This window comes from Ursus maritimus, unplaced genomic scaffold (assembly GCF_017311325.1).
Source record: "Ursus maritimus isolate PB19 unplaced genomic scaffold, ASM1731132v1 scaffold_21, whole genome shotgun sequence".
Lineage (NCBI taxonomy): Eukaryota > Metazoa > Chordata > Mammalia > Carnivora > Ursidae > Ursus > Ursus maritimus.
Genome location: NW_024424564.1, coordinates 26798882 through 26943060, shown reverse-complemented (window position 1 = coordinate 26943060; position 144179 = coordinate 26798882).

The following is a 144179-nucleotide window of genomic DNA, read 5'->3' as shown; positions in this document are numbered from 1 at the left end:
AATATTTGTTTTTTCTTCCATAATTTCTAGCTCTATTGATTTTCTCGATTTGGTGGTGTATAGTTGTTTTACTTTTCTTTAGTTCTATAAACATGATTTTCCTTTCGTGCAACATTTGGGTACCCTCAAAGATAGTTCCTATTGACTGTTTTTATTTTTCTGTGTATGGGCTGTCCTTTCCTGTTTATATGCATTTCTTCTAATTTTTTGTTGAAAACTGGAACATTTAGATAAGATCATTGATTCTCCTTGTTCATGGTAGTCCTGCTCTACCACAAACACTGAATTAGTGAATACTGAACTACTGTTCCTAGAGGATATATGTATGTATACATATCTCACATAGATTTTAATCTTAAATTCTGAAAAAAAAAAATCCTGGTAAACTCTCTTTTTTTTATTTTACAAGAGAGAAAATGAGGTTTAGAAATGTTAAGTAACTTGTGTGAGGCTGCCCTACTACTATCTCCATTCTTTTTTTTTTTTTTTTTCAAGATTTATTTATTTATTTTAGGGAAAGAGAAAAAGAGAGCATGAGTGGGCAGGGGAGTGGGTGAGGGAGAGAGAATTTCAAACAGACTCCATGTTGAGCATGGAGCCCGAAGGGGGCTTGATCTCACAACCCTGAGATCATTACCTGAGTCAAAACCAAAAGCCAGACACTTAACTGACTGCACCACCCAGGTGCCCCTGTCTCCATCTCTTGATCATCTCTGTGTGAAAGCTAAAACAATAAGGCAGAGTATCACCTTCTCTGACCTCATCTGGGAATATGTGCATTGGACGACTTAAATTTTTTGCCATTCCACACATTCACAATCACATGAATGACTGGAAAAGCACCATGAGTATTGATTTTGATGTTACAAGTAAGTTTTAGCACATAGGTGAATTTACATATATGAAATCTGTGCATAATAGCAATCGACTGCATATTACAGCAACTCTATAATCAGACCCCCTCCCAATTTTGTTGTTACTATTTTGTTGTTGTTGTTGCTGCTGCTGCTGCTATTTGTTTAGTGACTTTCCAGGACTAACTCCAAACAGTATTCTATTTCCTGAGTGTGTGGCCCCTGCAACCCTTGCTTTTTATCTATTATCTATCTATCTATCTATCTATCATCTATCTATCTATCTATCTATCATCTACTTTTTGTTTATAGTTTTAAGCCTGGATTTGTAGGGTTCACCCATGGGTCAGTCAGTAGTTGGTCAGGAGATTTACTTGAGCCAATAAACCTTACAGTCTTTCCAAGGGCTCTGTATCCATGCTGAGGCACACACTCAAGTTCAGGCAGTTTGTATGTCTGCATTAGTCTTCATTGCTGCGTGTACAGGGCCCAAGGTCAGCCAGATATTGATAAATAACTGGGGCTTCCTTTCTGTTTTCCTGGGCATGTGCCCAACTCACACATGTATGTGGATTTCTAGATCCCCAGGAATATGTTGAGACTTTTCAAAACCCTTTAAGATTGTGTCATTTGCTAGATCTTCCTCTCATAGTTTTTGGCCAGTCTCATTTGTCTCAACATGTATTGCAGCTACCTATTGCAGCTAATTGCACTTGTTTTTGACAATGACCCGGAAATAGGGCTTTCCTACCAAGCTGAACTCCAAGTCAGGCTAAACTGTAACAATGTTCTGGAAATGGAACTTTTCCAGAGAGCTGCAAGTTTTGTCAAATAATGACAACATTCTGGGGAATGGGGCTGTTTGCAGAGCTCTAAGACAAATCTGTGGCTCTCATGGCTGTGAGGCTGGTAGTTGTCAATAACTACTGTGCCATGGAAGGTGGGTAGGCATAGGAATATGCTCAAAATAAACTCCATTGACCCTACTTTTGTTACTAAATTTCAATAGCTTTTCTTAAACATTTTCTATTTTGTAGTATCCTATGGTTAATTTCTAGAGTTCTGAAATGGTTGATTTTTTTAAAAAAGATTTTATTTGAGAGAGAGAGAGAGCACAAGCAGGGGGAGCAGCAGAGGGAAAGGGAGAAGCAGGCTCCTCGCTGACTGGCAAGTACAATGTGGAGCTTGATCCCAGGATCATGACCTGAGCCAAAGGCAGACACTTAACCGACTGAGCCACCCACGTGCCCTTGAAATGGTTGATTTTGATAATTTTTTTCTAGTATTTTTGTTGTTGTTCTTACGGAGGGGATTTACCAAGGTTCTCACTCTGCCATTCTGAAAGTTCCACTTTGGGCAATTATTACTTTTTTTAAGATTTATTTGTTTATTTGAGAGAGAGAGAGTGGGAGAAGGGGCAGAGGGAGAGAATCTTCAGGAAGATTTTCTGCAGATTCTCTGCCAGACACAGGGCTTGATCTCACAACCCATGAGATCATGACCTGAGCTGAAACCAAGTCCAATGCTTAACTGACTGAGCCATCTAGGCACCCCCGGGCAATTATTTTTATTGCTTTGTTTGGAAACTAACTTTTGTAGCAGCAGCCTATATCTTTCTTCATCATCATATTATGCTTACCTTATGTACCTTTCCCAGTTAAACTGATAAGCTAATCAATTTTAATATAGTCATTTTGTTTTTCATTTATTCACAGTTTTTTGAGCATGCACAACACACACAATTCTTTGCTATTTGCTGTGAGGGATATTAAAAACTTCAGACACCTACCTCACCCTCAAAGACCTTACAGTTAAATTGATATAGGTAGGCACAATATGGGTAAATATAAAAACTTGAATTATGTAATAAGTTCCATTAAAAAAATACTCAACTTAAACAGTTCTAAGGAGTGATAATTTACCTACAGACATTGCGAATGCTTCATGAAGTCATGGCATAAAAGTTAATATATTCATGGGTGATAATATCCCATTCTAGTTTCTAAATGTTTATTTTTTAATAGGTCAACTTATCCAAAGTGTTACATGAATGTAGGTATTTTAATCACTGACACAAATCATTAGACACATTTTGGAGCAAGCAGGTTTTCAATGCCCCTCAAATCTTACTATACCAATGACATTCTGTTCTAACTGTTCTATGGCATAATCATCCTTAGTTATTTCCACTTTTCCTTCAAGGTTACAAAACCATTTGTTATTTGCTGTGTCTATTATTATAACCATTTGAAAGTTATAGTGAGAAACACATTTTTGTTGGAGGACAAGACTAGTATTCTGCATAACTGGAGAAAACTAAAAGCATAAAGTCCCAAATTAACAGCCCAACATTGCAGATATTTACATGATAAGAAAGTACCAGCTTTTATTTCATCTGAGAGCAAGTTGGTCGTGTCCATATTTGGTACAATAGAAGATGTTGAATGAACGAATGGGGCATCTGTGGAAGCCCAAAGAGAACTAACATCTTCCAAATAAATGTCTGGGTGAAAATAAACAATCAAAGAACAGGTCTGTTCAATTCCACTGTGGGCTCTAAAAATAGTTATACATGAAAATAGAGTCAAGTGTTTTACAAAGGACCTTGGCAATAAGAAGTGCTATTCCAGTGAGGTGTAAGTCCTAGGAATTCAAAGAGTTGAGCACAGCAACTAAATGGCTAAGTTATAAACACAGGGAGAAACATTAGTAATAATGACATGCATGGTGGGAACCCCTGTACAGAGCACCATAAATCTGACTGACTAACGTCAGCAAGACACAAAACAGCAGCCGAAACAAAAGATCTGAAAAACATGCTGAAAAAAGGTCAGTGGGGAACTATGAATAACTTAGCAGGAATAATAATGGACAATACCAGCCAGTCTTTCTACATGATCAGAGCATTACGATTTGAAAGTACTCAAATAAAGATGAAATACTAGATGTTAAAATGCATTCTGTGTGTTTACTGGAAGGTGGTTCATGTTAATCCTTTTAAATCTCTGCTCAGTATTAAAGCTTAGAGAATCCTTCATATGGTAGCAAGGAGTCCTTTTTCAAAAGAAGTGTAATAGAAGGATAATCCTAATATTTGTTGCTTGATTTTTAGTCTTCATTCAGCTCATGTGAAATTGGGACTCACTTTGCAAGTTGATTATAAATCTCAAAATTTAGCCAAAGCATACATGAGTGAGTTCCAAATTATCCATCACATGAAGTAGGGGAGTGGGGATGTTGAAGCTTCAGCTCTAATAATGATGCTGTCATTTTCTATAAATGTGCTACTTTCTGGATGCCTTAAGCTATCAAGAAGTTTTTACAATAACATACTTATTAGGAAGAATAAATCTGAATACCACAACAAAGATTACTGCTTGAGATTTTGAGTTCTGCGTTGTTCCCATGGGGACACTTTGTGTGGAATAAAATGGCTCAGCAGCCTCCTGGTCACTTAATGTGGCACAACAGCACTTGAATTAAAAGCCAGGTCAATTGATGCTGATCCGTAATTCTCCTAAGCATACCAGAGGTAGTGACTAATTTTATGTGTTGACTTGGCTAGGCCACAGTAATGAGTTTTTTGTTAAACATCAGTCTAGATGGCGCTAGGAAGGTATTTCTTCAATGTGATTAATATTTAAATCAGTAGACTTTGACCAAGGCAGTTTATTCTCCATAATGTGGGTGGGCCCCATTTAATCAGTTGAAGGTCTTAAGAGAAAAGACTGAGGTTGTCTGAGGAAGAGAGAATTCTGCCTACAGATTGCCTTTGGATTGGAGACTAAAACATCAACTTTTTTCTCAGTCTCTAGCTTGCTGATCTGCATGTAGATTCTGGATTTGCCAAACCCCACAATCACATGAGCCAAGCCCTTAAAATAAGTCTTTCTCTCCCTCTCTCTCTGTCTATATACACACACACATCTAATTGATTCTGTTTCTTGAAGGACATAGATTAATACACCAGGCAAAAGAGAAACCCTCTGACCTCTTCCATGTTTGTCCATCAGTGTGTCTGAATCACCTGTAAAGGTAAGTGGGTTGACCATCTTGAGCAATGCTGGACTGTGGTATAGATATATATGCTGAATAGAATTCCTGTAGCTATTGACTTGAGGTACTCTGCTTTCCCTTAACATTGGCGTGAATGATATACCTCTGAATGCTTCTGTTTTCCAGTTGCCTAGTAGAAGTGAAAGCGACTTATTATTAGCACTGAAAACTGAATTACAACATAAAGCCTGCTGGCTTTCTGCATTAAAAAAAAATAATGATAACGATCCTATTTCAATACCAGTACGAAGTGTTTTGATATGTTTTTCTAGTAGTGGTAATGTCTTGAGATATGCTGTATGTCCACATTTTCTTAGTTTTCATTTTTAAAAAAGATTTTATTTTTGCGCTCATGTGCGAGAGAGAGAGAAAAAGAGCACACTAGCGGGCAAGCAGGAGCGGGAGGTGGGGGGAAGGGAGGGGCAGAGGTAGAAGCACACTCCCTGCTGGGCAGGGAGCCCAATGTGGGACTCAATTCCAGGACCCTGGGATCATGACCTGAGCCAAAGGCAGACACTTAACCAACTGTGCCACCCGGGCACCTGTTAGTTCCCATTTTTGACCAACAGTAGACAATAAGATATTTACAAATTCAACCCACTTCACCTCAATTCAAAAACATTTGGTGAGGGCCCACTATGTTCAGTGGTAAAGATAAAAAGATGAGGAGTAACTTTGCCTTGAAAGAGGTCCCTACTCAGTGGGAAAACAACATATAAACAGGTTTTTTTTTTTTTTAAGAATGAAAATGTCTAAGGCAATGGATTAAAGGCATTTTTAGTTCATCTTTCTATTTCAAACCCCATCAAAAAGAGAAAATACATAAAAATAAAATCTTCCTTAAGACAAAGAAATTGCCTGAACTCCTAACTTTACATTATGACACACATCTGGCCTGAGAGAAGAAAACATGCTTAGTACCAACACATATTATTTTAGATATTGAGCCAGAAACAAACCTCTCTCCGCCAATTGTCATATTCTAAAGGACATACACCATAATATATATTTTTATTAAAATGCCCTGTTAGACTGACTTATTCAACTTGGAATTATGAAACAGGTATGTTAAAGGAAAAACTATGGTGTACATGTCATTTCTGTTGTCCATGACTTAGCTTCTCTGCCAAGGACAGAACTCAATAGAAAGGAGAATTGAAGAACTAAAAAAAAAAAAAAAAAGATTATTCAGGCCAGGTTGCTACATTTAGCCATCTAAGAAGATATTTGTTCCTCGAGCAAAGGAAATAACTTGATGAGAGCATTGTTTGTAATAAATTTCAAGACCATCCTTCAGCAGGTCCCATCACCATTCAAAGCCCAGTAATATTCAGAAAAGATATTATCAAGGGACTATGCCTAAAAAGCATAAAGAAAAAGGAAAAAATAGACTGGAAGCAAGCAAGAGAGAGAAACAAAAAGCAGCTGAAAAACACAGGAATGAATTACATAGTTCTACATAGTAGAATTGTAAAGAAAAATTTATCGTTTCTAAAAGAAATTGTAAAAGTTCAAAATAATCATATGAGTACAAAAAGCAATCACAAGACCATGGGAAAAAAATGAAAAGCATTTTTATAAGACTTGGGAATTAAAGACAAAAACATTGTAGAAATAACCCCCAAAATGGGATAAACGCTACTGAAAAAGTCAGAAATATAAAGAGTAAGTTACAGAAAATATCATCAAAAGAAATGAACAACTCTATATGGGGAATTTCAGAGGAAATAATTTGCAGAGATCTAACATATGCAAGATGGTTGTTTCTGAAGAAGAGAAAAGAAGTGGTTTGGAAGTCATAAGGACTTCACATAGATTTCTGGTTCTCCACTCATTCTAGGCACATGGCATGATTGCAAGTCCTCATTCCTTTGATAGGCATGTGGCTAGATTGGACCACAGAAATGTGAACAATAAAGGCTTTAGGAGTTAGAGTGTCATTTACTACATTCCCTTTTCTCCCCATTTGGTTCAACAATAGAAGCGTGTATCAAAAAGGAGGCTTCAATACTGCCTGGTATCACTTAAGTATGATATCTTAAAAAAAAATGAAAAGAGTCTTAACTCTTAGAAAGTAGAAAAGTGGTTGCCAGGGGTGTGGGGGGGGGAATAGGGAGAGGTTGATGAAAGGGTACAGACTTTCAACTATAAGATGAGTAAGGTCTGAAGATCTAACGTATAACAAGGTGATTATAGTTGGTAACACTATTATATGATTGAAATTTGCTAAGAGAGTAGAACTTAAATGATGAGTAGAGCTCATTAAAAAAAAAGTAGGTGAGGTGATGATATGTTATCTAACTGGTGGGAATCCTTCCACAATGTATACATGTATCAAACTACCACGATGTACACTTTAAATACATCTTACAATTTTATATGTCAATTATACCTCAATAAAGCTGAAAAAAATTAAAAAGAAGAGGCTTCATTACCTTGACTTCTTAGGTAATAATAATCATCAGAGCCCTGGTGACCCATGTTGTACTTGTAGTATTAGCAAGAAATAAACTTTCATGTGTCAAGCCACTAAGATTTTAATTCGGCAGCATAATTTATACAACCTGGTATGGAAAAATCTTTCAAGAAAAACAGGATATTTGAAGTCTTAGAATAGTTTTATGCTTTAGTAAGTTCAGAAGTATAAATGATACCAACTTATAAAAAATAGTATTTGAAAGATTAATTATCTACATTTCCTCTATACATATTTTTGTTAATCTCACTAATGCATTTAATTTTTTTATACTTTCAATGTGTGCCAACTTAAATCAGAAGTAATCAAAGACTTAAAACTACAATTTTTTTTGTTTGAAATTCACAAAACTAAGTATAAAGACATATAAATGACTTTCAAGCGATGAACTGGCAAGGACTATTTGCTTCCCTCACTTGTGAGCTACTTGAAGCAAGACTGTTTTTTCTTCTTCTTCTTCTCTTTCTCTGTTTCTGTCTCTTTCTTTCTTCCTTTTTTTCTTTCTACCAAATATGTTCCCTAGAATTGTATAGATGTTAAATAAAGTTTTCTTGAACAGAATTGAATTATTACTTCTTTCAGTATTGGCATGTAGATCATTCAGACTGATCTGTTTGACTAAGAATTATGATTGGAACCATTTGGAATCTACATACTTATGTATGATTAAAAAGATTTCTAGAATTTCCTTACTTTTGATAGCATGGCTTTTATTTAAATCAACTTAGCTGAATGTATTGTAAGTTAAGTTTGGGATTGAACAATTGTAAAAGAGATGATTGATAGAAGCCATTATATAAGTATGTCAAAGTAATCCTTCATAAACTGGTTTAGAAATGACCTAACAGCATTTTACAATTAAAATGAAGTTCAAATTGAGACATCTGAAAATGTAACTGACAGGGTTTTACTCTTTCTTTGAAAGCAAAGTGATCAATCATGTTCTGACAAATGAATTACATGCATGAGACTTACCTTTAAATATTTAAAATATTTCAGTTTAAACCTCTTTTTAAAAATACCATAATTCTTCTCCACTACACACCCAACTCTATCTAGATAATGTATGTGGTCCTGAGAACCCTCCAAAGATCTTTCACCTTTATCTTTAACACAGAAGAGAGGTAGTTAGAGGAATTGTTTTCAGGTAAGTCATGTAAGTACAATAAACTCTGATCCTCTTTGGGCTCACACTTTAGTTCCAGTCCTTGACCAAATATGTAACACTGTCCTTGATCTCCCCTATGTCTCATCACTATTACTCACTATCCTTTGCTCTTTCTTTTTTTTCCTCCTCTTGTCCTTTGATTGTAGATAATTTATTGAATTCTATTCTGAGCTCTACTGTTCTGTTCCCTTTGATAATTTCCTCAACTTTTATGACTAAAAATATTATCCCCACACTGAAGATTTCCAATTTAATCTTATAAACCCTAACAAATTTCCTGAACTCCATATCTTCATTTTCAGTTTCCTGCCAGACATACTGAATGGATTCTCTGCAAACTCAGCATATCTAAAAACTAATCTTACTATCTCCCCTGGGTATTTCTTATCAGATTGTAGACCAGTGGTTCTCAATTCAAGTTTTGGAGAGGGATGGGATTGTTGGGAGGTTGAGGTTGAATCAGAATCATGTATAGAGGCTTTCAAAGCAAGCTCTCTCTACATAAATGTGTCAGAATTTCAGGGAACTGAGGAAGTGGACATAAAGTGAAAAAAGGCTTATGGGTGATTTTGCCCAACCTTAATCCCCCAGTACCTCAAACTGACAAAGGCTGTATTAGGCTCTTGGATATCCAAACTCCTTCTTCCTTGTCCATTCCTTGCAATTGCCACCACCATATGTGACCAAAGGTGAGGAACTTCTTATTTACACCAGAAGAAGAGAAGAGAAAGAATAGGGGCTGGCAAATTCTGTGAAATGGTCCTAATTCTGAAATATCTCCAACACCTGTTTCATGTTCCTTACTTCCATTCCTTCTACAGCTGGCTTTCTTCAGGATTACCAGGATTATCTTGACTTTTGCAATGACCTAATAAATGACTTCTCTACCTTTAGTCTTTTTTCTAAACTCATCCACTCTGCATACTGCTACCAGATGTATAAACATAAGTTATACCTGTGTGTGTATATGTATGTAATTGAAATATTATGTATATTATATACATATATTTATGCTATTACATATTATATATATTACATATAGGTGTATGCTATATATTATATATATATTATATATGTAACATATATTATGTCTATATATAACATATATATGTAATATATAATGTACATAATATATATGTAATTCAAGTATAATTTAAATGTAGTAATATTAATCAGTATTTCATGTACACTTGGATGAATTTTAAAACTTCATATAGTCGCATAACCACCATGACTGTCACAGGACAGAACGTTTCCATTGCCTGAAAAAGTTTCTCATGCCTCTTTGCAGTATATTCCATCTCCCAACATCCAGCCCGTACACACCACTGATCTAATGTAGTTTTATTTTTTTCTAGATTCAAATAACTGGAAACACACATCATGTAGTTCTTACATCTCTCTTCTTTTATTGAGTATAGTGCTTTTGAGATTCATCCTTATTATTGCGTATATCAATATACTGTTTCTACTTATTGTTTGATAGTTATTTCAAAATATTTCTGTATCACAATTTGTTTATCCATTCACTAGTTGTTGGGTATTTGAATTGTTTCCAATTTTTAGTTAATATGAATCCAAGTATTAATGTGGACTTATGCTTTCATTTTCTTAAATAAATATTTAGGAGTAAGATTGTTTATTATACCATTTTACCTTTCCATCACCAATGCATGAGCAGTCCAATTGTTCCATACCTTTGCCAACATTTGGTATTGTTAGCTTTTTTTATTTAGCCATTTTAGTTGATGTGATGTGGCATTTCACTGGGGTTTTAATTTTCATTTTCCTGATGACTAATGGATGTAGAACATATTTTTCTGTGCTTATTTGACATTTATGCGTCTTTTCTGAAATGTCTGTTGAAATCTTTGTATTTTTCAAAGTTTTATCCTTTAATTTTTAAGTTGTAATAGTTCCTTTTATGACATGGATACAAATATTTTCAGATATATATTTTGTATATATTTTCCTCCTACCCTTTGACTTACCCTTTCATTTTTTTAACAGTGTCTTCTGAAAAGCTAAAGTTAAATTTTGATAAAGTCCAATATAACCATGTTTTTCTCCCATGGTTCATGAATTTTGTGGCATACCTAAAAAAACAATCTTTGCTTAACCTAAGGTCACAAAGACTTTCTCCTTTTCTTCCAGAATTTTTAAGGTTTTAATTCCTACATTTAATTCTTACAATCCTTTTGGGATAATTTGTGTATATCAAATAAGATAAGAGCCAAAGCTCCTATTATTTGCATCGAAATCTCCAATTATTCCAGCACTATTTGTTAAAAAGACTATTCTCTGACTATTGAATTGCTCTGGCTCTTTTGCTGAAATTGTTGCTGTCCATTCTATTTCGCTGACCTATATGTTAATCCTAATGCTGGCATCACATTGTCTTGCTTACTAAGGTTTTATGATAAGCCATAATATCAGGTATTATAAGTCTTTTAATTTTGTTGTTTTCATCAAGAAACATATTTTCATCAAGAATCATCTTGGCTATTCTAGATAGTATTTCTATACAAATTTAAGAATAACCTTGTTAAATTCTATGAAAAGGCCTCATACATTTTTGGTTGGAATTATGGTTCTATAGACCATATTGGGGAAAATTTGAAGTCTTCATACTATTAATCCTTCCAAAAACCTATATATCTCTCATTTATTTAGATGTTCTTTAACTTCAACAATGTTTTCTAGTTGATAGGATTTGAACATATTTTGTTAAGTGTTCTTGGTATTTCATATTTTATGCTATTTTAATGGGTATTATTTTTTATTTTTTTATTTTTACATTTTTTAAAGATTTATTTGTTTATTTGAGAGAGGGGGTGGTGCCTGGGTGCCTCAGTCAGTTAAGTGGCTGCCTTCAGCTCAGGCATGATCCCAGGGTCCTGGGACTGAGTGCAGCATCAGGCTCCCTGCTCCACAGGGAGTCTGCTTCTCCCTCCGCCCCTCCTCCCAATCATTCTCTCAATCTCTCTCTCTCAAATAAATAAATAAAATCTTTAGAGAAAGAGAGAGTGTGAGTGGAGGGAGGGGCAGAGGGAGAGAGAGAATCCTCAAGCAGACTCCTTGATAAGCACTGAGCCCAGTGTGGGGATCAGTCCCAGGACCTGGAGATCATGACCTGAGCCAAAATCAAGAGTTGGACGCTCAACCGACTGAGCAACCCTGGTACCCGAGGTATTGCTTTTTAAATGTTATTTTCTAGTTATACCTTGTTTATATAAATAGAAATACAACTGATTTTGTATGTTGACTTTGTGCAAACTTGTTAAATTCATTTATAAATTTTTGTTGCTTTTTTGTAGAATCCTTAGGATTTTCTGCGCCTTCAACAAATACAGTTTTACTCCTCTATTACTATTCATATGTTTTTATTTGTTTTGTTTTGGTTTTGCCTTATTACCCTGGCTAGATCTTCCAGTACAACATACAAAAGAAGTGGAAAGAGGGACATATTTAGCTCTTTCTAAATCTAGGGGCAAAATAATCAGTGTTTCAATATTAAATATTATGCTAGTTATAAGTTTCCCATAGACGTCCTTTGTCATATTGAGGAATTTCTATTCTCTTCCTGGTTTACTGAGAATTTTCAATTAGGAAGTGATATTAAATTTTGTCAAATGCTTTTTCTGTATCTATAGGGATGAGTATATCATTTTTTCTTCACAGTCTGTTAGTAGGTGAACTCCATTGAATAGTTTTCAAATGTTTGAACCAATATTGCATTCCTCAGATAAATACCACTTTGTCACGTTGTATTTTTTCTTTATATATTGCTGGATTGTGTTATTTTTGCTAAGTGTTAAAAGTTATAGTTCAACTCATTTGATCTACTTCTTCTTGCTCAATTGCTTGCATTGTTTCCGACAATGTTATATCTTATTTTTGTTCCTCTGTATGTAACTTTCTTTTTTTGGCTACTTTTAAGATTTGATCATTGGTATTGAGTATTATGCACTTTGATGTAGATTTCTTCATGTTTCTTTTGTTTGTGATTTGTTGAATTTCTTTGAACGGTGGGTTAATGGTTTTCATCAAATTTAGAAAATTTGGGCCATTATTTTTTCAAATATTTTTCTCTCCTTCCTTCTCTCTTCCATCCAGGGATTCCAAATACATGTAGATTAGGTTGCGTGAAGTTGTCTCATAATTCCCTGATGCTTTGTTCATATTTTATATATAAAAACATATTTATTGTCTTTTTACCCTGTCACAATGACAAATACTACACTGATCATTTTGGGGGGGAAAACCAAGATTGAAAAGGTTGACTTTCTTAAAGTATGTTATTCAGCAAAATTTTTTTTTTTAAAGATTTTATTTATTTATGTGACAGAGAGACAGCCAGCGAGAGAGGGAACACAGCAGGGGGAGTGGGAGAGGAAGAAGCAGGCTCATAGCGGAGGAGCCCGATGCGGGACTCGATCCCAGTACCCCGGGATCACGCCCTGAGCCGAAGGCAGACGCTTTAACGACTGCGCTACCCAGGCGCCCCTCAGCAAATATTTTTAATCATCTACATGCTGGACACTGGGGATACAGAAGTAAATATGACATACTCCCTAATTTTTTTAACTTGTTATTATAAAGAATTCCAAATATATACAAAATCAGACAAAAGAGTATAATAAACCCCCTCATATCCATCACTTTGCTTAATGATTATTAACTTATGACCAGTATTCTTTAATCCATGTTTTCACACAATCCCCTCTCTATTATATATTATTGTTAACATTTTATTTTGAAATTATAAATCACAGGAAGTTACAAAGATAGTCCAGAGAATCCATGTACTTTCACCTAGTTTTCCATAATGGTTACCTCTCATATAACCATAGTTCTTCTTTCTTTTTCCTTTTTTTTTTTTTTGAGAAACTGTAAATGGTATTGTATTTTTATTTTCATTTTCTTCAAAATCATTGTCAAAATCATTGACATTGATACAATGTGTGTATGGAGTTTTGTTTGTTTGTTGTAGTTACATATTAGATTCATTTAACTACCACTTCAATCAAAATACAGAACTGTTTCATCACACAGAGATCTCACTTGTGTTACCCCTCTATTGTCACACTCATCCCCTTCTTCCCCACCATCCTAACTCCTAGAAATCACTGCTTTCATCTCTATTATTTTGTCACTCAAGAATGTTATGTAAGTAGAATAATAAATTATTTTTGAAATTGGATTTTATCATTTAGTGTAATGTCCTTAAGATCCTCCAAGGTGTTGCATGCCTATGTGTGTGTGGTGAGGAAAGGTCAGGAAGGGCAGGAAGCATGAAAACTGGTTCACTCCACATCCTTTATTTCTCTTACTATTTGTCCTCCTCCCCTCGGGATCTCTTGCTTAAGGTCCCAGGCTTGTCAGTTGTGATGTTTTGTATAAAGCACTCAGTCAGCTATCACAGAGCAGCGTAACTTCCTTCATGAACTATCAACCTATCTCTTTTATAATTTTACTATTTTAAGCCTAAACATGAATATGTAAACTGGGGTCAAAAGGTCCATGTTTTGACAAGAAGATGGATTTGGAAAGTTAAGGGCATGCCCTCATTTTCACTGATATAAACCATTTACCTAATTTTAAGTGTATAATATCAATCAAATGAGTTTGGGAAGTGAAAAAGTTTCAAGTAAGATCTGAAATTCCTCTATCAGAAAACTCTATTTTTTTTTTTTTTTTTACTTTTTTTGAGCCTGATCTGCTTTGACTATATTGGAGAAAGGTTTATATAGTTATATAAGCAGAAAATTCAATCTATGTCAATTCGGTGTCTATTATATTCAATCAGTCTCTGACTGATTGTTCAATCACTGCTTCTTCATTCATGTACACAAGTAGTTATGGAGTGGCACTGCTGTGAGAGATCTTTGCTCTCAAGTGGTTCTTTCAGGTTGAGTGATATAAATTGGCAATGATAACATAAATGGCAAATACAAATGGCTCAGAAGCTAATGGGACACATTTAACTCAGACTCGGAAGTTGTCTTGGAAGATTGGAGACCTGAGAGAAGTGTTCCTCTGGATGCATAGAATTCTACCAGTCACTGCAGGGGAGAAGAATAGTCTAAAGCAGAGGGAAGAGCAAAAGCACACCCCAAGAACAGAGAGGGCATGGCCCATTTGAAGGATTAAGAGTAGTTCCAGGTAGGAGATTGTGAGGGTGGAGGGAGTCACAGGAGCTGAGGCTGGAGAGGGAAGCAGGGGCCAGATCATGATGGGAGCCATGGTAAGGAGTTTGGGGTCTTATTACTCTGTGGGCAAAGGAAAGCCATACAAAGTCTTAAACAGATTATTATAGTCAGATTTGCACTTTGGAGACACATCACTCTGGTTACAAGGCAAAGGATGGACTGGAGGCAAGCAAATCAGTTGGGAAATGGTTAAAGTAACCCAAGCAAGAGATAGTGGAGTACCTTTGTTGGGGCAGAAAGAATGAGGAGAATTAGATGAAATAAGCAAAAATTTAGGAGTAAATTAATAAGACTACATGATTTATTTGGATGGGAGAGGTGAGCGAAGGGTGAGGAAAGAGTCAAAGTTCATGCCCAAGTTTCTGGTTAGAAAACTGGGCTAATAGAAGTGGGAATGTTGAGTGTGTGGTGCCTGTAGAACATCCAAAATGAGATTTCTAAAAAATTATATTTATTCAGTGGGGATGGGTGAGTAGGTGGGAGGGGAGTATTTTCTCATCGAAAACTCTTTCATTTGTGAATGATATAAAACCTCACTCAAGCAATCAAGAAAATGTGTTGGCTCATGTTATGGAAAAATCCAGATGTATATTTAAGGCTTCAGACCCATCTGGATCCAGAGACTTAAATGAATTTGTCAGGACTTGGTTTTTATGGGCTTTCCACAGTAATGGCCTCATTTTTCTGACCCCCAGCAATGCTGTGCTTATATCATTTTCACTGCCAGCAATCTCAGCAGACAGAACATAATTATTCCTTGATGGCTTCAGCATAAGTCCTAGCAGAGAATCTCTTTGGCTCTATTTGACCTGATTTGGGTCATGTGGCTATCTCTCATTCAACCTCTGTGGCCAGATGAATGGGATGAAAATGTCTACTGCAGTGATGTAATGCACACATGTATAAGATGAACATGGGAAAGCTGAGAAAAATGGCCAGGCAGGTGATAGGAAATTAAAACACTAGGAAACAAACTGGAGTATATTCAAGAGGGAGGAAATGGTCAGCTGTGTCTAATGACAGTGTTCAGTCAACTGAGAAAAGAATTTCAAATATTTATTTGATTTAGCAGCAAAATGATGATTTATAACCTTGGCAAAGAAGTTTCAGTGTGTAGTTGGTCAGAAGAGAAAATGGAGTGCCACAGATGAAAAATTGGCAAAGTGTTAGAGGCTAGGAGTATAGACAACTCTTTTTATTGTGAAGAAGAGGTAAGTACCTGGATGGTAGTTAAGTTCACAACTGCAGCTGCATTATTCTGGGAGCAAGTAAGTGACCATTGACAGAAGTCAAAATAAATGGTGCCTGGACTGCCACCACCCCTGTCAGCCCTTCCTGGCTCTGCTTCTGCATTCTTGCAATGCAAGCCTGGTGTCTCATTTTGAGGCAGAGGAGAATGACACTCACCATCCTGAGGATAACAACAACAAAAGACAGAGACGATGACAGAAACAATGACCTCATTGATTCCCAATGCAGCAGGGCAGAAGGAATGTGAGACAGTTTAAGAATGAAATATATATATATATATATATATATATATATATATATATATATATATATATATATATATATATATATATATATATATATATATATATATATATATATATATATATATATATATATATATATATATATATATATATATATATATATATATATATATATATATATATATATATATATATATATATATATATATATATATATATATATATATATATATATATATATATATATATATATATATATATATATATATATATATATATATATATATATATATATATATATATATATATATATATATATATATATATATATATATATATGATCCCAGAATGCTGGGATCACGCCCTGAGCCAAAGGCAGACGCTTAACGACTGTGCCACCCAGGCGCCCCTACAATGGTTTTTAATAAAGCACATTCATTTCTAATTTATGGGCATCCATCTTTAAATTTTTATAAGCTGTGTTTAGGTCTGTTTATAAAATTCATGTGTGTGTCAAAATTGTATAGTAGTTATTAAATGGGCTTTGGAATTAGAGAGGTTCAGAACTGGCTCTGACACTTCCTATTTGTGATTTTGGGAAAAATTATCAAAGCTCTTGATATCTTGACCTTCTCATTGGTAAAGGGTGGTGGCTAATAATAATAATACCCACTACATACACGTGCTCTGAAGATGAAGTTACATAACGTAAGAAAAACACTCATCACCATGCCAATCACATACAAAGTATTCACTCATGTTTCCTACTACTGCTGTGGTTATTACATCTTTCTTTTATTTAACCCCTCTTCATTGTGCATTAACTAATTAGCATATCTGAATGGTAAGTTTTGTTCAACAGTACATCATGTGCTAGGTTAAAAAAAAGTATAGTGAAGTTTTTCTCAATTCGTGGCATGCAAACTACACTTTTATATTTACACTCCAATATATTATTGGGGCATCCTTAATTAACAACAACAAAATGGAAAAGAGAAAAACCAAGATGTCTGTTTACTTTGTCCAATCAGATAACATTGTTTTTATTAATTTAAAACTAAATTTCTACAGTTATAGCATCTATTAGTATTCACTCAGTTTTAACTCTTTCACTAAATATAAATCCATGGTGTCCTTGACCCATGTCCCAGTGAATTCTGGACTTGCACTGGAGCTTGGTCTCAATTTAGTAAATCTCTTCAACATCTTACTTTGGTTATAAAATGGCAATATTGGCACTTAGTATAACAATGAAGTTCTTTTTTCCACTCACACTATAATTTTCTTCTAATCTCTATCAAAAAATTATTGATGACTAGGGGCACCTGGGTGGCTCAGTCTGTTAAGGCTCAGAATCTTGATTTCAGCTCAGGTCATGATCTCATGAGATCAAGTGTCACATGGGTTTCCGTGCTTAGAGTGGAATCTGCTTGAGATTCTCTCTCTCCCTCTCCCTCTGACCCTTCCCCCCACTCATGCATGTGCTCTAAATAAATCAATAAATAAAATCTTTAAAATAAAAAATATTGATGATTCTAAACTAAATTATAGTTCTGACTACTAATAACAGATTTACAGCATAGTAGCATCTCAAATGGGAATTAGTTTTATGGTCAATACTTAAAGTAAAAATGAAATAAAATAAATAATACCCTTGAAATGACCTTCAAATACAACATTCATTAAATCTAATACAATTTTTCCACTGGTCTCAGAATGGAGCTGTTTCTTTGGTTAAGCAACAGTTGACAGTTGGCATTTAAGGACGATGTCTCAGAAAAAAGTATTTACTGCATGTTTAAAAATGAAAATTACACTTACTGCATGCAGCAAGATGCTTCCATTCAGGTAGTTGAGAACGGAGATAACTGGAGAACAACAGAGTCGTATCTTCCATTTCATGCTCACTCAGAGCCGTAAACTCATCCTGTGGACAGTGAATAAAATCAGCTGATCTCTCTCTCTCTCTGCCCTCTGAACACTTACAATTGAATTTATTTAAGTTACATAAGCACCATGATACTTCATTATAATATTTATTAGATGACGACAGTGTATGAGATCCTTTAACATCTATGAACAGTCTTTTCATAAACATATATGAGAGTTAGACTTAATATTAACTAACAAGTTTTTTAACCCATCAGTTGAAACAAACAAAAAATACTAACAATTTGATAGAACTATTGCCTGAAGTATGTTAGGAGTATAACAATAACAAAAAATAAATTATAGGGCCAAAATATTCAGGCTAGTTATTTGCTGGGCCCTCCCAGTATAGCTGTGATGCACAACAAGAATCTGGAAACATCTGCGTCTTTCTGATATGGGGGTGGAAGTTCTTGGGAAAAGGGGTAGTACAAAGCTGTATGACCATATTGAATGCACTAATTGGTGCTACATATGCTGAAATCAAATTATCTTGGCAATTGTGATAGAAGTATTTTCTGCAAAAGCAGAATTCCCCTACCAACAGCTTTAGAAGATATCCTAGCATATATTTTACATATTGTACCGGTAATTGTTTTTTCTTTTTTTGCCAGGAGCGATTTTACCTAACTTATACAAACACACGCAGATGAATAAATGGTGTGTTGGGCTCTACAGATCAATAACCAAAATTGAAAAATGAGAATTTTTTTTCCTTCCTGAGGATAGACTCACTATATGATCATATATGGATAGACTCACTGGGTTCTATGTAAAAAAAACAACAACAAAAAACAATGGAGTATGTATGCACGTAGGCAAAACGGAGAAAAACATTCTCCTTTTTTCCCCTCGGCCTGTACCACCTTGTGTTATCTTCATAGATCCACTTTTTTTTTTTTTTGGCTATTATTTTAAATATTTAACATGCTGTTGTTAGAAAAATTTATTTGAGGAAAATATGTAGACTAAGATTCAAAAAAAAAAAGAAGGGAAGAGGTAAAGAAGGAAAGAAGGAAGGAAGGGAGAAAGAAGCCATTAAAGTATACTACTTAAGAATGTTGTAATAAACTGGCAGTGGATTAAACTCATGGTTAAATTTTTAAAAACTACAAAATTTAAAAAACACAAAAAATTAAGTCTAAAATAATAACAAGCACCCGTTTTTGTCTGTGTATGCGTTTAGAAACATTAACACTTACTAAACAGAGTAGTATTTTGAGGACCTCAGAGTTGAGTTTATTTTACTTCATAAAATACATGGTTCTTTTGCAGTGATGTCTGGGGTGTAATCAATCAGTATTGGATTGTAAAAAGCCCTCAATTCAGAGTGCTATTAGTAAATTAAGTAAGTCTTAAATGACAAGTACATAGATTATTTCATGCATTTCTAATTCTGATGTTAAGGCTGAATTATGATGGATCAGGTTTTAATTGGGCATTTTGTAAATAAAGCACTAAAATCTTTTTCATGTAAATAAACGGCACCAAAAAGTCTTACTCTGAAGGGAGTTTTAAAATTATACTCAACACTTAATACAAAAAAAGGCATACCCTCTGGACTAGTCCCTTCCCAAAAGGAAGGAACAAAGGAAGGAGGGACAGAAGAAAGGAGGGAGGGAGGGAAGGAATAAATTAAGGGATATTTTTAAGAAGTTCTCTTCCCTAGTAACTTTCCTGAAAGTTCTGAAAAACCAAGTAAAATACATTCTGTATAATGTCAGTGACATTACCCAAACTCAAACCCAATTATATAGATGAAACTGTGTTTCACCAAGTTAAGTAATTCACCAAAGATTATACCAGTTTGGCGAGTGTGTTGAGGGAGAGGCAGGTCTCTGTTTACAAAGCTCTTTACCATGTACCACACTGAAGCCTTGTTATTTTTAAAAGTAAATCATCTCTAGGATTGGTTTCTGGATGTCTAGATTCCATACTAATATGTTCGTTTTTCAAGTCAGATTTCATAGGTTGGTTGGAGGTGGAAAGATGAGAGAAGATGAAGTTCTTAGGTTCTTTTATGCTCCACTGCTTCTAGTGTTAGCCATAACAGAGAGAAACATTGAAAGTAACAAATAAGAGAAACTATTTATTCCTGGATCCTGATTTTAAATTGCATACTAAGGGCACCCGGGTGCCTCAGTGTGTTGGACGTCTGCCTTCGGCTCAGGTCATGATCCCACGGTCCTGGAATCCAGCCCTGCATCCAGCCCCCTCCTCAGCGGGGAGCCTGCTTCTCCCTCTTCCTCTGCTGCTCCCCCTCCTTGTGCTCTCTTGCTCTCTCTGTGTCAAACAAATAAATAAAATCCTTAAAATAAATAAATAAATAAATAAATAAATAAATAAATAAATAAATTGCATACTAGTTGGAGGGAGCAAATGTTTTCTCCCTTTTTCCAAGTTTTTTCCTTAGTCTTTTTTCTCTTCTTCCACTATCCTATTCCTACAAGAGGAGGGCGGAGGAGGAGGAGGAGTGGGGGAAGAGGAGGAAAGACACCTATCAGTGAGAGTAAAAACAGGGATCACAGGGCTCCCTTGCTCAAATTCCACTTTTGGGATCTGCCTATCCTCAGGCCTCTCTCATTCTGTTCCACTTCTGTTCACCAGGTCAAAGCTTTTTGGTACAGAAGCAGGCTGGGATCTTCCTTGTGGTCAGTTTGGTTATAGTGACACTCTGAAAATCTATAGGTGGCTTCTAGATCTAGATTGGAGAGAGGACGTAGCAGAGGCTCATTTCAACCACCAGCTTGCATTGTGTTTGCCAGTCTAACATTATAGGGCTGCTCATTTATCTCCGGTTCCTGGTTCAAAATTCAGGAGGAGACTAGACTTCTCCAGAATCCCAAAATAGTCATTTTATTGTCATTGTTGCTACTAAGAAAGCAGAATATTCGGTGTTCCAAAGAGAATATATTAATAAAGTCTGATCCCTTGAAAGACTTTAATATAATTTTAAGAAAGTAAAAATTATGTGTTATGTTTTTGATTTTTTCCAGTGACTGCGATAACTAAAATGGGAAGATTTCCAAACCTTGCTTTTGGGAACATATAAATCAAAAGCAGTAATAAAAAAATTGGATAATTTTGTAAGTTTCGCAGCCTGACAGTATTGCTTTAAAAACTGCAAATCTTTGACACATTATGGTTTAAGAATATGCTTTCACATGTCTAATTGCTAGCTGATAGAAAGACATGAATCTGCGTGGAATCCAAAGTTTCCATCTGTCTAGCTGATTGCTTCAATGTGAGTTTGCTAATAATGAATTTTATTTTAAAAAATGAACAAATTCATTAACATATGAAAACGTGCTTTTCCTTTTTTCTGAAGATTGTAGTGCTGTTATACCTGCAAATCACCTCATCCCAGATTCCTCAGCCTAGATCACTTTCTCTGGTCAGGCGCTCTGACAGCATCTTTGCTTTTATCACAGAATTGTTATTGCTGAAGCAGGTAGGAAGCTATTGGTATAACCATGGTTGATGGACTGCATCCCTCAATAGATTGTAGGCTCCATGAATAAAGAGATCACATTGATTTTATTCATCATACTTCTGTCATCCAGCACAGAGCCCAATATATGGTGAGTAAACTTCAATCAAAACCAACAGATCACATTTATAATGCAGATGCAGATATTAGAACCAACAATATTTAAGCCAAACATTAATTTGAGAAATCTGAAAGATTGGAGAATTTAATATTTATGTTTAAAATAATTATTGTTAGGTAAGATCTTACTTATTGTTATTTTGTTCATTGTTTTCTGACTGTTGTAGAGTCTTTGTTCTTTGCTTCCTCTTCTGTCGTCTCTGTGACTTAATGACTTTTTGTGGAGGTATGCTTTGACTCATCTATCATAACCTTTTGTGAACCTACTACAGGTTTTTCTTTGGTGTTTACCATGAGGATTACATCGTAAGCTTGGTGTAGCCCTTTTGGGGTTCAACCTATTTGGGAATCCATGAATCTGGATGCCTACTTCTCTCCCCAAGTTTGCAAAGTTTTCATTTATTTCTTTAACAGATTTTCTGCCCCTTTCTCTTTCTTGTCTTCTTCCAGGATTCCCATAATGCATACATTATTTTGATGGCATACCATCAAAAGAAGGTAAGCTTTCTTTATTTTTCTTCATTTTTTTTCTCCTAACTGGATCATTTCAAATGGTCTGTCTTTGAATTCATTGATTTTCTCCTACTCTGTCAAGTCACCTGTTGAAGCGCTCTATTGAATTCTTCAGTTGTCATTGTATTTTTCAGCTTTAGAATTTCTGTCTAGTTTTATTTATTTTTTAATGGATTGTCTTTATTTCTTTGTTGAACTTCTCATATGCCTCATGCATTGTTTTCCTAATACTGTTTCTTGTCTGTGTGGTCTTGCAGTACACTCAACTTCTTTAGGAAGATTATTCTGAATTCTTTGTCAGATAGTTCATAGATTTCCATTTCTTTAGGGTCAATTATTGGAGCTTTATTAGTTCCTTTTGGTAGTTCCATGTTTACCTGATCCTTTGTGATCCTTGTATCCTTGCATCGGTATCCGCACTTTTGAGTAGAGTCTCCTCTACTAGAATTTATGGATTTGTTGGTAAGGAATTACCTTAGCCAGTCAGCTTAGCCTGTAGTAAGCTTGATGAATCAGCAGGTAGTGTCTGTAGCAAGTAGGGTTTGCTATTGGGTTCCCTAGGAAGGCAAGGTCACCCTGCCCATGCTCTGAGGTCAGATGGAGCATACCATGGCTGGATTCTGCAGTCAAACAGGATTGGTTTTTGGATTCCCTGGTTGAATGGGGTCACAGATTATGCTCCATGAGTGCATGGGGTCACTGGCTGGATTTCCTGTCTGGATGAGGCTGCAAGCTTTGTTCAGCAATTGAGCAGACCTGTATGCTAAGCTTCACTGCTGGGTTGGTTGGTAGACTGGACTCCATGGCCGAATGGTACTATAGGCTGGACTCTGAGGCTGCTCAGGATCATTGTTCAGGTTCCCTGGTTATCTGGGGTCAAAGGGTATGATCAACAGCTGGCTTGTGTCCCTGATCATAAAGGCCATAGGATGTGCTCTGCTGCTGCTGGTTATCTGTAACCACACTTCCCAGAGGGGCTATGTTCAGCAGTTGGGCTGGAGTGCAAATTTGCTCCCCCACCTGGGAAGACACTGTTGGTAGGCATGTAGATTGAGCTGCTATGGAAAACAGAATTGAGGTTCCTCAAAAATTTTAAAATAGAACAATCATTTGATCCAGCAATCCCATTTCTAGGTATGTATCAACAAATAAAGAAACAAAGAAACAACAAAAAAATAAAATCACTATCTTGAAGAGATTTATCTACATCTCCATGTTCACTGAATTATTTACAAAAGTCAAGACACAGAAACAACCAAAATGCCTGTCAATAGATGACTGGATAGAGAAAATGTGATACACACACACACACACACACACACACACACACACACACACTCTCACACAATGGAATATTATTTATCCATGAGGAGGAAGGAAATTCTGTCATTTGTGACAAAATGGATGAACCTCAAGGGCATTATGAGAAGTAAAGTAAGTCAGACAGAAAAAGATAAATACTGTATGATCTCACTTATATGTGGAATCTAAAAAGAAACTGAAACCACCACAGAAATAATAGAAACTGAAATCACAGAAATAATAGATTGGTGGCTGCAGGGGGTGGAGGGTATGTGGAGAAAATGGATGATGGTAGTCAAAGGGTACATATTTTCAGTTAGAAGATGAGTAAGTTCTGGGGATCTAACCTGTAATAGTTAACTATAGTTAACAATACTGTATCATTTACTTGAAAGTTGCTAACAGTTCCTACCACAAAAAAAGGTAACCATGCGGTATGTGTTTACTAACCTTATTGTGGTAATCATAAATATATATCAAATCGTCAACTGTACACCTTAAACTTACACAGTATTATATGTCAGTTATATTTCATAAAGCTGGGGAAATTTTGCAAGAATTTAAAACATTGCTACTTGTGTCACTAACTTTTACTTTTTTTTTTTTTTTTTGGAAGCTATGTTTACTTTTCATAGTTGCAGGATAATTATGCTAATCAGAGAAAATTGAAGTAAACAGCACACGGCCCCTTCCAAGCCTCTAAAGCAGGGTCTGGCACATAAGGCACCCAAGAAATGCTTACTGTGAGAATACATAAATGCAACTGAGTAGGTTGTTTTCTTTGAACATAATATGAATTTTTTTCATGTAGTTCTTTAAATTTGTTTCAATTTTACTTTTCAGGATGGTGGGGCTTTATTTACTAAAAATGATTGCAGATGTTAAGTATATCTGTCCTATTTCCCACCAAACTTCGTCAGGTGAAAATGTGTCACTATCTTTGTGTTTTTCAACATTTTCTGCTAGGACTGGCTTTCTCAAACACAAAACAATTAATTAGAGATGCTTTTCTCACATATTATCTAGGGATGAGGCCATTCTCTGGGTACATTGACAGAAAGCCCAAACTCCTAGCAAAGATCCTTAGTAAATGCTGGCTTTTGCATAATATGGTAGAGAAGGGAAGAAATCAGAAATATTTGAATGGTACATGTGGTATATTTCTTTCTTAGCAGCAATAAATTCTTTAAACCCAATTGAGTTTTAGTGGGCCCTTTCTAGGTATGAACATTTGGCATGTTGAAAGTTACAAAGTTGCTAAGTGTTAAAACAGGAGCCTTAGAATAAGGTTTATTTGCCATGTTTACTATGGTGGATGTCTTAATTCTCTGCTTGGTAACCTCCAGTTGAAACTGGTATTGGAATGGAACTAAGGTACCAAGTAAACAATGTTGATAGTACACACTATTATTACCAACTATCTTGCTCTATCTAGAACTGAAAGATTTCCTTGGATGTGGGACTGTCAGTGATAAAACTGGGGAGATACTGGGCAATTTGGGGAGGGTTGATCTCTCTAGCTGCTCTGTTTATGTCACACTTCACTTCAGCAACCAGGAGTGCATTATTTTATTCATCCTAATACCAGCTGTGTTCTATTACTGAAATAAAGTAAATGAGAAGTTGTGAGCTGGGTATTTATTAACAATATCTACATTCATTTATACCCTGCTTCTGGATGGATGGTATAGCACAAGGCTTAGTGACCTTGATTTTGAAGCCAAGTGCCTGGGTCCAAATCCCAGCTCTACCATTTATTTGCTGAGTACCCTTGGGAAATTTTTTTAACTTCTCTATGCCTCAGTTCCCTCATGTGTAAAGTTTCTAATTCTAGATCCTATGTCATTGGCCTGTTACTAAGGACGAAATTGCGTAATTTGTGCAAATTTCTCAAATAGTGATTATTATTGTTATTATTGTTATCATAACTATAGTTACACTATTAATTTGCTATTAATTAGATGTGTAATTCTTTAGTTTCCTTATCTGTAAAAAGGAGGTAGGGTCTCATATGGCTATGTGGGGATTAAGAGGGAAGAAGGAATATTGGAAAACCGCACATTGACTAGCAAAAAAAATGACTACTCTCAAGATTTTACTGTCATTATTACCATTAAAAGTGTTTTATTATTATTATTATTGTTATTGTTATTGTTATTAATTTGCCTTATTCTAGTTCCAAACATAAAAAACAGCACTCACAGTTATAAGCAGATGCTTTGGATTCTTGGAAGGCTTTCAATTATCTAATTTAATGTTTCCTGTGATATTTCTTCATATTATGGCTCCAGCACCCAATAAACTATCTCATAAGGACAACTTTTGCTGATGATAATACAACAGGGACAAGTTACTTAGCTTTCTCTGGGATGATTTGGCATTAGTAGGGGACAGGTGTGTGGACCTGTGGCAGTGACAATGAACTGCTGCTTTATCTTCAGTGTTTTGTTGTCAGGGTCCTAGAGAAATTTTACACAAGTGACTGTCTGGGGCAGATGACTCCCCTGTTTTTGCCACCCTTCCCAAAGTTCCTAGTTCTTACAGTTCAGGGACTGCAGTTCTCAAAAACCTCAAAAGACAGATTAGATTAGAACTGCAATACATAAAATGTTTCTTGGGAGAGGAAATGAAAAACTGGAAACCATTTTTTAAAACACACATTTCTGATTAATAACCATTGCAGGTGCCATGTTTGAGCTGAGGAAGAAAAAAAGGGAGGGGAGAGGAGATGGAAATTGTAAACCAACTGGTAGAGCTTAGCTAAACCTTTGAGTCTCCCAGAAATGCATTATTAAGCATACATTCCAAGCCTGTAATGTGACTATAGATTCTTTATGTCTCCATATGGCATGCCAGGTTATAGGCTTTGTAGCTCAGGAAAAAAAAAACAAAACAAAAATAAAAACAAAAGACTGGTTTAGGTATTTAGGTTATAACACCAGGGCTTACATAAATACAAATCAGCCTTAGAACAACATTTGATATTATCAGACCTATGAACAAGGTAACCGTATCCAGCCTTTAAAGTCTCCGAAAAGGTGTGGTATTGAGTAAGAAATGTCTGTCCTCGCATGAACTCATTGTACACTAGAAGGATTTAAAAGTAGCTCTATTTGTAAGAAAATGTGCAAACTCACCAAAGAGAGATATCAGATACTTTCAGGTGGCCTAAGCCCTAGCTCTTACAAATATATTTGGATGCTCAGTTCATTGACATCCTACGGTTGGATTTGGAAGGCTTTTGCACAAAACCAAAGGAGTGCAGCCAATATGTGCAACAAGATCAGTTTTACTCCCTTTCTGTAATTCAGCCCTGCTCAGAGTGACAAAAAAGAACCCTGAAAGGTTTAGGCTTCCAGTTAAAGAGAGGGTTTTAACCCAGGTGTCCCATAGCTTGTGATGTGATAGGAAAGAGTCATAGCAAGCATAGGAACATGCCAAATGAAAACCAATATGCACAAGTGGAAGGGACACTAAGCAAACAATAATGGATAGGCACACTTTTACATAGTGACAGCATTAGTCTTTCCTAATGCTATGGAAGATAAAGATTTTCAAGATTTTAGAAGGTAGGTAGATCCATTGTCCTACTGAAAAGTGAATGTGCTTTAGGAATTCCTGGAAGTGTTTTTATGAACGTAATTTTATGAATAAAAGATGATTTCTGGAATTTGTTATGAGTTCAGAGATTCACTAGTTTTCAGGGTATGTTCAGGAAGTCATAGTAAAATGAGTACATACACCAATCAGGTAAATAGAAAACATGAATTTCTCTTTCTGGTGAGTAGGGAGTATTTTCTATGAGAAAAGCTGCTTTTAGCTCCTTTAGCTCACATGGAAATCAGGCGCACAGGTAGAGTAGTGGTGTGCAGCACCTGATCCTTTACGTCACTTCCTGCCATGCATGGCTTACTTTTTCTCTTAGTTTCTTTCAAGCCTCACAGTGTTGATACATTACATTAACTTATGATATTTTACAATAGCTCAACAAGACCTACATAAAGGACTTCCTTTTGCTATTATTCACTAGCTGCTTGTAGTATTTTTCTAAGATCCTCCGACTAGTTTTTTTTTGTTTTTTGTTTTCTGTTTTTTTAGTAGTATGATAGGCCATGTTTAAAGGGAATGAACAGGGTGTGAAAATCTGGCAAACAAGACCATCATCATCCAATAATATTTATTTATTTACTTATTTAAAATATTTATTTATTTATTTTAGGAAGGGGGGAGGGGCAGAGGAAGAGGGAAAGGGAGAGAATCTTAAGCAGACTCCCTATTTACTGCGGAGCCTGAGGCAGGGTTCGATCTTATGACCCTGAGATCATGACCTGAGTCAAAATCAAGCGTCAGACACTTAACCAACTGAGCCACCCAAGTGCCCAATCAAATAATATGCATTAATCATTTCACGTGTTTTGGGAATGTATTCAATATCCATTGTTCAATAACTGATTGATATTTATTATGTCTTTACTACATTCTCAGGCATTGCTAGTAGCTAATCATATATCTCTCTTTAAATTACTAAGGAATTTATAATCATAATATCTGTAATAGTAATTTGACAAAAATTTATGCATTTTGTATATTTCAAAAAAAATTTTTTTTTTCTTCCATGAGCCAGGTATTATGCTAAATATTTTATGTACATCATTTCTAATCCTCCACAAAATCTCTTCAGAGTAGGAATTAAAACCCTCTTTTTAAAGCTGAGACATGGAGGCCCATAGACACTGAGTGACATACCTCAAACTACAGATCTAATAATGTGAAAGGGTTTTCCAAGCCTAGATTTTTTTGAATACACAGCTCACCTCCTTTTCCTAGACCACATGTTTAGTGGTTGTCAAACCGTACTGAAAAGTCTTCATAGTCAGGGAAACAGCTTGAAATTTCACTGACTAATCTGGTGCTTTCCATGATTTATTCATTCAATATAATTTTACTTGGCCGTTGATAAATTAAGATCTTAGTCATTGATTTTAGGCAATGAATCAGCAAGACTATGGGCTGAACAAAGAATGAAACTAAAAAAAGCCACAGGAAGGGAGATGATCTAGCAATAAAATCTATGTGCAAGTGAAAAGGAAGACCTGTAGACAGATGATCATTGTGACTCTAGAATTCGAAAATTCTCCTTACTTGGGAAATTCTCCAAGAAGAAATCAAATGTTCACAAAGTGACCTAGATTTTTTCTTCCTCCTACTCTCTTTCCCTCCCTTCGTCTTTCCTTCCCTTCTTTCCTCCTTTCCTTCCTTTCACATTAATTAATTACTGATATGCAAGGTTCTATGTTTGATGATAGGACTACAATGATGAATCCAGGAAGACATACATGTAAGGAGATTATTACAAAATATAATCAATTCTTTACCAGGTGCTAAGAAAGCAGAAAGAACAGTTGAAATTGTCAAGGTAGAGAATTAAGTAAAGAGAATTGAGCAAGTTAAATATATAAATACACAATTCATATATATATATCTATATATCTGTTTATAGATATCTCCAAAATTTTAATTATGTATGTTATACATATGCATATATATAACAAGGATATACATACACAGTATTTGCCTTAGGAAAAAAAGCTTCTTGAGAGCATGGACCATGTATTATACTTAACTTTTTAAAAATCATCCACTGAATTTATCTTATTCTTGATAGCTGATCCTCAATAAATACCTAATTATTCTCTTTGATGAATGCTTAAACTGACAACTTCTTATTTCTTTCACTTTCATTTTATCTATGAGTTTTAAAGTTTTAATTTATTTTGAAATTCTACTCAAGACCTCTACTAACAACGGTACTTATATAATGTTTAATGCTTCACAATTTTCAAAGCATTGTCACATAATCATCTCATTTTTTAATTTCTTAATCAGTCTGGGTTCTCGTTTTTCAGATGAATAGACAGAGGTCATAGAAGGCTTTGTGACTTCCTTGTGGTCATTCAGCTGGAAAAGGGCCATCCAAACCCTGGGCTTCTAAGCCCAGAGCCTATGACATCGTATTGACTCTATGAGAAAATATTTAAAATGAGACCTCACATTTCATAAGCCTAAATTAAAAAAAAAAAAAAACAAAAAAACTTTCCTTTCACACAACATAGTAAGTAGCAGTGTGGGCTTTATAGATAGTCAGAACTGGAACCACTATTTACCAACTATAAGTCTTCGGTAGAGTTAAAATTAAACTTTCTGAATTTTAGAATCTCTATATTTCAAAAAGTAAATAATAACTACCTCAGAAGATCTATTGTACAGATGGTATGAGATTACATGAGGGGCTGGCCCACACTAGGCACCTCCAAACGGAAGGCATTATCATTATCAGAGAAATAATCCACATGCACTAAGGCAAATCAAGGAAGGACAAGTTTTGTACATTTAATCTGTTCAAGGAAACATCAATGGAAAGATGGAAATTAAATTGGCTTTTAGAGGAAGATTATCTTTAGGTTGGCCAAAAAGAGAATTCCAGACAGAATTCTTCCTCAGAGGGACAGTACAAGTAAAGACAGGAAAAACAACGGTGAAAATGGGGGAAAATAGGATGACCATTCTGACCAGAGAATATTTATGTTGGGGAATTAAGGAAATAAGGCAAAATAGAGAAATGAAATCAGTTTAGGGGGCCTAGATTCCACATTGAGAAAAGCCTTCTACTAACTTCTAAAGCAAGGGATAACATATTAGAAGTGATGTTTTTGGGAAGCATATGTTGAGTGCAAAGAGTTCAAAACAGAAACCAAGACATAGATTCCTGCAATTGCTAGAACAGATGTAAAATGGTCAGGTTAGACTAGTGGGAAGCAGACAAAATATTTCCTGGTGTGTCCTCTCAGACGTCCTACAGGAACTTCAAAATCAACACTCCCACAACTGCCTCAAATATGACTTTTATCCTTTGTTATCTCTCCTTTCTGACCAAGCACCTTGTCACCCAAATCTAGGAGTTATCCTTACCCTTATATTATCCATCAAGTCAGCCATTCAGTCAGACAATCCTGTCAGTTCTTCTTGGTAAGTATCCTCTCTTCCCACTTCATGGCCACTGCAAATACTCACTGAGCATCTACTCTGAAGTCAGCACTGGGATACAGGGATGGACATGTGGCTTGCGGTCTAGCACAGAAGGCCAACATTGAGCAGATATCCTGGGTGTGATCACTGATACAGAGAAGTGTAATGTCCTATGGTTGTGTATCACAGGGCTGTGAATCCTATCTGAAGGGTCAGTGAGAGCTTATCTGGAGAAGTAAAATTAAAATGAAAACCTAAAGGATGAGAAGGAGCTAAGTAATTAAAGAGAAGCAAAAAGAAAAAAAAAATTCCAGAAGGAAAGGAATATCATTTGCAGTGGTCCTGAGTCAGTAAAGGGTATGGCATCTGTGGGAAAAATAGAAAATTTTATGGAAATAATAGATTACCTGTTCTGTGTATCTTTCACTGAACCACTAAAATAATTTTCTTATTTTCTTTCCTTCTCTCTTGGACTTCTTTCATCAGTTTTTCACCTGGCGGCTAGAGTGACCTTTTTAAAATGCAAACTTCATTATGCCACAATCCCACAATGTTTCCCCCCTGCCTACTCAATAGCAGTCAAATTCCCAGTATGGCACATGGGACCCTTCAGTTTCCTTCCCTGTATTTTCCACTGCCTCCAACCCAAAGGGCCAATAATACTATTTTTGGCTTTTCGAATGAGTCATGCCTGTTCACATACTTATATCTTTGCTAAACGTGATTTCTCCAATCAAGATGCCTTTGTCTGTTTGGAAAACTCCTACACATCCTCTAATGGAACTCATATGCCAAGTTCTCTAAACTAGAGGTCAGCAAACTATAGTGTGTGAGCCAAATCCAACTCTGTCAGTGTATGATCTATTAGCTAAAAATGGCTTTTACATTTTTTAGAAGCTGAAACAAATTTTAAAAAAGAATATTCTGTGATATTTGAAACTTATATTGAATTTCAATGGCCAAACATGCCATTTTATTGGAATGCAGCCATGCTCATTTGTTTACATATTACCTGTGGCTGCTCAATACATATTTATTATAGAACAAATGAATGAATGTAAATGGGGTCATGGCCATGGAAGACAAGAATGGATGTAGAGTGTGTTGAGCACTAAACTGATATTTAATACCCACATCACAAATTTGTGCTGTTTTTCTTTATGATTTTTAACTGAATTTTTAAAATGTAATAAAATGAGGAATTATTTACATTCAAATGTCAAAATATAAGAGATATTTGACTAAATCGGAAAGGCTGCATTGCAATATTAAATTCTTACAAGCTCCAGCAACTAACTCTGAACTTGTATTATCTGGAGGACCATTTCCTGACTTTTATGGGAGCCATTCTGGGCAGTATATTCACACTTGCTGATGCTTTCGTGTGCTCTTGGGCCAACTTCTCATTTCATCTTTTCTTGCAACTGACTTATTTTCCTTTTGTACAGGAGGCTGCATTTAATTTGGCTGAAAAGCAAGAACAGATATTGCAATGTAAGAAATGTAAAACTATCCCTACACTTAAAAGAAACACACACACACACACACACACACACAGAGAGAGAGAGAGAGAGAGAGAGTCCACAGAATATGTAGGGGAGATTTCTCAGTTGTTAATACAATGGAGACCTCAGCTTTAATCTAGGAAATGTCTACTGCTGAGAGTTAGACCAGGTTAGTTATTTTCAATGAAATGCTGAAATGGGATTCCCAGAAATCTATTTTCATGAAGGACTTGTGAAGTCCCTGGGAATTAATTCATTCTGAGCAATAAGAGAGTTAGGAAAACAAATTTAAGGAAATGGCAGAGCTTTGACAATCAGAGAGAAGAGATGACTCTGAAAACAACAGGGTATTGGCCCTAACTGTCTGCTGGACCAGGCCCATGAACTCATGTCTAGTCCCCAGATATAAATGTTAAGCCCAAAAGGATGGTTTCTTAGAATTTTGGTATGATGTTGAGTTATAAGCACAGTGCTTTAGGTACTCTTCAAAAGTGCATGGAAAAAAAAAAGTGGGTGTGGGGAAGGAGGAAGACCTTCTCTTTCACTAGGCAGCCTTGAGTCTAGAATGGATCTGTGCTTCGATGGCAGTGACAGGGGCACAGGCAGTGGCCCTGGCCATTTACAGAGGCACCTGCAGAGGAATTCTATGGAAATAAAGCTGTACCTAATATGAGTATCAGCACAAAGTCAGCACCAGGGACTATGGAAACACAGAAGAGAGCCATCAAAATTTGAAAGTCAAAAAAGTTTCCTATACGATGGACTAGTCAATCTGAGACTAAATGAAGGAGTGGGGAGATGAACATCTACTACAAAGGCTTGGCCATGATGAAGGTCATGGCCCATTTGGGGAACTGCAACTCATTTAATGCTGACCACAAACCTTTGAAGTGGGTACAATTATCATCTCACGTACTAATGGGAAACTGAGACATTTAGGGATCTAAACTCAAACAGTATGCCCGCCAGGTCTGTCATCCTAACCTCCATTAGGTTTAACATTACTCGTTTAGACCAGTCCTTGTACTGAACATTATTCGTTTCATCCAGTCCTTGTACTGAACAGAGGTAGTTTTGTTGACTTGTTTTGTTCAGTGAGTCTTAAATTTCAAATAAGCAATTCCCCCCCACCCCCAATTCCCCTTTAGGAGAAAAGGCATATTTAAAAGTACAGCAAATGTTATTAGGAATTTGGTCAAAAGCTGATGCATATCGTATATATAGAATCAGTCTTATGTTCTACACTTTTTACATTTATGACTTATAATTTTTAAGAGCCATTACTGGCATCTCCCTTAAAGATAAGGAAGCTAAATATCAGAGAGGTTAACTATTTTTCCACTGGTCCCTCAGTAGCAAAGCTCAGACTAAATCCAGGACGCCCAATATCCTTGTTTGCTCTACTTTTTCCACTCCATTTACTCAAAGAGAAATAGACATTAATGTGATTATTGAGAAAGAGCCCGTTAATTAACTAATAGAAATAGTCTTTTCATGTGTACTCTGTGTAGGTGCCTCGCTAGGTTCTGGCAATGTAAAATGAATGAGTCATAGTCATGGTCCTCAAAGACAGACGTGGGAAGAGACAGACATGAGCACAAATAATCGCCACACTCCACAAGCAGCCCACCCCCGAACATGATAACCTGTACTGGGAAAAAAGTAAACTCAAACCTAAGGGAGAGATTAGGGTAGTTCTTGAAAGAGGTAACATTTGATTTGCATCTTGAAATGCTATTCATTTCACTAGAGAGTAGGATTCCAGACAACAGAAAAAATATAGATCAATCATCGAGTGCTCATTTAAAAACCACTGTGGGACAGGCCATATGCTGCATACTGGATTACAGGAGTGGGCAAGATAATAAGGTCTCCACCTGCGTGCATCTTTATTTTAGTGGGAAATTTGAAGAAATGACTACAGGTGATTTGTCTTTTAAAAGTACAATGAAAATGTTTGATAAGAAGATTTAAATTGGGGATAGAGAGAAAAGGGAAGTAGAGATATTTCTGAGGAAATGACATTGAAGTTACTTAGAGATTAACCTAGAGGATAACAGAATTATCTATTCTAAGTGGAAAACAGAGAAGGAAGAACATTAAGAGACAATGACAATACCATGTCTAATGGTCCTGACACAACGATCAGCTATGCATGAAGATGAGCAGTGTTTGGAACTAACAATAGTGACAGAAGTGGCCTAAGATGGTTCTAGAGACGTGGGCAGGGACAGGTCAAGGAATACCCATGGGCAACAACAATGAAGCCACTGAAGGATTCAAAAAGAGAGATGAGTGAAATGATCAAATTTGTACTCTTAAGACTTACTTTGACTCCATGGGCAAAGACACCTGGTGTGAAAAACACTGGATACTCAGGAATTGAAGATAATTTTGCAAGGCTGGAGTTTAGGGCCTGAGGTGGAGAGTCACAGGAAATTTAGGCTGGAGTCTGATCCTGCCTCAGGGTAAGATATGCATTTTATCCAGCAAAGAATTAAGATATCTTGATGGTTTATATGCAGGAGAATAAAATTTTAAGATCATAAGAATTGTACCCAGAAGATTCATGTGCATCTAGGATATTGCAATTACTAATATAGATAATGGATTGACAGATTTTATAAGTATTTTATCAAAAGGTGGAAAGAAAAAAAAAACCACAAACAACCTGTGCATTTCAATTAACCAGAGCTGCCTGGTTATGCTTTCCAGTTATTTGAAGTTTGTTGAAGACCTCAAATGTAAAAAAAGAAACAAAACTCAGACATGGCAAAGAAGGGCAACTAAGACCTTGCCATACAATGCCCAGTGGGATGGATTTTGTGGTAAACCTATGAGAGCTCCCCAAGGAAATGCCTGGGCATATACCAGAATAGTGCCTGCCTATGTGATGCAACCTAATGCTGCCTCTACTTGCTACAATTTTACTTTATGCCTCTGGGTGGTAATTACAGATTGTTTGATCTTAGTTGGTAAAATACTATTCAATTTCCCCTGAAGACATCTGAGATATATGTACTATAGTAAAAATATTTTCCCATGCCACCATTTGAATTTCAAGCATAGATTTCTACTCATTTAATGTCTAGCTACTTACACAGTCTTTTTTACATAGAAACTGTGTGCAAATTAAAAATATAAGAACATTACTCATGTTTCTGAAGGTAAAGATGGATGGATGTCCAGTAAATCATACCTACTCTCATGGACTTTGCTGCTGACGAGGTTCATGAAGGTTAAATTCTTGATCAATCTATATTGGCTGCCTCCCATGGCACAGCCTATATCCTGATGCTTAAACAGATGTTGCAAGAGACACCTACGTTCAGAATTTGAGAGGTAAATTTGAAAATTCAGTGGAATCCTATTGTAATAATTTTCTCAATCATATGTCTCATATGTTATCATGGTCCAAATCTGCCCTTCAATTCATTGTAACCACTCATCTTAGAGCTTCTCTATAAAATTAGAAGCAATCCCTTTTCACACTTCCTTTGTCATTATAAAGAGGTGCCATTCTGTTTAACAACATATGAGGTTGTTATGGGTAAATGCACTTGCGGCAGTGGCAGACTCAGGACAGAGTCAAAGATCTTGCAATTGTCCAATGATTAAATAATTAAACTTCATTGATTTATTCACAAGGAAGAAGAAAGGAAATCACACCCTGAACTCAGTGTCACTGCCACCTTGGAAATGTGAATCAGTTCATATCCTTGTTAATTTGATGACATATATAGCTTTAAATTTGGAAGCTGCATGTTTTCTGTTTACTTCATTACACTGTATTATGTGGCATTAATAGAAGCCTAGATAAATATGATTTTTAAATGTACATGAAACTATTATTATATATCCATTAAAAAATGTCTTTGAAACAAGGGAAAGGACTCATGTTTTGTGTCAACTGTCTTCAAAACACTAGAACCTCTCCACATTATGATGATATGATGTAAGTTTGGTAAGTGATATAACTGACATAGTTTGTAGTAAAATTTGAAGTAATATTCCAAAAATGCATTAGTAATAGTGTTAGGACTTGAATTTACTCATCAACATAAAAAGCATTAAAATGCTTTGTTTTGCTTTGTTTGTGAGAAATACAGAGTAGCACTAAATCAAGAGAAGTGTGGCAGCCCCAATTTCAAATGGCACATAACCTTGAGGAGAAAAGATATGGATAAATTAAATAATAGAGTGGTTAAATAGTTTTGGAACATAAAAGATCACAGAAAAATGAATGCCATGATGCACATACATGATTGAACAGGAACCAAATTAGAAATAAAGACATTAAATGCTCTGAGGTCATATCCTGCAGAGTGCAGTTTGTTGCTGTTGTCAAGAAGATTTCACAGGGAAGTTAAGAAATTAAGGGGCAATAAAGCACTAGTAGAAAATGGGCAAATGGAAAAGCTAGGGAAAGGATTTTAGAAAGGGAGAGGTGGAACATGGAGGGGGCTTAACAGACACAAGGAAAAACAGAAGGGCATCCAGCATTAACATCAGGCAGTGACTAAATTAGCCGGGATGCAATACTCTGGATTCACATATTTATGAAGGGGAATAGCAGAAAGTAGGTTGAAATGTTAGGTAGACGGAAGTGTGGGACTCCTTTAGTCAAACTCTCCTTGAAATTTTCCATTGGTAGTCTTCCACTTCTCCTGAACTTTGATGGTGTCTGGACTTCTGGAAGATTGTGCTGGATGTAGTGAATTCCCTTGTTCAATTCATCTCTTCATATTCAGAATCAAAATCTGGAGCTTGGTATAAATTGGCTTTTCCAAAAGAAGAGTGTAGATGACTTCAAAACCTGTTTCTGGAATGTGCATCTCAGTTTGTCTTTTATCTTAACTGTTGGGTATTTACACTTTGAAATCCTGCCACTGCTCCCTCTAATCTCCCCAAGTGAAATTATTTCCTGTTCTAGATGCCCATCTTCCCTATATTTGTCAGAGGCACTGCAAGGTAGTTTCATCGTCATAGCTGCCTGGGCTAGGAGCTGTTCTCCAATACATATAAGATGACACTATAATTTATCATCCAAATGAAAGAAGTGCTATCAATAACTACACGGGTGTACCAGATACAAATTAGATGGTCCTGGGGAAACCAGGATTAAAAGTCACACTATTTAATCTCTCTGTCATTAAGTTCTGTCAATTCCTTATTTTAACTCTCTTAAAGTTTCTGCTTTCCTTTTCATTGCTTCTGTGCCCATCTATACTCTGAGTTCTGTAGCACCCTCCTCACTTCCCTGCTAGTCTCAATCCTTCTCCTTTTTGATACATATACCTGAAAATCTACTTCTAGTGCCACTCACTTCCTCAAAAATATATAGCAAATCTTTAGCATTTCTCCCCCCAAAAACTAAGCTCCCCTCTCTGGCTCTTTAGGACCATCTTTTAGAGATTTTATTTATTTATTTAACACAGATAGAGACAGCCAGCGAGAGAGGGAACACAAGCAGGGGGAGTGGGAGAGGAAGAAGCAGGCTCATAGCAGAGGAGCCTGATGTGGGGCTTGATCCCATAACGCTGGGATCACGCCCTGAGCTGAAGGCAGACGCTCAACCGCTGTGCCACCCAGGCGCCCCAGTTTGCTTTCTTATGCATAATGGATTCATATATAAAAATTTCCTACCTGGGATTATTTCTGATAAATTTAAAATCTGGCATTGTTCCTTGTCCTTTTATATTTTTCTACCTTTCAATTTGAATGCCTTGTGTAAACCTAAGGCTAGTAGCTGAGATTCTGCTGAGTTCTCCATTTGGCTCAATGGCCTGACTGTTCTCCTCCAACCCCTGTTGGCCAGTCACAGTGGTTCTTGAATCAGTGTCTATGATATATGGAATCAATGGCTCAGAAACTCTGCACCTCAGGAAAGTGGGAGTCACTATTCTAGATTATTATGATGCCATCACCAACATGGTCCCTACCCAGAGTTGCAAACATACAGGGAACAACATCTTGCTTTGTTCCTTCTCTCAACTCCTAGAACCTGTCTTTCTGAGCTCTATTCAGGAAGAGAGGAAACCTTAATTTCCTACTTCTGATTTCCATTTTATTTTTCCTGTTATCTCTCAGACATGAAAAAGGGATAAGGTCTTTTCTGTAGCTACTCTCCCTCCTCCTGATTTTAACAGTCGACTGGTTACTCTTAAGACCTTGAACCTACGGGTTTGGGCCTGGGGTGTGTTAAAAGAGAGCATCTCCTCCCTATCTGTAAAGCCAGCCTTTTGCTGCTATTATCTCACAAAGAGGCTAAGTCTCAGCCATTCCTACTCTAAACTAGACTTTGCAGGGCAACTTAAGACCCATTATTTTAATATTTGAAAAGTAAATATCTGGATTATATTCATCAATTAGATAGAACACCTCTATTTTTTATTTACTGAGAGAAAAAAATTCCTTGCAAAATGTACTCCTTTGTGAAGGCACTAGTTTTCACAGTTAAACTCCAGTAGTACATAGCTTTAAAATTATTTCTTACAATTCTACAGTCATGTGTAATATCTGTGGTTATAAAAATGCAAAGCTTCACTTCAGTTTCAGTGTTCAATGCTGTTACCCCAAATATCTTAAAAGAAGTTAAAAATACCAGCTTCCTATATAGCATCATCTTGAGCAAATAATTACTGTTTTTTTTTTGAAGTATAATTGACATACAGTATCTTATTAGTTATTGTTGCTGTTAATTACTTATCTATTACACCCTAAAATTACTCACTCAGAATGATGACATTGATAATATACTGCTGGAATTTTAAGAGGTGAAAATAACCCGCTAACTCTTTGGTTCTTCTCTCTTTTCCTTTCAATTCAATGCTCATTCATTCAACATTTATTAAAAACCTATTCCGGACTAAGCCCTTCATGGGGTGGAACAATAGAGATAAAAGATAATAAAAGTGGGTCCTCTACCAGAAGAGCTCACATACTTATTGTGTGCCAGACATTTTCTTTACTATATTCCTCCTGACTTTCATTTAATTTCATAATATAATAGCTTCCCAAACACATGGCAGGTATGTCTCTGAATGAGAAGAATAGCAGAGTCTAATAGAAGTCACTATTTTACCAAAGAAATTAATGCTCCACTCTTCATTCATAAGTTGCTGTTCACTTAAATTTCTGCATATTCATTAATTTATTCATTCATTCCATAAACATTTATTAAGTAGTTACTGTTGAGTCAACTGCTATAGTCAGCCTCTGGAAATAAGCCATCTATCTCGGCCTTCAAAGTGATCTCAGTCTCCTGACTTAGTATATACACAATAGTGCTATAATAGAGTACCGTGAATGTGAAACCAGGAGGGAGGGGTTGCTTTGGTGGAATGGGAACCCTTCACAGAGGAATGGATAACTTGAACTGGTGTTAAGGGATAGAAGTTCGTGAAATAGTTAAGTGGGAAAGGGCAATGTTGTTCAAGTAAACTGTATACACAGAACTGTGGAGGCTGAGAAAACATACTTTCATTAATCCTGCAATATAGAGTATGCCAAAGAGCCTACTTCAATTTGTTGGGCATAAAAATGTGCCCCATTAAACCATGACATTTCTTAGACTTCCTTGCAAATGAAGGTGAAGAATGGGAATGTAGCCCAGGCCTGGCTGATGAGTTAAAAGTGGTTGTTGTGGAGGAAAGCTTCCAGGTAAATTCCTTAAAAGGGGAGCAGGCTCAGCTGGGATGGGCCTTTGCCTTTTTCCCTTCCTGTTCTTCCTGCCTGGAATGTGAAAATGATGCTCAGAGGAAGAACAATGCCCTGTGCCACAAGGCAACAAGCAAGTGCTAAGGATGGCAAAGCAGAAAGATGCAAGGAGCCTGCAACCCTGAGGCTGGATTGAAAAACTCTGTGGATCCTCCACTGCCTATCACAGACTTATTACCAGAGGGCAAAACTCCTTAATTAGTTAAGCCACCGGTTTTCAGGTTTGGGTTACTTGGGCAAACTGGTGGAGTGAACCTGAACAGACTAGAGGAAGCCACCCAAAATGAGCCCCGAGCAGCTATAGAGTTTGAATGGTGTCTGCTGTAGGTTCTTAAACTTTAGTATTTTTGAGAATCACCAAAGGTACCTGTTACACATGCGCATTTCTGAGCCACAGCCACATAGATTCTGGTTCTGATTCCAGTCATCTAGGTGGCACATAGGAATTTCAACTTGACTTTCCAATGCTAGTTCTAAGACCACATTTATTTTTTAATTTTTTTATTAACATATACTGTATTCTTAGTTTCAGAGATAGAATTTAGTGATTCATCAGTTGCATACAACACCCAGTGCTCATCACATCACGTGCCCTCTTTAATGCCCATCATCCAGTTACCCCATTCCCCCACCACCTCCCCTCCAGCAACCCTCAGATTATTTCCTATAGTTAAGAATCTTTTATGGTTTGTCTCCCTCTCTGTTTTTATCTTATTTTAAAGCAAAGCAAACCCAACAAATAACAAGAATGTAAAAACTCTCAGATTTATGGATGTTGAAACAATTGATGCATTTGCTGTGGTAACTGAAGCAGGCATTTTGTTTGTTTCTTTCTTTTTTTTTTCCTTCTATTTTCCTACTGCACATGGGAAGACATGATTGCTGTCCACAGTTCACAAATCCAAATCTATGACATCTATGTTCAGTCATAAGGCTGATGAAGAAAATATTTTGTTTAATTTAACAACCCTTGAATAGTGCTTGCTATATACTACAGGCACTGTTCTAAGAACTTAACACGTATTAATTAATTTGGCTTTTATAAGAACTCTATGCAGTGGGAACTACTACTATCCCAACTCATAGATGTGGAAATGGAGGTACAGAGATATTAAATAACTGGGCCACACAACTATTTATGCTGCATCTCTAATCTTTGGCCATCATAGATTTATTATTTATATTTCCAAGTACTTATCAGTGAGCACAAAAAATCTCATGATTTATTCAACTATAATGAGAATAAAGACATTAGCACCATATGGCTGCTCTGAGACATAAGCATCTGGAGAAATGAAGATCTTATAATAAAAGTATCTAGCATGAATTCAAATCTCATGGGCTGTGATGTTAGTTTTGACAAGCAAGTTACTTTGCTAGCCTAGCTAATTCCCAAACATCTGCTTCTTAATTTCTTAATTTCTGGGTTTTATGAATTTGAAAATACTCAAGGGTCTGGAGCTGTAACCAATATAAATATTGTGGGTCTACAGTAGCATTTTCCCAAATATTTTTTCCTTAAACATTTGTTCTACAAGATGTCAAATTTTAAAAAGGCTTCCTATTTAAATAAATTTGGGAAATAGTAGGTTAGCAAAGTCTTTGTACTGCAGGATTTATCAGAACCTTAATATGATAAAGCCCACTGTAAATCTCCAAGAGAGAAATATATGTAGTATTTCCCAAAAATTTGACCTTGGAATCCTTTTTTTCTGAGTTTGCAGTGGTAGTGTTATTTCAAGGAATACAATTCTAAAAATGATAGCTAACTGTGTATTCAAATTTAAAATTATTTTGTACAATTCAAAGTAATATTTTTGGCAAAACTGTTCATAAAAGATTTTCTGCAAGCTGTGGATACTCATTGGTATGTGTAGTCATGTAGATGATAGAACAGAGGAGGAATAAAGAGAATTGAAACACTGCTAAATGTAACTTTATCCCCTTTGCATACAGAGAAAGCACTGTCAGGAATAATTTCTAAATATTTATATTGGTTTCTAAATTCCTTTTAATTTATTTCAGTACTTTGTTCTAAATTTTTTCTATTCCTGCCCTTGAGTTCTGCTGTTTTCCCTTTGAGCTCTGCAAGATACAGTGTTTTGTGTATTTCCCTCTTTCTTTTTCTTTCTCTAATCATAAAGCTGTAACTATAAAATGTAAAAATGAAATATTCATCTCCTTCATCCACCCAGTAGACATCTTTATTCATCATCTGAAGTAAGTGGGAGAAGTTATTTTAATGTATGCAGGATAAAAATCAAATCATCTTTTTCTTAATGAGCTAAATAAGCTGAGAAATGTTATGGAGAAACTGTGTGGTAAATAGTAAATAAATATGCCTGAACTTCTCTACTAAGGAAAATGCTCTGGTTAATGCTGGTGCTTTACTGTGTTCATTTCACCAAATATGAAACAAAATTTTAATAAGTTGATGATGTAAATTCAAGTCTCTGAAAAATCGGATTGTTGGAATTAAGAAGAGATGCAATAAAGCATTCATTTCAGATATTTTTCAATTAAATATTTCACCAGATTAAAAAAAAAGTAAAACTTGTCATCTAAGGTGATGAAGGACCACTTAAGCCAACCAATTTAGTCTGGGTCATGTGTGGATTTGTTTATTATCAAAACACTGACTTCTCCCATAGTCTGATTAAAAATACTTCTCAACTGAATTCAGGTTTTCTCTTCTCTGGGGAATATGCATTTCTTAGGGAGTGAATATTCTGGAGTACCATTTTCATATTGCTTACTCTGCCCTATGTGTGACTGTGTGTATGTCTCTCTCTCCTTTCTTTTTATTTTCTTTCTTTTTTTTCCTCCATTTTTATTATTAAAAGTCAGGTCATTTTTTAATATGTCAGATTTGTGTTTACTTTGTTTTTTTAGGAAAGGAGATGGCTACATATTAATATTAATTGCTATTATTATTCACTAATTCCCAAACATATTATATAAAGAGGATACAAAGGTGAATTAAAGGCACTCTAATCTGCCCAAAGAAATGTCCTATCATTTGGATAGATAAGCAGTAACAGAATTATAAATCCTATCAATGAAATTATAAGATCTCCATAAAGCTGAGTGCTCACTTCCACACGCCAACGAAAATTCCCAGTCCTCTGATGAAATAAAGATTAAGTGAAATTTGAATACTGGAATATTCTCCAAGCTTTCTGTTTTATTTCTGCCTCATATCTTTGTATAGATATTGCCAACCTGTGGTTTCCTAAGAAAAAATGGTAATCTCATGAATAATTAATCAGTCTACCAAAGTTTTTCAGTGTCCTATTGGAAATGTATCCAAGACCAGCTGACTAACTCAGACCATAATGTTAAAAGATCAAAGTTTTATAATCCCAATCAACAAAAGAACAATAATACATGAAATATCTACTATGTACTTGTCACTGGACATAACCAGTTAAGTGATGACTGAGGTTAGGTTTTCACTGAGGCTAACTAGTTGCCATTTTGCTTGACCTTAGTTTGGATTTCCAACCACAGCCAATTGGCTCATAAATGTAAGCCCATAGAAATACAGGAAAATCACTGTTTTTACCTGGATTTTTTTTTAAAGTTTAGATTCATAATCTGTGCTTTAGTTTTAAATCTATATGGTTAACTACTATTACCATAATTCACGTCTAGAGCTATGCCTTTCAATATACTAGACACTAGCTGTATGTAGTTTTTGCACACTCAAAATGTGGTCAAGTCCAAAGTAAGATGAGCTTAAGTACAAAATATACACTAGATTTAGAAGACTTAATACAAAAAAGAAAGTAAAATATCTCACTAATTTTTTATTTGATTAAATATTGACATAATAATATTTTGGATATATTGGGTCATAAATAAAATATGTTATTACAAAATTATTTTCACTTTGTTTCTGTTTTAATGAGGGTATTAGTAAATGTAAAGTATATATGTAGCTTGCTCATATTATATTTCTTTAATATACTTAACTTCCAAATTCAGAGTTTATATATATATTTTAAAGATTTTATTTATGGGGTGCCTAGGTGGCTCAGTCATTAAGCGTCTGCCTTCGGCTCAGGGCGTGATCCCAGAGCCCTGGGATCGAGCCCCGCATTGGGCTCCTCTGCTGGGAGCCTGCTTCTTCCTCTCCCACTCCCCCTGCTATGTTCCCTCTCTCACTGGCTGTCTCTCTCTCTCTGTCAAATAAATAAAATATTTTTTAAAAAAGATTTTATTTGAGAGAGAAAAAGAGAGAGCATGAACTGGGAGAGGGGCAAAGAGAGGAAGACAAGCAGACTCCCCGCTGAGCAGGGAGCCTGATGTGGAGCTCAATCCCAGGACCCCGAGATCATGACCCAAGCCAAAGGCAGATGCCCAACTGACTGAGCCACCCAGGAGCCTATATATTTTATCAGCACTGTTCTAGAGCAATGCTTTGTTTATAAAGTATTTGAAATAATACTATTAACTAATAACTTTTCAGAGGCTAAGAAGTGTTGTATGATGGATAAATTTAAAGAGACAAAAAAACCTGAGAATTTTAAGTTTAGATTAGAAGGCTTTGATTTTTAATGAATTCTCCCATTTATCTTTGGATTGATGCATACTGAAAAACATTTTTTGTTCAATCATAATCTCTACTTGCTTAAAAATAAGTAAGAAAATTTCCCCTAATTATAATAGATAAGTAGCAAGGCACACATTTTCTATCCTTGTATATATATATCTAAATCTCTCAAATTATTAGAGTATCTGTTGTATAAAGAAATCTTCAAAGAGAAACATTAAAAAATTAAAGAACTATTTTGAAAGAAATCTAAGAGTTATATGTACCAATGGCAAGGGAGGCTTTCACTTGCTACATGATATATTTACTATAATTATTTAATTTTTAAATAATAAACAAATATTCTATACTCAGAAACAATACTTTTTAAAAGTAGTGAATTGAGACACCTGATATAAAATTCAGCTAATGTAACAGCTTCTAAAAACACAAATACACATAATGATGAAGATGCCTACTTACAGAAATGGAAAGATGTTGATGATAAAGTGCAGGATATAAAACGTATTATAATATGACGCCATTTATTAATGTGTTCAGAATAAGAGAAGCATAAATTTGTACCAATATTGCAATTGTTCCCCATGGAACAATTGTTCTCTGGGTGAGAGTTATAGTTCAAGCAATTTTTGTTGGTTTTATTTTGTTTGGGGTATTTTTGTTGTTGTTTATCTGTATTTTCTCATTTTTCAACAGAGGATATATAATAAATGCATATATTTTTAAATTAACATGAATTGTAATTGGGCTTACAAGAAGAAAATATCTAAGAGATTGTGGGAGGAGACACTCAAGTGGGCAAAAAAAGGAGAGCCAAGCAACACGAAAGGAGCCTGGGTAAGAAAATGTCATGACAGCCAGTGTGCCCCCGACCTCTGGAGTTGGGTAGTCCTGTGTTCAAATACAAGCTCTAAACTTTGATCATGGATAATGTTCTTAACATCTCCAAGGTTGTCTGATTATAAAGCCTACTTTGAAGGCATGCTGTGAAAATTGCATGACATGGTGATGAAGAATGAGCAGCATCATGCTCCTGACAGAGTTGATGCCAAACAAATGTTGAGTAGACTGATATAACCTCTAGTGTGATGGACATCTTACTCTTCACCAGCACAAGTGCCTTCCTACACTTAGTGTGAAGCTGCTACCACCACTACGTGGCCTGGGGGAAGGAGAAATGAAAAATCGAGATTGAGTGCCAAGGAGTACACTCTTCTCCCCGAGATGACCATCCAATCCAAAACTCCACCTAGGAGTCTGAGAATAATCCCTACTTGCCACTGTCTGTTCACATGAACCATTTCTCCATTTATTTTGATAAAATAATTCACCTAATCAGCAAATAAATGTTGATTTTATGTGAGCTACTGTTACAGTGGACCAGAAGTGAACTGACAAATTCAATGGATACACTGACATTCTAAATCCAAAGGGGATGGGCAGCTTAATAGGCAGAAAGCAAAAACTGAAGACATTCAAAACTATCTTGGATGTTTCCGAAAGAGAAACGGGGAGAAAGTAGGTGAGATGCCCCTGAAGTCTTTCTCAAATCTAAACATTTATGATTCTATGCTTTTTACTTTGGCATCTGATTAAGATTCTTAGACTTTATAATCAGCATTTTTATCAATTATACATAAGATTTTTGTTGACATTATTCCTTTTTGGTGTTTTTCTCTTTCACAGTGTGATGTGTCTTTGTGAACTTTCTTTTTATACACTTTCATAGCTCTCCCATCTGACTGGTGGACTTTTCACTAAATTAATATCCTTAGTCTGATGATAGTCAAATTTTCCTGGTCTAGAAGCCATTTCTTCTCTTTAAAATCTTTTCGCATCCCTCTGATGCGGACCAAACTGCTCGATTCTGAGCAAGCAATCTCATTTCCCTTATTTCCAAGTGTTTAAAGGACTGAGACTGTAATACTGAAAACTGATAAATTATTGATGAACAAATTATGGCCAGACGTTCAAGTATGGTGTTGTTGATTTTTAGTTCAGATTCAAAGATGATCTATCTTTAATTTAAAATGTTCAGGTTTATAAACTAAGTTATGATATTCTTTTCCTTAGATACGAGCATTTTGTAAGCAACAGAAATGAAAGTATTTAGTTTGATGAACTAAATCACATTTGACATTTGGAGTCTTAAAATTTATTTTTGCAGTATAAGTATTAGAGCTAGGGAAGAAAGGAGTTTAATTTAGTAGCCAAATGCCAAAACATTATGTAAAACTCAAATTAGAAATAGAAGGGTTTTCTTGCCTTTCAACAGCAGGCAGAGCCTCACCCTGAAGAAATCTTGGCAGATTTTTATGCCAGGTCTACAATTAAGAAGGAAGAAATAATAAATAATAAATACAGCCCCAGATCACACATGCGCATCACACACACATACACATATACAGCCCCCCATACTTCTGTCTTCTAAGTGATTCAGGTTTTAAAAGGAAAAAGAAACATGAATATAAATGATAGAGCATGTTTTCCTCAAAGGTACTAAGATCTGATAACACATTTAAGTACTTAAATTCTCAAAAGGACATCATTTTAAACGTAATTAAATTAGTGAGTGCTAGAGTGGCACAGTCCAAAGAGATGGCCCTCTAACTTGATTTAAGGAAGGAATTACTATACCTTTTCTCTCTTACCCATCCCCAAGTCCCTGGCACATACCATCATTGGTACACACAAACTTCCTCCCACTTTATATTATTCTATTTTCCCTGATGGTCCCTAACTTCTGTACCTTTCCCTCCATTCTTACTGTCTTCTACCCTACTGGGTCTAATATATGGCCTTGGAGATACATGAACTATTGAAAAATACATAGGCTGGAAAAGTTTTTGTTACATGTCTTCTCTCTTGCTTAAACAACACTGTGGGTCTTAGCCCTGCTCATACGTGACAGATTAAATACGGCTGTAAATTCTTGGACATTCCTTCGATTAAGAGATGAGTTCAAAAGCCTTACTTTGAATCTGGTGGGATCTGTGAAGGCTTTGGCTAACAGAATATGGCAAAATGACACTGTGTAAGTTTCAGAGCCCTGACCTTAAGAAACTGACAGCTTCTGTGTCCTGCCTCTTAGAATGCCTTCTCCAGGAGCCCTGAGACGCCATGTAAAATGTCTGCTTACCCTGAGTCCACCGTGCTGGAGGAGCCACGAGTAGGCACTGACAGTCCCAGTTGAGTCCAATATTCCAGCCATCTCTACCAACATACTAGGCATATGGTGAAGCCATCGTATATGCTGCAAACCAGCCCTTCTACTACTAAATACCAGTTGTCACCCTAGTTAATACCACGCAAAGGTGAATCGTCCAGTAGAGTACTACCTGGAGTCCTGACCCACAAAATTGTGAAATAATAAATGATTGTTTTAAGTCACTAAGTGTGGGGTAGTTTGCTACCTAGCAATAGATAATGATAGCAATGTGCAAGTACTATTACTTTATGATTTCTGACTGCTTTATTTTTTTTAAGATTCATTTCTTTATTTTGTGTGTGTGAGAGAGAGAGAGGGTGGAGGAGAGAGAGAGAGAGAGAGCATGAGCAGGAGGGGCAGAGGGAAAGGAAAAGAGAATCCCAAGCAGATTCCAAACTAAGCACAGAACCCAATGCTGGGCTTAATCTCACGACCCTGAGATCATGACCTGAGCTGCAACCAAGAGTAGGATGTTCAACCAACTGCACCACCCAGACACCCTTCTGACTGCTTTATAATGCGGATTTATATGTCTGTGTTTATCCATGAGTTTTTTTTTTTAACTTGCATCAATATAGGTATTGTGTTATATAGATCTAATTCATTTTTTTAAAATTCTACTCTCTTCTAGATCCAATCATGTTGCTCTTTGGGAATCTAGTCCTTTGCTTCCAAGTACTAAAGCTGTAGCCACCATAGATGTTTTCATCTTTTTAGGACCAAAAAGAATACTGTGATACATATCCTTATATTTGCTTATCTGTCAAACAATGTGCTAATTTCTCTGGGCTATATTCCAAGGAGTGGGATTGCTAGATGACAATGTGTATACACATTTAGTTTCACTTAATACTGCTACATAACCCTTCATAGTGATACCTTAAGTTTAAACTTATATGTATGGTATATTGAGTTGCTATATTTCTCCCATCTCAATTTTGTGTTTTCTGCTTCCATTCCTTTTCTCCTTTTTTGACTTCCATTGGATAGATTAACTTTACCTTTGCTGATTTTAAAGTTATACATTACTTTGTATTCTACCTGGAATTAACATAATATTAGCCAGGATTCAATTACAAAAAACAAAATCCTCCATAGCTAGTTTTAGCAGAAAAGTATTAATTACAGAGTTTTATTTTTTTAAAAGATTTTGTTTATTTATTTGACACAGAGAGAGACAGCGAGAGAGGGAACACAAGCAGGGGGAGTGGGAGAGGGAGAAGCAGGCTCCCTGCTGAGCAGGGTTCAATTCTAGGACCCTGGAATCATGACCCGAGCCAAAGGCAGACGCTCGGGGACTAAGCCACCCAGGTGTCCCAATTACAGTTTTAAATGGCTTATTGACTTATGAGAAGAGCTGAAGAAACACACTGCAGGTTAAATTCTAGAAGCAATCCAGGTAAGGGCGCCTGAGTGGCTCAGTTAGTTGAGTGTCTGATTCTTGGTTTTGACTCAGGTCCTGGGATGGAACCCTGTGTCTAGCTCCGGGCCCAGTGGGAAGTATGCTTGGGGATTTTCTCTTTCTCTCTCTCTCCCCCTCTGCCCTTCCCCCTCTAAAATAAATAAATAACTATTTAAAAAAGAAACAATCCAGGTATATTCTTAGTCATTATTTCTTCAAATATTTATCCCCCTCTATCAATACGTTTTCCTTCTGTGACTCCTGCTATTCAGGTATGGATTTTTAAAAATCTCTTGAGTTTTATAGTTTCCATTTCTGTCACTTTTGAATGTCATTTGGGTAGTTTCTTATATGCAGCCTATGTATTTTTGTTTAGCTATATAAATTGTGAATATACATCCTACACATGATATTCTTTCAATGATTATATTTTTCAAAATGATAGCTCCCAACTGGTCCTTATTATCAATTTTTGGTTCCTACTTCATATTACCAATATCTGCCCTTAATTCTTTGAGACTATTAATCTTATTTAAAATGCTATTCTCTTTGATCTGCCGTTTTTTTCCTATTCTAATGTCTTTAGTTTGTTATTTTTCTTTTCTATTGCACTGCTCAGTTCTCCTTATTTTTCCCTGCTTATATTCCATAGGGATAAGGAGTCTGAAGGATGTCCGCCAGTGATGCCTTCATCCTATATTCTTACATTTGCTTAATCTCCTCCTCTTGAGTGTGGGCTGGACCTAGAAACCTGATTCTAATGAGAATATACCATAGGATGTCACTTCAAAGATTAGATTAGAAGAAGACTCTGGAACTACTTTCTCTTGCTCTCACGCACTCACTCTGTAGAATTCACCTGTCAAGTGGTGAGCTGCTCTATGGAGAGGCCACATAGCAAGAAAGTGAGGAAGGCCTCTGGCTAATGCGAAACTAAGTCTTGCTAATAAACACATGAAAGAAGTTAGTTGGGAAGCAGCTTTTTCCCCATTTGAGCCTTCAGATAAGACCATGGCCTTTGTTCCACCTTGACTGCATCCTTCTGATGGCTCTTGAGGCTCAGGCACCCAGCTAAACCACACTCAGATTTCTGACCCATAGAAGTTGTGAGATGATAGAAGTTTATTGTTTTAAGCCCTAAGTTTTGGAGTAATTTGTTATGTAGTGATAAATAGCCAATAGAGTAGGTAAAGTTTTTTACTTATGAAAAAGTAAAAAACTAGATCTTACTTCCTATTGGATTGAGGAGGAACAGGCCTCAGGTGAGACAGCCTCTGACATTAAAATATGGGCTCAACTTTTTACTTTGTCATCCCTCTGCTGAGTTGCCTTTCCCTTCAGGGAGCCATCTAGCATTTCCGCCCAGAATCCTTTTTTCCCCACCATTCTTTCTCAAGTGTAATCATCTAGCTCTTGGAATATGGGAGGGGAAATGGGGGCAGGAAACACTCAAGCCCTTACTGTTAGGCATCCCTACCTCCACCTTTTGTGTTTTCTTTACTCACATGCAGGAGGGTAGGCACTGACCCATCCAAGGAAATAGGCAAGAGAAATTTACTTTTACTCTTACATTAGAATGAAAGTTAGTTATGTATATACCTAAATAATTTTCCTTTAGCACCGTGGAGACATTGTTTGCTAGCAACCTACATCACAGCCAAAAAGTCTGATATCATTTTAGTTTTCACTTTTAAGCAATCACTTTTTTCCCTTTGAAATCATCATTATATCATTTACTATTTGTTCTACTCTATCTTCTAGTCTCTCTTTCAAAAACTCTAATAGGAGAGAAACTAGTTTTTCTGGATATATTCTTCATGCCTCTTTAAACCATATAGATGGTATATCAGAATTATTACTTATGTAAAAAGGTTATAAGAAATTGGTATAATCCTTATAAAAATATATAGGCAGTAAATAATATCATTTAAAATAAGCTTACAATTAGAATAAGAAATTATCCAAAAGAACTTCACCCAAAAGAATGATCATATAAGAATATATATACAAATATTTAAGCACTATTTTTTCTTTCTTTCTTCCTTTCTCTCTTTTCAATTGCAAAACATGAACGTTCACCAATACAAGGATGGTTGAAAAATATTATGACATATATGTTTATGGAATACTATGTAACTATTCATAAAATAAATTAGATTTAAAATATTAACTACATTACTTTCTTTTTAATACCTATAAATACATTCAGTGATAATGTTGCTACTTTTACTTGTTTGTAAGAAAACATTAAAGTGGTGCCTGGGTGGCTCAATCCATTAAACGGCTGCCTTTGTCTCAGGCCATGATCTCAGGGTCCTGGGATTGAGCCCCATCTCAGACTCCCTGCTTAGTCTGCTTCTCCCTCTTCCTTTGTCCCCCTCCCCCATTTGTGCACGCATGCTCTCTCTCTCTCTCTCAGATGTATAAAGACTTTAAAAAAATTAAAAAAAGAAAAATGCAAAAAATAAAGTCAGGAAAGAAGGAAGAATGTGGAAGAGAAAGATTAACTCACAAGTCATATCAAACTTTGACTTTTTCTGATGACAAAGTTTTTGTCTGGTGCTTTTGTGTCCCACCCTTGTGGGATCTAGGGTTTACAGAGTTTCAAACTGTTTTCATAGAACTACATAGGTGGGAGAAATAAACCCCTTCAAGGTATTTATTAGAAATTTCCATTTCTGTAACCTCACTCAACAAACCCATCCAGTAGGTAATTATTTCCCTAAATTGGCAGTCCTTATTTTTCCAACAGCCACGTTCTGGAATAACTGAAAAAACTATTATATTTAGGTTTTTGAGATATGGTAAGAAGTTTAAAATAATATTTAAATTTTATTAGACTCTTAAGTAGTTTCTTTTGGGTGCCATTTTCTATGACAACTTGCTAAAATAGTCAGGATTTTTTTTAAAGATTTTATTTATTTATTTGAGAGAGAGTGAGTGAGAGGGAGAGAAAGAGGGAGAGACGAACTGAAGCAGACTCTGCATTGAGCACAGAACCCGAGGTGGGGCTCGATACCACAGCCACAAGATCATGACCTGAGTCAAAACCAAGAAGAGTTGGATGCTTAACTGACTGAGCCACCCAGGCACTCTAATAGTCAGGATTATTATATTTTAACATTCTGGTAATCATTATCAACTTGGGGCTTAAAGGAAGTTTAACAAAGGACAAATAAAACTTAATTTCAGAATGCCAATTTGTTGATAGGGGCTAAGAAGAGAAATATCTCTCAAAAGGCATAAGAATGGAGTGTCAGGAATTCTCAGACCATAAAAGAGTATTTTTAAGTTTGTAGAACCTTTTGTAACAACTCAGTCCTATTTAACATTTAAATTTAAGAGGACTGGACAAGGAAAAATAATCAAGACCAGGATTGTGCAAACACTGGAGGGACACTAAGTATTGCAGAAGGGAAGAGGAGTCTTAAAATGGCAATGTTAATAAAGTTAACCTATGAGAAAAATATTAATTTCAACAGGAACATTCCACTTAAAAGGATGACCTATGAGGAAACAATCCTCCTATACTTGAAAATGAGTCCAGGTAAAGCTCTGGAAACTCTACCATCTATTGTGGCATTCAAGTCCACAGCAATATTTATTTCATCTGCCGGATACTTGGACTAAATGGAATTCACAAGATTGTTGAATTGTAGCCATGTATCTAAACAAACAACTGGTACTTTGGCTGGAGGATATAAACATTAAAAATTTTTGCATTCATCTTATTTGGGAGTTCCATCAAGATGAAAAAAAGTTCCATTTACACAATACTGGATGCTCAGTAAGAATCTCTTGATAGTAACTGAAATTATAATAGCCGATATGCCCTTATTTCTACCTTTTTTGATTTTCCCCTCCTAGGGGAGGTTGAAATTATTTTTCTAGAATCCAATTTTCCTGAAGGCTTAAACTATTAAAACTTAGAAGAAAAAAATCCAATAAAATTGAACTACTAAAATCAGGTCCCTATTCAGCCACATTGCAAGAGAGGAATCTTGGACATTGGAAGCACACTACTGGGGAATCTAACTCAAGCAAAGATGTCTTTGTCTCACGTGGCATAAAATTAAGTGGAGCATAACTGTCATTTGAATGACTATCCAAACTGGTTCCATCCTAGGTTGTTGAGAGTCCCATCAAAAGAAGTAGTATCTTAATAAGGTTTTTGCCATGGAGTGGAGAAAGTGACATTAAATTCCCTTTATCATAGGGACAAAACCAAAGTAATGCAGGTGCCCAGAGCATCTCTAGCCTACACTAAGATGCACCATAGACTGACGGGGGAAAAAAAGGAGATAGATGCCTGATCCTCATGGAACTCTGACATTTTCAGCAGACCTTATCTGTTTTGAGGAAAGGAATCTAGCCTTCATCAATTTATACCTGAACCAATTAAAAAGGAAAAACTCCTCTTACAAGAGGGTTCCTCTATTATTCTGTTTGAAATGTGGGTGCCTCCAAGTAGCTATAATCATAAATCAATTCAATTTTCATTATCGTTAGCATTTGCCCTTCATTTTTAAAATTCTTTATTTAAATTCAATTTAGTTAACATATAGTGAATTATTAGTTTCAGAGGCAGAATTTAGTGATTCATCAGTTGCATACAACACACAGTGCTCATCACTTCAAGTGCCCTCTTTAATGTCTGTCACTCAATCACCTCATCCCCCCACCCCTCTCCCCTCCAGCAACCCTCAGTTTGTTTCCTATGATTAAGAGTCTCTTATGGTTTCTCTCCCTCTCTGTTTTTTCCTTATTTTATTTTTCCTTTCCTTCCCCTACGTTTATCTGTTTTGTTTCTTAAATTCCACATATGAGTGAGATAATATGGTATTTGTCTTTCCCTGACTGAATAATTTTCCTTAGCATAATACCCTCTAGTTCCATCCATGTCATTGCAAATGACAAGATTTCATTTTTTGACGGCTGAGTAGTATTCCATTGTACATATATGCTACATCTTCTTCATCCATTCATCTGTTGATGGACATCTGAGCTCTTTCCATAGTTTGGCTATCATGGACATTGCTGCTATAAACATTGGGGTGCATGTGCCCCTTCAAATCACTATTTTTACATCCTTTGGGTAAATACCTAGTAGTTCAATTGCTCGGTTGTAGGGTAGTTCTATTATTACCTTTTGAAGAGCCTCCACACTATTTTCCAGAGTGGCTGCACCAGTTTGCATTCCAACCAACAGTGTAAGAAGGTCCCCCTTTCTCTACATCCTCACCAACATCTGTTGTTTCCGGGGTTGTTAATTTTAGCCATTCTGACAAGTGTGTGGTGGCGTTTCCTTGTGGTTTTGATTTGTATTTCCCCAATGCCGAGTGATGCTGAGCATTATTTCATGTGTCAGTTAGCCATTTGTATGTCCTCTTTGGAGAAATGTCTGTTCATGTCTTCTGCCCATTTCTTGACTAGAATTTTTGTTTCTGGGGTGTAGAGTCTGATAAGTTCTTTATAGGTTTTGGATACCAGTCCTTTATCTGATATGTCATTTGCAAATATCTTCTCCCATTCTGTAGGTTGCTTTTTAGTTTTGTTGACTGTTTCCTTTGCTGTGCGAAAGCTTTTTATCCTGACGAAGTCCCAATGGTTCATTTTTGCTTTTGTTTCCCTTGCCTTTGAAAACAAGTCCACCAAGAAGTTGCTGTGGCTGAGGTCAAAGAGGTTGCTTCCTGTGTTCTCCTCTAGGATTTTGATGGATTCCTGTCTCACATTGGGGTCTTTCAACCATTTTGAGTCTATTTTTGTGTGTGGTGTAAGAAAGTGGTCCAGTTTCATTCTTCTGCATGTGGCTATCCAATTTTTCCAACACAATTTGTTGAAGAGACTGTCTTTTTCTGTTGGATATTCTTTCTTGCTTTGTTAAAGATTAGTTGACCATAGAGTTGTGGGTCCATTTCTGGGTTCTCTATTCTGTTCCATTGATCTATGTGTCTGTTTTTGTGCCAGTACCATATTGTCTTAATGATTATAGCTTTGTAATACAGCCTGAAGTCCAGAATCGTGATGCCTCCAGTGTTGGTTTTCCTTTTCAAAATTACGTTGGCTATTCATGGTCTTTTCTGGTTTCATACAAATTCTGGGATTGTTTATTCTAGCTCTGTGAAAAATGCTGATAGTATTTTGATAGGAATTGCACTGAATGTGTAGACTGCTTTGGGTAGCATAGACATTTTTACAATATTTGTTCTTCCAATCCATGAGCAAGCATTTGCTCTTTAAAAATGAATAAACCCATTGGATGCCATAAGAAAAGCCAATTTTCAAAGAGGTAAGTCCTCTAAAATGATCAAACCTTCAATCTTTTGTTAAACAAATATTTATTAAATGCCTACCATGTGCCAGGCATTATGACTTCAGTGAAAACTGTTCTTAAGGGTTCTGGGAATATTGTATTCAGGATCAATTAAAAACTGAAGCAGGTTATTCAACTTTTGGGGAAATCACAGATTCCTCTGTGGTACGAACAAATCTATTGGTCCACTTTTCAAAACAATGCATATATGCTTAGAGTGGATTTAATTGTGTCCCCTCAAAAAAAGTCCAAGTCTTAACCTCTAGTACCTGTAAATATGACCTTATTTGGAAATAGAGTCTTTGCAGATATAATTAAGTACAGGATATCAAGAAGAGTTCATCCTGGAGTTAGAGACAGAAAAGGAAAAGACACAGAGACACAGAGAAGAATGTATTGGTAAGACAAAGGCAGATATTGGAAGTATGTATGCTGCCACAAAGCAAGAAATATCAAAGATTGCTAGAAGGCACCACAAGCTAGGAGAGAGGCAGGAGAACCTCAGAGCCTCTAGAAAGTGTCCCAACCCTGCTGACACTTTGATTTCAGACTTCTGGCCTGTGAGAGAATAAATGTCTGTTGCTTTTAGCTACCTAGTTTGTAGCAATTTGTTACAGCAGCCTTAGGAATCTAACATAATGCTCCTATATGCAATATTTCGTACAATATCAAACCCATGCATGGATGCCCAAAAGTTTCATAAAGCCTAAGTTAAGAACACTAAATCAGAAAAAGTCTAGGAAACTGTGGCCAAAGGGGATTGAAGGAAACTTGGAACTGTGTCATCTGTGATAAAGATCAACCAGGAATATTAACCTGAAGAGGAGATAAGTAGTGAGAGACAGTGATTCTCCTTAAATATTTGGAACACTTAAATCTCTGTGGCTTCACAGATGGCTGGACATATAATTTATCATCCCAAATGGGACACTTCTGAGAGTTAAAGGGACTCTTTATATATATATATTTTTTTTTAAAGATTTTTTAATTAATTTATTTGACAGAGATAGAGACAGCCAGCGAGAGAGGGAACACTGCAGGGGAGTGGGAGAGGAAGAAGCAGGCTCATAGCGGAGGAGCCTGATGTGGGGCTCGATCCCATAATGCCAGGATCACGCCCTGAGCCGAAGGCAGACGCCTAACCGCTGTGCCACCCAGGCGCCCCTATATATATATTTTTATATATATTCTAAGACTTATATATATATTCTAAGACTGCCCTGAGCAAAGTAGGACATATGGTTACCCTACACATGGGAGATAACTAAGATCAAAGGATGGGATAGAGATAGAGAAAAAGAGAGAAAGAGACAAAATTTGGTTCAAAATAAGAATGAATTTCTCACGAAAATAATCCAACCTTTTACTAAATTTGTCTAGGCAGAAATTTTTGGAGGAGCAGCATTTTGCATTAAGGAGACCTCTGAAGCCAAGTCTGAGGTGATATGTTGTATGATTCTAACCCAAAATTGAACTTCACCATTTTCAATGGAATGACAAAGTATTGATTGTGGAGTCCCTCAAGAATGGATTTGTAATTCTTCCTGTTAGTTTTCAAGTATGAGGTTTTAGTAAATATATTCAACTACTTTGAGCTACAGTAGTAATATCTATTTCAAAGGATGGTTGTGAAGTTTAAATGACAAAATATATGTAAAATTTAGCACAGTGTCTGACATGTAATAGGTGATCAATAAACAAAAAAATATTTTTACCTTAGTAAATCATAAATATACACAACTATGTATGTATTTCACTACATGTATTATATAATTACATATTTGTTATTTGATTGATTGAGTTAATTAATGCCAACCCTTGAGTTCTTGAGAAACCATTACTGCTTAGGTATTTTTTAGAGCCTTGGAAATAGAAAATGTTGTTTGTCACATGTGGCTGATGGAAGAGAAGTAAGGATGAGGGAAGAAGGAAAGAATGAAGGAACAAATGAACAAATGAATTAACAAATAAACAAGAGAAGAAAGGATGAAAGAAGAGAGGGGAAGGGGCTGAGAAGGAAGAAAAGAATGAAAGAAAAAGTTCACAGTGATCATTATATTACACAAGAACAGCTTCACCACAAAGATTTTAACTGGCATCAAAGGAATATAATCTGATTCAAAGTAAAATGTATAACTAATGTCCTTCAACCTCCCCCTCCCAGACAATTCCTGTAACGTTTTGCATAGATTAGTATGTGAATGCATCAGATACTGTGCAGTGATTTGTCCTCAGCTGAAATAAGACATGAATGCCTTGGATACAGCTTATTCTTATTATGCGGAATATGTTTTTAACAACTTAAATTTCTATCAACAAATCTTGAGTCAACCTACTGCTTTTAAGGGCTTTAATCAAGACAATAGTTAGAGGCATAGATGATAGCATTTGTCCTAGTTTTCAGGATTCTCATGAGAATCAAATGGGATAATGAGTGAAAAATCTTTAAAAATCTTAATTGCTATAGAGTGGAAAATTCTATTAATAATAACGACAGTCAATAATGACAACAATTCTGTTGGAAAAAGTCAGCTCTCTTTGACAGCAGGGACATGGGGTATACACTTCTGACCCAGGAGTATATGGAAAATCCACCTCTGCTCCGAAAATGTAGGGCATCTGGAGAACACATATAATAACTTTGAAGAAGATTCCAAAGTGGAAAACCAAAAGCCCTGTGGCTACCAATTTGAAAAAGACAACGGCATTGGGGATTTGAAGTACATAAAATATAAAACCACAAAACAGACTGTTTTCAGGGTGTAGCACTGATAACCTGCACCAGGCCTACTAAAGACTGCAAGCAAGATAATCTTAAGCATTGTGTAGATGACCACAATTATCCAAGGTACTATGGCACTTTTCCAACTTATCTACCTGGGACTGACCTCCTTCTCCTATTCCCTCCGATGAACCATGACCTTAATGGCAGGATAATTTATTGAAAGGTTCAATTGTATAGGTTCTGCTTACATACTCCTTCCCTTCCCATTTCTAGCAGGCAGCCAGCTTTGTAATTGTGGCCTCAAGGATTTTGAGCAGAGCCAAAGCAGAAGCAGCCAAATGTTAAGAGCTCCTTCCGCTTTTATTTAAAACAAAATCTCTAGAAGTATTATGCCAGAACGGGAGAAGAAAGTGAAGAAAACATTGGGGAAGCTATAAGAACTCCAGGATTGACTGGAGAGGGGAGAGAGAGGAGAGAGGCCAACAAGAAATAGGTCCTGCCACTGTTGGTGGGAATGCAAGCTGGTACAGTCACTCTGGAAAACAGTATGGAGGTTCCTCAAAAAGTTGAAAATAGAATTACCTTACAACCCAGCAATTGCACTACTAGGTGTTTACACAAAGGATGCAAAAACAGTGATCCAAAGGGGCACCTGCACCCCAATGTTTATAGCAGCAATGTCCACAATAGCTAAACAGCCCAGATGTCCATCGACAGATGAACAGATGAAGATGTGGCATATATGTACAATGGAATACTATTCAGCCATCAAAAAAAGAAAGCTTGCAATTTGCAATGATGTCGATGGAACTAGAGGGTATTATGCTAAGCCAAATAAATCAATCAGAGAAAGACAATTAAAATATGATCTCACTCATATGTGGAATTTAAGAAATTAAACAGAGGATCATAGGGGAAGGGAAGGAAAAATAAAATAAGGAAAAAACAGAGAGGGAGAGAAACCATAAGAGACTCTTAACCATAGGAAACAAACTGAGGTTGCTGAAAGGGGGAAGGAGTGGAGGGATGGGCTAACTGGGCGATAGACATGAGGAAGGGCACTGATGTAATGAGCACTGGGTATTATATAAGACTGAAGAATCACCGAACTCTACCTTTGAAATTAATAATACACTATATGCTAATTAATTGAATTCAAATTAAGAAAAAAGAAAAAAGAAATAGGTCCTATCCTGCAGGACCTTGTAGCATCCCAAATTGGGGAAAGATTTCAAAAGAAATATGCAGCATTTAGAGAGAAAAAATCTCAGGCACCAGGGCTCTTAGTCTCTTCAAAGATGAAGATATTTGTCTGAGAAGCACAGTTGCACAACCTGAGGAGACCATGAACTTAGAAAATGGATATCCTCGGAGCGCCTGGGTGGCTCAGTCCTTAAGTGTCTGCCTTCGGCTCAGAGCGTGATCCTGGCATTATGGGATCGAGCCCCACATCGGGCTCCTCTGCTGGGAGCCTGCTTCTTCCTCTCCCACTCCCCCTGCTTGTGTTCCCTGTCTCTCTGGCTGTCTCTCTCTCTGTCGAATAAATAAATAAAATCTTAAGAAAAAAAAAAAAAGAAAGAAAATGGATATCCTCATGGGAAGTGGCATGGACCTAATAACCAATTAGCTTAGTTCTCCATAGCCTTTAGTTATCTGAGATCTATGAATTTTGCCCAGCAAAGAATGAAGAGCCTTAAAAATGAATACGATCTAATTTTCACCATTCTAATGTATTGAGGTTTGGAGTTTGAATTCAGTTGGTTTAAATAAAAGATTTTACATGTGACAATTTTTGTACATGTAACTGTGCAGACAGAGAGTTATATCTCTTTATATTGATCCCTGACTTCTAAAGTCATGACCCTGCTTGGGTATTTCACTCAATCTTATACTTCTCTGAAGTGTGATCTACTCACCCTTCCCTTTTCTCTGAATCAGGACATAGGTGTCTCAGTGTGGCAGATTCCAGCATGAAGATAGCTGTCCAAGGGACTCTACCATGAGGTGAGAATGAATGAACATGAGGTTGAACTTGCTGGAATATGTGAATCCCTACTCAGATTTTTATGAAAAACTTTTACTAGTGTTCAGAATGTGTTTCATTCATCTTCTCTCAAGCTTCCTTTATTCCTAATGCTTAGAAGTTCCCTGTTTGTTATTCCATAGGAACTTGTGCCCATTCCTACCACGACACATACCATTGTATGCAATTATCTATTTGCTTCTCTGCTTCTCTATCTCCTTGCTTCTCTGCTTCTCTATCTCCTTGCAGGATTTGTGTATCCTTGTTGGGAGCTGGGTCTAAACATTAAAATCTCCAGTGTCTCAACATAATAAAGTCTTATATTGTGAATGAATGTAATGTTATGAATGGTACCTCTTGCCTGAAGAGTCAATCAGACACGTGAGAGAGAATATTGATTCATGGATTAGGGTTTCAAGAAAAATAAGACATTTCACCAACTGGATCTAGACAGTAAGTCCTGTTATTAATGAATCTCAATTTGAGAAAATGGTATTTATCTTTTTGCCTCACATGAGAATCAAAGTTAGACTTGAGGAAGAAAAATTCATCAGGTTCATTCTTAAACACATATTAAGCTCACTAAATGCTCAAAAAAGGAGAAGATGAAATAGAAGGAAAATGAATGGGAGGAGGAGGAAAAATGCAAAGTATTATTCCAAAACTTTGAATTTTAAGTTTCCTGAAATCAAAATTGCAAATCGAACCACAAAGTATTTAATAAAACCATTTGTAGCACTTCAATTGCCATGCTACCAATCAAATACAATTAATCTAATAGCTAAAACATTCGATTTAAATTAAAAATTATCTGGTGTGAATTTCAATTTTTCAATATAATTTAATACAAGGAAAATATCTGAAGTCTGGGAATTAAGTCAGAATTCAATGATTTTTTTAAGATCATAACTTACAGTTTTCTAATGCTCTTTTTTTACTGAATTTTTAGTTCTTATTCAATATTATATTTTTAAGATTTTTTATTGGCATTCACAAGTTATATGGATAATTTTTGTTTCCTTCAACACTAGTGAACTATAAATGGAAAAGCCTCTTGAGCAACTGATTCTCACAGCACATTTGTTGCTATTGTTAAAATTGTTCATTTTCACAGCATTAAAAAAAAAATGTGATCCAAGATGAAACCTGCCTTGCAAAGTCACAACTTACAAGTGAATTTAAACATAGTCTGGAAAAATCTATTCATCCCTTTATAACATGCAGTTCTATGAATCAAATATAGACATGACAATTTTAGACACCTTTTGCAATTGCATCACCAACAAATGGTTTGTTTAAAAATATAGTTGTAATTTAAAAAGCACACGTGCTTCCGTAAGATTTTATCACCTTTGTCCTGTGAGATAGAGGGAAACCAAAAAAGCAGTCCTTTTTTTTTTTTTTCTAGAAAATACATTCCCCACTTAAATCTTTTTGTTCTTCACCCTTAAGCTTTTGCCTAAGCCAACAGCTGCCAATCTTTTCTATGGCAATCGAAACTCCTTTTCAAATTATGTTTTCTGCAGAACAGTAACCCACACAAAGCAGATGCAAGCACAGCCGCTCTGACGGAGACAGAAGCCCTGCGGGTGAAGCTACCTCAGCTTTCAATACCTCCACTCTCCTCCTGCGGCCTCTGAAGAGAATGAAAACGGTGCCCAGTTGCTTCAGGGCAGTCCTGGTTTACACTGGTTTTCCAGCATAATTATTAATAGCTCCTCCTTTCACACTCATAAACTGTATGGTCAGCATGCCTCCAAGACACTGCCAAATAACTGAAGAGCTCCTAGAACACGGATGAAAAACACTGATCTGGAATTGTTCTAAGAGATAATAGAATTCTCTTCCTTTAGTTAATATTTTTTTCTTTCTTTTTTAAAAAAAATACCTTATTTTTTAAGTAGTTTTAAGTCCATAGCAAAATGGAAATCTGCACACATGCAGAACCTCTCCCATTATCAACATCCCCACTCTTGTTACAACTGATGAACCCATACTGACACATCATAATCATTCTAAGTCCATATTTGCATTAAGATTCACTCTTGGATGGCATCTGGGTGGCTTGGTCAGTTAAGCATCTGACTCTGGATCTCAGCTCAGGTCTTGATCTCAGGGTCATGAGTTTAAGTCTTGTGCTGGGCTCCACGCTGGGTGTGGAGCCTACGTTAAAAAAAAAAAAATTTAGTCTTGGTGGTGTACATTTTAAGGGGATATCTCTCTTGTCTAGGCATCTCCTCTCCTCGTGACTTGCTGTAGGTGGTAGCTAGCATTCCACCAACAGCATCAATATAGACAGACCATACTACTTTCTAGATGGTTTTGCCTGTCCAGTAGGTAAAATGGAGTTTGTCCAAAATAAAAGTCCATCACTTTCCCTATCAATGTACTCTTTCTGCAATTCAGTGTTTCTCCTAATTCTAACTCTCTAGTCACTGAAACCAAAAATAGTAGTGAATTTTTACTTCTTCTTTCTCCTTAGGCCAAAATCCATTTCGCTGTCAATTTCTATCAATTCTGTCCCCATACATTTCTCTCTTATATTCCTTTTTACCTTTATTGCCACTCTTACTACTCTAATGAAGATTTATGTTTGCTCTCATATCTTAAGGGCCAAGACATAATCCCTCCCCATCTTTCAATTCCTTATTTTAAACATCTTCTCATCCCTTCCCCTCCCTGCAATCTGTCATTTCCCCACAAAACTTTCCCAATTCCTCTCAGCTTGAAGCAATCTCTCCTTCCTCAGAACATTATTATAATTTCATCTGTGCCTCACTTATAAATCATGCAAATTTTTACCTTCAGTTTTATGTGTTTGCTTGTCTTATTTACTCTATTAGTTTATCAGTTCTTTGAGGGCAGGATTGATAGTTCATTTTAGTATTTTTGATAACACCTTGAACATTGGAGATTTTCTATGAATGTTCATCAAATGGATGAACAGATACAAAGACATGAGTTAATTTTCAATATTGTCATTGCTTTAACCTTCACACTCTCACCTGAATGATGACATACTATTCACTATCCTCCCCATCCCAAACAGGGAAGTCCACTTACTTTGTCCCAAGCATAAGCCACCTTCTATCATCCTTCTCACAAATGACCTACCTACAAAGCTTTCCCCTCACTTCCTGCTACTCCTATATGCCCTCCGGGTTTTCAAAGTTCAACTCAAAATAAGCGTCTCTTCATCAATAGCTTAATTAGCTAGCCCTACATAGCACTACTGCTATTCTATATTATTTAACCAATCCCTATTCCCTGGTATCATCAACTTTTAATGATGCAAATAACATAAAGAACAAGTAAAAAAATAATTCATATGTCCATATCATGCATTTCTCCCAGACATATCTTATAGCTCAGAGTTTTTGAGTATTTACTACAACCCAGGCACTGTTCTAAGAGTTTTCCTATAATGATTAATTTTTGCTAAAGCCTTAAAACAGGTAACATCCTCCTTTTATAAATTAGGAAACCGAGGCTAGAGAGACAAGTAGCAGAACAGGGCACATACAGGCAGTCTGGCATCATCAGCTTCCATGCTTGTAGCTACTCCATGTTTCCACTCATCAGAGCTTTGAACTCACTGAGCCTAAAGAGGTTAAGCACATTTCCTAACCCCAGTAAGCTTCAATTTCTTCAACTGTCAAATAAGAATAGCAACAGCACCTATATCAAGGACTGTGTGAAGATACGGAGTTGAAACCATAAACAGTGCCTAGTGCACAGCAAGCTGCTGTTATTAACTAACTAGACCTTGAACACCTCAGCTCAAATTGCCAAAATAGTTCCTGAGCGGTCTTCATGCATCTGGGAACTTTCCTTTACTATCCTGTACAACACTGACAGGATCTTTGTGGTAAACAGAATTCTAGATGGTCCCATGACCCTAGCCTCCTAGTGTTATTTCTGTGATGGTTTCCTTACATGGCAAAAGGGATTTTGCAGATGTAATCAAGGTAACTAATCAGTTGACCTTAATTTAGGGAGATTTTCCTAGTGGGCCTAATCTAATTACATGATCCTTTAAAGCAGAGCTTTTTCTCAGACTGATGGCAAAATAAAAAGTCGGAGAGATTTGAAAGCATGAGAAGTCCTCAGTGTTCTTGCTGCACTTCATGCTCGAGAGGACCATGTGAGAAGGAATGTGGGTGACTTCCAGGAGCAGGGAGTAAACTCCACATGACAGCCAGCAAGGAATTGGGACTTCAGTACCACGGTGGCAAAGAACTGAATTCTGCCAACATCCTAATGAGCTTGGAAGCATATTCTTCACCAGAGCCTCTAAGTGCAGAGCCTGGTCAACAACTTGACTTCAGCCTTGTGCAACCCTGAGCAGAGAGCCCAGTCACTCTGCACTGTATGTCTGTCTTATAAAACTGAAATAAAATATGGGTGCTGTTGTAAGCTACTCAGGGGCAAATTGTTATGTAGCAATAGAAAAAGAATGCAATCATCTCTCCAGATGATTGATCTATCGTGTCAATGGATTCTAACTGTTTTAACCTGCTGTACAGGACCTTCTGAGTGTTATTCTTATCTAATCTTTCTAACTGTATCTCATTTTCATTTATTGCTTACAAGTAACAATCACTCACATCAAAAGAGACCATTAACTAACTTTCTGTTGTGTCTTTCATTTTCCAACCTCCTGCTCTTAGTAATTGCTCTCATGTCTGGAGGGCCAAGGTATATCTCCTCTCTTAAGAGGAGAGGACTCCATTTAGCATTTTTCATTGGATCTTAAATCCTTTACAAAGGGGATGGCTAGTCCATGGCTTATGCTAATATTTTCCATTTCTCATCCCTTCACAATAGATTTCCTGACTCCTGATGATGAAAAGATTTGGTGATGAAGATATCCTGACCATGATGATAAAAAGAATCTAACCACAACAGTGGTTAGAATATTCTAATACTTAGAATATCCTAAGCTCTGTGTTAAATACTTGACATTCTCTCCTTCACTCCCTTCTGCCATCTCTATAAGATAGCTTTAAATAACCTCAGTTTGTAGGCCAAAGTTGGAACTCAGGTGGTTTAAATAACTTAAGATTATATAAGTAGCAAATGATATACACCTATATCTATTTGACTCAAAAGCCCCTACTTTTAATTAAATTTTAATTTTATTTATTTATTTATTTATTTATTTATTTATTTATTTATTAAAGATTTTATTTATTTATTTCCTGATGTGGGGCTCGATCCCGGAACACTGGGATCACGCCCTGAGCCGAAGGCAGACGCTTAACCGCTGTGCCACCCAGGCGCCCCTAAATTTTAATTGTAGTTTGGTTTGCGTTATAGGGGATCCCAGGGAATTGAGGAAGGATTCTGAACTCTATGGTGCCTTGCAAAATGACACTATTTTCAGTTGAATTTAATCAATATTTATTTAAAATTTACTGTGTCAACCACTGTGCGAGGTACCAGGAACACAAAGATGAATAAGCTACAGTCTCTTCAGAGGTTCACAATCAAGGTAGGAATATTGAGAGATGGAACCCCTTCTATTGGGAGTTAAAGGATGAGGAAAGACTGTCAAATGGGAAGGAGTAACGGTATAAAACACTGGAAAGAGCTTGGTGAGCTTGGGAAACAATGAGTACTGATGCAGACAGCCAAGCACAGAAATATGCGAGACTTTGGAGAGGCGCACAGTGGTCAAACACAGGGCAGAACACTCTATACCCAAAGATCCCACTCAGCCCTGAAGCAGTAGGGCATCTCTGTTGATTAGATTTAAACAAGGTTAGTAACATTAATAAGAATAGATAGCATTTATTGCATTCTTACTATGTTCCTGGCATTGTGATTACATACTTTATATTTTCTAATCTTCATAATTACTGTGTGAGGCAATATTTTTAGGCCCACTTTATAAATGAGGAAAATGAGTTGAGAGATTAATTAACTTGTTCACGTTGAGAGCGATTGAGTGTTTGATTCAAAATTCAAACCCAGAATTACCTGAAACCAAATCCATGTTCTTAACTACCAGATTTGATCAGGGCTCAGTGGTAAAGTGGGAATCTGAGGTTAGGATATGTTTTAAAATTAGAGGGACTCATTGACTCAATGGCTAATTAGTTTTGTTTACATAAAATGTGTTGTTCAGTATATATACTCACTCTCTCACCTAAAGTTTGTTCTTAAACAATATTGTGGCAACAATGAGAGAGTAAGAGCAAGAGAGAGCAAGAAAGAATACTTACTTTCCCTTTGGCCTTAAAGAGGATGAATTTGAAATTCCTGATCATTACAAAATTCCTGATTGTTACACTTTCCCACTAGCTTGAATCATTTAGCTTGAAGATAATACTTTTTAAAAATGTCTTTAAAGTGATTCACCTCAAAACCTCATTGTACAGTTAAATATGCATTTTGTAAAAAATTTCCTGTCAGAGACATACCCTTCCCCCAGTAACTATATGGGTTTTGGGTAAATTAAAAAAAATGGAACATGAGTTTATCATTTACTCTTTTCAACAATCTGAAAGAATAAAATGTTCCTATCTCATTTAGACCATTCCATATGCTGCTCGCTTTCTTTCCTTTATCAGGTAGAACAATTCATACCGCAAACATGATGTATTAGGCTGAAAGGAACACAGCTAGAGATTTGATTGAAACATATTTCCCATAACATTGTGTGTCAACCACACTTCAGTTTAAAAAAAAAAAAAGACGTAATTTCTGCCTTTGGTTAGTTTACTATCCAGATGGAAAGATGCCACATAGTCTCATAAAAAATAATCCAAAATGTCATTAAGTAATCAACACCTAATGAGATCATTAGTGCTGTCAGAATTGAGAGAAAGAAGAGATTTGGGGGTGATTTGTGAAGGGGAGGGTGTGGGTTCATGGTCTGGGGCTTGAAAGAAGGATCAGATAATCATGATTTTCATTGAAAGAAAGGAATAGAACATTAAAGGGAAGATGATTAGGCATCAGCAAGAGCAGGGAGGTAGGAAATTGACTTTTTTCTAAATAAAGACCAGAGACCAGTTGTCTAAAGTATGCCTCGAAAAACAGACTTTAATATTTGGGTGATCGCCCATGTCTTTGAGACTCTGATGAAGCCTATAGACTCACTTCAGAAAAAATGTACCATTGTAAATACAGTAAATTATCCTAGTGTACAGAAACAACTAACATTTTGGTACATATTCTAGACCTCCATCTCTGGTCATAGGTAGATAGGTATATGTATATAAAAACATCTGTCAACAATAAAAATAAAATAAATGTTCAAATATAAAACCCCTGAAAGTGGGAAGCATATGGTGCATTAAGAAAATATCTATTGGTTTTACATGTGACTACTTAAGTATATTTATATATATTTCATTCCCTTCCCACAGTGACTGATAAAGAGTTTGGTCATTTGCAGCAACATTTTCAAGTGCAGAGACTGGTATTCATTTTGGAAACAGAAATGCTATTATATTTAGAATTATTTTATTAGAGCAAATGTCTATTCCTTTGAATATTTTTATCATTTCAAACTAAAAATAGCTTTTATTTTTAATTATATTTAAGTAAAACTACATGCTAATAGTAAACATTTCAAGGAATACACTGAAGTCTAAGAAGTGAAAAGTCAGGTGAATTCCTATCAAGAATGGAGGGGCTTTTAACCAACAGAATAACAGAGTTAATGTAGTTCTTCAATTGGTAATGCTGTGTAAGATGAGTTAGAAAAGAGAAAGCCTAGAAGCCAGGAAACCAGTTAGACAGCCAGGCAATCATCTGATAAATAACGAAGACCAAGAGGAAAACTGTCATCAGCAGTGACACTGAGAGCCAAGTGTGTTGAGCATCTAATCTGTGTAAAGCAATATGATGAACATACCGAAAAAAAAAATTTTAAACCATAACACCTGTGCCCTCTAGGAGCTCAACTGAGTGGAAGAGACCAGTTCATATGTAGTTGAGGTTCACAAAACATGCTTGCACAATTTATGTAAATAAGATTAATTCCTTGAAACTAATATAACACTGTGTATTAACTGGAATTAGAGTAAAAACTAAAAAAAAAAAAAAAGATTAATTCCTAGTACATGTCCCTTTCCAGCTTGCTGTCGTGTTGGGAAACATTTCAAATCTGTATTTTTAATTTAGGGTTAGGAAATTGGTGGTGAGCAACAGAGAATTACAATATCAGGGCTATGGTGATTTAAAGGAAAACCTTTAAATCAACATAAATTATTTGATTTGGGAATGCAAAGAAAGATAGATTTGTAGGAAATGAAGGGCTCCAGAGTTACAGTTGCCTGGAGGGCAGAAGTAAACCCTTTTAAAGGTGAAGCCTTATGAAACATTTATCTCTTGGTGGCTGTCTGACTAGAAGGGTCAGGCTGGGGTGACATTTGTTAATGATTATTGAGTGTAGAGTTGTTTTGGAATGTATCTAAAGCTAATTTTTAAAGTAAAAGTAAGATATGAGAGTGATTAAGAAGAGAGCAACAATTACTTGAAAATAAAAGGAAGAAACAACGAAAGATAATAAAGAGCTCTCCAAGTAGCTGGATTTTCCCCCCCAAAACATGGATTTTGCTTTCTGATTATCTGGAATATTTTTCAATGAATCCACTTTTTTGCATAAACATAGGAGACATAAAAAAAAGTGTATTTTTAAAAATTTTTCATGCATTTGTCTGATAAAAATTAACTGAAAGTATATGTCAAAAGCAATAGTTACGAATAGTGAAATCTATATTATTATTTTGACTTTATATAGTATTCCATTTTAATATAATTTTCAAATAAAGTTTCTCCTTTTTGACTATATCTAGGGGGAGAATATTAAAATAAATCTTTTGAGAATGCATAATTAAATCTTTTTATACTAAAGTCTGCACCTGATTCCCTTATAGTTATTGGGACTAGATGATTTTTAATGTCTTATTACTCTAGTAATATGTAATAGAAAAAAAACTTAAAAGACATGCAAATAAATACTAATGTATGACTTACATATCAAAGCTTATATAGATTTTAAGTTGAAATGGCACCGCATACTTCCCATTTTAATTTCAGTAACACCAGACAAATCCTTTTAATAATCTAAACACAACTCCTAGGCTGGGAGGGACTGCCATTCATTTTTTGATTCAATTCCAAAGTTCCTTTCAGAGTAATAAAAACATTTTCTAAGGAAGCAGAGGATGACCTTGCTTCATTATTTAAGCAGCTTAGTCTGTTTTTTTCCAAGCTCACATGGAGTTGTCTTCAAGGACATTTTTTCTCATAAAGTTCTTACAGGAGAGATGATGTCACCATGGAAGTTGTCAAGCATGATGTTTTCTCAGAGACATTGCTCAATGCTAGATATTAGGAAGATGGGGCCAAAAGACAGAAATCTCCAAGGACAATTCTAGATTCGAATCTGATCCACATCTGTTCTTTCTTAGGAAAAGACTCAGCTTTGAAAGCAATTCAAAGGGATACAAACATTTAGAAGCAATCAGAGGAACCTTTCAATGCAAAAAATATTAAAATAATAATTCATCACATCGAGTTAGAAAGAAAACTAGGTGTCATTAAATTATATTTTTATTTTAATTTTGTCTTTTTTTTCTTCTGGTAAAGATATCTTAACTCACTAAATAACATAAATTAAATATCTTAAAATTATATTGAAAGTAAATGGTCAAATAGTATGTTAAGAAAGGTCCTAGAATATTCATGTAATTAATTTCCTCATCTTGTCCCAAGCTGATGGATTATAGATTCTAAATTCTGCTTAAATTTCAAGTTATGGGTAAACTAAAAGAATGGAAAGTATAAAAAAGGACTTTTGCCATATAATTAGAAAAAAAAGATGGCAGTGTGGTTTGGGTCTGCATTTTACACAATGCACTCAAATCATTTGGGTCAGGTATCCATTTTATTTAAATATTTAAGCTCCTCAAAATCCTGACTATTCCCCATTATTTTTATTTAAAGAACTAGACTAAATTGCCCTCGGTTTGTTTACAGCTTTCCCAAACTACTGCAACGCACTTGATTATTATTTTTCTCACCTAGTTACTCCAGGTAAGAAAGATAATCAAGGGTCTCCAATTGCTTCTTAATTTCCCTCTCTTCCAGGGTCACTCACCTTCATTCCATCCTCCTCACAATGTGGTCATGTGACTTTCTTAGCGCCCAACGCTTCCTTGACGTTCGTTGGCCCTCAGCACCCATGATCTTCTCAGGCATACTTTACCTGACCCTTCTGTTACGATGTCCCACATGCTCCCCAAGTTTTCTCCGCCAGAAAAACGTTTATTCTAGTTCACTATCTAAATTCTAAACAGCTGTGCTAAACTGGAAGCTTAGTTATTTAGGCTTAACACCAGCTGCACTATTTTTTAAATTATTCTCACTGCCAGCTGATACTTTATCAGTATAAAATAAAAAATATTGAAAGGCTCATGGAAAAAAAATCAATAACCTATTCTTCATGTACTTATTTTGACTTAAAAATTGTAAATATCTTAAAAACAATCTATGCAGCAGCCATCACTAAAGGGCCTTCTCGCTCTCCAACTCTTTCACACTCACAAATATTCAGAACTACATTTCAAGCTCAGTGTCTTCATAAAATAAAAACTGAGAGACAAAAAGTCAATCTGATTTTGAAAAGGTCTTTATTTTTCCAAGTGTTTTAAGGTGGATCCTCAATTATGTCATGTTGAGAAGAATTTCATTCTAGTTGGTTAACAGAAGAACTTTTGTCAGTAGAACTGACAAAATGTGCCTGGAAAACGTTCAGCTATTTTGAAAATAAATGTCAGGACGTCAGCCCCCTGTTTCTCTTGCCTCGGGCTATGATTACTTGGCTATTTAACACTCATTTGCACTAGCCCCTATATATTAACCCCATCAGAGAAGTGTAAACAAATTGGGACAGAGCTAACCAATTTGCAATTCTTTAACGTCACACACATAAAACAACTTACTTTGGTTTTCTTCCTCAATGTTATGTTTTCAGATATAGCTATTTATTGTAGATTTATATCCATGGTCATACATAAAACAACAACAGAAAAGTAACTATCACTTTTCAATCAGTAATGCTGGTCAACTAAGTATGACAGAGACAGAAGAGAATGTGGACTCCGTGGAGGAGATGGAGCCGGCATTCTTTAAGCCTTTATATTACAACTCCAGTCATGTTAACATTCTGAAAGTTGATAGAGAAAGTTAACATTCTCTATCACTTGCTATCTTCATTTGGTGATGGTCTAGTGTATTCATAATTTTAAAGTAGTCATAGAATGTTCAAGAATAAATCAGCTTTATTTGTATTTTTTAACTTAAATTATGCCCTGCAGTAGCATAAACCAAGCAGAAAAATACATCCCCACATCAGATAGTTAATACCTATATGATTTCCCTGAACTGCCTGAGAAGTCTTTTTGAGGATGCATTTGGTACATATATACAGAAGGAGGGAGGGAAGTAGAGGTGGGAACATTGTTTATTTTCTAGCCAGGTATTCCTTAATCTATTTATGCAGCTACATCCAAACCTTATCTTCAGAATTTCTCTAGGGATGTTTATTATGGCATTGTATACAATAGTGAAAAAGTGGAAACCACGTGGAAGTCCTCCACTAAGAGATTAATTGATCAATAAGATGATGTAACAGAATGTTATACAGCTGTTAAAAGAATTGGAAGATATAAGAAAATAAGATCATAAAATATTATCTTATAAATATGTGTATATATTTATTGTGCATAAGTATGTGTATATAGTAAAATATGTATATATGAGTACCAGAATGCCATGTACAAAAATAGAAATATAGTCTATATTTGTGTGATGGGATTATGAATATTAGTTTCTTCTTTTTCTTACTTGTCTTGTTAAAATTTCTATAGTAAACATGTTACAAGTATTTTCTAATATGAAAGGTAATAAATATATTTTAAGTAAGATTAATAAACTTCAGGAAAAAAGACAAATATATTTCGCTTACATATACATATATATATATAGTTCTATATGTAGTGTATATAAACTGTATATATCTAATTTGTAATTAGATATATAAGTTAAGATATGACACTGAAAATGTCTCCTAATGCAAAATTGTTTCTGATCCAGGATTAATAAGATTGTAAATATATGATCAACAAAATATTTCCATTTTGCATTCAAGCTTAGCAAAAGCAGAAATGAGCTGGTACCTTAGAAGTCTGAGTTCCATAGACTTGCCCTAATCTTATAGGCATTAATTAAAGGTTGAATAAATTTTCAATATTCCTTTTAAACAAATCTATCAGCCAGAAACCAGGAAAGGAGATCATAACAGCTGAGTTGCAGCTGTAGACCCTTACCTCCAAAACTGAAGATGAGGCATATCAAGAGTACAAAGTTCATTTAGCCAAAAACAAGAAGGAAAAAAAAATCATAATACACAGCACACACAGTCACAAACACCCACACACACACACACCCACACACACCCACACCCACAGTGTTTTCCAAGATGCAGTCAGAGTTCTTAGGAAATTTTGCAATATGTGAAATCATTTTGCTTCAACGTTTTTTTTTAAAAGACCACGTCACCAAAAACGGCTTTTAATGGAAAACAAAAAAAGAGGAAAAAAAATCCCATAATCCCACCAATCTTATAAAGCCACAATGAAATTATAAAATGTTTATGTGTAACTATGATTATTAAAAAACATAAGCTCAAATACATGAGTTTATATCATCATTACCTGATCATTACAAATCTGAATATTCAATTATATATAATAGGTAAGATCCTTTTGGGTTTTCATTATTTTAAATTTGTCCTCCTGTAGCAAATATAAATCCATATCCCCTTATTATAATTTCATACGCTCCTATATTTTTCAGTTAAAACGTGGATCATAGTTAATATATGCAATAATATAATTTTAAAATAATTTTATTGATATCTCTTCTCAATAAGATCAAAGCAATTTGAATACAAAGACTACACTGGCTTCTGCTCATTATGGTACCCCTGGCACCTTGCTCAGTACTGCCACAGAGTATGACTGCATCATATAATTATCAATGAGTGAATGGCAGTTATTCAATGAATGAATGAAAGCCTCTTCACTGAATCGGCATCATTTGATTCACTTTGGAACTTCTATTCTTGAATTAAACATCCCTTTTCAGTATTTCCTTTCATTTTTGCTTTGAGTAGCAGTATCTATTTGGCAGAGTTATTTTAAAAATCATGCATCTAGCAGGACATGAGTGCATAATATTTGCCATGGTGGAATATTGGAAACACCAATAATTCTGGAATAAAATTAACCTGGGTTCAAATGCTTACTCGATTACATACCTGTGTGTACCGGGCAAGATACCTTAACCTCATTGAGCCTCTGTATAAATATCTATAAAAGCAAAATGTATATAATTTAACTAGCCAGGGTCGTAGTTGTGGATAATAAGTAACATGCATAAAGCATATGGTATGTAGAAGAAATTTCCATATTGGTTCCAATCCCTAACATACATAGACATTTATAGTAAGTAGAAACCAAGCGACTTCCGTTCTGTACTTTATATGGGATTTCATATCTTACACCCCATTTAGAAAATCATCACTGTGAGTAAACAATCCATGAAATTAATGCTGTCTATGAAACTGCCTCGGGATCATGGGCTGCCTTTACCAAACAGCAGATAATTGGCTCCTGGAAGAATCTCTTTTGTGGCATAAGATCACTAATGCAAAAAAGCACTATCTCCAGGGAGAAAGTGGAAAGCACAAAGAAACTCTAGACACAATGAAAAATCATTAATTGTGGTAAATATAATTTAGCAAAGCAACACAGTCTACATATAATTAATGAGAGTGTCTAAAGTTTGCCATTCAAAGCAAATGACCAAGATCTTGGAATCACCTTATAAGCAAAGTAGCAACATGCTTGCCCATTTTTATGATAGTGTGCTGTCCCATCTTTGAATTATTGGAAGAAAACATGATTTATTTCACAACACACTCTATGACATATCCAATTGTTCAGTCCCGAATTAGCAGGGATTCATACTTCACAGATATTCAACTGAAGTTAATTGGGGTCTCAGTATAAAAAAAAACAATATTATAGCATTTATATAGCAATTAGACTACATATGTGGCTCCTATAATCATTGACTAAACTTCGTTTCTTTCTTTCTTTCTTTCTTTCTTTCTTTCTTTCTTTCTTTCTTTCTTTCTTTCTTTCTTTCTTATATAAGTATATTGGACACAAAATGTTACATTAGTTTTAAGTATACAACATAGTGATTCAATGTTTATAAATTATGACTAAACTTTATTTTCAAAGTAATTTTCTCTTTTACTCTGGAATAATAGGAAAGAACATGTAAATAATTGAAGTTCACACATAAAAATCCAAATATCTGAAACTGAACATCTTTTCCTACAAAATTAACAAAAATAAGGAAACAATGCTTATTAGTCAATAAATGTATAAGAAACAATTCTTATTAGTCAATAAATGTATAGCACTTTACATGCAATCTCATTTAATACTTGCCACAAACCTATGAACATGGTTCTATTATATTAACCACAATTTATGATGAGAAAAGCAGGGCTTACAGAAGTTGAGAAATTCACCTGAATTCACATAGTTGGAAATTGGCAAACTCCAATGAATGTACCATTTATCCATCTCCTAAGCCTACTTTTAACTATTCTTATCCAGGAACTGCTACAAGAAGTCACATGATGAGAGAATGTTTGCCTATCTAAGCATATAGATAACCAACAAAATGACGAAAGGGCAATCAATTGGAGCAAGAAATGTCAAAAAGCAGGATAGTGCTAGATTTTAGAGTTGGAGGTAATGATGGAGACCACTTTGCCCACTCTCCTCACAACAGAGTGAGGCCAAGATAGGAAGATAGGGAAGACAGCCCAATCTGACATCTTCTCATGATATCATTGTGTAAGCATCTTAATAGTATTTCTTTCTAATCTATTGAGAGAAGATTCCACCCTACTTCTGGCCTCTACCTTGATTTTGTAAGAATTCAATAATTTAGACAATGTACTCTGTGGTTTTCCTCTTATTGTTCTGAAATAAATTGCCATGTCAGCAAGACCTATGCTTTAGCTATCGGCTCTGTGGACAAGGAAATGAAACATTCTATGCATAAATGGGGTGATTTTCTTCTCTAATGGACGGCAAAAATAAGCAGTTGGTGTTTAGCATATTTATAGGGTCATTTACACAGTGCTTTAAAAAAAAGACAACAATATTCAATTTGCTTGTGGTTGCACCATGGTTTAAGAACACAACTGAACTCTATGATCAACATTAGTTCCAAAACACCTGGGTGTTTCATAAAGGGAAATTATGGGATTAACAGTTTGCTCCAGGAAATATCTCTAGTTTAGTTTTGTGTTACTCTCGTCCTTGTTTTACTCCCCACGCTCTCAGCAATTAGATGTTTAGCTTGTCACACTTGTTGTCCTGTTTCTCCTTTCTAAACAGATACAATTTTTTCTATGGGTATGTTTGATCTCCTCAAATTATTATGCCTCATGAATCAGCTATGCTTGTTCTTTCTTTAGGATATTTTTACTTTTTGATCCCTTGCTGCAACATTTCGTATGCCCAACATATAATTCTAACCTAATTCAGAACAATTTGTTAGGTGGGTTACTCGTTAGTCCATTCATTCAACAAATGTGTATTCCATGGCATGTCCATGTTAGAAGCCGACCATACAGTTGTGGACAGAGTTTAAAGTATTTGAGAAAAAGCTACATGCGGAGTGTTACAAAAGAAATCAGCCCAGTTTGGTGGCATATCTTCTTCAGAGAGGTAATCCTGAGCTGTGACTTGAGAAATTAGCAAGAAAGTTTGCCCAGTGAAGGATTAAGAGGAAATAGCATTCTAGCCAGAAGGGGTAGCATGTATTCTCTGCATATGTAAAGAAAACGGTACCAAAGCACTAAAGGATTAGGCATATCTTTAATTTCTAAAACTAACCAAGTTTTGTCTTACAATTATTGTCAGCTAAAATGAACAATGGCAATAGTTTTCGAATCATAGCACTATCACATACTTCTCTGAAACCTTGGACTAGTCTTAGTTTCTTGAGCATATATTAAGGATATACTGACTCAAACCATACATAGTAGTTATGATGGCTAAGTGAGAAAAGCCCATCTTGCACACTAAGCATACTGTCCTGCAAAAAGTATTTTAGCTATTATTAATTAATTTCTAGACCTAGATCAGGTCATACTGGTGGGAAATTGGAACAATCTGCTTAAAGAATAGACAGGAGGTCATTTAAATTTTTAAATATATTTAACTATGTAATTATTTGTGAGTTTATATACATCTACACATATGTATCCCTGAACAACACCACAGTTTAGGCTGGCATAAAAGACCAAATAAATGAACCAAATTCACAATGTTGAGAAGTTAAAACAGGTAGGGAGAGTGCTAAATGGGAGAATGCCACTTCTGTGTTTTTGACCATGACCTGAAATTACTTAGAATTTGGTATCTCAAATGGCTCTAAGAGTCTAGAAAGTTTTTATTCCTTTTGTGCCCTCCGTTAAACCTTGGCACTTGTGTCATTCAAACTCATAGTTAATGAGTCTGGTTGGGAAAGCATAAATCTCTGGTCAAAATGTATTAGGTTTACCTTAAAGATGCCCCCTCCTCATTCAAATATAAGCAATGATTTCCTTGAAAAAGGCACTTCCCCAGCTGAAGACTGATTTCTTACAAGTGAAAAAGGAGCTCTGACATTTTTCTTAAAGTCTGAAGAAAAATGTCAATTATTTACTGAAGTATGAGGTAGCTTATTAAGCTCATCTGTTTAATGTTTACCAGATGTGACTTTTTTTTTTCTTTCTTTTCTTTTTTTTTTTTTTTAATGAGCCACTCTGCAATAGGCCCAAGTAGGTGATACTGAATGGTTCTGTTTAATCTCATTTTTATTTTAACTACTTATGCGAATAAGACCTGAGAAGGAAAAATCAAAAAATAAAATGTCATGTAAAGATGTTAACTTTATGCAAGCCAGTATCTGCAGTGTTTTTCTTTTATTTCCATGGTGTCTGTCAGGAAATTTATTATGTTACAGGAACCATGAGCTCTTCTAAACTCTGAGTGCCTTAATGAAAAGGTTGTGTCTTTTTCTTCTGACTCCTCTGTACCTAACACCATGCCTACTACTGAAGGATTTCTAGATGGATGAAAGGATAAATGGACAAAGGAACAAATGGACCTTCTTAGGTAGGTAAGACACACATACATCTATGAACAAACATGAATTACAAAGCAGTACATAGCTAAGTGTGAAAAAATAAGTGGGTAGACATTGTATCTTTAGTTCTTAGGAAGATACAACTGGCTGCTGATAGTTTGTGGACTCTGAAATAGTATTAACTTGAAATAAGAGTATTATTTAAATTAAAATAGTTGCTTAAATACAATGGTTTTTACCTCAAGGAAACTTAAAATAACACTTTTTCCATCAACAAATTATCAGCAATTTTATTGCTTTTCTATTCTGACATCTAATTTAACACTTATTCACCAATAACATGTCATGATTGTTTCTTGTAATTGGCTGGAATTACAGCAACTTATCAAGTAACTCTAGATATCTCATGGCAGAAGTTCTGAATCATACATGTGAAATTAATAAAAAATGGAAAAATACTTCATTATTTGATAGCGTCCAGCCTTTCTAAAGGTGGGGTCCACAAAAGAAGATAGGAGTAACTGATTGTTTTAAAAAAAACAACTGAGAATCATATATTTAATCTAAAAAATTACTCTCTAATGATAAAAATTTCTCTCAACCTCTCTTTTGTCTGTTTATAATAGTAATGCATGCACATCAATTGCTCAATATCCAATCTAACATTTAAAACATGTAAAATATGATTATCTATTTTCAGAAATGTACAAAAATGTATGCATGCTTATTTCAAAAAGAAATTAAAAATTAGAGAAGAATATATTGTAGAGAGGGAAAGTCCTCAATAAAATATAGTTTTTAGTCCTAACTCTATGGCAAGAGAGAGATTTGGGGGCCTAAAGCTCTCAAAGGGGCTGCCCTATACACCTACCCGCAAAGTAAGTAATCAAAAAAAAAAAAGATTTATTCCATTATTTCATCCAATTTATAAGTGCAAAATTAAAAACAGAATTATCCATTCTATTAGACATCGTCCTCTGACTGAATCATAATAATTGATATGATTAGATGAACAGTCGAATTAGATAAAGTAACTCATATGCTGACATCACGATTTTAGAGGCTATGATTTTGTTCATTATACTCTTCAGTCACCTGCTGGTGGCACTCAAGAGCACAGAGGAATTCAGCTCCTTCAGGGGAAAGTCCATTTGGGGAGGCAGCCTTAAGAGGAACACTACCACATAGGTTGCAATAACCCTTCCTCTTTCTTTGAATATAGGTTGTGTCAGTTTTAACTCCAAGACAGATGTCTTCAAACACCCCAGAACATACTGGAATAATTTGACCTGATTATAACAATTTGTCTTATACAAGCCTCATTTGCTCTCTTCTCAGAGTGCTGACTGATCCATGAGTAGAGTGTCCTTTGCCTTAATTACCCTTATCTTGCTAGCAGCCACACTGCAACAATGTTTACTCCTACTTTTTTACTCGGCAAAACACCTCCTTGTCTTTCCCCAAATATCAATTCTATGGTTCTAATTATTCTCAAAAAATTTCCATTTTTGTTTTGTAGTATCTAAAAGGAAGTTTTCTTTCATTCAGACAGTCTAAAGATCTCCTCTTTCATTGTCTTTCATAGAAGCCTGTTCTTTTTCTTTAGCACATTTCTTCCAACTTGCAGTTGTATTCTTATATGTATGTTTACTTGCTTTAATTTCTCTCTCTCAGAATAGAATGGCCTTTTCTCCTAGGGCAGAAGCCCAATGTGTTTTGTTTACCATAATATACTCATTGTCTTGAAAAGTGCTGTTGCATTGTGGATGATCTAAAATTTATGAGGAATGAGTGAATTAATGAACATGCTGTTCAAGATGGTAACCACAACTGAACTGAGAATTAGTTATATCCTATGAACTACAGACTCCTATATATTATAGGGTGAACAACAGTTCAGGTTTTCCAGAAGAGTGGGGTTTCCCAGGAACATGGGATTTTTACTGAAACCAGGACAGTCTAGAAAATGGAAATGATTGGCCATGCCTGCACATCAGAGGTATGGTTTGTAAGACAACAGAGATTGTAACATATGACTAGAATAGCACTAATCTATAACCTGTACTTGTGTCACACTGTTCAGTTTTAAAGAGAACATCCAACTACATTATCTCCCTGATCCTTCACACTCCTTTGAGAGTGAAAGGCAAGAGACTACTATCCCTATGTTACAGATGAGGGACCTGAGGCTCAGAAAGTTTAACAGGTTTCTCCATCAACTGCCTAATAAATACAGCCATGGTATTGGAAAGCAATGCCTTTGGAAAGATACCTACTCCTATGCCAGTACATCACTCTGTCTAACCAGCTCGCATAGGAATTAGACCTGTAACTTTGGCCTAATTAACGCTACATTCTTAGTAAGTAAGCAAGCAATTTGAGACACATAAATATCAATCATCAACAAACCAGAAAAAGACAGACTCTTTTATCACTTATATAGCAAGCACAATATCTCTGCTTTAAGAGTATTTTCTCTAAGCTGGTATTTTCTCTAGGTCTTTGAAATGTTTTTAGCTGTACATTTTTAATTTTCAATGTAATGTTGTTATGGTTTTTAATTAATTGTTTGCTTGCCACTATCTCATTATATGTGTGATCTGTGTATTCTTTGAAGCCTACCCTAGCATTCTGTGGCCCCTGTGTACAGAAAGACCCTTGCTAATGATAAGAATATTTTCCTTTAACCATTGTTCAGCTCTGACAGATTCTTAAGAAACAATCAACTGGAAGTAACTGAAGTTACTAAAATACAAGAAAATGTAACCAGAAGGCAATAATATACAATGAGGAAAGGACAGTGTCTTCAATAAATATAGCTGAGAAAACTGGACAGTCATTTGCAAAATAATGAAACTTGACCACTACCTTATACTGTACACAAAAATTAATTTAAAATAAAGACTTGAATGTAAGGTCAGAAACCTTTAAACTCCTAGAAAAAAACATAGGTGGTAAGTTTCTTGGTATTGGTCTTGGCAATGATTTTTTGGACCTGACTCCAAAGATAAGGACAACAATAGCAAAAATAAACAAATAGGACCACAGATCTTCCTTGACTTACAATGGAGTTATGTCCCGATAAACCATCATCAACTGAAATATTGCAAGTTAAAAATGCATTTAATATACCTAAACTAGTGAACATCATAGCTCAGCCTAGACTTATGTTAGCCTATAGTTGGGAAATATCATCTAACACAAAGCCTAGTTTTGTATAAATTGTCAAATATCTCATGGAATTTATTGAATACTGTGAAAAACTGAATGCCTGTGTGGATACACAATCATTGTAAGTGTACTGGATGATTACCTTTGTGATCACCTGACTGACTGGGAGCTGTGGTCCACTGCCACTGCCCAGCATCATAAAAGAATATTATACTTTGTATCACTAGCCTGGAAAAAGATCAAAACTCAAAATTTGAAGTAGAGTTTCTACTGAACATGGTATTGTTTTTAAACTATTGTAAAGTTGAAAATTTGTCAGTTGAACCATTATAGGTCAGGGACCGTTTGTACACCAAAGTAAAAAGATTCTACACAGCAAAGGAAACCAGCAATCAAATGAAAGGCTACCTACTGAATGGGAGAAAATATTTTCAAAACATATATCCAATAAGAGATTAATATGCAAACTATATAAAGTACTCACACAACTCAATTACAACAACAACAAAATCTTATTTAAAAATGGGCAGAAGAGCTGAACAGACATTTTTCCAAAGAAGACATACAGAGGCCAACAGGCACGTGAAAAGATGCTCGATATCACTAATCACCAAGGAAATACAAATCAAAACCATAATGAGATATGACCTCATTCCTGTTAGGATTTGTTTAGTTAAGAAAAGAAAAAAAAAAAAAAAAAAACCCAAGATATAGCAAGTGTTAGCAAGGATGTAGAGTGTATCACTAGTAGGAAATGTAAACTGGTCACAGCCACAGAAAACAGCACAAAGTTTTTCGAAAAATTTAGCCAAGATATGGAAGCAACCAGAATGTCCATCAGTAGATGACTGGATAAAGAAAATGCAGTACATACACACAATGGAATATTACTCATCCATAAAAAAGAATACAGTCTTGAATTCTGGCCCAAGATGGCAATATAGGAAGACCCTGAACTTACCTCTTCTATGGACCAAGGGCAATTTCTCCTGAAGAAGAACTGAGGGCTGACTGAATAGCTTCTGCACAACAAAAACTAGAGAGACCTCATACAGAACGGCAAGAAAGTAGAGACACGGTAATAAAGGGAACCCCCATTTCTAATGTGAACTATAGTCAGAGGGACAGTGTTGAGGGACTGTGAGCAGATTCATCTGCCCCTGGGAACAGAAAAAAGCTGCAGTTCAAAACAGCAACTAGAATATAAAAGATCCAGCCTTAGAACTCCACCAAATAGCAGGGGATCTGCTGGAACTCTCTCCAGGTTGGAGGGGCTGAGGAGTGCCAAGGTTTGTGTTTGCCCTCCACCCTGATGATATAGATGACAGCAAGTTCTGGGTGCCATAGCCAGCCTGCCTCTTCATCTCTTGATGCACATCTTGGCTGCTTCCATATCTTAGCTGTTGTAAATAATGCCTGAGGCTCCACCAAAAAACTATTAGAGATAACGAACAAATCCCATAAAGCTGCAGGATACAGAAAAATACACAGATCAGTTGCATTTCTTTACACTAGTAACAAAGTCATAAAGAGCAATTAAGAAAACAATTCCACTTACAACTGCACTTTGAAGATGACACAGATGGAAAGATATTCCATGCTTTTGAATTAGAAGAATTAATATTGCTATAATGTCCATACTACCAAAAGTAATCTATAGATTCAATGTAATCCCTATTAAAATACCAATAGCATTTTTTATAAAACTAGAATAAATAATCCTAAAATTTGAATGGAACCACAAAAGACCCCAAATAGCCAAAGAAATCTTAAGAAAGAAGAATAAAGCTGGAGGTATCTCACAACCCCAGGTTTCAAGATATATTACAAGTTGTAGTAATCAAAACAGTGTGGTACGACACAAAAATAGACACATAGATCAATGGAACAGAATAGAGAGCCCAATAAACCCACACTTATGTGGTCAATTAGTCTATGACGAAGGAGGCAAAAATATACAATGGGGAAAAGACAGTCTTCAATAAATAGTGCTGGGAAAATTGGAGAGCTACATGTAAAAAAATAAAATGACCATTTTCTTACATGGTACACAAAAATAAACTCAAAATGGATTAAAGTCCTAAATGTGAGATCTGAAACCATAAAATTTCTAGAGGAAAACATAGGTATTAATACTTTGACATCAGCCAACACAACATTTTTCTAGATTTGTCTCCTCAGGAAAGGGCAACAAAATAAAAAATAAATTATTGGGACTAATTACACCAAAATAAAGAGCTTATGCAGAGTGAAGGAGACTATCAACAAAACAAAAAGGAACCTACTGAATAAGGTATTTGCAAATTATATATCTGATAAGGGGTTAATATCCTGAATGTATAAAGAATTTATTGGGGTGCCTGGGTGGCTCAGTTGGTTAAGTGCCTGACTCTTGATTTTGGCTCAGGTCATGATCTCAGGGTGTTGAGACTGAGGTCTGCATTGGGGTCTGAGGAGTCTGCTTGTGATTCTCCCCCTCCCTCTTCCTCTGCCCCTCCCTCTGCTCATGTTCTCTATATAAATAAATAAACAAACAAATAACTAAATAAAATCTTAAAAAAAAAAAAGAACTTACGCAACTCAACACCAAAAATCAAATAATCCAATTTAAAAATGGTCAGAGGGCCTGGGTAGTCATTTTTCCAAAGACATACAGATGGCCAACAGATACATGAAAAGATGGTCAACATCACCCATCATCAGGGAAAAGCAAATCAAAGCCACAATGAGACATCACCTCATACTAGTCAGAATGGTTAGTAGTAAAAACCCAAGAAATCACAAGTGTTGGTGAGGGTGTGGGGAAAAGATACTTTACACTATTGGTGGGAATGTAAATTGGTGCAACCACTGTGGAAAACAGTATGGAGGTTCTTCAAAAACTTATAAATAGGAATATCATATGATCCAATAATTCTACTACCATATATTTACCCAAAGAAAATAAAAATATTCAAAAAGATATATGCAATGCTTTGTTTACTGCAGCATTATTTACCATAAACAAGTTATGGAAGCAAGTTAAGTGTCCATCAATAGATCAATGGATAAAGAAGAAGTGGTATATCTATAATGGAATATTACTCAGCCATGAAAAGGATGAGGTCTTGCCATTTGCAATGACATAGACAGACCTAGAGGGTATTATGTGAAGTGAAATAAGTCAGACAAAAAAAGACAAATATCATATGATTTCACTTATATGTGGAATCTAGAACACAAAACAAATGAAACATCAAATAAAAAGCAAAAAGAGACCCATAATACAAGAACAAACTGATGGTTACCAGAGAGGCAGGGTTTGTAGGGATGTCAAAACAGGTAAAGAAGAGCAGAATTCCAGTTACAGAATAAATAAACTACAGGGATAAAAGGCACAGCATAGGGAATATAGTCAATGGTTATTATGATAACATTGTAGGGTGACAGATGGTAGCTACACTTGTGGTGAGCACAGCATAATTTCTTTTTTTAGAGAGAGAGAGAATTGGGGGGGCAGAAGAAGAGAGAGAGTGTCAAGCAGACTCCCCACTGAGTGTAGAGCCCAACATAGGGCTTGATCTCACAACCCTGAGATCATGACTTGGGCCAAAATTAAGAGTTGAATGCTTAACTGACTGAGCCGCCCAGGCACCCAGCATAACATAATTTATAGACTTATTGAATACCATATTATACACCTGAAAGTAATGTAACATTGTGTATCAACTATACATAAAAAAAAAAAAAAAGAATACCATCTTGTCATCTGGGACAGCAAGGATGGATCTTAAGTGTTTATACTAAGTGAAATAAGTCAGACAGAGAAAAAGAAATACCAGGTAATGTTACTTATATGTGGAATCTGAAAAAACAATGAACAAACAAAATAAAACTCATAGATACAGAGAACAGATTGGTGGTTGTCAGAGGGGAGAGGGGTTGGGAGGTAGGCAACATTGGAGAAGGGGAGCAAGGGATACAAATGTCCAATCATAAAATAAATAAGTCATAGGGATGTAATGTACGGCATGGCGACTATAGTTAATAATATTGTATCACATATCTGCAAGTTATTAAGAGAATAGATCTTGAAAGAAATCATAAGAAAAAATTTGTTCGTAAGTATGTGTAGTGACAGATGGTAACTAGACATGTTGTGGCGGTCATTTTGCCATGTATACAAATATTGAATCATTATGTCATACACCTGAAACTACTATAATGTTATATGTCAACTGCACTTCAATCTTTTTTTAAAAAGTAACCAATAAAAAGAGTGGAAGACAAAGAAATAGATCTTAGGACAAGAATTTAAAAGGGTGATTTTTAACCAGTCACAGTATAACAAATACAAAAAAACTAACCATTTAAAAATTGTGGACAGTTTCTTTTAAAAAGTTATGTCCTTTGTGACTGCTTAGGAAAATCATTCTTCTTTAATTGTCTTCTGGGTGAGATAGTCTGGCAAGAGAGACTAAAGGTCAAAAATAAATATCTATAAACTGCAAAGAGATGAAATATTAGAATGAGTCAATGCTTACTTGTCTTCATGTTAGAGAACTTTAACCTCTGGCTCCTTTGAGGAAGGTTCTTACAGTGAATACAAAATCCATCAGGAATTAAACCAAAGCATATAATGTATAGAGAGAAGAAAATCTTCTGTAAATAAATTCGTTAGAGAAGATCTATACCATTTTCCTCCCAATTTAGTTGGAAAAGGAAAGACAGAAAGGAAGCTATTGATTTGGAACTCAGAAATTACATTACTGTTGATCTCAAATTTTAGAAGAAATCTACTTGGGTAATCACAAGCTGAGAATAAGGAAAAAAGTCTCTTTCAGTGGTCCGCATGATTACAGCTTGGCTGACAAGAGTAATAAAGGTTTCCCGAACAAGAATGTGCCTCTGACTTTGCCCACGTTTTCTGTTTTATGCATATCTGAAGGAGTGATCCACATTTGGAAAGCAGATGGGGTAGAAATAGCAGTTAACTCCCATTCTAATCCTCTTGTTTGTGTAGGGCACCTCTCACCTTTCATGGACTCTTACTTTTATTTCAAAGGACTAAATGTTCTTTAGCTTCCAAAATGATCATTTTTCATACACAGATGAAAAGAAAACAGCAGGAATTCTTGTCATCGAGCCTATTTTATTTCAAGCCTGTGAAAGAAATAGTCGAAGAACCTAAGGCCTTCTACTAATAAGTGGTTTTAATTTAACAACCCCCCCACATCAATCTTACAATTAATTAAAATCAGAAAGAAATAGGTTGTTGAAAGGAAAACAGTTGGAAAAGTGCTGAAATTGGGATGAAGGTCTAGATATCTTCAGATATGGCATGTTTAATAACACAGCATGTGAAAATCAGGGGAAACATTTAATAACCCTGCACTCAAGGGAGCATTTTTGGTTCTTAGTGAAAAAATGAGTTAGATTGTGCAAGAAGAAAAACACTCCTGGTGTAATCCATAAAGATGATCATAAATATGGAAGAAATACAGCAGTAAAGAATTAAACTCTCCAAATAAAGTAAAATAACAATATTAACATTAGCCAAAGTCAAACATATGATAGAAAGTATTAAAGTCATTTTTGATTGATAAAAGGCAACATCTAAACTGAAAGTAAAATAGATCCACTATTACAGATGAATAATACAGCATCAAAAACATCAAGAAAAACACAACTAGAAATATAAAAGAGAAATAGATATGACTACAGTACAGTATTTGAACAATCCATTGTTGGTCTGTAAAAAGCAAATAAGAGATGTAAGTCAGTACATAACAAATAGCTCTGTTACTTTTGAAACAGAATTAATAGTCACATTTTCAAATATTATGCTGTTTTAGCAACAACAAATATGCCTGCATCTCAAATGTCAATTGAACGATTATAAGCATTGATCAAATACCTGGTAGCAAAAAGTTACATAATCTTATCAAATAGAAATTTTACATAACTGTGACTATAATACTCTTTAAATCAAATTACTTAGAGATATAAAAGCTCAAAATACTGTGTCAATAACAAACTATTTTGAAAATAATAAAGTTGAAAATGCCACATATCAAATCTAAACATTATAAACTATAATTTCATGGCCTTAAATACTTTATTAATAGAGTAAATGAAAAGATAGTACTCATTAATAATCTATATTCTTAAATATTTATTATTTTAAATACAGAAAATAAATGAAAATCATGTCCAATTCGAGAATTTTATTTTTAATTTTTTAATTAAATTTTTAAATTCCGGTATAGTTAACATACAGTATTATATTAGTTTCAGGTGTCAAATATAGTGATTCAACACTTCCATACATCATTACTCAGTGCTCATCATAAGTGTACTCTTAATCGCCTTCACCTATTTCACCCATTCTTCTCCCATATTTCCCTTCTGATATGCTTTATTTTAAAAGAGTAGCCTCAGTTAAAGGTGGTTGTTTGGTTTTTTTTTTCCAACAGGAACATTTTTTACTTGAAGAATACTTGGTTCTAAAAGATATATATAAAACATTCCATCCAAGAAAAATAGAGTACACATTTTCTTCAAGTACACATAGAACAATCCCCTGGTTATATCACATAACAAGAGATATAACAAATATTATAAGTTTAAGAAAAGTGAAATTTAAGAAAAGCAAATTTTCCAACCACAATGGTACAAAACTAAAGATCAACAAGAAAACAAAGCTGGGAAATCTATAATGTTAGTATTAAATATTTAATATGTAAACATTAAACAACACACTACTGCACAAGCAATGGGTCAAATAAGAAAGCAAACGGCAAATCAAAATATGCCTCAAAACAAAAGAAAAGGAAAACACAATATTCCAAAACCTATGGGATGTAGCAAAGAGTGAAATTTATGCTGTAAATCCTTGTACTAAGAAAAAAAAGTTCAAATAAACGACTTAACATTACACCAGAAGGAACTAGAAAAAGAAGAACCTTAGCCGAAATTTAATAGAGGAAGGAAATAACAAAGGAAAATCAGAAATAAATAACATAGAGACCAGAATAAACAATAACATAACATTGAAAGTAACGACCAGTTTTTCCAAACAAATAAACAAAATTGGCAATGCTTTAACTATATTAACTAAGAAAAAAAAGAAGTTTCCGAAACAAAATGAGAACTGGAAAAGAAACAATACACAGATAACCACAGAAAACACAGTGTGGTAACAGATTACTAATAAACAATTATATACTAACAAATCAGATAACTTAGAAAAAAAAACAGGTAATTCCTAAAAACTCACAAGTTACCACAATTGAATCAAGCATCTTGAATGCAAGAAATAGGAAATCTTCTTAGACCAATAACAAAAATAAAACTTGAATTAGGAATCAAAAATCTCCCAGCACAGAAAAGCCCAAGACCACACAGTGTCATTGGTGAATTCTACCAAACATTTAAAAAAATAATTAATGGCAATCTTTATTAAAATCCTACAAATAATGGAATAGAGGGAACACATTCAAAACAATGTCCAATTCAAGAATTTTAAAAGAGAAAATTAAAGGCCCAAGAAAAGCAAGCAGAAGGAAATAATTAACATGAAAATGAAATTTAAAAAAAACCCACCGTAATAAAGAGGAATTAAAGATAACACAGCTGGCCTTTTGAAATGAAAGCAAAAACATTGACCAAACTATCAGAAATTTAATGTAGAAAAACAAATCTAAAAATAGGAAAGGAACTACGAAAATAGATGAAGAGGAAATTTAAAATGTTTCAGTAAATGCTGTCTACACATGCTTACAAAGAAATTTAAAATCTCAGTGAAATGGATGCTTTTCTCAGGAAATATAAATTATCAGAATTGAATAATGGATTATAAAGCCTACATAGATCATTCATATAGGAAAAAAATATTAAAGATTAACCCATGTTGGAACCAGGGTTCATATTCATGAGTTCTCTCATACTTTGAAGAAAGAGATAATTTCCAACCTACCTAATTCTTCGCAGAATATTAAAAAAAGGAAACAAGTCACTTGTTGAATATGCAGCAGAGCTATGACACAGGCCAATGGCATTTTTCTTACAGTCTGGTGTTTTTTCCACTGTACAGCAACAGTCTGATTCTCTAGTGTGGTAAAGCATACGTTTTCACAAAAACATGTTTCTTTTTTTTTTTAAACCCATTTTACTTGGGGGGGGGGAGGTTACTAAAGCTCAATGAAATAAAATACTTTTCCGAAGGTCATCAAGTGGAGGAATCACACCTGTCTATTTTAAAGCCTATCCTCTTTCCACTACTATGCACAATGCATGAGCCCTGAATCATCAACCTCTGGCCAGCAGCCCACACCCTGATAATAATTTTGCAATTTTGTAATAATTTTGCAATAATTCAAAACAGTCCACCCTCATATAACCACACTTTCTATAACACGCTTAGGTCTCAAGCCTCAATTCCATTTGATAGTGCAAACTTGAATTCCTTTAGGACAACTCAGTCACTTCTGGTTTTTAAACTGGATTTCTTCTGGGAAACTACTCGGTCACTTCAGGATGCTTCTTAGAACTTTCCCCCTAGTCGATGAGGCTTTGAGGGTACTCAGGTGACAGTGAGGGGCTTACACAGACTCTGGCTGTGGCAGAGGGGCACCTGGTTCATGGTTTTTTTCTCTGCTGGTGGACATGGATCTGGTTCCTTGATTCTTCCATCAGCTCAGGCAAAGCTGGAGAATAACCATCATCACTGCCCAGCTTTGGCCAAATTCAACTCATTCTTTGCTACAAATCCCCTTCCCCTGTGTCTCAGGGATCATCAGCAAGCATGCCTGCTCTCATCTTCAAGACCCTTTCTTGCTAGTCACTGGATTTCTTCTTTAACCATATAGTTAAAGATTTGAGGGTTAACCTTCAACATTTTTTTCTCATTTGTTCTGCGCTGCCACATTTTCTACCCAACTGCTGCTGTTCCTTGTTGAGATGGGCAACTAAAAAGCTGCCTCTATACAAAAGGCTGGACATCTACTTTCTGGAGTTTTACTGGCTTTTGATTCTTAGAAGGGGATGACTACTGAATAATTCTCAGAAGCCCAGTACACTGAACACTAATACCTGCACATTGAAATCTCCTTTCTCTATCCCTCTAAGCAGGCCAGGCACTTCTACACTATTCCAGAACACATCATGTTGGGACTAACCCCAATATTCCCAGAGAATTCTCAGATCAGGGATCCTGTTTAGGACAGAATAGAGTACTTTCGTGGGATTCCAAGTCTCTCACCTTCATTCTCCAAACAGATTCATGATTTGGAAAAATAGACTTACTATTTTTTTTTTATTCCCAGATTACATAATCATCACTTCAGAATGCATAGGCAAAAGACTGAGTATGGAAAAAAAATTAACTGAATCAGCAGTTTTCAAATGCTCCTTTTGATCAACATATTAATTTTTTTTTCTTTCCGCCTTCACTGTATGAATGGATGATGCTCTACCACCGCCAAGGATGTGCAGGACAAACTTACCCATCAACTCTGCGATTTTAAAAGTAAGTGGAAATTTTAGTGACAAGAATTAAGGAATCATCTCTTGACTAATTCATTTAGTTCAGACATTGGAACGGTTTGGCATCTGAACTACTCTAGCTGTATAATGGATATAATTCAGAGTAAAAAAAACCAAAACGCCACAGTTAATCACTTAAAATTTTAAGGGCGAATAGACTAGTCAAAGAGCATCTGCAGCTGATTTAGTCATATCACATAGACATGCTCTTCACACAAAACCTATGAAACACAAAAAGCTCCCAGAAACTTGGAAGTCATCTTAAAATCCTCCTTTTCTCTCAGGGTCCTCAACCTGTCATTTACCAAATATTGCCAGTTCTATTACTTCACTATCTTTGCTCCCCCCACGCAATCCCACTCTTCAATTCTTGCAGTCAATGATCTAGTTTAAGCTGTATCATTTTGTAACATCTACCACAGTGGCTTCATGCTCTTCCTACCTTCACCTCCATACCTGCCAGATCTTTCTGATCTGATCTGTTAATTTTGTAGCTATTGCCTTCAGAATAAAACGTCCGGCAGCTTAGGATAGCATCCCAGGAACTCCACAGCCTCATGTCTGCTACTTCCCTGCCCTCCCCTCTCCCTATCTCCTTCTCATTTTATTCTGTTGGCTGCACCTATGACTCCTTGAAATTGTCAAGCCTTCTTTCCTCTTAGACTTTGAGCATGCTTTTTGTCCCTCTCCCCAGAACATCCTTGCTCTCCTCCCTCCCTTCACCTCGATGCTTCTTACTCATCCTTCACTTTGCGGGGTCAGAAGCATTTCTTCTTACCAGCTGCCATCCTACTCCATCTGAATTAGAGTACTGCTCTCCAGTGGACTCTCCTAGGGCCCTGTGGGTATCTCCTCTATTAAGCACTAAAAATGTTTATTTTGATTCTCCTTAGGCAATAAATCCCTGCCAGGACAGTGAATGTGTCTTTGTCATCTTCATAAACCCAGAGCCTAGTACAATGCCAGGCATAGTAGCCATTCAAAAAGTATTTGACTGAGTCATTCAATAAATACTGAGTTAGTTATTCAGTGGCTGTGTAATCTTGAGTAAAGTAATTAACTATCTCAGTTTCTTCATCCATACAATTGGTATAATATTACACTTATCTTCTGTGATTTGTAAAATAAATAAATAAATAAATGAGATCATACAACAAAGTTCTTTGTTCAGGAAACGTTGTCTAACAGATTTATGTTCATATCCCTATTCTCCCACTTTTATTGGCAGCATGACCTACTTTCACTGCATTACCTAGAGCAAATTTGATGATCTTTCCAAACTGCATCTTTCTTATCTATTAAGAATTTAATGTTAGTGTTTCCCAATGATTAAATGACTTATGAACATGAAGAGCAGAGCTTAGTGTACAGCAAATGCCTAATAAAAGTTTGTTGTGATTATTATTGCTATTAATTTCTGGTCTAATAATATTATTAATGGCATAGGTTATAAACAAAGCTGTGATGATGACTTCGAAAATCAGCATTACAAAGAAGGTCCAAACCTTCATTAGACTTGTAAAAGAATAAATTTCCTAAGACAAAAATTTAACACTTTTGAAAAAACAACATTAGTAATAAAAATTAATCCATATTGTCATTAGCACATGGGATTTATTTGACCCTAATATTAAAAAAATATTCTCAAGATTTATATCAGATTTCTTCCTAAAATTGAAAGAACTTTTTGATGATAGAGTGTAATAATAGCTAGCCATGTACCTATCTAGGGCAATATATTTTTGACATTCTTCAACTACTTCGGAACATTAAGCATCAAGGGAAGCAGAAATAGCACAGACAGAAAGAAAAAGAAATTAAGAATGACTTTAGAGAAAGCAAAGGAAATACGATTTTCATTTGACCTACATTTATAAAGGGAAGTTCTGTAACATAGAAATGATGAGCAAATGTTGAGCACCCTGAATATGTAACACTTAAGTCCAATTTTTGCTATAAATTAGGAAAATTATTGGGTTTTTAAAAACCTTTCATTTGCTGGCTATATTTAAAGACCAAGGTCTACTGTGAAAACAAATAGTAAAGATTTGGTTATTCAAAAAAGAAGTTTGTCTGAACTTGTTGCTTATGATCCATTTTGACAGAGAACATGTCTTTTAACTGCCACAGTCAATCCAGGGATTCATTATTTCCTATTTATTTAACATTACTGATAAGGTTAGTATTGCATCAAACGTAGACAGCTTGGTGCCTGCCCTAAGGGTAGGGAATTTCAAAATGGGAGGAGGACATGGCCTTAATAAGAACATTATATTTATCTTCTAACTTCAGCTATATTTGGTAGCTTCTCAGTACAAATTGCATTTCTTTCCTGCAGTATCAACTAAAATACTTCAGAAAGGTTAGCAATGTTACTTCCAAAAGAAATTAAACAAGCTGTGCTGATAAAGCTGCTTTCATTGTTCTCCATTTACCTAGGGAGCTTGAAACCTTTTTTGGAAGAAGCCAGGGAATGAAACATAAACATTTTCCTTAAGCAAAGCACATTCTTTTCAGAGCGGCACTAGTTATATTGAGATCTAACTTGTGTAGATATGATTTTGAGATGCTTAGATTATGACTAGAGGCGCAGCGGCAATATATTTTAAAAACTTCTTTTTGTGACAAGATTGGGGAACCAAAAATGGTAAACCGCTGGCAGAGGCCTTGGTTTGAAACTAAAACACACCTTAGTAAATAAGCTTCTAGTTCTGTGATCAGAGCTACCGAAGAACTGGTCATTCCACTAAACACACTCAGGAGGGTGTGTGTGTGTGTGTGTGTGTGTGTGTGTGTGTGTGTGTAGGGAAAGGCCAGACAGAAAGGACAGAATTTGAAAAATAAGCAGAATGTGGAATTCAGTACAAAAACAAATCCTGAACAAGAGAAAGATAAGAACATTGAAAAAAATACCATGAACAAATGGGTCATCTTCTACCCCAAAACAGGCCTTCATGCAAGGTCTTCATGCTCAAGAGCATGAAATACAATTTTGTTCCTTTACATTTGCATCTCACAATAAGTTTCTTAGTTTTTTTTCAAAAACAATGTCATTTAGTAACCTCTTGGAAGTTTCTAAATTATTTTGTATATTTAAGTTCCTTTCTTTTATTTTGGAAAATACTTTACTGTCCATAAATTTTTCATTTTACAATGTCTAAGCATTAGGCTCAGAAAGCAAACTATTTTAGTAATTAAGTATTTCTGTTTCCTAACATTTCATCAACTTTTTGGCTTGAAACATTACTTATATTTTTTCTTAACATTTAACTTTTCATCTGCTTGTCTTATATCCCTAATTAGATTGCAAATCCTTGTGTCCTCCATAGGACCAACCCAGTGTCTTATATGTAGACAGTAACTGGTCTTAATTTGATTGAATTAGAAACAATATTAGGATGGAAATCAGAAATAAATAAATAAATAAATAAATAAATAAATAAAAGCTTCATTTTAAAGCTAATATGGACCATCTAGAAAGAAAATAATAAATGGTTATTATTATTAGGAATAGATGGAAAATTAATATTCTATCCACTCATTTACTCATTCAAAAATATTGGAATAACTTCCATGTGTCAGGTGCTATTCTAGGTTTTTGGGACAAGTTGATGAACAAAACAGACAAAAATATTTGCCTTCAATAAATAATATATATGTCAGAAGGTAATAAGTGTTACGGAGAAAAACAAAGCAGAGAAAAGTGTAATGGAATGTCAGGGGCAGAAATGTGGGTGAATGAGATGGATTTTTTATAGGGTAGTGAGGGAAGGCCTCACTCAGAAGGTGATATTTGAGCAAGACCTAGTGGAGGTGGAGAGCGAGCCAGGAGAGTGTCTGGGAGAAGAATATTTCAAGCATAAAGAACAAGTCCAAAAAGCCTTGAGACAGAAGCATGTTAAGGGTGCTGAAAAAACAGTAAGACAGCCCTTGCAGGCTGAACATTGTAAGTGATCAGAGTGTTGTAGGAGACAATATCAGAGAGATAATAAGCTTGGAGAGAGATACAGATCATGGAAGGTGTTATGGGCCATTGGAAAGACTTCTTTTTATTTGGGGAAGAGGGTGGGGAGTAAGACGTAAACTCAGAAGATTTTAACAAGAGAAGTGTTATGATCCTAACTTTTACTTTAGGATCATTCTGTTTGCTTTCTTGAAACTAGATTTTGAAAGTGTAAGGGAAACCATTCAGGAAGAATTTCAACAATTTAAGCAAGAAATAACGGTGGTTCAGACCAGACGGACAGAGTAAAGATAGTGAGGAGTCATTAGGTTCTAATTATAGAAGTAGAGTCAACAAGATGTGATGAGGTACAGTGTGAAAGTAAGACAGAAACCATGGATGGCTAAAGGCTAATCTTAAGAAACGTTATATAAAACTTGGAAATAAGACAAAGGGATGACTGTGTGTCCTTACATATTAGACATTGCTTCACAGGCCCTGACAGAGATGGCTTAATGCTCTAGGGCATGAACCAATGTTGACTTACTATTTATTATTTTGAAATAACTCACTACTGTGAAGTTGTATGTTCACTTGTAAACTTTCGTCCAATGAAGATGCAAGTATTTTCTATCTAGTAAAGAAGATAACCTCAACAGATTTATTGTCTTGAAGATTATTAGCCACTCTTGTTTCCAGTTTAGCAAACTTATTTGTCTTGCTTTCCTGACTGACTTCTTGTATCAGCTTTACCACCCTGCCGTTTTCAACATATGTGAGCTAATAAATTTTTGGCAAGTGCTCACTTTATATTTGTAAGTCATGTTCCTATCTCTTAAAAAATTTTGTTTTGACAAATATTTTGGGTATGAGCAATTGGGAGAATGAAGCTACCATTTACTAAAGTAGAAGTCTTGAAGGAAAAATTTAGAGGAAAAGTGATAGTTCAGTTTTGGACAGGTTAAGTTTAAGGTGCCTATTAGGTACCTCTATCAAGTGGAGATGTTGAAAAAGAAGTTGGATGGAAGAGTTTGAAAAAGGAAAGAGAGCTGCATTTAAGATACAAAACTGGAAGCTACCAGTGTTATAGATTGTCTTAAAAGTTATGAGACTGAATGAGATCACTAAGGGAGTCTAGCTAGAAAAAAAAAAAAAAAGATTTTTCCCCAAGGACTGAGCCTTGAGGCATGCCAGCTTTTCAAGTTCAGGCAAACAGGCTGAATAAGAAAATGAAGAGGCCAGAAAATCCAGGAGCTTATGCCATCCCAGAAGCTAACTGAAGAAGGTGTTTCAAGCAGGATTTAGGATTCCATTCTGTCAGACGCCTGGTTGGCTCAGTCAGTTAAGCATCTGCCTTCAGCTCAGGTCATGATCCTAAGGTCCTGGGACTGAGCCCCACGTCGGGCTCCCTTCTCAATGGGAAGCCTGCTTCTCCCTCTCCCTCTGCTGCTCCCCCTGCTTGTACTCTCTCTCTCTCTGTGTCAAATAAATAAGTAAAATCTTAAAAAAAAAAAAAAAAAGGAATTCCATTCCGTCAAATGCAGCTGACTACCCAAGTAAGACAAAGACTGAGAATTGACCGCTAACTTTGGAAACATGCATGTTCTTGGTATCCTTTTTTTTTTTTAAGATTTTATTTACTTATTTGAGAGAGAGAGAGAGCACATGCATGCACGTGAGAGAGAGTGCAAGCAGAAGGAACGGCAGAAGCACCGGTAGAAGCAGGCTTCTGGCTGAACAGGGAGCCCGATGTGGGGCTTGATCCCAAGACCCTGGGATCATGACCTGAGCCAAAGGTAGACGCTTAACCGACCAAGCACCCAGGCACCTCTGTCCTTAGAATCCTTAACCAAAGCACTTGTGATGGAATTATGGGGTTAAAAACCTAATTGGAAATAGTTCAAAGGGCAATGGGAACAAAGCAACTGAAGAAAATGAAGATAGACAATTCTTTGGTACAATTTTGCTAAACACAAAAAGATTTCTATTCATTTGTATGCTTATGTGAGTGACCAAGTTGATAGGGAAAAAATGGATGGTGCCAGAGAATGAAGGAAGAATGGTTGGAATAAAGTTCTTGAGTAGGTGAGAAGGGAGAGAGCCAAATGTACAGGTTACAGACAGACTTATCTCTTAGTAGGGATTGCTCATTCATAGTAAGAGGAGAAAAGGCAGAGTATGTGGGTACAGATCTAGGCCGAGGTTCACTGTTATGCATGTGAACTAAGACCAGTCATCCTGACTGTGTGCCTTTCCTCAGTCACATTCTGTTGAGGGTAGAGGTATAGGGTAGGCTGAAAGCTTAACTGAACTGAAGTAGGGTTTTCAGGAGATCATGATGGAGCAAGAGAGGATCTTGCTTGGCTTGAGGATATATAGAGAAGTAATTATAATGATGGACCACAGAATTATGATGGAAAAGAGGAGTTAAAAGTACATGAGGGAGTGATGGATAGTGAAAAAGGAGATCATAAGATCTTGTGAAGTTAATGTTGAAGTTTGAGAACTCTAATGAGTAAGTTATAAAAGTAAGAGAACTCTAGGGAGGTGGGATTGGAAGGTTAAATCCTGGTAATTCAGACTATAGAGAGTTAGTTATAAAGTCTAGATTATGACTATGAAGTTCAGTGGCTACAGTAGGGTGGAGACTCAGGGTCAAGACCAAGAAAAAGAAAGAAGCAGAGACATTGAATACTCTGAACAGTGAATAAGGAGTAGTTAGTTACCCAGCGTTAAATTGGTGTGGTGGAGTGAGGAAGCCAGGAAGTCTGACTGCAGAGACTGTGCTCCTAATACCTTACAATATCATGCAGTTGCTCAGCTGCTTGTACAGTAAGTTGCATTGATTTTAATTGCCTTAAGTTACAGAAATAGAAAGCACTGTAGAAATATGTATTTTGTATACTAAAATGAATAGTCTTCTAAATAATCCCCAAAATAGCATTTTCTAAGTGAACAACACTCACTTTTTTGCCCTTTTCACCAAGAACACAAACATAAAGCAAAGTAAGAAATAAAGAAAGCTAGGCAACAGGAAAATGAGTGGCTGACACATGAGAAGAGGAATAGAGACTAAATGAAGTGGTAGACGCAAAGAAAAGGGAAAGTTTTTAAAGAGTATATGGGGAAGGGGGGGAAAGTGTGTCAGGAGAATGAGAAAATAAACTTACATGGTTTGGCACAGGGATCAGAAAGCCTACATATAGTGACGGATTGACCCATGGAAAGAATTACTCAAGAACGATACTACAATAGCCTGATGAAACAATACAACTAAGGTGGACTGGTTGATAACTACTATAGATATCTTGGGAATAGGGGAGATTTGGGGTGTTTAAAATTACATTAACATCATTTGCTCAAAAAAATATGGCCTATTTGTAATTGATTGTGTAAAGTTTAATTTAACTATTCAATAAGTTCATTATTTAATCATGCTGTCTACATCAAAACTCCCAAATAATGTTGTTTTTGTCTGTTTGTTTAAAACTTACATACTACCTGAATTAGTACTTGTATTACAAATGCCTGTATTAGTTATCCAAATGACCCTTAGGAACGTAAAACTGTCACCAGAGAGCATCCAGGCAGAGATGCAGGCTCTCCAGGTAGTTCTGCTGGTAACTTCTTTCTACAAGATGGGGGTACAGATTTAGTATCTGAATATGTTTGGTTACACAATCATTCCTCTCTTGATATAAACCAAAGTGCTCATTCCAGAGTCTGGCCCAATTTTTTTTTTTTAATAGAGCATTAAAAAGAGAGTAATCTCAGCTAGATTAGTATCATGTAAATTTCTCACAGTGATGACAGAAGTGGAAGAAAAATCCAACAAAAATAAATAAAAAAGAATGGCTATGATTTATATTGAATCTGCCTGTGAGGCATCAAGTAATTTCTTAAGGAGTTGTTCACACCTTCTTCGTGTACAGGTGATCCCCTGTCACTTTTTCATGATTTTAAAGGAAAAATAGACTGAGAACAAATGTTAATTGCATAATGTTCATTTTATAATAAAGATCAGGGATTTAAAGGTGTTATTTAAACAATTTAATTAATGATCTCAAGCTGTCCTTAGTTCAGCGAACATGATGGAACATATACACCTTTGTTCTGCTCATTTCACTGGCAGAAAACATTGTTCCTTAATTCCAGTTTACGCATTCTTAGTCATTTCCATAACAGCACTGAGGAAAAACCAAACAGTACATTTCGAGGGGATTATAGCATTTCTCAGATAGTCCTAACCAGTTGAAGAGCATTACTAGGTATAAGGCTTAAGGCCAAAATATGCTAATTATGCACAAAGGCACTGTCTATCTTTAAGGAAAGCATCTGAACAAGACGGAACAGTATCTCCACATATGTCCTATCCTATAAGGATTTTAAGGATTTTTGTTATCAAATAACTTGAAATTTTAGAAAGTATTTTTGATCACTTGAAGAAGAAGCCTTAGTCAAATTACAGTTTCAAGACAATGGTACTAGAAAACTTACTAACACCCTTTTACCTCCAAAAATTGTAGTTCAACTGTTTAATTGATGCATAAAAATTTTCATTTTGGATGGTTTAAAGTTCTAGGCCCTTAACTCCCTGTGCTCTCCATATACACACACACCCCATTACCCATTTTTCACATCCTATGTGGTGTGTCTACTGTTAGAGTTTGGCTGGACTGTACCTTAACTGTAAATTCCCTAAATCTTGATGAGCATGTGAGAATGTCTTTCCCCCAGAGAAAGCAATCTCTGTAAGTCATTTTCATTCCAGGGGAACTAAGAATCTTGGTCTGTTTCCCAGGCCTTAGAATGTGTCTATGGATTATGTTTGCCTCCTGAATTATAAAGCATCTCAGTATTTCCTGAGAGAAAATGCCTGTTACTGACCTTATTTATGTTTGTCAAATGTTTTAGATACTCCACATTGCTTCGTGTCCATTATTTTTCTTCATTGATAAAGAAGCAAGTGATCACAAATGTCAGTTAAGTTCTCTTTGTTTAGGTATTGGTCTTTGATAATATCTCAAAGGTTTCTTTACTTGATATACAAGTGGTAAGAACTCTCACAGTTAAAAGTGAGAGATAAGCCACAAACACATATTTAAACAACAAGTGTGTGCTGAGTGAGAAGAGAGTTAGTTGGCTTATAGAACCTGGCCGTCAGCTTCAGATGTGATTAGATACAACAGAATCTAAATTACATCATCAATGCTCAGTTTCTCTTGATCTCTGAACTGTTTTCCTCCCCTGTCCTCTCTACTCTTAGACCCACCTCAGCCCTCACCACGGCAAGATGGCTGCTAGAAGCTATAGGTATGCCATATTTCATGGGACCTACATCACCACTGATTGTAAGAAAATACTTTTATTATGAACTAGTAAGAAAAGAAAGATGCTGATCCTTTAATAATAACACAACAGCTTGCTATGATGCAGATTATAAAATGTACCCCAATATCAGAGATGTTAAAATGTGGGTGAAAATAGGACATCTTAAAATCAATGAAATATGATAAGCCATTTTCTCAGCTACTCCAAGGTAATAATAGAGTTTATAACCCTTATCAGGTATAGCTGATTTTAAATAAGATTATGCCTATCTCTGAATGAATTACAGTGGCTGACCAGAAAAAAATAGTATATACTGATCAATCTTACTCAAGTCCCTTGGACTAAGAGTGGGGAAGGGGTGGTTTCCACAAGAAAAAATAAGAATCTTTTCCAGAAAAGATTGTGAATTCTGGAAAGACAAAATATAATAATTAATGTCCAATATAAACCTCTATAATAATAAAACCATGGGACATCTGACTCATTAAATAATTATGAATGCTTTCACTACATATTTGATTTCTATTGCAAAAAGAATTTTTAGAACTCTAGGCATAGAGAAGGAAAAATTACATTTTGGGAGTTGACCAGTGCCTGAAAATATTTCACTTCCTTTTAAACTCCTGCCTCCATTTCTTGCTTTAATTTTTTTCACAAAGAAACCACAAACTGATAGCCCCGAAGCCTAAAGCATCAAGGATACAAATAGTTCTAGTTGATGAAACAACATTATGATAGTGTCCTTCCGGTGATATCTTTATTTGGACAGTACCCAAAACTTGAGCTAAGTTTCACCTTATGTTTTAGTAATAATGCAATTTATATAGTAATTAGTATCTGTCGAACACTATACCCAGCCCTTTCATTACCAAAGGGAACGGGCAACAAAAAATAAGCTCTTCTGTAGATCCCTTTACCTAAGAGTCCTATACCCAATCATAGGCAGAAGCTAAGAAGTACCATAAATAGGCAATCTGAGATTCTCAGTTGTTTGTTTTTCCCTTCTGATGGGTAGCATTAGACACTCCTTTACTAGGGAATCAGGCCTTTTTTAATTCAAAAGATGAAGCATAAGATGCTCCTCAGTCTGGCTACCCAGGGTCAGGAAGCAAACTGATTGCAGATCCACCAGAGTACAGCCACTGTGTAGCTCTCAGTGAGGCAGTGAGTGGGACACAAAAGGAAACTGAGGGACAGGCAGCAGAATTTAAGAGCTGTTTAAGATTCAATCATTATGCATCGCGTTTCTACTCTGTAGACACTAAGGTGCTTTTGCATGTATTACCATTCTGAAAGCAGAAATTAATTCAGTAACCAGAACAGCCAGAGTGGCAAAAGAAGCAAAACAATCAAGAGAAAGTGAATAGACAACATCAGGATATGTATAGCTCCAAAGAACTTGATAGTGAAAGAACTGTTGAGAAGGAGAAACAGATTCTATAAGGATTTGCAGAGAAGGCAGCAAAGCCTGAGGAGAAATATTAAAAAAACTGAACACGCAGCCACTCCTGCAAGGGCGGAGTCCTTGATAACATATGTAAAAAGATGATGAGGATGCTGAAAGGGAAGAGAGTGAATAGACTTAAGCAACTATTGTATATCCAGAACTAATCTGCACATGATTTCATTTAGACTCCACAACAGCTTTAGGAGATAGATATCATTGTTCTGTGTTAAGATAAAAAACTAAAGCAAAGAGTATTAAATAATTTCTTCAAGGAAACACACTGGAAGAGTAAGGAAAACAGGACTTTCTACTAGGTATTCATTCATAAATTCAACAAATATCTACTGAGTACCTTCTATGTGCCAAATTATTTATACTTACTTAATCATAGACAAAGTGTTAAAAAGTATTAAATATATAAAAAGGAATCAAGAACATAAGAAAAGGAAAATGAAGGAAGTATAAGCTGATTTAGAAAATAACTAAATAGAACTTGTAGAAATGAAAAATATGGTCATTGAGATTTTTTTAAAATGCAGTGGATAGGCTCAAAAAATAACTGACATTTTCTTGGCACTTACTATATACCAGACTGTTCTAAGCACCCACTCTTTTGTCCTCACAACCCAGCTTGGAGGTGGGTAATATCATTATCCACATGACACAGATGCACAAAGATGTGGAGGAACTTGCCCACAGTGACATGGCCAATTGGAAATGCCAGTATTTGAACCCGGGATATTCTGACTCAAGAGGCTTCTGTCATCTGTTGTCATTTAAACAACTTAATAAATATATGAAGATGGAGATATAATCCACGTATGATGCAGTTCATCCATTTAAAGCATATAGTTCAATGGTTTTTAGTAAAATGTACAGTTGTGCAATCATCATAATCTAATTTTAGACATTTTTATCACCCACAAAATGAAACCTATTGCCCATCCCCTCCCACCACCACCCTCAGCCCTAGGCAACCAGTAAACTACTTTCTATAGTTTTGCTTATTCTAGCATTTCATATAAATGGAATCATACAATAATACAATATGTAGTCTTTTGTGACTAGCTGCTTGCACTTAGCATAATGTTTAAGAGATTCATAATGTTGTAATATGCATCAGTACTCCATTCTTTTTTATTGTCATATAATATTCCATTGTGCGGAAAGACCACATTTAATATATCCATTAATTAATTGACAGTTGGGTTGTTTCCACTTTTTGTCATAAGCTGAGTAATTCTGTATGAATAATGAAGCTATGAATATTCATGTACATGTTTTTGTGTGGACATATGTTTTCACTCATCTTGTGCATACAGAAAAGAGTGGAATTACTGAATCATATGGTAACTTCAAGTTCAACATTTTGAAGAACTATTAAACTGCTTTCCAAAGTGGCTACACCAGTTTACATTCATTTTACAACCTAGTGGGGGTGAAGTGATGTCACATTGTGGTATTAATTTCCATTTCTCTATTAACTAATGATACTGAACATCTTTTCATGTGCTACTCAGTTATTTGTATATCTTCTTTGGAGAAACGTCTATTTAGATCCTTTGTCCATATTCTGGGTACATGTCATTTGCATTGCTTTCACCTAGCTTTTAGCAAGAAGTCTGTAGATGGGGTAGCAAGATAAAATGGGAAAAAGGAGATAGTCATCATTAGATGGAAAAACCATAAAGCTGGTGATATGAAGTCCTCCACTGTGGGACTCACCAAACCCAGAACACCAAAACTGATGGAAATGCCATCCCAGAGGAGACAAAATAAAGGATCGTGTGAAAGGTTTTTAAGACAGGCAAACAAAACTGAAGCTCAGATTATGTTAGCTCATTCCTTACCTTCTACAAATAAGTCTTCAGCAAATAACTGGCCTCTACGTGATAGTAGTAAAAAAGGACCCAGTGAAACATCTTTGGTCAGATATAGCTCCCCCCACAAAATGCATGAACAAAATAAAAGGAAGATCCAGAAAATATACCATAGAATAACGGCTCCTCCTCTCTCAAAACAAAAACAAAAACAAAAACAAAAACAAAAACAAAAAACCACCTCCCCTTCTCCTGACCACCAATATTTGAAATATTGTTCTATTAATTAGTTTTCCTGAGCCCTTCTTGTAAAATTACTGGCCAGTGAAAACTAGTCCACTGATAGAGGACTCAAAATAATAACCTCAAGGAGAAGCCATGGTCAAAACACTAATAAAGAACACTGAATCTATTTAATTGTAGAACTCAACATGGAAATTATGGTTATAGGCAGAATTCAATGTTACCAGCTTTGACAATATATAATTAATAAAACAATATTTCAAATATTGGTGGTCAGAAGAAGGGAAGGTGATAATCTTTTTTTTGTTGTTTTCTCCTTTAACTTTTTGATTCAATTAATTGCATTAATACATTTCTTAGTATTGAGCTCTCTTCACCCTCCTTAAATAATCCAGCTTGAATCATGGTGTATTCTTTGATAGCTGCTCAATTCTGTTGAATTATAATTGTGTAGAATTTTTATATTGATATTCTTAAATATATAAATAGTTTGGTACTACCTTATCAATAAACAAACCTCATAAACCTAACTAGAGATTTTCATCTTTTTCCAAGATTTAAAATGGTTTAAATAACAGTGTATTTATCTTTTTTTTTTAATTAGCCCTTTTTAATAGTACATCTTACATTATCTTCCAAATCTCTCCCACAGCTATTATCTGCTCAGGTTTTGTATTTTTACTTAAGTTAGTTTTAATAGTGTCCTCAAAAATCATCCAGTTCATTTTGGCTAGAAAATCATCCAGTTTCTCTTGGCTTGCAAACATATTGCCACAGAATTACAAGTAATATTCTCTCACATTTCTAAACTTTTTCAAAATTTTTGTTATATTTTCTTTCCTACATCCCATCCAACACGTCAGGATAAAACCTTTAGACTTCTTTAACTGCCCTTTTCCACACCCACATATAAGATCTTTAGAACATGAATTCCTTCATCCCTAGGTTTGCTCATCTAACGTGGAGGTGCAGTTCACTCAATTTACATTTTAAGTCATGAAACTGCACACAGGAAAATTACCCTTGATCATCCTTGACCACAAGATGAAGCCACTGTTTTGACTTTACAAGCCATGTTGTATAAACAATATATCTTTAAACACCAGAAACCTTCAACAATGGAGACATACACTGTCAGAGGCACATCAGAAATGCTGCTGATGGAAGGAACAACAGAATCTTATCTTTCATTTCTCATTCATTCAGAGCTATCTGCTTATTAAGTGAAATGAAGGATGATACTAGTAGTAGTATTTAACTCTCTCTCACCCTCACTCTCTCCCTCCCCGCTACTTCCGCACCAAAAAAAAAAAAAAATTAGCTGGAAGAAATTGCTGAGTTTTTCCATTGCAGAATGAATATGTCATTTATATCAAACTTAATACTTAAAAATATAGTCAGGGCAGCACCTTCAATTTACTAACTACCATATTTTTCTTCTTGAGATCTTGAGTTCCTTGGTTTTCATTTAGTTAGGACACAGATTTGAACATATTTTTTAGATAAAATATAAAGTGGTATACTCTCTGACCTCTTGAATTCCTGGAAATGTTTTTCCTTTGGTTAGACAGATGATATCTTGGCTAGGTATATGATTCTTGGCTACAGTCTCTCTGCCATTTATTAAAGTAATCCCACTGTTTTCTACCATCCAATATTGCAAATGATATGCTTAATACTAGAAAGCTGCTATTGTCTTTCTAGGTTATCTATTCTCTATAAACCTGTAAGATTTCCTTTTTATTCTTCAAATTCTAAAAAGTCACCAAAATAAGCCTTGGCATCTGGCTTTGTAAATTACAGATCTTCCTTGATTTATGACAAGGTTATATCCCAATAAACCCGTCATAAGTTGAAAATAACATAAGTGGAAAATGCATTAATACACCTAACATCATTGCTGAGCCTAGCTTACCTTAAATGTGCTCAGAACAATTACATTAGACTATTACTGGGCAAAATCATCTACCACAAAACCTATTTTATAATAAAGTATTGAATATCTCATGTACTGAAAGTGAGAAACAGAATGGTTGTATGGATGCAGAATAGTCGTCAGTGTATCATTGTTTACCCTTTTGATCACATGGCTGACTGGAAGTTGCAGTTCACTACCATTGCCCAACAACACAAGAGAGTAATGTACCATATATGGCTAGACTGGGAAAAGATCAAAATTCAAAATTTGAAGTGTATGTTCTACTAAATGCATATTGCTTTTTCACCATCATAAAGTTGAACCATCCTAATTCAGGGACCATCTATATAATTCTTCCTGGTTCCAAGAGGGTTTTCTTTCTTTCTTTTTTTTTTTTAAGATTTTATTTATTTATTTGACAGAGAGAGAGACAGCCAGCGAGAGAGGGAACACAAGCAGGGGGAGTGGGAGAGGAAGAAACAGGCTCCCAGCGGAGAAGTCTGATGTGGGGCTCGATCCCAGGACGCTGGGATCACGGCCTGAGCCGAAGGCAGACGCTTAACGACTGCGCCACCCAGGCGCCCCGAAGAGGGTTTTCTGATGAACAAACTCAAGTCCACTTTCAGCCCAGTCAATTCTTCTTGAATTATTTAAGTTATTTGCACTCATTTTTTCATTTTTCTACCTATGGAACTCCTATTATTCAGATGTATATTTTCAGAATATGTTCTCTGAGATTTTTACCTTTTATTTAATGATACTCATCACTTTGTATTTTGTTCTGTGTTGTTAGAATTTTCTATCACTTGAACTTCAGAAAAAAAACTTCTTTTCATTGACTCTCCATTTTAGTAGACACAGAGAGGTTTTTTTGGCATACCATCTCTTTGCAACTACTGATTTGTTAAAAATGTCTTCTGACTCTTCTACTGATTCTACTGCAAAGGGAGTCACTTATTCTTCCTCTCAGTAACTGGGTCTCCTTAATTAAGTTATTATTATTCTTTATTTGCTGACAGATTTATGTCCTTATAGCACATGTGTAGTTCAGGCAGGGATAATATCTTTATCATTGCTCTTTATCAGGTTAGAGCCACGGTACAGAGAGTGGCAAAAAGCACAACATTTTGTACTTGATGCCCAGTAGTGAAGGTATTGGTAGCTGTTAGCACTTTGATGAGGCACAAAGTGAAAGCCAAAGTTTGGCTTTCAGTTTCCTCCTACTGCCAGCAAGAGTTCTGTCCAAATCCTAGAGCCAGGAGAAATTCAGCTGACAGTGCAGTTTACCTCCAGGCTCACAAGAATTCCCAGGTTTGTATGGGCCCTTCCCAGAAAATACACAGGAATTGGGGTGTTGCTACTAACCTGAGCAAATGAAGGTGCTTCTTTAGTGACCTGTTAGAATCCAGGAATGTCAAGTCTTCCTCCCAGGCTCCATACTACTCCACTACCATTAATCTCTGGACAAGGACAAGTAATACCTGTACCCATATAGGCTATTAGTCAGCTACTAAGTATTTGTTAAATGACTTATTTACCATCACGTGAATTGGTCTGACAACCAGGGCAATCGAACATGTCCTCTCTACTCTTGGTCAAGTGACCTTTCTACTATAAGCTGTTCCTTCTTAATGCCATGTTGTTGTCCTCATGGTTAAGGTGGTTAAACTAACTTTATTTGCTATCTTGTAGCCTTTTTCTGCACATGTGTTCACATCCATCTGTGACTTTTCAATTGATTTGCAGAGTCACCTCTGAAACTATGCTTCAGCCTTCTTGTGCCTCAGTGTTCTAAACATAAAATGAGTATAAAATTAAGGCTTTTGATCTTATAAAAGTATAAAATGTCATTACTTTAATATTAGGTTTTCTGATTGTTAAAAATATAATAACACTGTACACCTTTAGTGCCTTTCATCTGAGAATGTCAAAGTGTTTCATAAACTTTTACTAATTAATCAAGCCTCCCAGCACTATTGTAAGGTAGAGACAGTATTATTATCTCAGTTTAATGGATTGGAAACAGATCACTGGGTTATAGAATGAAGGATGGACTCCAGTCAGGGCAATGGCAGAGCAAGAGCAAAGGTAGCCTTGTCTGGGCTTTGTTCTTAAGGATGCCCAGCCCATGTGAAGGACTTTTTCTGCATGACAAATAATTATGCACTATACAAATTCTATTTTGCTGTCAGGTCAGAAAAAACTGTTTCCTACTTATTCTTCCCTTCTCCTGAAAATAATTTGGCCAAAGGAAAAGAAGTGGAAGACTCTCCTTAGCTCTCTGTATCTCAGGCAGATATCCCAAAATGCAAATGAGAAAACTATAGAGAAGATGCTTGCAGATTTTTGAGCAGTTTTTATAGACATAGTTTCTGTGAAAACTCATTGTAAAGCAATATATCTTAATAATATATGTTTTAATAATTAAAATGCTGGGGCACCTGGGTGGCGCAGTCGTTAAGCGTCTGCCTTCGGCTCAGGGCGTGATCCCGGCATTCCGGGATCGAGCCCCACATCAGGCTCCTCTGCTAGGAGCCTGCTTCTTCCTCTCACACTCCCCCTGCTGTGTTCCCTCTCTCACTGGCTGTCTCTCTGTCAAATAAATAAATAAAATCTTTAAAAAAAATAAAAAAAATAATAATAATTAAAATGCTTTCATACACTCATTGATTGAACATTCAGTAGGCATCAACTAAGTGCTAGACATTGTTCTAGGCAATGGGGATGCAGCAGTGAATAAAACAAAGTCGTTGCTCTCAAAAGCTCATGTTTCAAAGGGAGTGGAAGTGTGAAGAGACAATAAGCAAAGAACCACATATGTGGTAGGGAAAACGAAGAAGAAAAATAAAACAAGGTAGGGAGACAGAGAGGAGTGGGAAGGACATGGTATCTTAGATAGATGCCAGGGAGTTGGCAATTAACAGAGGCATAAAGGAAGTAGGGGGGCAGTCTATGTATATTTGAGGGGAGATTTTTTTGGCAAAGAGAACAATAAGGGCAAAGGCATGGAGGAAAGAATGTGTTTGGTATATTCCAAGAATAGCAAGGAAGCCAGAGTAGCTGGAGAGAAGCAGCCAAGGTAAAGAGTGAGATGAGATTAGAGAAGTGGGACATAGAACAGAGTAACACCAGATCACATAGAGCCTAACTGGTCACTGGGAAAGGTTTCCATTTTTATTCTGAATAATCACTGAAGCAAATGGATGGTTTTGGCCAGAGGAGTGACATGATCTGACTTACATTTTTTAAAAGTCACTCTAACTCCCCTGTGGAGAACAGGACACAAAGATGAAAACGAGTGGTTGCTGCAATACTCTAGACTTGAACCAGGGTGTAGCAATGAGACCCCAGAGGGAAGATTAAGGAGCAGTTGAATAGATGAGTCTTGAATGCCAAGAAAGAGGAGGGTCAGGCTGGGCATATGACTGTGGGCCTGAACGAGATCACCAAGTGGATGAATGCAGAGGGGACAAGAAGGAGTGCAAAGCTGAGGCCTTGGCACCTCAATGTGTGTGAATGGGAAACAGAGGAAGATCCCACAAAGAAAACTAGGAGTGACCAGGGAGGTATGAGATACACTGAGAGAGCAGTACCCTGGAAACCAAGTAGAAAAAAAAATGTTTCAAAGAAGAGAGAATCACCAACTGCACAAAATGATGCTGAGTAAAATTAGGCCTGAATATTGAACATGAAATAATGTGACATGAACCACATTATAGATCTTTGAAAGATGATTTCAAGAGAATAAGGAGAATGAAAGTCTGATTGCACCATGACAGATTTTCTTTGCAGAAATTTCTTACCTCTATGTTACTAAATCTTACAGTACTAAGGTCTCTTTCTTTCTTATCAGAGAAACTTTGTCCAATATAGTATTTGCATAGCTCTGACTTAACTTACACTCTTTTTTTTCTTCTTTCTTTCTTTCTTTCTTTCTTTCTTTCTTTCTTTCTTTCTTTTTTTTTTTTTTTTTTGCCTATTGGCCAGGAAAATGTTATTTCACAATTCACTCATCATTCATTCAATAAATACTTATTCAGTGTTTGAAAAACACTTTCTTGAAGAGTTGTAATGAATTTTACAAGACAACATTTGAAAATTACTGGCAGGTACCAGGTATTCAAGAAAAATCTATTAGTAGTAACATAATGCAAAATATATAAAATGTCACAAATCTTTTTTCTTCAGTTATTATTCTAGTAATATCATTATCTTAATGTATTGTTTCCTTCCACTGTATATCTTAACTACTGGAAGCATAATTCATTGCAATGAAGTGGTTACAGGACACTTTTGGGTTGAGCAAACTTTGATAGCAAAAAATCCAGATAGGCCATATAACTTTTTCCTTCTCAACACAGATTTACATATTATGAAATACACGTGTTGGGTGATAGGAAAATCACCCTCCAAACCCTTCTTCAGGCACTTAAATACCATGTAAAACAACTATGGAAGAATTTAGCCGGGGAACTCCTACTTAAAAGGTAGAAGAATATCATGACTCTTGAAGCCACACTGCTGAGTTGTATCCTGGTTCAATTACTTACCAGCTGCATGAGCCTGTACAAGTTGTTTGAATTCTCTGTGTCCTAATTTCTTTATCTGTAAAATGGAAATAATATGTACGCCTAATTTATAGGGTTAATGAGTGGTTTGAAATGAGTTAATAGTTGTAATATCCTTAGAACACTGCCTGGTACATAGTAAGTGCTTAATAAATATTGTATCTAAGAAAACAATCCTGTTAAGACAGGAGCAGAGATAAAACTGCTATTTCCCAATAGTATGTGAAATTAGATTCAGACTAACCCCTCTGATGAAGAAAATATTTTTTAAATCTTTCAAAATGTACCTAACCAGCTGTCAAGAAATCAAGGGCCCACCCTCCAACTCACCCTGCAAGAAAAGCACACCAAGAACCCAAAGGAGCAAGGGGAGCACAAAAGCTGATTTTCACCCTGTCTTAGCTCAGATTCCCTAGACACAGAACTTGAGTTGGAATTTGGTTACATGGATATAGTCTCAGTTAAAATCTAGTCTTGGTCTGATAAAAGGGGCAGAAAGGGGATGAGAGGTAGAGCATAAATTTGACTGCATATTATTCCCCCTTGAAACAGAAGGACCAGATCAGAAGACTGACCAGTATCATTCAGTCATTGTCTGTGGGCCAATGGAGGCAATACCCTGAATGAGTCAGCTCCCATCAGCCCTAATTGAGACAATTCTTCAGAAAGACAGGCAGCTGCAAACTTGCATCAGCTGGGAGATGGAAGCACCATCTCCAAAGAGATCTGAAGAAGTGAGTTACCACAGAGACTATTACAGCCCACTGCTTGCATTTGCTTTTCACATTAAGTTCATTCTAACAGTTACAGCATCTCTAGAGTACTATAATCATAATTTGTGGAAAAATTTATGAGGGATGTCTTATTGGAATGAATAGAGTCCATACTGCTATAGTTGTTCTCCAAGACAAAACGATACTTTTCTTCTAGCATTCCAGCACCCTATGATAGCAGTTTTGTAATCTAATGGCTTGCCTGGTGAGGTGACCCAGACTCTCATCCCTGAGAAGGTTGAACTCTGGTTATCATGACCTCATCCATGCCAGGATTGATTTGCATGCCTATATAAACTAAAATGGGTCACTAAGGTACCCCAAAATGTTTCAGTGGTTCACCTTCGTACCAGACATTCTATCCAGTCCCCATACATAACAGCAGTCATAACTCCTCATGAAGTCAGGATCAATTACACCTGCCAGTATATCCCCTTTCTGTGCCTGCTCTTCCACAGACTCCAGAACCCACAATCATCAGATAGCAGCTGCATCTTTAAATTTAAGCAGACTTACTCTATCCCTTGGTGGAAGCACCCTATCCCTACCACTAACCAATACCTCTTTATCCATTGAGCCTGTACATGTGGGGACAGGAAATACAACTTCCCCCAAGTAGTTCACTGGCAAGGAGATTAAATAGGGCCACTTCTATTTTCACTCCTTGGTGTTTGAACTTGTTTATTCTACCTATTGGAGACGTGTCAATAAATAGTGATTGTTGGTTTAAGGAGTGTACTGCATCCTACAGGATAGCCCTATAGCAGATGCCTTGGTGCCCTGGCCAGATCTTGGCTGATGACAAATCACATCTGTCCCATCATTAGAGAATGGTCTTCAGCTAACAGGAGCCACCTAACCCAGGAGGCTATCCTTTATTTTGAGGAGAGGAAGGGAGTGGACTTTAGCCAATGACTGACTGACACAGGGTATAAGAGGTTAGCACCCCTGCTCAAAATAGAACTAACTCAGTGGTAGAATCTGTGCTCCAAATCTTCCCCGTGAAATCAGTTCTATGCATACTACAGATCTGTTTGTAATGAGCCAAACTATGGCCTGAAAAGCACGAAAGAACATCTCTGCCATGGAGAATAATGGAAATATTAGGTATGTGGATAAATACAAAAGATTAAAGAAATGCTATAAAATCCTTCAAAAGCCCATTATCTATTTAAAACAAAAATAAATATTTTAATGGATTATGGAGTTTATAATAGATGTAGAAGTATATGACATGAATATCACAATGGATAGAGGAAAAGTAGTTGAAATTATACTGTTGTGAGGTTCTTATATGTGGTGCTATAATGTCAATTCAAACAGACTTTCATAACTTAAAGATGTATATTGTAATCTCTAAAGCAAATGCTAAAATAAAATACCAAGAGGTATAGCTAAAAAACAATCAGAAGAGCTAGAATGGAATCCTAGAAAGTCACTGATTAAGTAATTGTCAGACTAGTTAAAAATCAAGGCTCAATTAGATGTTGTTTGAAAGAGATGTACTTTAAATATAAAAGTGCACACAAGTTGAAAATAAACATACTATTCAATGTACAAGTCAAAGAAATTTAGTGTGACTAGATTGTTTCAATACAAGAGATACTACCAGAGATAGAGGGTTATTTTATAATGATAAAAGGATTTATTCATCAGGAAGACACAGTTGTAAATGTGTACTCATCTAATTACAGAGCTAAATAATACATGAGGCAAAATGGTCAGAACTGATAGGAAAAGTATACCAATCCACAATCACTGGTAGAAATTTTATCTATCAAAATAATTGATAGAATAAGTAGCCAAAAAATTAGTAATGATATCGAAGACTTGACAGGAATGTTAGTGGGCACATCAGTATAAATCCTGTGGGATTCATATAAATAAATACTATGAACATCTATATGGCAACAAATTTAATAACACATAAACTGGACACATCCCTTAAGTAATATACCTTTCCAAAACTGATACAAGTAAAAATGAAAAATCTGAATAGTCCCAAGACTATTAAAGAGATAGATGTAATTAACTTCTCAAAAAGAAAATTCTCACATGGCTTCACTGTTGAAGTCTATCAAACATCTAAGGAAGGAATATCAAACTTTGCAAGCTCTTTCAAAAAACGGAGGAGGTAGATGCTTCCCAATTTGTTTTATGAAACTAGCAAAACCTGGCAAAGATATTACTAGAAAATTATAGACCAACAGTTCTCATGGAGCATAGACACAAAAATCCTTACAGATTATTAGCAAATTAAATGTACCAGTACATTATTGGAAAATACATCATGACTAAGTAGAATTTACTCCAGAAAACTGACAAAAAATTATATGATCATTTCAATAAACACAGAAATCATTTGATATAGTATTACAGCAGCCATTTATCCTAAAAATCCTTGGGAAAGTAGGGAGAGAAGAGAATTTTCTCAACTTGATAAAAGGCATCTATGAATAACCTATACTTAGTATCATATTTCATAGTGATTAATCCCCCCAAGATTGAAAAAGGCAACAGTGTTTGAACTCACCGCTTCTACTTAACATTGCACTGGAGGTGCTAGCCCATGATAATTTAGGAAAAAGAAGTAAAAAGTATCCAAATTGCAAAGGAAGATATAACTCTATTTGCAGACATCATTGCTTATATAGAAAATCCTAAGAAATCTACCAAAAATCCATTAGAATTAACAAAGTAAATTTAGCAAAGTCAGAGTATACAAAAGAAACACTGAAAAACATAGAAAAATTGATTAGAAAATATAATTTAAGAATGCTTTGCAACAGCAACAAAAACATAAAATAGTTGGAAATACATTAAAGAAAAGATGTGTAAATTCTTTACTTTGGAACTCTAAAAATGTTGCTGGGAGAATTTAAAGAGCTAAATAAAGGGAAAGTTATACTAGTTCAAGGACTGGAAGACTCAGAGCTGTTGTCAATTATCCTAAATGGATGCCCTGATAGAATGCAATACAAATTAAAATTCCAGCAGGCTTTTTAAAAGAAACTCACGAGCTGATTCCACAATGATTAGGGAAATGTAAAGTACTTTAAATAGTCCTCATTTTCAAAAATTTCAAAAATTTTTTGAAGAATAACAAAGTTGGAGGACATATGCTGCCTCATTGCAAAGTATATAGTAAAGCTACATTTGTCAAAAAAAATGTGGTAGCAATGTAAAGATAGACAAATAGATAAATGAAAGAATAAAGAGTCCAAAAAGACAAACATTTTATATTGTCAACTGATCTTTTTTATAAAGTAGCAAGATATTCTATGGGAAAAGGATAATTTTTCAGTAAAGGATGCTGGAACAATTGAATGTACATGAAAGGAAAAGCTCAACTTCTACCATATGTAAAAACTAATTCAAGATGTATCATAGACTAAACTATAAAGCTAACTCTATAAAAATTCTACAAACATAGGAGAATATCTTTACAATACTGGGGTAGACAAAGATTTCTTAGGACAAAAAAGCTCTAACCATTAAAAAAGTAATAAACTATACTCTATCAGAATTATACCTGTGCTCCTAAAAAAATCAAGATAATAAAAAGAGCTGAGATAATAAGCCATTTTATATTTTCCAATTAAATAGAGAACTCCTCTAATGCAGTAATAAAAATACAAACTAATAAAAAATGTGCCAAAGATTGTATAGACACTTAAAAAGATACAGAAATTTCCCAAACATACATGGAAAGATACTCAACATCATTAGTTTGGTTTTTTGCTTTTTTTTTTTAAGATTTTATTTATTTATTTATTTGACAGAGAGAGAGAGAGAGAGCACAAGTAGGCAGAGCAGCAGGCAGAGGGAGAGGGAGAAGCAGGCTCTCAGATGAGCAGGGAGCCCGATGTGGTGCTCGATCCCAGAACCATGGGAAAATGACCTGAGCCAAAGGCAGCCACTTAACCAACTGAGCCACCCAGGCGCCCTTCAACATCATTAATTTTTAGAAAACTTCAAATTAAAAACATAATATCTCTTCACATTAATTAGGATGACTAAAATTTAAAATAAAAATACCAATTGTTGAGGATGTGGAATACACGGATCTCTCAGAGATTGCTGGTGGGAGTGTACAATAGAAGAACCACTTTTTGGAAACGAGTTTGCAATTTCTTATCAATTTAAACGTACACATAACTTTTGTACCATCAATTCCATTTCTAGGTATTTACCCAAAATAAATGAAAATATATTGACAAAAAGACATGTATAAGCATGTTTGAGCAGTTTTATTCCTAGCAGCAAAAACTGAATGATTTATATGAAAAAATCTGTATGTTGACCAAGATGTGATTGGGCAAATGGTGGTATATTAAGAAAATAGAATACTTCACAATAGAAAGAAACAAACTACTAATATACACAACAAAGATGAATTTCACAATCATCATGTTGAGTGAAAAAAGCCAGACATAAAAGTGTATGCTCTATTCAATACCATTTATATGAAGTTCTAAAAACAGACAAAATAAAGCTATGGTTTTAAAAATCAGGTTGTTTTTTGGGTGTGGGTAGGGGGTGAGATATTGCAAAAGTACCTTAGGGAACTTTCTGGGATAATGGAAATAATCTATATATTAATTGGGATGATTACACAGGTGTATACATTTGTCAAAACTTGATGAAGTAAACACTTAAAATTTATGCATATAATATGCAAAGCACATTTCAATATATATATTTGACTAAAAACATTTTCAAATTAAGAATGACACTTTTTTCACCTATTCTCTCTACCAATAGCAAGAGCAACAATAAAAAAGCTAGCTCTTATTGAACACCTCTTCTGTGTGAGGCACTAGATAAATGCTTCATGCGTGTTAACTAATTTAACCCTGCTAGGAATTCTGATACTTTATATCATAGGTATGCTATCCCCCATCTCCATTTGTTATGTAAGGAAGTTGATGTACAGAATATTGTATTAATATGCTCAGTGGCTCACAGATAGAAACTGGTGTAGTCAGTCTATTAATCCAGGCATTTTAAATCCAGAGCCTGTTTTCCTCATCACCACGCTGTGTTCCCTTTATTTTCTATACAACAGTTATAACTGATTGATTGAAAGATAAAGAGTTAATTTTTTTTTTTTTAGCAATATTAGATTCCACAAGGTTGAAAACTCCTGAGGACTATGACACTAGGAACCAGCTAAGTGTGTGTAAATCCAAATTAACTTCTCTAGGGGTCTGTGTAACACGGAACTCCAATAGGTATACATCCATCATTTCTCCAGGTGCTGTAGACAGGCTGCCAGTTCCTCAAGGCTGGCAGCACTACCAGCAGCTGGTCGATCAGGTTTGAGCAGCATCACTGTGTGGTCCACCAGAATACTTTGGATGCTTTCTATTCTCCTTTCCATTCCTGGGTTCACTAAAGGGTCTCCAGGTGTGACTATTCTCCAGGTGTTGCCAAAAAGGGCCCACTAACATCTTCCCCTTCAACAACTCATGAACTGAACCGAAATAGAAACAAGCCTGTGTTAGGTTTCTCGGTGGAGGAATATCAATATTTATGCTAGAATGGTAGGCATTTTGCCATCTCTTCGTGTAGCGTATGCTGACTTGACAGCCAACAAGTTGGAACATACTTATTAAACTAATCTACGCTATAATCTATAGGTTTGCCTTTACCAAGACGCTTTTTAAGAATTGGATTTCATGACATATAATCAGGTTTTATGAAATCTCTGTACTGGTTTGAAATCAAACCAATGGACTAATTTGCTTTTCCATCACGTTTGTGCATAGTACTCACAGTTCCCATTGGAAAGCAAGGTAATCATACTTCCTTCTAAATCTATTTTTTTTTATTTTAAAAAACAATTCACTGTTTTGTTTATGACTATTTGGAGTAAAAGAGAACTCATCAATTAGACCTATAAAATACCTTGCAAACAAGCTATCTAGAACCCTTATGTTCACTTTTTTCCAGAATTAGTTTAGACTAGTGTTTTTCGAAGTGACCTCCTGTGTCAGGGTCAACTGAGTGGTCACTTGAAAGGCAGGTTCCTGGGTCCCACCCCCAAGTCTACTAAATCAGTGTATTAGCCGAGGATCCCAGGAATCACATGTTAGCAAACACTCCAGGTGGTTCTTATTTACCCTTAAATTTGGCAATTTCTGCTTTAGGCTTGCTTTAGAAAGGGAAAAATAGCCATCAAACATTCTATTTGTAGGAAGCAACCCCTAAAATGAATGGAGAATTAAACCACAGCCAGAAAAAGAAACTCTTCACATCAGCACGGCAGCTTCTCTCTGCAAAAGGCTGCTTGCTGGCTTTAAAAACAGAATCTCTAAAACCTATAGCACACTATGCCATTATCTTCAAGTTCACAAAGAGGTTTTTAGATCTGCTACATGAAAAATGTTGTAATAAACCACACAAATGCTACATTGAACGAAAGCAAATGCAAGGGGAGAATTTAATACCTACAGATATAAAACCTCAGTTTGTTTTTAAAGATCCTTTTCATCTAGAGAAGAAAGAGAGATTTAATCAATTATTTTGCAGAAGTTATCCCATGTCAGACTTGTGCCTGCCTTACTTTAGTTCAAAGGGGACAAAGGTAGTTTCTTCTTCTAAAACAAGTTGGGAAGGGTCAGGAACTAAAATAAATGAGGAGCTACCTTTATTTCCATGGATCAAATGATGTGTAATATAAGAGGCTTTTCTATTTTGAGGAAAATGAAGAACCTGGATCCTACAGAAACCTAAATGTAAGTTGAGCTATGATTTCTTTTCTGGTTATTTGTTACTTTTCCATTAAAATGAAAATGAAAATGAGTGAATGAATAAATGAGCAAATATTTTTAAATGATTTGATTGAGTATGCTTTCTGTATTTCCTGTTCCTTGCATGATTTTTCACCTGTGACTGGAGATTGCCTGAGCATTACAAATAAGCTTCTCCTACCTCCTGAACCCTGGCTGGCCTCAGTAAACCTGACAAACTAAAGAGCAAGGAAAAGATCTTTGGAAACAGGTGGCTCCAAGCAGGACTTTGTCCTCTCAGAGCAACTCATCCACTATCATTTGTAAAAGGCTAGATCTCAGTATGCTACTTTTCCATCCAGGCTATTGTTATCCTTGGTAGCAGACTTTACACCAGCTTCTTCTCTTACTCTTTGTTCCTCTGAATGCAGCTGGAGAGTAGCTCTTAAATCAATTCTGCAAAACTATGATGCAAGAGCAGAAAAGAAGCAAACTATTTTTTTTTTTTTACAAAAAGAAGTACATTCATTGAACACCTATTTAATAAATGTCCACACTTGATACAAACTGCAAGTTCTGGAAGAACAGGTGAAGAGGTTTTGAAGTTTGTATTAGAATGGGAGGGCCATATAATGAAGTAGTGAACACTATTAATATTTTTCTTACACATTCTAAATCAAATGGCCACTTCATTTATAGGCTGACCACTTAATTAGATATGTGGGGATCAGACTTGGGTGGTTAAAAGTAGTGCTGTAGAAAATAAACAGACTTTTTGGAGAGATGCTGATAGGAATTAGAAAAGCAATTCTGGATTCCTGACTTAATTGGCAAGAATTTCTAAATCTGCTTTCATTGATATTATTTATTTCCTCTTCTGTCACACCAGGAGCCATTTCAATTCTCTATCATCCTGAATTTTCTTATTTATGATATTGACTACACAGCAATCACCACACTTCCTATTATCTTAAAATAACTGACCATTAAATTTCCCCTGAACTTGACATTTAGGATTTACACAGATCGGTTTTCGTCTAATCTAACTGCACTACTTAAGAGGGAAAACCAAAACAAAGCCTGTGCTAAGATGTTGAAGAAAGCCCCAAGGCACTTGGAACCTTAGTACGGCTCAGGGAAGGAAAGGTATATTATGTCCTAGGAATTAGAGAAGTTCATAAAAATATGAGTGTTTTTAGGACTGAAGGTGACTTGCTCCTCCCATCTCCCCTGTTAACACCTGTTACAGTGATGGGGTGGAGAGTTAATGAAGCAAACGAGTCTACGGTATGCTGTACTTAAGAGAAAGGATGTACGATTTATGACACTCCATCAAATGTCCTTCCTTGAGCTGATTTTAAAGTACTCCAAAGCCATAATCCCACAACTCCAGGAGGTATGATAGTATTTACAGAATCTCATGATTTAGACCTACTACAATCTGTACCCTCTGTTATCACAGTACTTGAAGGGCCTACAGAAAGTAAAAGAAGTGAAGTAAGGTAGTAGCCTAGTACAGTTAAAATCACTAACATCACATCAATGCCAACGATGGAGGAGCACAGGTGACATGACCAGGTATAAAGTAAACTGAAGTACACCCTCTACATCTGTAAAGTGAAATAGTGATCGTCATTCAAGGAATATTCATTGAGCACTGAACACAATCAGTGCTGTGCTAAATGCTGTGGGGATAGTTGCATAAAGAGCAAAAATATGATGCCTGTCCCTCCAGGAGTTTAGATCCAAGAAATGTATTGTGATAAAGCTTTATTTCTTCTACCGTTCCATGGATAATCACGTCCCTTCTCGGTAAGAACTGAACTTGAATGCATTATTTGCACACTCTGTCTATAGAAATTCAGCCCCATGAATGAAACAAAGAGTTCATCTGATTCCCTGTGGCTTGTTTTTTCTGAATTCATTTCACAGATAATCAAAATCTTATGCATTAAAAAAACAAAAAGTTATGCATTGGTAAAGTGCTAAAGGAAATAGACTAACTGAATATTTGGCTTCTCCACTTTCAACACATTCTTTTTTGAAATATAAAGTTGTAGTTAAAAACAGTCTCTGTAAAGCATACCACCAGTTATAGAGCTGAGATTTAATTTGTCACTTTAGCAAAACTGGGTAAGCCATGCTGAATATTTTTGGTCTCAGCTAACTTTATGTCCTGATAAAATTTGCCAGAGCAGTTGCACCTTCGCTATGTAGCTACAAATTCAATAAAAATCTTCCTAAGATCAAGATTTTTATTTTATTGTATAATATGTAAGTTATTTTTCATGAATCCTATAATGCACTAAATTTGTATCATCTTTTTAAATTCATATATGCTCATTTTTACATTCCAGATGACAGTAATCACAGCATTGATCATATTACCCTTCACTCTGACTCTATTTTTCCAAGTTCTATTAAGGACAGAGACCTTGTCTCATTTGTCCCTGTATCCCTAAGTTTAGCACATAATTTGTCACACGGTAGATATACAATAAATATTCACTGAATAATTAAATGATACCAACCCCTAAGAGGATCAAAATTTTGTTAGGCTGACAAATATGTATATAACTAACTACAGTGCAAAGCAAAGTGTGACAGAAGAGGCATTACTTAAGACTAGAGAGATATATTTGCTCTTTCCTTCTATAGAAGATCAAATTATTTTTGCAAATAAATTATAATCACTAAGATATTTGTTGGCAGAATTTCATATAGAATATTGTCATGTTCATTGCACTTTTTTCTAAATATGCTATTTTCCTGGTATTTATTCCTTCCCTGAGAAAACAAACTACACATTTTAATTTTTAAATATTGATTTTGTTATTTTATAATAGTTACTTGCACAATTATAATGAACCTAAAGAAAATGAAGAGTTGTCTTCTGTTTTCTGACTTGGGGTATTTCTGGGGAAATGGGTATAACTAAACTTGACCATAAGTAAAACAAAAGTATTTCATTTATTTCTTAAGGAAAGAAGGAAGGAAGGGAAGGAGGGGAGAGGAAAATAAGGAAGGGAGAAAGGAAGGAAGAAGAAAAGGAAAGAAAAAGGAAAAAAACCCTTTCATGTAGAGCATGAAAAGGCAACCTCACTGTACAGAAAGAGCAGCTTAGTCAAATACTTGACAGTATTAGTGCTTAAGCTCTTCAAAATGGTACTTTCCCCCCCACCATAATGACGCTATCATCAAAATAAACACACGGTTTTTATTTTTTTAGTATGCACCAAAGATATTTACTAAGCACAATTAGATCTTCAGAAGCTAGGGGATTTTTTAGATCTTGAAAAACTTCCTTTTATTTCCATTTCCATCATTTCCTCCTATGATTCCACAATCCTATCTGGTTAATTGTAAACCAATGGCAGCAAAGAAGGCCAGGTTCTTTGCCATTTAACAGATATAAATTTAATCCTGATTTTTTTTAGTATAGACCACTGGCTCCATTTTTATAGAGAATAAAAACGCTTCCTCCTTTTAAAACAAACCAGAAATAAAATCCTTATCCAAAAGATTTATCACTTTATTACTTCAACCTATTGGACTCGAGCCTTCTTTCTTAGGAAGAGTAAGTTTGCAGGTGGTGGATGATTCATATGACTACCATGTTTCAAGTTTCATTTGTCCTTTTGAAGAATTCTTTATAGTGGTCACTATTACCCATGGTCAAAATTCAATCCTTTTTATTTTTTTATTTTTTATTTTTATTTTTATTTTTTTTAAAGATTTTATTTATTTATTTGACAGAGATAGAGACAGCCAGCGAGAGAGGGAACACAAGCAGGGGGAGTGGGAGAGGAAGAAGCAGGCTCATAGCGGAGGAGCCTGATGTGGGGCTCGATCCCGTAACGCCGGGATCACACCCTGAGCCGAAGGCAGACGCTTAACCGCTGTGCCACCCAGGCGCCCCAAAATTCAATCCTTTTTAAAGAAACAAAATCTTTATTACTATTTATCATGAAACTTTCAGCAACATAAGCCAATGCCAATTAAGGTTCAGAAAGAATGAAATATAAAAATAATACTTATATTTTACAATGATATATATATGTATTCTGAGAGGACCTTATTTTTTTTAAGTATTTTGCAGTTTGTGGGGACTTTCTTCTGAGTAATAATTAAGAGCATGAGCTTCAAATCCTGACTCCAATAATGACTAGTTATGGGACCAAAGTAAAGTGACCTACTATCTTTAAGCCTTAGTATCTTCATTTATAAAATGGAGATGATAATACAATTACCTCATAAAAAGAAATGTTGGGAAGATTGTATTAATATGTAAAAATATTTAGACTCATCATTGTCACATAATTACCCCAAAAACATTCAATAAGATGGCAGTAATGTTTATCACCACTATTATTACTCTTTCCAACTGATGCCTATAAATTTGAAAGCTATTTGCCTTATTGTGTTTTATCATGTAAATTCCAATTACGAATATCTATGTCTTAGGTTGGTTTCCTTAAAAGTAGACCCTGAGGCAAGAATTTTAGTATAGTTTATTTGGGAAATGATTTCGGAAGGCATCAGTAGGAGAGAGGGAAACAAAGGGGAAGAAAGAAGAGGAATCTTGAAAATGTCAACCAAAGCACACATGGGCTTAAATAATCTGCGTGTCCTATAATATTCTTCAAGTTACCTTTAGTATTTATAAGATCCAGACTATGAATTGTGCACCTCCAAAGATGAATTAAATGACTAAAGGAAGAAGTATCTCTCTTCTTCAGAGATACTACCCTAGGATAGATTGTTGCTTAAAATCTTACCTAAGTAAGTAGTGCTAAAGAAAATAATTTAACAATAGCACCTACTAATAATGTGTCATTTACATTGCCTATTCTTATTTAATCACTGTTTAGTATCTAGGAAACATTACGGTGATCGTATTGAAAGGCTTGTTAAGTACGAAGTTGAACATCTTAAACCAGCTACTTTTCACATCCTAAATCTTAAGAAACAAGTGTCACCCTTGTCCTTTGTTCATTCATATGCAAAATATAAGTTTTCCTATGATAATTATCACTTTATTTATAGAAAACCTGTAACTGTAACACTGCATCTACTCTGTCAGTTTTCTATAAATATAATAATTATTAAAACTGGTGGTTAAATTTTGAAAATAGCTGATGATAATAAATAAGGATGCCATTTACATGCTAAAAATGCAGAGGGAGAAACTATACAATAAAAAGTCTGTAATCATTATCTCTTTGTTGAATTCAGCCCATAATTTCCAATGTCAGAATTCTATGTCCCTATAGTTCATGATGATACTCATTTTGTTCAATTGTGTGCATTAAAACAACAGGGGCTCCTGGGTGGCTCAGTCGGTTAAGCATTGCCTCCCGCTCAGGTCATGATCCCAGGGTTCTGTGATGGAGTCCCTCATCACAGCATGGGGCTCCCTGCTCAGCAGGGAGTCTGCTTATTCTTCACTCTTTCTCTCTGTCTCTCTCTTTCTCTGCCCCTCCCCCTGCTCATGCTCACACACTCTCTCTCTCAAATAAATAAAGTCTAAAAAAAAAAAATTCAACAACTAACTAAAGCCTTTTTCAGGCTTACTGATTTCGGATTTTTAAAACTGATTGACACAAACATGCTGTGACCTAGTATTACTGTTTTCTATGTGGGACTTTTCACTCACTATTCACCCAATCTTGTAGGTTTCTGCTACTACTGATTAGTCATTCACTCACCAAATGTGTTTTAGCGTATACTATGAATCAGGTACTGTTATAGCTGCTGGGAATGCAGAGGTGCATAAAATTTATACAGTAAAAGTAAAAACAGTTTGTCATAGAGCTTACACATTTATTCATTCCTCCAAGATTCCAAGTTAAGGTCCAAGACATTGTTATATTAGAGTAATTTTACCAGGAATGGTGAATTCTTTGATTTGCAAATGACAAAGAATAAAATTGAGTACTTGGGTAAGGAAAGTAATTTATAAAGTAAAGAAACCACACAGTTTCTTGATCATGCTGCTAACATTCTGATCCATGAATGAGGGATTTTGCTTAATCACATGTTCTAGATTACTCAAGAACTCATAAACACACAAGAATTATCCAATCTCTCTTTATCAATATGTCTTTACTTTTCCCCTTCGCATATAAATATGCTCAGATTTTTCCAATATTTCAAAAAGAAAACTTGCCATAGCCTGCTTCCTTCTCATTTTATATTTTAAGTATATTTGGAAAAGAGCCACCCAGTTATTTTCACTTCTCAGCTCTTATCTCTTCAATTTGCTGCTACCCTTTCTAGTTAATAACTCCTGACATAATAGCAAAGGTAACTATTTTTTGTCTTCCATGGGTAACTTTGAAACTCCTTCAGGGTAATTTCCCCCTGCCCTTCGAGGAAAACTTTGATCAATTCCATGCCTTTTCTGCTTAATATAAGTAATAGATGGTTGTGCTGCAGTTTTAGGTCCCAAACTCAATCTCTATTCAATAGTTAGAATGTCCAAGATACTAATTAAAATTTCAGATTTTGTTTTATCATTAAACATTCTCTCCCCCAACTAGGGCCTGCTTCAATCCCTCTTCCGTCTCCCATTGTGCCTGAATGGGAGGAGGAAGGTATTGATAGAAAAGAGGAAAAAAAGATGACAGGGAAAGTCTTACTTGAACTTGAACCATCAGAAATTATTTTGTACTCTTTAGACCAGCTCCTGTGAAAGCCAATTCAAAGATGGCCTTCCCTGGGGACCTCTCTTCTTAAAATTCCCACTATGCAGGCTGGTGTTTCTTGATTCTGGGTGGTTACCTGAAAGATTACTTGATAAACACCATTAGACCAAGCACCATGATCCCAGAGGCAAGTATCTCCTCTGCTAATATTGTATCTTCAGTGTCTTGCATTGCATCTGACACATGGTAATCTCTCATCAAATGTTGGTTGAGTGAATAAGTGAAAGATAGCCTCCATATTACCAAATACAATGATTACTTTCTGCCTTTAACTAAATTAGCCTTGAAACACATTTTACACTATTGATCACACTTCTCTTATGAAATGCTCTCCTCCCTTCTTGTAGAACACAAATCTCTCCTGTTTTCTTCTCTCTGGTCACACTCTTAGTCTTTATGAAGCCTTCTCTTCTTTGTTTGACTCCTCCCTAAATGCCCGTGTTCCCTAGAGCTAAATGTGTGGCTTTCCTTTTCTTATTACTATATACAGTTTCTCTTGACCATTTTCTTGGCTTTAAGTAACAAATCCATAGTTCCAGCCCAAAACTTGCTCTTTAGCTCCAGATCCACATTTTCAACTACTTTTGGGAGATCTGGCACCTCATAGAGACCACAAACTTCTTGTGTTCAGATTTAAATGCATTATCTTTTCTCTAAGACCTACCTGGTCCTTGATTTCTATAGTGTGGTAAATGTCATCGTTATACACTCAGTCTCTCAGATTAGAAATCTGGAAAACTATCCTAAACTATAGCTCTCTCCTTCAAAACTCACATCCAGTTGGTTTTCCAAATCCTTTACATTTTGATCTTCTAAATAGGTTTTTAATTCGTATCTTCCTCTTAATTTCCACGGCCTTATCTTGGGCCCTTATCACTTGGCAATTCAGTTATTGGTTGAATTGCATCTGGTTGCCCCACCTCTTCCAATCTATCCCCTGTTCTGCTGCTAGTATGATTATTCTAACACTCAAATTTAGTAACAGTACCTTTTATAAAATAGCTTCCTGCAGTGTATCCAAAATAAAGCACAAATTCCTTAGCCTGGATCAGAAGGCCCTTTCTGATCCATCCCTGACCTATCACCCCAGGTTCAATTTTAACCTCTTCCTAGAATGAGAACCACAGGCAAATATTATAGTCCCCCCAAAGCAGCCAACTATTTTTATAGTTGTAGGCCTACAGACTTTTTTCCCTCTTTTTTCAGCTTCCAAAATTCCAGGGAGTGTATCACTGCATTCATCCTAGAATAGCAAATAGGCTTTAGGCTAACTCTTCTCACACTTCAAGACTTAAGTCAAACGCTTCACTGAGAAGCATGCTCTTTTACAGGTTTTCTCCTTTATCCCCACGGCTCCATCTGCATACCTCTATTTTATGACTGAGAACATTTTTTTCTATTTCTCCATATCTCTGTTTCTTCTTGTTGAGCTCAGTACAGGTGACAAGTTAGCACTTACAGGTATGTGGTGTGGATTCAGACTATGGAATGGAATTTTTTCATTGCCATTTCCAAACTGCTGACCTAAGTTGGGCAAGTTATTTACTTTATTGTTCCTCAGTTTCCTCATCTGTAAATGGGTATAATAATATATCCTGTCTCAGAGAAATATTACAAAATGAAAGAAATCTATATACATAAAGCTCTTACAATTTATGATTCATAAGTGCTCTCTAAAAGTTGGCTATTATTTTTATTTTTATACCTACAGAGAAAAATTCTCAAGTCTTAGCTGAATGAATGGATGGATTCATCAATGAACAAAATTAAAAATGATTAATTTTTAAGAATATTATAAATGTTTAAAATACATACAAATATTTCCTTGGACAGCACGTTCCTGACCCCCTCTACAAAGTAAAATAGGTTGCCCCTTTACTCCCTCTCACATAATCCAGTTCTTCTCTTTCATATTATTTATTACAACATATAAGAATGTATTTTTTCATACAAAGTACATGTTTTATTCATTTCCGTATCTCTTATCCAAATTGACTTGATGTCAAGGCATGTCCATTTTGTTACCCACTGTTTACTAGCACAGTGTATAGCATATCATAACTATTCAATATATTTTAATTGAATTATGTGAAAGTATAAACTTACATGAGTAGAATTCATTTTTCTTAGATGAATTGAATTAGAATCCCTAGAAACTGTCAGTGCCTTTGCATTATCCTAATAGCAGTTATTATATTATTCACATCAAGTTCTACAATCCAAAGTTTATTCTTAGTTTTAGTGTTATCCTTATTATGAACTCTCAGAATTAGTTTAGAATTCAGTTTTCATTATTTAAACTTCTTTCCATTTCTGTTTTGTTAATCATAACAGACATATTTTACTTATGACGTCTCTCGAATCTGTTTTCAGAAGAAGTCAGGAAAGAAAAGATGAGAAAGAGGGGAATGGATTATTGTTGATTATAGTGGAATGTGAAGCTATATCATTCATAAAGCTTAGGGACAGCTCACCAAGAAAGTTGCCCTGAATTCAAATGTAATTATACTACTACTACTACTACTAAAAGACATTGGTTTAGTGTTTTACAATATACAAAGAAGTTTCAACATATATTTTCTCTCATCTAATGCTCACAACAGCCCCAGTCATGGATTTTGGTCTACATTTCACATGTGGATCAATTTAGGCTCAGAGAAATTGGATGACTTGCTCAAGTTCTCATAGCTGTTGGATTGGTCAAGCTCTGACTCCGACAGATATAGGTCAGCTTTGCCATGTTTATTGCTCTTTATAGGATAACACTGCACTACCTTCAAAAGTGAAATTTCTGTGTGTAATTGAAAAAAAAAAAGCTAAACTAGGAATGGAATTTTAATTAGGATTTCTTTTAGGGCAGGTTCTGCTCATCGCATTAAATACCAAGAGGAATGCATTTACTTGTACCCATCCATTTGAGTTTATTCGAGCTACTGAAAGAAGCTGTATTGGGAATCTCTGAAATAAGTGATAGATTTTTTTGAATTTTGCATTTTATCAGATGTAGATATAGTATTTTCAATAGTGCTTGTCAAGTGATAATGCCTAAAGCAGATCATTGTTTAATTACAATGAGGGCTGAAGTAAACAATATGAATGATTTCTGAAAACCTAACCACTGAACACCACACCCTTTGGCAACTCTCCTAAAACTCAGAAAAAAGACAATAGGGTAGATTGTGTTTAGAGAAAAATTTAAAACAAGCATTAAGTTCTATGCCAAGATATGGCAAAAGATAGAATCCTGAGGAAGACTAACGAAGTACTTGAAAAAAAACAAAAACAGAAACAAAAAAAAACAAAAAAAAATACTTGAAGTTATGTAAAGGACACTTCTTTTGTCTATTTTTTTTTCATTTTTTGCACACATTCAACATTTTCCTGTATTTTGTGATTACCATGTGAAAGGCAGGATTCTAAACAGGAAAAGTTTTCAGTTAAGTCCAGTTTAATTTTTAAAAGCCTAAACTTGGAGTCATATGGATGTGAGTTTGAATCACACCTGTTAATTATTACTATTAGCTATGAGAATGAAAGCAAACAACTTAAACTTTTCTGATAACATCACATAAAAGGCTATCATCAGGATTAAAGTCTTTCATTCAGAACCCACTCTGTGTCAGGCACTATTCAAAGCACCTAAGATACAGTAGTTAAAACAAAATTCACGTCCACATAGTTTCTATTCTAGTAGGTGCAAAATAAAAAAGTTCCTACCATAATGGTCTACACATAAAAGGTGCACAAAAAATACCAATGTTCTTATTCAGTTCCCTCCATCGCATCATCTAAAATTCTTGGCTCTTTGTTAAAAAGAAGTATATGGGGGCGCCTGGGTGGCTCCGTCGTTAAGCGCCTGCCTTTGGCTCAGGGTGTAATCCCGGCGTTCTGGGATCAAGCCCTGCATCAGGTTCCTCCACTGGGAGCCTGCTTCTCCCTCTCCCACTCCCCCTGCTTGTGCTCTCTCTGTCGCTGGCTGTCTCTCTCTGTCAAATAAATAAATAAAATCTTAAAAAAAAAATAAAAAGAAGTATGTGGATTAAGCCTACAATACTTAACAATATTTAAGCAGTACTGGCAGCAGTTACCTCTGAAAGCAGAATGAAGATTCTATTAAAAATAATTGTTAAACGTGTGTTTAAGATGATTCCAACTCAGGGGCGCCTGGGTGGCACAGTGGTTAAGCGTCTGCCTTCAGCTCAGGGCGTGATCCTGTGGGATCGAGCCCCACATCAAGCTCCTCCGTTATGAGCCTGCTTCTTCCTCTCCCACTCCCCCTGCTTGTGTTCCCTCGCTCGCTGGCTGTCTCTATCTCTGTCGAATAAATAAATAAAATCTTTAAAAAAAAAAAAAAGATGATTCCAACTCAGCCAAGCAGTTACTTATTCCTTTATGTTTGCAGAAAAAACAACAACAAATAGCCCACAGAATGATTAAACCAATCACCTAGGTTTGATTAGCCTGGTCATCTACATGGACTAAGGGACCATACTTGAAGAGAAGATTAGTCAATAATTGTCAATTCTGAACATTTACTCTTTTATATGAATATGAATCAGGCTATTTCCAGAAATCAATTACCAAGTTTCTGTCTCAAAATGTACTCATCCACACATTCCTGAGGGAAGGAAAAAAAGAAAAAAGGGAGGAGTAAATCTCTATAAATGTTCTAAAGAAAGAAGAGCCAGAATTTGTAAGCTACTTTAAGAAATAAAGAAAAGAGGGGCATCTGGGTGGTGCAGTCAGTTAACCATTGGACTTTTGGTTTCAACTCATGTTGTGATCTCAGGGTCCTGGATTGAGCCCCGCATTGGGCTCCATGCTCAGCGTGGAGTCTGCTCAAGATTCTCTCTCCCTCTCTCTCTGCCCCTCCAGCTCCCCCATCTAAAATAAATACATTAATCTTTAAAAAGCAAATTAAAAGAAAAACTAAAATAAAAATCATGTAATTGTTAAGATTCTTGGGCTTTCTGTTTAGGGTGGGTTTATTTTCATACTCCTATAAGGGAAATTAATAGATAAGGAAAAGAACTCTGGTAATCTTAGTATTGGATGAGTGGTTGTAACTAGTATCACTGAAAAGGGGTAAGGAAATTTACAAGATGAACTGCAAAATAAAGATGAAAAAGAAAGGAAAATTTCTGCTATAAACATAGAACCAACAATCAAAGCATGAGAAACAGAATCTGTGGTGTGTGGGTCACTCACATTAACCAAATTAATGTATGATAAATCTAGTAATCATCTTAAAGATTGATTTTAAATATTGATTATTATTAAACATTTAAAATATCTCAAACTTGAATATGTTTTATTTGGGCTGATTTGATTGTTTTATATCCAAATATAAACCCAGAAAGCAAACCAGGTGAAAGGAAGATGTAGAACCAAGGAAACAGGAAATAGAATAAGGAAAGAGACCATTTGAATGTCCAAGGTGATGGGATCCCAGGATGGCAGTTTTGTTTTTGTTTTTTTTAAGATTTTATTTATTTATTTGCCAGAGAGAGAGAGCGCGCGCACAAGCAGGGGGAACAGCAGGGAGAGGGAGAAGCAGGCTCCCTGCTGAGCAAGGAGCCAGATGCAGGACTCAATCCCAGGACCCTGGGATCATGACCTGAGCCAAAGGCAGACACCTAACAGACTCAGCCACCCAGGTGCCCAGGATGGCAGTTTGATAGCAGACTTAGAGAGCCATCAATCTGATCTGAGCAAAAGAACAAAAAATCTCCAAAACAGATGTGTCTAAGAAGAAAGCATTGACAAAATACCTGTTCTGTTTATTAGTATGAATGATTTTTGGAAGTCGTATGGCAAGAAATACAAGGGAAAGTAAACAACTGGAAATGAGACAATAACTAAATCCATGGAAAATAAAAGTTGTACCAGAAAGAACTGTAATCATAGTACATAGTATGGCTCATCTGTGAAGGTGTTTACATGGTAATAATAATGTAAGCACTACAGATGTGCCTTACCCTAATTAGCTATATTGAGAGGATAGGAAGAGACGTAGAAATGTGTGTGTTGTGGGGCAGGGAGCAGCTGGAAGTGGAGTGGGGATAAAAGGATAATTCTCATCCCTCATATTGGAAATTGCCTACAACGGAAAAAACAAGAAGTGTTAATTTAAAATGTCATTTATAGATTTAGGGGTACATAAAAAATAAGAATGGTGGAAAGCAGAGGAACCTGAAAAGAGAGGAGGTTATTCCTTATAGACCTCTCTGATTTTTAAATAATATGTGAATATAATTCAAAAAAAATTAAAATCAGAAAGAAAAGCAAAAACTAAAGCAATTTAAAGACTTAACCACCATTGCTATAGAGTTTATCCAGGTAAAGAAAAAATGTAATTCTCACATAATCTGGTGAGTATAGTATCTACAAATGAGTTTATAAAAACATTGTTATTTGAAGATGTATTTTCCTAAAACACTTCTTTACTGAATTTTTAAAAATCCTATTAAATCATAAAAGTCTACAATGTGAGATTATACCAGCATGTAATCCTAAAATACACAGTGGTGAGTACACGTGTCTTTTGTGATGCATATTCTTATCTTAAGATAAATGCTGAGAAAGTCAAGAGACAATATGAAGAAGTTTAAGAAGTTTGTGTCAAAACCAACAAATCATTTAGGCAACTCCATTCTATTTTTCTCTAAAAGCTGTCCACTATAAATGAGTCTAATCTAAAATAGATGGTGTTCTCTCACAACCCTAAACCCATCACACGACCGACTCCACCAGATGTACCTATGCCCACACACAAATTTGCCCAATAGAGACACTTCTATTGTGTGTACGTGTCAGTGATCCTCCTGAAAGATGAAACTGGGGAGAGGTGGTAGGTGGGCTAGAATTCCCAAGAGGTCTGCCATCCTCATATACCATTGGTGTCAACTTATGTACTATCTGCAAATCTTTGACATTCACCGGCACTACCAATATAACTGGTAAAGGCAATATTGAAAAATTCTTCTGCAAAACTACATATAAAAAGAAGCATTAATATGATATAACTTTTAAAAATCAATAAAACTCTTATTTCTATAGTTTGTCCTAATACTCAGCAATGGTTTGATTTGCCTGCAACCCAGATGTTTTATTATAAGGGAAACCACACTTTAATCTCTATTCAAAGAGTGATAATACCCCTAAAACATTCTATGCCTCAAGTATATATTTTTATTTTCTATTGTCACATTGCATAGCTCTATAAAATTACAAAAGCATGGTAAAGTCCAAAAACAAAGTTGAAACTTTGTAAATTTTAACAGGCTTGACAGCAACTTTATACATTTAAAAAATCAGAGAAGCAAATGTCTTAGTTTTTGGAATCCTTGTTTTTCACTTTTCAAATAGCTGTGACTTTCCATTCCTCCTGGTGCAATTTTGTTTTTCATTGAAAGACTGCAATCACAGGATCTGAAATGACTCAAAGGTCATTTTTCAACTTCCAGGTTTATTAAGGTAAGATGCAAAGAATAGTGTTTATTGTGGGAGCACAGGACCTCAGCAGGTAAAAGAGACAATAAGAAAGCAACACGCATAAATGGCAACAGCTCTGAGTGTGGCAAAAGCCACCTGTTCCACCAAGGGTCTGTGCTGAAAACAGCAATGATGGTGGATAAGATAGGCCTGCTGACGTCAGTTCTCCCATCCCCTGCAGCCCCTTACATAATGCCTCACTAGGATCCACGTTAATAGTCACGTATACAGTTTCCTGCCATCCCTCAAGTGATTCCTTTCTTGCGTTGTTTTCACTCCCTGCTTCCACATACTTTACATTCTACAATATACAAGAATAAAACCGAGAGTTCACCTGGACTCGGGGCTTCACCTCAGCACCCACAGTTCTTGCCAGTGCCCCGCGGTGCAGCCCCTTCGGGGCTTTGTTCCAACTTACCGGATTCTAAGCAATCATTTCGTCTTTCCACAAGCACACTAGGCAGCAGTTTATATCTGAGGTAACATTTTTTAAGTAATTTAAAATATATTATTCATACATCTTCCCAATTAGTAAAATGATGACAAGAAAGTTCCCCGCAAACGGCATCAAAAAAAAAAAAGACTATTTATAACATAATGAAATTCTCTAGGTATACTCCCAACCTTCATAAAAGTAGAATATATTCATTCACTCATAGCCTCTTTGTTGACAGTATTTGTTGTTTGCTCTGTTCCCAACACTGTGAGTGTTTTGATATTAGTTTCTGACTTCCAGATCTCTGGAGCTGTCCTTTCTCCTGTCTTCTGAAACCTGGTTTTAATCTTTCCTTATCTTTTCTGTCTGTCTGTCTGTCTCTCAATCCTCCCCAAGGCACTGCTCTCTCTCTCCTCCTCCCTCTCTCTGTCTGGCTAAATTATCCAGGTTCGTAGCGTTCTTGTAATTCAAGAACTCTATTTTGAGATCCGCCATTTGCACCTACACCATCCCATATATGTTGTCCAATTCGGCCTGATCTTCTATGGAGCATGGGCTTATAATTACAATTTTAATGGACGTAGGAAATTTTACTGTGTTGAAAAAGCACAATTATTAATATGTTCACTTAGTGTTGGCTTTTCATTACGTTTGCTGTTTCCATTTGGCTTCTTTAAATATTCTAAGTGGGGAAGAGAAGACCTATCTTTGTAACAGCTTCTCTTTGGTGACCCTCTACAAAAAATAACCCTCCGTCCTTAGAACTTCCATCTTTAGTGTCCACTCTGCCATCTTTTACTAGCTGACCTTGAACACCTCCTCTTAGTGAGCCTGGGTGCATGGCTTTTGTCCTGATTTGTAGATGCACCACACTCCTGTCAATGTGGCAATTTCCATCACAGTTAGCTTCCTAAGGCATGATACAATGGCATGGGGGTGGGGCACTTTGGGTTGCCTGTAGGGAGGCATGGGAACAGAACAGGAATAAAGCAAATAAACAGAAGACAATAAGCACATGCATATTTTTTTTTCCTGCGGAGGAAAAGCATTATAGTGAGAGAGAGTTGACCTAAAAACAATTTGAGAAAAATAATGGTAGGGATAAGGAATCTAATGACAGCAATACAGAGAGACATTTTATTTCTTCCAAATGAAACTTGGATCATAGCAACTTGCAAAAAATGAATAGGTTACAATATGGCCAACATTTATTTTTAGTAACTGAAGTATTAGTTCATTTGTCTGAATGTCTGTTTGGCTGTGATGATTTGGATCAGAGAGAGAGTTAAAATTAATATTTAAGCTATATTGCAGTTTGGTTCAGCCACCACATAAAGATATAATCCCATTCTTTGTGTTTTAACTCCCTTCACTTAAAGCACTATAAAATTTTCAGTGAATTTTCAAAGACTAGGAAGCATGCCTTTGGAGATCAATCGATGAGAAATATAATTTGTTTCAACAGATTCCCACTGCTGCAGCTGCTGCTATACTATCTGCGGGTATTAAAAAAGGAAAACGGGGTTTTCTGAGCTGCTTTAACCACTCACTGGAAAATCAGGAAGATTTGTTGAGTACAGTTTAAGGTTCATATTCTTTCATGTAATAAAGATTTATTCAGACAGCGTAGAAAGATACTTTCTTATAAATTATTTTGGTCTTACTGATAAGAGTTTTTATCCTTAAGAGAAAGAGTCTATTGGGAAAGTATCCATTTACTAGTAAAAAGTACCCAAGGCTACCTTCCTGCAATAGGCTCAGAGTCCGTCTTTCTGAGATATTTGTTGGTATAACAGGTTCCAACATTATGACCAATTACTCTTACACGCTGAATGGCTAATTCCCCACAATCCTGCAATTCTTCTCCACTTTGCTTTTGACTTGGCATAACAAATCTACTTTCTTGGGCAAAGGGGAGTAATGACATAATAACATAATAAAGTAAAGCATGTATTTGAGGCCTGGCTCCAAAATCAACTACCTACAGAATCCTTTTTTTTTTTTTTTTTGCAGTTTACAAAGTGCTTTTTTTCATTTTTCTTTTCCTTTTTTTTCTTCCAAATTTTTATTTAAATTCTAGTTATTAACATATAGCCTACACAATCTTTTAAACTGTTTAAATTCTCTGAACTTCAGTTCCTTAATCTCTAAAATGGAGTGTTACCTAACTGGGTGGTTAGTAACTGGGTGAAATAAATTAGCAAATAAAAACCCTATAAATATTACTTCTCTTCCTGTCTCCTCCAAGAAAATAACATTTGTTTAAGCCAGAAAGGTCAGGCAACCATCTAAAATATGGATGGCTAACTGTATATGTAGAGGTCTGAATTGTAAATGTTTTAGGATTGCTGTACCACGAAGTCTCTGTCACAACTACTCAGTTCTGCATTGACAATATGTAGAAAATGAGTGTGGCTGTGTTCCAATAAAACTTTATTTATGAAAACTGAAATTTCAATTTCATATTATTTTGCAAACATGAATTATTGTTTTTTCTTAGCTCTTGGAACCTATAAAAAAACATGTGGCATGCTGTATTTGGTCTGTGGGCCATAGCTTGCAAATCCCTGTTCTAGAGAATCAACAAATTAGTCAGAAGATTGCTCAACATCAAAAAAGATCCAGTTAAAATAAGAATGGTAAGGCATGAGGAGAATTAGCATTGTTTAGCATCTCTCCTTCTCCTAATGCGATGGTTGGTTTCAATCCATACTCATCTCCCCCTTCCCTGATCTCACATAGTACTCCTGTTCTGTGCTGTCACACTCATGCCATATTAGTCTGCATTATAACAAAACCCAATCCTCCAATGTGTGGGCAGAGATATCCCAAACAGAATTTAGTTAAGATGGGCCCTTCTCACCACGATATTTTCATCCTAAACTCCTCTCTGGTCATACTTAGGTGGATTTTTTGTTTAGTTTTTTTGTAGGAATGAGAAGCTGTTTGGACACTACTTATATTCTGTCCTTTGTTGTTCTATAGTTACCTGACTCATAAACCTCTCAGCTTGCCATGAAGATGGGATGGACACTGAAACCAGGAACTGAGCCCTGTAAATGTTTTGAATTTTTTACCACAAAAATTGTACAGAACACCACAAAGGTCGAATGGGACAGGAGGATGTGAATATATATAATATACACAGACAAAACTCAGAAATACTTAGGCTATTATTGGACACATTTAAACAAATTTGTGCCTTACCAAAGTTTCCCAGTAAAATCATTCGTAGAATCAGAAATCACTGAAGTTTTACGTGACCTCAGAAACACATGTTTTACATGGTTATTCCCAAACTTGTAAGATTGCAAAGAGCATCCAAATTCATTCTTATTTTATGACCAATAGCATACATTATGATTCAGTTGACTAAAACAGATTGCAGTAGAACAGAGGATGTTGTCTTATTTTATTTTTATTTACTTAATTCTTGTGTGAAACATGTGGGCTGACAGAGAAATCATGCAATTAAGTGTACTCGGTAGCAACACAGCCTAAACTATTGGTCTCCCAAAAGGAGGGAGATGCTTACACTACAGGATGCCAGGGTGATCCATTGAAGTACAGGGAAAAAATTACAATTTATATTTATGCTTACTTTTAATTGAAACAATTAACAAGCTAAGGTTAACTAGTAATATACACTTGAACTGGTATTATCACTTGCTGTGTTTGTCAGGTAACCTGATGTCAGGTTCAGAAGCAAGGGATCCTATGAAAGGATGGGAGGGAATTCTGCAACAAAGTCCTTCATTCACTTGTTAACTTCCAGCTTGTTGTAGTTTAAGTAGGTATACTGTATTTTCAGATTAAATTATATAGATTTAGCTAAGCCTAACTTTACAAAATGGACAATTGGCTTAAAAAGATTCCAGCAAGTAAATTATAAATTGAGACTGTTGCTACTTACATAAGCACAAGCAAACTACAAAAAGAATAGCAGACGGGCACCTGGGTGGCACACTCCATTTGTGTCTGACTCTTGGTTTCGGCTTAAGTCGTGATCTCTGGGTGGTGAGATCAAGCCTGGTGTTGGCCTCCTTGCTCAGTGTGGAGTTTGCCTAAGACTGTTTCTCCCTCTGCTCCTCCCTCCCACACTCTCTGTCTCTTAAAAAAAAAAAAAAATAGAATAGCATAGAAGACACACCTCCTACTCCTAGAACAGCTGTTCATTGTCCTTTAAAATACAAGATTAAAGATAAGGACACCCTAACCCAACCTGACATAAAGTCAGCCAAAAAAATTTAAATGATCAAGAAGACTATTTAAGCAATGCACTTATATCCATAGTTACAAAGAAAATTTTTCTACATGTATTTCATGTTTTAAGAAATCAGCCAATGATAATATAAGGCCATCACTACTACAATACACTTAAAAATATGGTATACTCTTTATTTTGACCTTTTAAGATGTCTCTATTTTATGTCATTTATATAATAAATTGTATAGAATTTTGTATATGTAATGTATAAATACATTTTCCAAGATATATATGTAAGGATGTGTTCAAAAGGTTTTATTAATAGAGTGGGATTCACTATCAAAAAAAATTATAGAAAAATTTTTGAAATAACAAGCCAAAACAAGTAAATGAAATATCATAAAACATAATTAATTTTATTCCATCTGTATAATGTCAACAGTGGAAATCTGTTTATTTTCTGCACCTTTGAGGTGGTAGGCTTAATTAAATGACCATAAGGCAGCCAGACTTGTATATGATATTCAAATGTACCATGATACTGGAAACCTGCAAATTATTTGGTTTCGGATAAATATTAAAATAATCTGTTATCAACAAATATGTGGAACATAATTTTTTTAAAACATGCAATACCAATTACAATATCTTTGAAAAACAAAATATATGCAAGGTGTGAACATTAACAACTACAAACATTGTAGAGAGAAGTGAAAGAAGATTGACTATGTTTATAAATTGGAAATCTCGGGGCGCCTGGGTGGCACAGCGGTTAAGCGTCTGCCTTCGGCTCAGGGCGTGATCCCGGCGTTATGGGATCGAGCCCCACATCAGGCTCCTCTGCTATGAGCCTGCTTCTTCCTCTCCCACTCCCCCTGCTTGTGTTCCCTCTCTCGCTGGCTGTCTCTATCTCTGTCAAATAAATAAATAAAATCTTTAAAAATAAATAAATAAATTGCAAAACTCAACATTTTTAAAGTCAATTCTCCCCAAATTGACCTATAAATTAAATGTCTAATCAAAACCCTAGAAGGGTTTTTTAAAAATAGAAATTGAATAACTTATTGTAAAATTTTATAGAAGTATAAAGGACCTGAAATAGCCAAAATAAATTTTTTAAAAGAAAAAACCTGGAGAATTTTTTTTTAAAAGAAGAAAGTGGGAGAAACTATCTGATTTCGAGACTCCTATACAATATGGTGATCAAGACAATGTGGCATTGGCATAAGAATAAACAAATCATTTAATGGAACAAAATAGAGAGGCCCAAAGAAACCCACTTTCATATGATCTGTTAATTTTCAACAAAGATGTGAAAGTAACTCAATGAGAAAAAGTATTTTCAACAAATGATGCTAGAATGGACAACTGGAAATCCATATGGCAAAAAAATTATCCTTGACCTTTATCTCATGCTACCTACAAAAATTTATTCAAAATGGATCATAAATCTAAATGTAAAAGCTAAAGTTATGAAACTTCTTGAAGAGAAGATAGGAGAAAATCTTTGCAACCTTATGCTAGGCAACTGTTTTCAGATAAGACACAAAAAAGCATGAATCATAAAAAACCCAAAGTGATCAATTGGACCTCATCAAAAGTCAATGTTTTTCTCATGAATGAATTACCATTACATAAATAAAAATACTGCTAATGACTTGGGGCAGCGGGAACACTTGCAATACATCTATGTGACAAATGATTTATTTACAAATGATTTATGTCCAAATTGTTTAAAGAACTTCTTACAATTCAATAATAAGGAAGCAAACAATGAATTAAAAGTGGTGAAAAATTTTAAACATTCTCTTCACAAAAGATGTAAGTGGCCAACTAGCACAAGAAATGTTCTTCACATCATTTGTCATCAGAAAAATTTAAATTAAAACCTAATAGGATACTCCACACTTGCTAGAATGGCTAAAATTAAAAAGATGGCATTACCAAGTGCTGACAGTGATGTGGAACAACTGAGCCAACTCTTACATATTGCTGGTGGGAGGACAAAATGGTATAGCCACTTTGGAAGGTAGTCTGTCAGTTTCTTCTAAAATGAAAGTTCTACCATTTGGCTCAGCAATTCCACTTTTATATATTAAGAGGAAAAAAAACATAGACCCACACAAAGACTTGTATACAAATGGTCATAGCAGCTTTGGAAACTGAAAATAATTGAAATCTTAATTAACAAATAAATAAATAAATTATAGTATATACCCAAACCAGGTTATTATTCCACAACACAAAGGAACAAATTGCTGACCCATGCAACAACATGGATAAATCTCAAAAATATTATTCTGAGTGAAAGAAGCCAGACAAAGGAATAATACATAGGTTTTCATTTATATGAAATTCTAAAACAGACAAAACTAATATCAACTAATAGAAGGCAAGTCAGCAGTTGCTTGGGGTGCTTGGGATTGAGGAGGAAAGCACTAATTTATAGAGAGTTTGAGAGAACTTTCTGAGATTATGAAAATACTCTATACGTTGAGTAGACTGGCCATTATCAAAACTCATCAAACCATACAACTAAAATGGATGCATTTTATTTCATATTAACTATGCACCAATAAAGTCAATTTTTAAAATAACATCTTATATTAACTATTCATAAAAAATACAGACTTAGCATATTTACTTGCAATACTTTCTGGTTCAAAACCTCAGGAGCATCCCTGGTGAAATATGAAACTGGCCACTCTCTCTGAAGGGCAGGAGACACTGAAGAAAGAGGCAAACCACTGCAGATTGGGTAGGTGGCACTTTAAATAAGCAAGGGAATTTACATACAGGGTTTGTCTTGGGCGTTCACAAGACCAGTAGATCTCTGCACCCACCTGCCATAATCTTAAAGGTTTATATGGAAGACTTAAGTATGTTCAGTCATGTACACTTTCCAGATGGTCTCAACAACACATTGCTCTCTCAAGACTGCATCCTTGAAAATGGTTTCCACTGTGGGAATGGTGGGTAGAATACACATTCCAAAGACAGGGAAGTGGTGAGGAGCCTCCAATTGTCCAAGCCCAGCTTGTGAGTCAACCTGCAGTCACATCCTCATAATGACCCTCTCCAACACTAATTCTCTCATTTATTATCTGCTTCTCTTAGCAAACTGGAAGTTCCAAGAAGAGATGGACCATGTCCTTTTTATTAACTGTGTATCCAAGGCATATTGTACTTCGCCTGGTTCAGAGAAGGCAATCAATAAACACTTCTTGAATGAATAAATGCATGAATAAGTAAATGAATAATCATCTGCATTTCATTGCCTCCCACATATCCAGTTTCCTTAACTAACCCCATAGTCAAAAATCTGTTAATTTCCCTTAGTCTTGAACTCAATCCATTATAAAATAAATAAAATCCAGATGTCTTCTGAGAATCACTGGACTCTGAGATCTATACAGAATCTCTTGAAAACAATTCATAGGCAAAAGAATAACAGTCCAGACCAGTCCTAAGGTCTGTTTCAGGTTTAGAAACCTACCTTTATTAGATAGATAGGTATTTGCTTCCACAGAGCCCTCTAACCCAGGAACTCTTCAGTCCCTCTCTACCTTTAAGTGAGGGACAAGCTGAATTCTAGCCCGAGACCCAGCTGGCTGAACAATGAATATGCAGTAAGTCTAGTCCTCACACAACGGCCTTGTATGAGTGATATTTTTATTTGGTGGAAATAAAGCATAGGAGGCTAAAATCCATGTCAGGAACAAAAAACGGTTGCATAATTGAAATAGCAAAACTGCCCATAAACTAACTTAAAATGAAAGCATTGAACCTACAGCTTAAAGAGTAAAGAACCAGAAGTGTTTAGGACTCCATCTTGCCCCCAGTACCACTGGAGAAATGGTGAAGACAGGGAGGCTACCATTGTAAATGGTGTGTAGTTGATACAATGTCATATGAATCACAAAGGTCAGGGCTTCTTTAAGAAATGAGAACCATGACTCGAAGCAATGTAGATAGGTAGAAACAGGGGAGGGCAAAAATTCTGCCTGAATCATTACATTTAGGTTCTGGAAAGGTGACCCTTTAAAAAAAAATTTTTTTTTTTGCTTTTTTTAAGATTTTATTTTTTATTTTATTTTATTTTTAAAGATTTTATTTATTTATTTGACAGAGCAGGGGAAACGGCAGAGGGAGAGGTTGAAACAGGCTCCCTGCTGAGCAGAGAGCCTGGTGGGGGCTCAGTCCCAAGACCGTAGGATCACGGTCCATAGTTTAGATTCACTTAGGCTCATGCTTGGTATTATACATTCTATAAGTTTGGACAACTATATAACCACATGTATCCACCATCATGGTATCATACAGAGTATATTCACTGCCCTAAAAAATCCTCTGTGCTCTGCGTATTCATCCCTCCCCTCTGCACCACTGAAGGGGCAACCACTGATGTTTCTACTGTTTCCATAGTTTTGCCTTTTCCAGAATGTCATTTATTTTGAATCATACAGCATATAGTCTTTTCAGATTGGCTTCTCGGTAACTTACTTTTTAAATCCCAAAGACTGGAAAAAGTAGAGCGTTAAGTGGTACAGAGATATTTTCTATTGAGCCAGAGTTGGCTCAGGAAATGGGAGTAAGAATCAATGAATCCAGCTGTGAGGACTCGGGAAGAGCAAAGACCAGTTAAACATGGGCTGGGCTGATGTAGGAATACCTAACAGTACTATTTGCCATGCTCAGGAAGAGGGGGCTTTGAGAGTGGGCAGCAGAACCAGCAGAAGGGAAGGGAATGGCAAAAAAACATGAGGGGAGGTTATAATCTCCCTCAACACGCTGAATACTAAGTAGAACCTTGAGGTTTCCACACAGAGAAGTTTAATAATAACACACTTTTTGCCCCTCTTCTAAATTCTTTCCTGTCACACGTTTCAATTATGATTAAAATAGATAGTTTCAGGTGTGATGATCACATTTTAAGGAAGTCAGCTGTTATGGTCTTATGGCAGGAAGAGAGGCTTTCTCAGCTGTTTTACTACAGTAAGTCTATTAAAGGTGATTACCTTTCAGTAATAGAAGAGTGACCTAAATTGCCCCAATTGAGCTCTTATTAGATTTTGTTGCTTTTAGAAAACTAACCAACTCTTAGGTCAATTCAAATTTCCTGCTTTAAGATGAGCTGGCCTCATTCTACTAAGCATGTAAACTGAACCTTCTACCAAACACCAGGCATCTGATTAAAGATTTGCTATTTTTAAAAATGAAAATATTCAGTGGATCTACCCATAAGAAGGCAGGACCAGGTTAACATTTTAAAAATACATGACTTCAATAGGGAATTTAGAAAAATGTAAGAGCCAAGGGCAATAAATATTGTGAAGCTGAAACAAGTCTTTTGGAGTAAAGCAGAAATTGATAATGAAATGAGTATAATCTTAGGAAAAGGAGGTCATTTTTTACTTCAAAATCTATAGTAAAGGTAAAATGCAAAGTAATAAATAAAATGACTATATGGAACTTCCATATTCACAAGCACATGTATCTGGTGTGTGATATTTTTCTTTTGCATAAATACAACTATGTTTGTAAATGGTCAGTAATTGTTTCATTGCTTGACCATATACTCTGCACTACTACATTGCTTAAAAATGTCACCAGCTGTTTGTAGGAGCTATTTTGTTTTGGTTTGGTTTACGCAGTTTGGCTTGGGTTGGTGTGGATTGAATTTGGACAGATGAGCTCTGGAAACCTGTACTTTTGTCAACATGAGTCAGTTTGTCTCTGAATTTCGCAAGAATGGAGGCAACATCTAAGATTTTCTCTACAGATGTCATTAGCACTATTAATATTACCTTAAATGTAGGTCTGACTCTGGATCTAGACATATTCCAATTATCCTGAACATAGTTGGGTGAATGTGGTCTTTATATTATCACTTCTAGGTTAGCAGGTTATAACTCAATTGCTTTCTAAAGAAAATGAAATACAGAATTTCATCTTTTCTGCCCTATGCCTTGTGGTGGAAGTGTAATAACAATTCACTGGACTTAAGCTACTGGGTCATTTCACTGTTAGATCCACTAGAAATAATAAAAAGCACTTGGCCTTTGTAGACCTGGGTTCAAAGCCTAAATCTATCACCAGGAATATGTCCCTAGGCAAAATATGTGACTTCTCTGGAATCCAGGTTCCTCCTCTGTAAAATGAGAATGATATCAACTACATCATAGAGTTTTGAGTGAATCAAATAAACTAGCATTAATAAAGCATTGAACACAAGTTTTGACAAATAGAAGGTTCCAAAAAAAAAAAAAAAATGAGACCTCTCTTGCCATGTTCAAAGAGAAACCTTTGTGATTTCATTCCAACTTGGTAGTGCCATCACCTACTATATTTCTGTTTGTATCCATGTCTCATTTATAGGAAAGAGTAGAGACAGATTTCAATGACTGTTTGTATTTTGTTGGAGTGGAATTTTGGCATAAACTGGAATAGATTATGGTATGCATACTCCCTCTGACAGTCACTGGTTCCATACATGTAGAATCTTCTTGGTTCCTTAGGGCATCCTTATACAAGATTGCCTAAGTTATGCCCCATTTTGATTTTTACCTTTAGGCTGTTGGCTCTTCCCAAATTCTAAAACCCTGTAAGCTTCCAGGATGTCCCTTACTCATAAGCTTTTCCCTCTCTTTAATCTCAGAAGTCTTCCCATTGCAGAACTACTGCAGTCCTGCTGAGGGCTAATATAGGCCATAGCGATTGCAAACATTTAGCAGATGGTAACTTCGTGACAGCAGTTTTTCCTGTTTCTTAATATTGCATCAGAATACAAAAATGAGATTATTCAGATATAGAGGCTTAATTATTCCTGATAGAATTTATTTGGAAATAATATAAGCCCATAATAAAATTTTAGTAAATAAAAACGAATATAAAATGTATAGATAGTTCCCATCATATTACTATAGTAACTGAACATTTTGGTGTATTTTACTTCATTTTTTTCTTCTTTAGACCATCACCTTTTTCTCTTTTAACATAATTATAGTCACACATGGTATTTTATATTCTGCCTCTTCACTTAACATATTATGTTAATTTTTGCAATGATTAATAATCATATTTTAATATCCAAATTGCTATCCTATCAAATAGACATAATTATATTCCTTTCTGGATGAAAATTTAGGTTGTTTCCAGGTTTCGACTATTATAAACAGTACTGTGGTGAACATTTAATGCATAAAATTTACTGTTCTCATATTTATAATTTATTTTTTAGGATTCCTAGAAGTGAAATTAGTGAATTAGAGTGGGCACGTTTTTATGGCTCAGGGTGTAGTTGCCAAACTGCTTTCCAAAAGGAATATAAAAGTTAACTCTAGGAGACTAATTCTGACTATATCTCAGCTTTAAGGAGGATCAAGCTCCACACAGAAATTGGAATTAGGGGGCGCCAGGGTGGCTCAGTCGTTAAGCGTCTGCCTTCGGCTCAGGGCGTGATCCCCAGCGTTCTGGGATCGAGCCCCACATCAGGTTCCTCCACTGGAAGCCTGCTTCTTCCTCTCCCACTCCCCTTGCTTGTGTTCCCTCTCTCGCTGGCTGTCTCTATCTCTGTCAAATAATAAATAAAATTAAAAAATAAATTTAAAAAGTTGGAATTAAAGGACTTTTTAAGTGGCTTTTGCTTCCTCCACTCCCTTTCTCTTGGAAAGAAATTTGATGTATATTCCACTCAGGTTTGTCAAGTTTGTTCTGAGTCATTGTTATAGATGCATTCAGTCATCTTGAAATATGTTCTGGAATAAGGTAGGGTATAAATAAATAAATGATACATTTGCAACCAAGCACAAGGCAGTCTTCTGAAATTGTTTTAAAGTTTATGGGGGAACATAGTAGTGTATCTGTGCATTGTACTCTAAATTCCAGTTGGTGCATAACCTTAGACAACATTGATTTTTTTTCTATACCTCCCCCCGGGAAACTGTTACTTTACTTTCACATACTGTTAGCCCAGTTAGCAGTGAGGATCAGTACAAACATTTTGAAAAACATACAAAATGGGTAATTAAAAAATACTAATACATTTGGGCCCAATAACTTTGTTCTTAAAAATTGACTTTAGAGAAAGATGCCTATTGGAGCTAGATGTTCAAAACAAAAATTCAAGTGTAGAGAAATGGTTAGTAATTCATGAAGCATCAGCTGAATAATAGTAGAAGAGGATATTTATGATATTTTCCTACCCAACATCTGTAACCTCTTTTTTCTGGTAACAATTCTCAAATTAGCTTTTCCCATATCCTGAGTGTATCAATAAAGCCTTTCCAGATGCTATAAAAATATCCTATGCTACATGGAATAAAGATGTTAAAATGGCATTATTCTCAAAATAGCCAGGAGTAATTGTTATAAATATACAGCTAGAAAGAAAATTTTCTGACAAATGTATTTTGATAAGGAAAAAAAATTAAGTATTAAAACTGGGATCAAAAGTAGCCTCTCATCCTTTTTGTGTCCTGATTCAACAGCCATTCAGACTGATATCAAAGAGCATTTGAGCTGAAT